Source organism: Felis catus, chromosome B2 (assembly GCF_018350175.1).
Source record: "Felis catus isolate Fca126 chromosome B2, F.catus_Fca126_mat1.0, whole genome shotgun sequence".
In the NCBI taxonomy this organism is placed as follows: domain Eukaryota; kingdom Metazoa; phylum Chordata; class Mammalia; order Carnivora; family Felidae; genus Felis; species Felis catus.
Genome location: NC_058372.1, coordinates 17,985,889 through 18,129,406, shown reverse-complemented (window position 1 = coordinate 18,129,406; position 143,518 = coordinate 17,985,889). Strand labels below are relative to the sequence as shown.

At 45.5% G+C, this 143,518-nt stretch overlaps 2 protein-coding genes, 2 long non-coding RNA genes and 1 pseudogene across 6 annotated transcripts; 4 read left to right on the top strand and 1 right to left on the bottom strand.

Moving 5' to 3' along the window:
- Positions 1 to 10,402: 10,402 nt before the first annotated feature.
- On the bottom strand, positions 10,403 to 16,191 carry LOC123385687. Its single transcript, XR_006598647.1, has 2 exons — positions 15,552 to 16,191; positions 10,403 to 10,638 (listed from the first exon to the last, which is right to left on the bottom strand). It is a non-coding gene; the product is annotated as an uncharacterized LOC123385687 (long non-coding RNA).
- Positions 16,171 to 17,111, top strand: LOC123385688. The gene is made up of 2 exons (XR_006598648.1): positions 16,171 to 16,511; positions 16,928 to 17,111. It is a non-coding gene; the product is annotated as an uncharacterized LOC123385688 (long non-coding RNA).
- Positions 17,112 to 32,175: 15,064 nt separating this feature from the next.
- LOC101095172 lies at positions 32,176 to 33,108 on the top strand (annotated as a pseudogene).
- Positions 33,109 to 51,918: 18,810 nt separating this feature from the next.
- On the top strand, positions 51,919 to 54,061 carry LOC109491352 (N-acetyllactosaminide beta-1,6-N-acetylglucosaminyl-transferase-like). Of its 2 annotated transcripts, none has more exons than XM_006931463.4 (2): positions 51,919 to 53,606; positions 53,769 to 54,061. In XM_006931463.4, the coding sequence occupies exons 1-2, from the start codon at positions 52,682 to 52,684 to the stop codon at positions 53,837 to 53,839; spliced, it is 996 nt and encodes a 331-aa protein (XP_006931525.1). In that variant the 5' UTR covers positions 51,919 to 52,681; the 3' UTR covers positions 53,840 to 54,061. The 2 variants fall into 2 exon arrangements, with proteins under 2 accessions (XP_006931525.1, XP_044913074.1); XM_045057139.1 differs by having other exon boundaries at positions 53,766 to 54,061.
- Positions 54,062 to 79,831: 25,770 nt separating this feature from the next.
- Positions 79,832 to 137,123, top strand: GCNT2 (glucosaminyl (N-acetyl) transferase 2). 2 transcript variants are annotated; one of them, XM_023253690.2, is made up of 3 exons: positions 79,832 to 80,753; positions 129,354 to 129,446; positions 134,543 to 137,123. In XM_023253690.2, the coding sequence occupies exons 1-3, from the start codon at positions 79,832 to 79,834 to the stop codon at positions 134,731 to 134,733; spliced, it is 1,206 nt and encodes a 401-aa protein (XP_023109458.1). In that variant the 3' UTR covers positions 134,734 to 137,123. The 2 variants fall into 2 exon arrangements, with proteins under 2 accessions (XP_023109458.1, XP_003985863.2); XM_003985814.6 differs by lacking the exon at positions 79,832 to 80,753 and adding an exon at positions 104,732 to 106,032.
- The last annotated feature ends 6,395 nt before the right edge of the window (positions 137,124 to 143,518 follow it).

The following is a 143,518-nucleotide window of genomic DNA, read 5'->3' as shown; positions in this document are numbered from 1 at the left end:
TGGCCATCGGTAGGCACTGCTTTTCTCCCTTGTTCCCAACCATCTCGGCATGTCTCTGCTTTGCCGCTCTGGCTGAAATCAGAAGGGGACTTTCACGCGGTGCCCTAAAAGGTTGGGGAAGCTGGTCGCTCATCCTGCTCCCCCTTTCCTGGTGAGGGGCTTTCTAACTGGGGGGGGGGGTTCCCTCTTGGCACTGAACAATGCCAGCGTGGGGGATGGATGGATTGATGTAGCTAAAACGAAGTTTTTCTTCTTTCTTTCTTTCTTTCTTTCTTTCTTTCTTTCTTTCTTTTCTTTCTTTCTTCTTTCTTTCTTTCTTTCTTTTTTTTCATGTAGTTATTCTCAAATATTTTTTTTTTTTGTCCTATGATCTTGCTGAGGTTCTCTAAGGAGACCTAAATGGACTTCAGAGCGCTCTGTCTTTGTGTATGGATAGCTGTCTAATTGTCGATCATTGGGGGTGGATGGTGACGGGCTTCTCCTAAGCTGCCATCTCAATGACATTACTCTAAGGGACGCATTGTGACAGGACATGTGGGTGCCCACCAGAAGAACCCTGGCCCAGGTTCAGAAGGTGGCTGACACCATCAAGAGGCCCTATTGCTGTACCCCCTCAGGGTGGGCACCCCGGTCCATAAAATGAGCAGACCTACGGTGTGATGCGGCAATACAGAGATGCCTTGAAGCTAGATATAGTCCTCGTGCATTCACAGAGGCACAAAATAACAACAACAACTGTTGGGGAAGATTCCCCCCCAACAACTATGGGGAAGAGTCCCAGTAGGAAAGCCCCACACAGAGTTGACAAAGTGGGTTACACTCGGCTGATGCCAGTAACCCCCGGGGGCTGCAAATGGGTCCTAACAGGAATAGATACTTACTCTGGACTAGCTTTGCATACCCAAAGCTAGATGCAAATGCTCAAAGCAGTTCTAAAAACTTGGAACAGACAATCCTGTATCAATTTGGGCCGCCAAATTACATTTGGGAGGTCCTTAATGGCTCGTAATGTCCAACAGTGTCCATTATCAAATGGAGAAATCCGGTTGCATATCCTCGTTAGTCATAGTTTAATAGAGGATGGGAACAGGCAGTTGAAACATGTGCTCTGCAAAACAGTGTTGGGGAGGGGGGAGGAGAGGGGGTGAAGGCAGGATGCTGGAGACTTACATAATTCTTTCCCTCACCAGCTCAACTTTATTTTTCCTACCTGATGCCGTGGTCCCAGGACTAGGGATGTGACTGAGGGCACCAGAACCAGGGATGATTCTTAAGCAAGAAACCGTAACTACACTTTTAAATCTTATGCCAGAATTCCTAAGGGCCTGGTAGGGTGGATTGTGCTTTCATCCCATCTGGTAAACTTGGGGTTGGCCGCCATGTTGCCCAGTGGTCAAGACAGCCAGCTGGTTCTGTGCCTGGATCACTGTCCCCTATATGAATGGAAGTGAACCGAGGGGAGGCATTTCCTAGACTAGCTTTGCTGCCAGAGATCTGGACCGGCACCGCGGCTGAACCTAATGTCCCTTCCAAAGGTGGAAAAGTCTGGGTAAAAATAAATGGTAAAGGGAGAGAAGAAGAAATAATAGCTGAGAGTAAAAAAAGGAATAAGTGGGTTATGCGATGAGGGAAACCCAACATGATGTGAATGCTTCAAGGGAGGCTCAGAGCAAAAGAATAATATCTTTTAGCACGATTATACCAGATGGCTGGAAGAGTGAAAGCTATGTTTGCCACGACCCATCCTACTTTTGGAACCTGGAGAGGTCGAATAGCAGCCTGTAAACCTGAATGACATCACTCAGGGAGACATTCTGGTCCAAAGAGATGATGAACTGGACCGATGATGAATGACTAAATGCAACTCTACCAATGTGCTAGTGTCTTTTGACTCCTACTTTTTAGACTACATCTACTACAAGGAATATGGTTTGAAAAGGAACTTCCAAGAATTGCTTCTTTCTTGGACTTTAAACTGTGTGATGCATGACTCTCAGGAGACTGATCACCACATAACTATGAACTTTGGTGATCAAACACTGAGGAAGGTCTTTGATGGTCAAGAACAAGTATAATGGCAGCATGCCCAACGTGCTACAGCGTGCTAAGCACAAATGCATGCCACCCTTGTTCTTGTGGATGGGAAATCTTTAAGCAGAATCAGGATAAACAGTGGGTCTCTAATGGTATTAAAGCAGAGATTCATCCGAGTTGCTCTGGGGAAGAGCCCCACTCCGAAACCAGGAAGGATGTGGGAAGGCGTATGGCATACTCAAACTAACTCACATCTAGGCATGACCACCACTCATCTGTCGCTATTACAGGAACCCTATGTGGATTTTTTTTTTGGTGCAAATCCTTTGACATTTAAAAAAATGTATTAGCTAACATGCAGTGTATACAGTGTGCTCTTGATTTTGGGGGTGGAGTCCCATGACTCATTTCTTACACACAACACCCAGTGCTCATCCCAACAAGTGCCCTCCTCAATGCCCATCACCCATTTCCTCCCTCCCCCATCCCTTCCCTCCCATCAACGCTCACTTTGTTCTCCGCATTCACGACTCTCTTATGGTTTGCCTCCTTCTCTGTTTGAAATTATTTTTTCCCCTTCCCTTCCCCCATGGTCCTCTGTTAAATTTCTCAAGTTCCACATATGACTGAAACATGATATCTGTCTTTCTCTGACTGAGAACTTACCCTCCAGTTCCATCCATTTTGTTGCAAATGGCAGGATTTCATTCTTTCTCATTGCCAGGTAGTATTCCATTGTATATATAAACCACATCTTCTTTATCCATTCATCAGTTGATGGACATTTGGGCTCTTTCCGTAATTTGGCTATTGTTGAAAGCACTACTATAAACATTGGGGTACATGTGCCCCTATGATTCAGCACTCCTGTATCCTTTGGATAAATTCTGAGTAGCACTACTGCTACTTTCCTGCTTTGTCAAAGATCAGTTGGCCATACATCTGTGGGTCCAATTCTGGATTCTCTATTCTATTCCATTGGCCTATGTGTCTGTTTTTGTGCCAATACCATACTGTCTTGATATTTCAGCTTTGTAGTAGAGGCTAAAGTCTGGGATTGTGATGCTTTCTGCTTTGGTTTTCTTTCTTAACATTACTTTGGCTCTTCAGGGTCTTTTGTGGTTCCATACAAATTTTAGGATTGTTTGTTCTAGCTTTGAGAAGAATGCTGGTGCAATTTTGATTGGGATTGCATTGAATGTGTAGATTGTTTTGGGGAGCGTTGACATTTTGACAATATTTATTCTTCCAATCCATGAGCATGGAATGTTTTTCCATTTCTTTGTATCTTCTTCGATTTCCTTCATAAGCTTTCTATAGTTTTCAGCACACAGATCTTTTATATCTTTGGTTAGGTATATTCCGAGGTATTTTATGGTTCTTGGTGCAAGGAACCTTATGTTTTGGGTGTAAAACACATACCCTAATGGCACTACCCAAGCTTAGTATACAATGGCAACAACATGAATGGTGGATTAAACAACACCAGCCCACAAGACAGAAAAGAGCCTTAGTGGAGATAGGTGCCAATCTAGACACTCTGAAAAAGTGTTTTTTTTTTTAATGTTTGTTTTTGAGACAGAATGAGAGAGAGGAAGAGACAGAACACAAGTAGGGGAGGGGCAGAGAGAGGGAGACACAGGATCCGAAGCAGGCTCCAGACTCTGAGCTATCAGCACAGAGCCCAATGCAGGGCTCAGACTCACCAACCGCAAGATTGTGACTCGAGCCAAAGTTGGACACTTAACTGACTGAGCCACCCAGAGCCCCGGTTTGTTTTGAGAAAGATGATGGGGCTTTGGTGAAGCGGGTCAGGCGGACTCAGCAGGCAATCCTGGATGATGCTCAAACCCAGCGTTGGAAAGGACCTGCACCCTGATCCAACAGGGCCTCTTGGCCATTTTAATACAAATGGAGACTGAGGCCACCATGGAGGGGTTTTAGGACGTCCTTCCCTTCAGAAATGTAGTGTTTTCGTGCAGTTTTGTCTCTTATTTAGACTCTTGGTGAAGTCTGAGTTAAGTAGTTTTATGCCTGTTTTCTGATGACATCTTTGACCACTTCTGGTCTTTTGTATTTTTAAAAATTCTAACTGATGTTTTATTGTTATGCCTGTTGTGCCCATTTGGGCAATGCCTCCATAAATTTTCATCTAAAATCTTCCCTATTTCTAAATGACTACTCTGGAACCTAGTCATTGGTAGTTTGAGCAACTTTCAGGAAGATTTTATAAGTGTTTAAGGATTTCACACAATTTCAAATGCTCTCTCTTTTTTTAAGTTTATGTATTTATTGAGAGAGAGAGAGAGAGAGAATTAGTGGAGGAGGGGCAGAAAGAGGAGGAGGAGGGAGAGGAGAGAGACAGAATCCCGAGCAGGCTCCACGCTGCCATCACAGAGCCCAGCGCGGGGCTCAAACTCACGAACCGTGAGATCATGACCTGAGCTGAAACCAAGAGCCGGACACTTGATTGACTGAACCACCGAAGCGCCCCTCAAATGCTTGCTAAATAGTCTTCCTTTTTAAAAACCTTTCAGTAAAGGGAAAGATTTAGTAAATCTTACAAGTAAAATGTAAGCCACCAGAATAGGGTTATGTAGTGGACCATGAGTTGTGGGCTTAGGGGGAAAGGTACAACAATGCCTGGCTTCCAGAATGCTGCGTGATGTGAAATATTCTAAATAAGTACTTCTTTTTTTTTTTTAAACAAATTTTTTTTTAACGTTTATTTTTGAGACAGAGAGAGACAGAGCATGAACGGGGGAGGGGCAGAGAGAGAGGGAGACACAGAATCGGAAGCAGGCTCCAGGCTCCGAGCCATCAGCCCAGAGCCCGACGCGGGGCTCGAACTCACGGACCGTGAGATCGTGACCTGGCTGAAGTCGGACGCTCAACCGACTGCGCCACCCAGGCGCCCCGATTTAACGTTTATTTTTGAGACAGAGAGAGACAGAGCATGAACGGGGGAGGGGCAGAGAGAGAGGGAGACACAGAATCGGAAGCAGGCTCCAGGCTCCGAGCCGTCAGCCCAGAGCCCGACGCGGGGCTCGAACTCACAGACCGCGAGATCGTGACCTGAGCTGAAGTCGGACGCCCAACCGACTGAGCCACCCAGGCGCCCCTCTAAATAAGTACTTCTTATGTCTTTATTCTAATGTCAGCATAGCAGTTTAAATGTAAAACTTTTCTGGCAACGTCCGCTTTAAAATGACGATTCTTTCGTTTTTGTGACTTCACTTTTAATTTGAATTTTAATAAAATGTAACCCAATTTACCCAAGCTACCTATTCCATAAAGTTGACAGATGAATAAACAGCCTGCAGTGGCTTAAAATCTGAAGCAGCATAGGAACATCAGAGAAAGACCCGAGATCTCTTCACATGACCATGGTCTTGCTCAGCCCCCTCAGCTCTTAGAAGTTTGATTGATGCGTAAAGCTGAACTGTGCTACAACTTGAACGGGTTTGGGGGGAATCCTGGGCTGAGTGAGTACTGTGATGTGTGACAAGGGCAAATGCTGCAGAGATCATGTAAAAAGTGAGCCTCCGTGTAAGGCCCAGCAGGGGCCAAAAAATATGGCGGCCGGGAGAGTCTGGGAAGGTCACACAGCTAACAATTGTGGGAGGTAGAGGTTGAACCTTGAACTTGTGGCTCCCGTTCTGGTTCTCCTTCTCCTGTATCATATTCTTCTCAGGTGGCTTCCCAGAATAAGAGGCCAAAGGCACAGACCCTGAGAGAACTCAGAGAGAAGGTCCGAGGGAAGATAAAGACATAACAGGATTCCTGGTCATGAAACCCAAAGGGACACTGACTGCATTAATAGCATTAGGAGTTGATGGGATAAACATTTCCCATTAGAAGCCAGAGGGGAGTTGGACGTTTCCAAACACACGGAGCAAGCGTGCCCAGGAATAGGGTGATATTGAGTGGAAATAGAGTAAAACGAATCTTATGACCCAAGGACAGAGGATGAAGGCCTAGATGGCCAGTTTGATGGAAACTCTTGAAGGGATTGCTCGATGATCTCAGTTAAAGGAGTAACGTGAGACCTTGCCTACAGCTTCCCTGTTTGGGTAGCATCCTCCTGTCATTGGCCTAGCACAGTGCCTGACAAACACAAACACAGGGCCTGACAGCTTGGGGGCCACCCCTGAAATTGTCAGAGGGCGTGTTTCCAGGGAAAGGGTCTGAGTCCCAGGTTTGCACGCAGGAGGATGATGGGAGTGGGGTGAGGGGCCAGGAGTGGGCAGAGGAAGAAGCCAACTTCAATACTGCAATAGCGTTGCAGGTGCCACAGGGAACTCAGCCCCGCTGAGACAGGGGCACCGAGTACCCTCAAGTAGGCTAGTCTCTGGATGCAGGAGACCCCAGGAGAAGGGTGTAACCTCAGGGGACACAGCCTCCCCCAGCTGAGGGAGGTCCCTGGAGAGAGCTCACATATGAGCAGCCCCCCATGCAGCAGCTTGGGGCGGGGGCGAGCACCTGGGTCCCACGGGGACCATCCACTATTTGCCAGTGCTGTTCTAACTTTATCCTTTTAAAACAAATGCTTTTCATAAGAATTAACTTGGATAGGAGGAGAGGTGGATACTTTTTTAAATGACTTTGTTAAGAGCAACTTCAAATTTTTTTTTTAACGTTTATTTATTTTTTTTTGAGACAGAGAGAGACAGAGCATGAACGGGGGAGGGGGGCAGAGAGAGAGGGAGACACAGAATAGGAAGCAGGCTCCAGGCTCCGAGCCGTCAGCCCAGAGCCCGACGCGGGGCTCGAACTCACGGACCGCGAGATCGTGACCTGAGCTGAAGTCGGACGCTTAACCGACTGAGCCACCCAGGCGCCCCTGTTAAGAGCAACTTTAGAGTTATAGTGCGTTTGAGAGGAAGGAACAGAGACTTCCCACCCACCCCTGTGCACATACCTCGTGGCCTCCTCCGTCACCGCCATCACTCATCGGCGTGCTACATTTTTCACCAAGGATACGCCTATATTGACCCATCATGGTCACCTAACGTCCGTAGTTTACGTAAGGGGTAAGGGGTCACTCTTGGTGTTGTACATTCTTTGGGTTTGGACAAATGTACAGTGACATATATCCATCCTTCAAGAATCATACACAGTATCTTCACGGCCCTAAAAAGGATACGTGTTCTTAGCCAGCCATTTCCTTCCAGACGTGCGCATCTCCTAACGCTGACCTACCGTTGGAATATAGATAATAGTATTTTCTTTCTCCAAGATGCATTTTTTCCGTTTTCTCTTTTACTTTTTATGTTTACAGTTTTATTTATTAATTTTGAGAGAGTGAGAGTGCAGAGAGGGGAGGGGCAGAGAGAGAAAGGGAGAGGGAGAAAAATCCCAAGCAGCCTCTGCACTGTCAGTGCGGAGCCCGATGTGGGGCTCGAAGCCACGAACCGCGAGATCATGACCTGAGCCAAAACCAAGAGTTAGACACTTCACTGACCGAGCCATGCAGGCACCCTTCTGTGATGCGGTTTTTAAATCAGTAGATTTTATTTGGTAATATGTTGAAATAACATTTCTCTTATGTCTATATTCTTTATAAGAGTCCTAGAAATCTTATATGCAACCAACCATTTTTAGCTCTCTAAGGGAAATATATGTCTTCATTAAAGAAGCTTTTTATTAAACAATTATGTGCTTGGCATGTTGCTAGAGATATAGCCCCAAGGAGGTCACTCAATGATCCCGGTTGTTAGCACAAATAATGTAACATGTGGTGTGTGTAATAACGGAAGAATAAAGTGATTTTGGAACAGAGTCTGGAGCAACTGGGAGTGAGGGAGTCAGGAAAAGACTTTACAGAGGAGAAAACGTGAATGTGCAGGAATCAAGATGGCGGGAAGGAAGGGTGGCATGGGAGGAACACAGAGGAGGAGTTTGTGTTTGGCAGGTTTGGGGAGCAGTGAGACATTTCACTGTGTCTGGAATCGGTGTTTTAAGTGCATCTGGGGAAGGGGGCTGGGAGGTGATGTTTAGTTCCTAGCTGCTACCCCCAAAACTTCTCTAACAGTTTTCTCATATTTTGTAGAATTCCAGTGGAGAAGAGAATTTCAACCCACTTAAACGATTCTCTAGCGTGTTCAGCGGCGGCCTGGGAGACACGTTGGCTCCAGGCTTTGTCCTCATCCTACAGGTCTTCCAGCCCCTCAGAAGGGCGCTGTTGTGTTCCTAGGTGGGACTCTGGCGTCACGTGACTAACCACCTCTCCTATCTCCCGGTAGTTGCTCAAACTGGTTTCCCAGCGAGGAAAGGGATTTTTTTTTTGCAGGCCTGGGAAGCATGTGAGTCAGCCCCTGGTGTTGTGTGACTGTGGACTGAAGGGAAAGCCCCAGCTGGGTGGTTTCGACCAGACCGACTCCCCTTGGCTTCCTGTAGCACGCGAGCTATAATAATGACAGCTGCCTTCCATGGAGCACCTTTAAGTGGGCGCTTTACACACGCCATCTTGCTTTGTCCTCAACATGGTAGTGCGAGGCGATGGTCTAATCCTCATCTGGATGATGACGCAATGGAAACTCAGATGTTAAGTAATCTATTTGGTGCCTAAGAGCCAGAAAATGGTACTGCGTTATGCATTTGTGTCTTTCCGTGAGTGAGAATTGGAAGGGCTGCTTTAGTAGACATCTAACTAGACAGCTCAGCAGCCCTTTACCAGTTGATAGCTCCAAAGGAGGAGAAGTTCTGGCCCCTGTTCGATACTCCATAGAGAACACGTTTATCCGTAGCCCTGGTGGTAAAGGGGAGTCCCTCAAGTAGGTGGGAAATGGAGATTAATCACCTATGGAGAGATGCTTCCTCACAAAAACTCTGTGAAGTAGTCCCTTATCCCCATCTTGCAGATAGAAAGACTGAGGACACACAGCCAGTAGGCACTAGAGTTGGAATTCTAACCCAGGACTGGGGACTCCAACGTCTCCTGTGCGTAACCACTCCGCTAGAAGGCCAGCAGGGAAACTTGGTGTTCCTGCTACCAGCTGGGCGAGCAGAGCCACTGACGAATCACGGAGGGAGCAAAACGTGTTTTATTTGCCCTACCCGCCTTCTAGCAGGCTCCACACCCGTTTCCACCTCCTGTGCCTGAGCACCCAATAGTGTCGCGTTACTCTTTGGCCAGCCGGAGGGGAACGCCGTGCCCCAACTGAGTATATCGGACAGGTTGGCCTATATTTTGAAAGGAATCTCTACTTAAAATTGACAACCCCCACAACCTATCCACCAGAAAATTCCTCTTGTCTCTATTTTCTTTTTTGTTTTTAACGTTATTTTTTTGTTTTCAGAGACGGAAAGAGAGAGTGAGAAAGAGAGAGCAGGGGAGGGGCAGAGAGAGAGACACAGAAACAGAAGCAGGCTCCAGGCTCCGTGCTGTCAGCACAGAGCCCAACGCGGGGCTCGAACCCACAAGCCGTGGGATCATGACCTGAGTGCACATTGGACACCTAACCAGCCGAGTCACCCAGGTGCCCCTCTTGTCCCCATTTTCAAAATGTATCCAGAAATTGACAACCCCTTACTGCCTTGGTCACTGCCAGTTTGGTCCATCATCTCACACCTGGATTAATACGATGGTCTCCTTGCCAGTCTCCCACTTCACTTCCGCCTTTGCTCCTGCACGGAAAATGTCTGCAGTCCCCGACAGCCACGTGTGACAAATGGCTTTCCTATCGTCTTTTATCATTACAGCAGACGGAGTGATCCTTTTAAAATCAGAATCAGGTCGCGTCTGCTCCAGGCTTCTCATGGCTCGTTTCAGAGTAAAAGTGAAATTTACAACGGCGTGCACGTGCCTGCTGATGTGGCCCCAGTTACCTCTCCTTGTTGCCCTTCTCTTCTCCTCATCCCCTCCCTTTCTCTCCTTCACTCATGTGTCTCCACACTGCCACGTGCTGTTATTTGATAGTGCCGAGCATAATCCCACCTCAGGACCTTTGCACGTGCTATGGTCTCTGTTGAAGAGCTTTTTCTCCAGAGATGCTTAGGGCTTCCTTATTCACCTCATTCAATTCTCTGTTCAATTCTCTGTTGCACCTTGATGAAGAAGCCCCTCTGGCCGCTCGATTTAAATAGTCCATAGTCCCCATTGCTGCCTCACACTCTCTATTCCTCTACCCTACTTTGACTATCTCCATAGCAACTGAAGGGTTATATATAAGTTTGCTTATGTGTATATTTAGCTTTATGAATATAGGAAATCTGTGTTAGTTTCTGAAGCATTTCCAGAATAACAACAACAACAACAAAAACTAGGCCACATCTCCAGCATGTGGGTACACGTTGGATGCTCAACAAATATTTGCTGAAAGAATAGTGAAGTCGCAGATGAAATAAGGTGTCGATGGCTGTATCGTATTGCTGAGATATTTGCTTTTTATTTAAAGTTTACACAGAGGCACTTTCATCTGAAGAAATGGATGATGAACACTCAGATACTTTCTTTTGTAAGTAAGGAAAATATTTTTGGTGGGGAGGCCTCTCAAATTACAGCGTGCCAGAGAAATTCTTTTCTTGTTACCTGCCAGCTGGACTCAGGGGGTGAATCAGCGATGGAATCTTAGATCTAATAGTGCGGTCCGATGGAACTTCCTGTGACAAGAGAGAGATTTTTTACTTGCACTTTTTTTTTTAACGTTTATTTATTTTTGAGACAGGGAGAGACAGCATGAACGGGGGAGGGTCAGAGAGAGGGAGACACAGAATCTGAAACAGGCTCCAGGCTCCGAGCGGTCAGCACAGAGCCCGACGCGGGGCTCGAACTCACGGACCGCGAGATCGTGACCTGAGCCGAAGTCGGCCGCGTAACCGACTGAGCCACCCAGGCGCCCCTTTACTTGCACTTTTTAACAGGGTAGCCACAAGCCACATGTAACTGTTGAGCACTTGAAATACGGCTAGTGTGACCAAGAAACTGAATTTTCTATTTTATTTTTTAACAACTCGGGGAGCTGAGTCTAGAGGATGACCAGTAGTGGGCTCTGAAGAGAAGAACCAGGGGGCTCCCTGCAGGCTTTGTGAGAAACCTCAGCCCCACCTTCCCTGATGGTATACACCAGGCCAGTAACATTGACCTTGCAGCTTCCACCAAGGTCTAAGAGGAACTGAGACGACATGATTCCTTTTTCTTTTTGTTTTTTTTTTAAATTTTTTTAAATGTTCATTTATTTTTGAGAGAGAGAGACAGGGAGTGAGCAGGGGAGGGGCAGAGACAGAGGGAGACACAGAATCCAAAGCGGGCTCCAGGCTCCGAGCCGTCAGCGCAGAGCCTGATGCGGGGCTCGAACTCACAAACCGTGAGATTGTGACCTGAGCCGAAGTCGGGTGCTTAACCGACTGAGCCACCCAGGCGCCCCATTTTCTTTAACTGACTAGTCGTCTCATATCAAGTTCTGAAAGTTCAGTATATACTCTCCAAGAGTCTCACTACCCTATTAAGATAGCATCTTCTCTCTGTTGTCAAGAATAGGAAACTGATTCACAGCATGACTGTCATGAGCTGAAGCCTCAAAATGATTCATAGAAGATGTAAGGCTAGACTTAGCAAGATACCAACCCTTGCTCCCTTAGCAGGTGAGTGGGTCAGTGACTCAAGTTCAAACCTACAAGAACCTGGGGGTAATAATTAGAGCATTGATGGTTGGGTGGGGGTGGAGCCTCGGTGGCTCAGTCAGTTAAGCATCCAACTCTTGATTTTGGATCGGGTCACGATCTCACGGTTCGTGGGATTGAACTCCACATCGGTCTCTGTGCTGATAGCTCTGAGCCTGCTTGGGATTCTCTCTCCCCTCCCCCTTCTCTGCCCCTCCCCTGCCCTCTCTCTCTCAAAATAAATCAATAAACTTAAAAAAAAATTAAGAGCACTGATGATGTGCTATAGAGCGTTCCAAGTGGTTTCCATCGTGAAGTACATCCCGGCATTTCCTCTTTCATAAGTTAAGAGATTGAGATACAGAGAAGTCAGGTTTGCCAAAGATGACACACACTGTGGAAAAATAATAAATGTTGTTGTTTTAAAAGCTGCTACATTCCGGACAGCTTTGTTAGGCAGCACTAGCTAACTGATATCGGAGCTTTCGGGACTCCGGCCATGGCAGGATCTTTCACCAAAGATGACCCAGCAGGTAAAGGCTGAGTGAGGACTTAAACCCAGCAGTAGGATGGGCTGCCCAGGGCGCTCCGTTACGTCTCATGTGGCACCATCTGGGAGGGCACACGTGGCCTCTATTCCCCCTCCCGTCATCCACCTTGCACAGCTTCGACCACGCGCTCGTTCCCACTCACAGCCTCGCTGTGTGTCATACACCCAGAGCAAGTCTTTCTTCTTTTTCTGCCATCAATACCTGCCCTTCTTCCTGCCAGTAAGTGGCTCAAAGAAGAATCACAGAATATCGAAATGTGTCAAGGCCATTAGCGTACAAGAAAGAGTTGTGGTTTTCTCAGTGGGAAGATCACCACCAGACTGGGCTGATGGGGACTGAGGGGCAGTTGGAAGACGTGTAGTCTAAAGATGGCCATTAGATCATGAGATAGCAGATCTTATCGAGACTGGGACCTGGACCTTGGAGCCAAAGGATTGGATGAGAAGCAGGATGCTACAGGGTCCCCCCAGAAGGCGTCAGCATCAGGAAGCTTCTGCATAACAGAACACCCAAAAGCTCAGCAGCTTTGTTATTTTGCACAGTTCTGAGGGTTGACTGAGTGGCTCTTGTCTGGGCTTGCCCAGGCTAGGGTGGTAGACTCATATGTCTGGGGCCTCGGCTGGAAGAGTTGAGATGATGGAGGCCTTTCTCCACACGGTTTCTCATTCTCAAGGAAGCAAGCCAAGACTTGCTAACAGACAAGCTGCTGACAGCAGCAAGAGAAGGTGAATCTCGATGTACGAGCACTTTTCAAACCTCTGCTTGGATCACGTGTGCTAATGTCCAATTGGCTAACGCAAGTCACCAGGCCAAGTCCAGATTCCAGGGATGGAGACACAGTCTCTTGATGGGAGGGAGGAGCTGCAAAGCCACACTGCAAAAAAAAAAAGGGGGGGGGCCCGCAGTGTCCCCGGGGGAAAGAATGTGCAGGCAGCTTACAATCTACCGCGGTTTCTGAGCTCAACGGTCATTTCCGAGTACTACCCAGGACGTGTTGGAGATGTTGTCACCTTCTGATTTCTTTACCATGGAACCATTTTTGCCTAAAGGGGAAAATAGAAATCACACCTCGAATCTGAAATACAGCAACTCTGGAATGATAGCTCAGCTTGATGGGAGAAGGTTTGGGTGGAGGTATAGAGAAAGGCGCTGCATCGTGGTAGTCTTAGAGAAAATTCCAAAGAATCCCAAATTCGGTAAACTTGGCAAGACCAGTTCCTAGTAGTATCTTTTATTTTGAATGTTTATTTATTTTTGAGACACAGAGAGAGAGACAGAGTGCCAGCAGGGGAGAGGCAGAGAGAGACAGAGACACAGAATCCGAAGCAGGCTCCAGGCTCCGAGCTGTCAGCACAGAGCCTGACGTGGGGCTCGAACCCACGAGCCGCGAGATCATGACCTGAGCCGAAGGCAGACGCCTACCCGACGGAGCCACCCAGGAGCCCCTAGTTGCTAGTAGTAACTCTAAGAATTGCGATAGTTCAGGGATATCCGATTGGTTCAGTTGGTATAGCCTGTAGCTCTTGTTCTGTGGGTCATGAGTTTGAGCCCCATGTTGGGTGTATAGATTGCTTAAATAAATAAATGTAAAAAAAAAATACAACAGTTCAGTCCTCTGGGTTGAAAGAGAATGAAATCCCTGAGTGAGTCTGCTGATTGGGTTATGATGAACATTCCAGTTAATTTATCTGTGAGGCCAAACCCCCTCTTCTTATCTAACTTCTCCTGACCCTATAACCCCTGTAGTGCTCTAGGGACTATGTGACCCCATCTCCCCGTCTGTAGCTGACTGTCAGAGGTAGATGCCTGATACACAGCCTGGTCCATATGTGGCTGAGCAACGAAGAAACTGAACCAAGAAACACAGAAGTTTGGGCATATAAGAGGGACATTTGAATGACAGTGGTGGAGAGCTCCGTCGGGACCATGGCAAGAAAAGTGTAGGCAAACTCAAATGAGATGAAGGCAGAAACCACACACAAGCATGATGAGAGTATTCAGAGGAGAAAATGCACTGCCCATGCAGAAATGAGCATGTCCGGATGTTTTCTTATGTCTCCCGGCCAGCTCCTCTTAGCTTTACCTTGAACATGGCTATAACGATTTATTTGTTTTTAGGTTTATTTATTTTGGGAGAGACAGAGAGACAGTGGCGGAGGGACAGAGGGAGAGAGAGAGAGAGAGAGAGAGAGAGAGAGAGAGAGAGAATCCCAAGCAGGCTCCTTGCTGTCAGCGGGGAGCCCAGTGCAGGGCTCAAGTTCTCAAACCTCGAGATCATGACCTGAGCGGAAATCAACAGTCAGACGCTTCACCAGCTAAGCCACCTGGGCACCCCGGCTATAATGATTTGATTCTAGATTCATTAGCTTTTCCGACTCTAGCACTTATGACATTGATCTGCTGTCTCAATACCCCTGTTCCAATGTTTCAAAAGACCTTGACTGGTCCAGCTCACCTTTCAAGCCAAGCCGCACAACAGCATAGCTGTTGGAAAGCCAGCCGTGGCTCCTGTCGGCCCACACGAGCGAAACACGGTCCCTCCTCAAAGATGCTGCTGCTGAACAGATGAAGGCAGCCATGTCTGGTATATAACCCGGCTCACAATTTTATGCTCATGTATGCATTCACCCATACATGCATGCCTGCAAGAAGCATTTATTGAGCACCCCCTCCGCCCCAGATCCTTCTCTGAATTTCCAAACACCCGCAACGTCATGATGGACTGGTAACTTCTGTCACTGGGCATGATTCCTCTCGTACAAGCAGAGCCGAAGAGAAGCGTTTGTGCATCCCCAAACCCCCGGCTCTCTCTGATGTAGTTCCCCTCTGTAGGCAGAAAGTACATTTTATAAACTGGCTGGTTGCCTCCTCCTCCAACTCATGGTATCTCAGCCTGTGTCCCGGGCCGTCACGTTAACAGCCAACTGGCGCCCATGCCCACGAGGTGGGCTTCTGGAGCCCCTTCACTTTGGCAGGCAGCTCATGGGAGCTTCCGTGGAGCCTGGAAAGAGGAACCAGAGATTCTAGCCGCGGTGCCAAGTCTGTGTGACTCCTCCTTGCCCGGCCTGCCTCAGTGCTGCTGTCGTCATTTCTTCTGTGTCTGCTCTCTCTTGCTCGTTGGTGTGAGTGACGGCTTCTCGAACAACTTCATCGGCGAAAAGAAGTCAGGAAGGGAGTGAGCTCAGTCGGGCTGGGGCCGGAGTGCTACACGGCACTCTGGGTTGCACTTAGTGCCATCCGTTCTAAACCTGCCCAGGGAGTACATTCTGGAGCCGAAGCTTCCCTAGTGTGCTGTGATGGGCAGACTAATGGTCCCCCTTAAAATGTCCACGTCCTAATTCCTGAAACCTTTGAATAGCTTACCTTACGTGGCAAAAGGGACCTTGCGACTATGCCGAAGTTAAGGAACTTCAGGTAGGGAAGATTATCCTGGATTGTCCGGGTGGCCAATGTCATCACGTGGGTCCTTACGAGAGGGAAACAGGAGGGTCAGAGTCAGGAAAGAGGTGCAATAAGGTTGGAGTGATGCTCTTTGAAGATGGAGAAGGGGTCCAGGACCCAAGGAACACAGGTGGAAAAGGCAAGGGAACAGTCTTTTCTAGAACCTATAGGAGGAACTGACACCTGGATTTTAGCCTGTAAGGCCCATTTCAGACATCTGACCTCAAGACGGTCAGATAATAAGTTGGTGCTGTTTGAAGTCATTAACGTTTGTGGGGATTTGTTACAGCAGCAACGGGAAACTAATGTGTCAGCAAAGGTGGCCGGCTGGGCACGAACACAGACATCTTTCCTCTGGTTGTGTGAGCTGAGATCTTGGTGGCCAGCAGCAGAAAACAATGCTTGCGAACACACACGGAGAAAGAGCTGGTTGATAGACTACCAGGGAGTTCACGGAATGGATGGGAAATCTGCGGATCCAGGCTTAAAACTAGACAGGACCCAAGGGAGGCCAGCCAACAGGGGTCACAGCCAAGGCTACACGACAGAGATGATTGGGTAAGCGCACTGGCCCAGGACATCACTGCTGTTGCCGTGAACGACTTCTGAATTGTCTTGGCATCATTGCGTCACTTCCTTAGAATTCAAGCACTTGGCCGCAGCATCTAGATGGCAGAGCTTGGATCACTTGCTTGGGCTCTGGCTGATGGAGTGGGAGTCCGATCTCCCCACTTTCGTTTCCACAGCGGGAGGCAGGGCACTGAATCCTGATGGTGCCAGAGAGTTTGCAGAGGCAGAGGGAAGTTTGCCCAAACATCTGATCAATTCTGAATACAGCAGCCTTCCTGAGCTGCTCTCCTATTTTCAACGCACCCCAAAGAGGTGCATTGAATTCTGAGGGTGGAAACGTAACCAGGTTCTGATGTCCAAGGGACTGAGAGCCCAGGCAGAGGGCAGATCTAAGTGGGAGACAGTGGGGGAGTGAGGTGGACACCAACGGCGGATAGGGGAACAGGCACGTTATAAAAGTCCCTTGTGGGGTGCCTGGGTGGCTCAGTCGGTTGAGCATCCGACTCTTGATCTCGGTTCAGGTCATGATCTCATGGTTTGTGGGATCGGGCCCTAAGTCAGGCTCTGTGCTGACAGCGTGGAGCCTGCTTGGGATTCTCTCTCTCTCCCTCTTTCTCTGCCCCTCTCCCACTCATGCTCATTCTCGCTCTCACTCGCTCTCACTCTCTTTCTCTCTCTCTCTCAAAAATAAATAAATTTCATTTCCCTTCCATTGTTTCTTAATATAGCCCCTGATGATTCAATTGGATCCTGCTGAAACCACAGTAAGGGCTCTTGCCCACATCCTGCCCACTCCCTCCACTCCCTCTTCCTCCTGAGGAACCTTGGTGATTCCCTGTGCGCCCACTACCCCATGCGTGACGTGTCCCCTCCACTTGTGAACCCTGACTAATAAACCATCTTTCCAATGGCCATTGTCTGAGCTGTTGGCCTCACCACACTCGAATGATCATAAAATTCATGCTTCAGGACGTTGAGTCACATTTCTGTGGGCATTGGATGAGTAAAATTTTGGTGCTGATTGAATGGTGTGCAGGTATCAGTTTTATCTGTGGCTCTGCCGATCTTGGGAAATCACAGGACAAGGGGTCTGTCTAACTAGCTCCAAAGAGGTTCGCCATCAGGCATTCCAAGTTACCGTGGGGTTTATTTCTGAGGAAGCACCAGCCTTCCAAGGAGAACCAGCACCCCTACGGAGGTAACTTCTGGTAGCAGTCTCCACCAACCAGTGGCATGGGCATCACCTGGGCACTTCTGAATCAGAATGTACATGCTACTCTGCCCCCAACAGGTGATTCTTCTCCATTCAATAGTGATCTATTAATCTGTGTTCCATGAATCCGTGATCACGTCTACAGCGTCCAGAGCAGGATGCTTGTGCATCTGACCCCACCCTCCTCACCAGCAAGGTTTGTTCTTTCTCCTGTGCTACTCTGAGCCCCAAATCTATGTCCCTGAACTCCACATCACTGCCCCATTTTGCTACAAAGGATAACAGTTACACGGTTCAGGATTTAGCGGGGTGACCCCAGTGTGTGGTCTAAGATGTTTCCTCCGGGGCAGAAGCCCCACCCATTCCCTTTGTGACTTTCTTTGTCTTCTCCTTTTTATTGCGGTAGAGTATACACAACACGAAATTTTTCATTTTAACCATTTGTAAATACATAGTTCAGTGGCACTTACGTATGGTCACATTGTGGTGCAAATATCCCCGCCGTCTATCTCCAGATCCCATGTTCTTTACCCTTCTAGCTAGAACATGACAGAGATGAATATCTCCATAGGTGGTAACGCCACAGAGGGGTTCCTACTTTCTCTGTGACTTCTAAGATCCTTGCAGAAATCTCTAATGGGCATGGGAAGCCTAGCCTAGGCCACGCCAAGAAGGTATTTCCCGAGAGATTTAACAGGAGGGTCTTCTCCTCTGATCCAGAATCTGTTCTTCAGCCGTGCCAATGCAGAATCTAATTTGTCAGAAAGTCGAGAGCAAATCTGTCTGTCGGGAATAGACATTTATCAAACCCTCGAGACTGATGGGAGATCAGATCACCGCATACCTACCCTGTGCATGAGAACTGCAAATTCTTCCCGGCCGGGGCAGGTAGACTGAAATACCACATGGAAAATGAAACGTAACCAGGAGGTGATTTGATGAGCCCATCATCAAATCAAGAGGCATTGCTAGATCTGAACATCTAATGTCCCAGCCTGCTGCTCTGTCTCCTCACGCTGACCCCAAGTCCTTGACCAAGCACTGGTTCCCCAGGACAATTCTCAGATGTCTTCTCCAAGACTTTGCCACCCTCTCTTCTCTCCTTGGGAACATTAATATCGGCAGTTAGGGTCAAGTTCTGTCCCTTGCCGCCTAGGCTGGTTTCACAGTCTCTCTCTCTCTCTCTCTCTCTCTCTCTCAGGGAAATATTTTATTTCCCAGTTCTTGGGAGAAGCTTATGGAAACTGATACCAGCCCTATTATTCAATGGCTTCTTTCTTTCCTTTCTGTGGTTTTATTTTTCACTTCCTGGGCTCCATTAGAATGCCTCTACTGAGGCTTTCATTATTAATGTACTTTTGCTATGAATTGGGTTTGCTGGGGGAAGGGCATGTTCAGCATTGCTCAACCTTTGGCCTTTTGACATCAAGGCTGTTTTTCAGAGCTCTGTGAACGTCTCTGCCTCCCACAATACTGTTCCACACTATCTGTGTCGTCACCACTTCTTCCCTTATGCACATGCCCATTATTTCACATTTAGTGATTTTCAAGCAGAGCTCCGCTTTCCACGTTTGGGTTCTGTTTCCTGTTTTCTTTGACACCGTCCTGCTCCTCCTGCCCTGTAGACTTTGCTCCTGCCCCTCACCTGATCCTTGGAACCTTTTCTCCTAATACCTTAGATCTCAGCTCTGGCTGCACTGTTCACAACCATCTGAGGGGAGTTCTGACAGTCCCAGATGCCCGGGCTGCATCCAGACCAATCTGTTCAGACATTCCAGGGTGGGGCCCCAGCTTGGGTACTTTTCCAGCCCCCCCAGACGTTAGTCTCCAGATGATTCCAGTGGGCGGCCCAGGTGGAGTCATACGGTGACCCAAGGGACTGTCTCCACCAGCTGCCTCCAGGCTCCCTCTCAAATAGGGTTTGTGTGTGTGTGTGTGTGTGTGTGTGTGTGTGTGTGTGTTTTAATTGAAGTACGTTTGATGTATACTGTTGTGTCCGTTTAAGGTGCACAACACGTTGATGCGATATATTCATATAGTGCAATATGATTGCTCAGAGAATTCTTTCTTTTTTCATTTTTCTGCCTTTTTTTTTTTCAATTTAAATCCAAGGCAGTTAACATGGAGTGTGATAATGGTTTCGGGAATAGAATTTAGTGATTCATCACTTACGTTATAACATCCGGTGCTCAGCCCAACGAGTGCCCTCCTTAATGCCCACCACCCATTTAGCCCATCCCCCCACCCAACACCCCTCCAGCAGCCCTCAGTTTATGCTCTGTATTTAAGAGTCTCTTATGATTTGCCTCCCTCTCTGTTTTTTATCTTACTTTTGCTTCCCTTCCCTCGTGGTCATCTGTTTTGTCTCTTAAATTCCACATATGAGTGAAATCATATATTTGTCTTTCTCTGACCTATTTCGCTTAGCATAACACCTTCTAGTTCTGAGAAGGAACTAGATGGTTGCAAATGGCAAGATTTCACTCTTTTTGATTGCTGAGTAATAGTCCTATATATATATATATATATACACACACACACACACACACACACATCTTCTTTATCTTTTTTTTACTATATGAAATTTATTGTCAAATTGGTTTCCATACAACACATATTCTTTATCCATTCATCTGTCAAAGGACATTTAGGCTGTTTCCATACTTTGGCTATTGTCAATAGTGTTGCTATAAACACGGGGGTGCATGTGCCCCTTTGAAATAGCACTCTTGTATCCTTTGGATAAATGCCTCGTAGTGCAATTGCTGGGTCGTAGGGTAGGTCTATTTTTAATTTTTTGAGCAACCTCCGTACTGTTTTCCAGAGTGGCTGCCCCAGCTTGCATTCCCACCAGCCGTGCAAGAGGGATCCTCTTTCTCCGCGTCCTCGCCAACACCTGTTGTTGCCTGAGTCGTGACTTTTGGCCAGAACTGTTTCTTTCTTATGGTGGGAATAAGGGATCCTTTGCTTGGCTCTCCAGAGATCAACTTTGAGAAGCCCATGAACCCCTAAACAGGTTTGGTTTTAAAGGGAGGGCTCCCAGCTTTCAACCAATTCTGAAAGGGAGCTGTGTCTCAAAAAAAAAAAAAAAAAAAAAAAAAAAAAAAGGAAATTGCCTCGAATACCCTTTATTCCCAGACGAGAGCTTAGCCCAGGAGCTTTCCAGCTTTTCTGGCACAGAAGCCCTTTCTTCTCTCCTATAAGCACGGTGGACCGCAGGTGGCAAGGCCGGTCACAGCAGGTGCTTTGCCTCCGTGATCCCTCGATGCTCACAATTCTTCCCAAGTCCTTGTTGGTAATTCGTTGCTCTCATGTGTGCTGCTGAATCTCCTGCGCTGCGGGTCTGTGTATCTGCTGGCCCAAACTTTCCCCGTGGTGTCCTAATGCTTTCTTAATTCAACCTGTATGGGCAGGGATTTTTCATTCTAGACTTCTTATTAGGTATAAATGAAGGTTTCTGGGTTTGGCCCTTGTCACTGTTTCTGATATTTGTATTGTACGGGGTGGATTTCTACAAGAGGCCATACCTTGAACTTTCTCACGGAAGAGAAAATCCTTCTGTGCCCTTTCTCTCTGTCGTCTCCCCAGAGGTAGGGGACAGGAGGGTCAGTGATGTTTATTGAGTGCTTAGGCGTAACCGGGGGCTGGGCTTCAGCTACTTGCTCAGGTTTGATGACCCTCTGAGGAAGCCAGCAGTATTGGCTAATGTGGAAGTTCCCCTTAATTTTTTTTTTAATTCATGTTGATAAGTCATTTTCAAGGGAGGATAAGCTCCATTCTGTCCCATCCCCCGACACACCAATCCCATATACACCATCTCACCTGCTTCCCTATTCAGGAGTGAAGCTGTCTGCACTAAGGCTCCTGTTCCTTGGTATGTTGTTAAACTCTACCCTTGTCCTGATTCTGCCTTATCCCTGTGGGGCCCAGCAAAGTGCCTATATGGGGTAGGTGCTCAGTCAGTACTTGTGGAATGATTGTTAACCTCCAAGTACCGCCTCTTTAAGAACAGACAAGGTACACTCGTGGGACATGGGCTCTGGACTTTCTTCTTCTTTTTTTTTTAATGTTTATTTATTTTTGACAGAGAGAGAGAGAGAGAGAGAGAGAGGGAGTGAGCAGGGGAGGGGTAGAGAGAAGAGGCGACAAAAGATCCAAAGCGGGCTCCTTGCTAAGGCAGCGAGCTGATGTGGGGCTCGAACTCATGGACCGTGAGATCATGACCTGAGCCAAAGTCAGCCGTTCAACTGACTGAGCCACCCAGGAATCCCAGGCCCTGGGCTTTCCAAACAGTCCCTGAAAACCAGTGCTTGGCTAATACTGTTGGTACAGCCTCCTCATTTCCATACCTTTTCCTTTTCTCCACCCGGTTTCAAATGGCTTTAAGATTCTGGATCTTGGGGCCCCTGGGTGGCTCAGTTGGTTGGGCGACCGACTTCGGCTCAGGTCGTGATCTCACACTCCGTGGGTTCAAGCCCCGCATCGGGCTCTGTGCTGACAGCCCGGAGCCTGGAGCCTGTTTCAGATTCTGTGTCTCCCTCTCTCTCTGACCCTCCCCCATTCATGCTCTGTCTCTCTATGTCTCAAAAGTAAATAAACGTCAAATAAAAAAAAAATTAAAAAAAAAAAAGATTCTGGATCTTTCTTTCACGCGTCCTCAGACTTGGTGACCCCTTTTGCTGATCCCTGGTGCTTGATCTCAGGAAAAAAAAAAAAACCCTCGAGATTCTCATGCACTCTGCTCATGCCTGATGTGGGTGTTCCATCTCCGTTCCTGCTGTGTGACAGCTTCCTGAGCCAATTTCCAATCTGTGGTCTCATGGTTGCTTCTGCCATTCTGAAAGGGCTCTGTGTGAAGCCTTTTCTGTTTGATGTGTTAATGAGGTAGCTGGTGTGCTCCTTGCTAAGCCGGAAGAATTCATAAAGGAGATTCCTTACCCCCCCCCACCCCCCCCCACCCCCGCCAGTGGCCAGAGTATGGAAAGGTCAGTACATGACAGCCGCGATCGCAAGGCTCCAGCCCGAAAAGGAGTGCAGTGTTGGAAAAGTTTTATGACTGATGTTTGTCCAGTGATGAAAATGCTGGAAGGTGTGTGAGACGGGATACAACTTCATGAGGAGCACCCATGTTCTGGGAGAAATCAGCACTGTCTCCTGGGATATGTGACATTCGATGAGGATAAGGGATAGAAGCATTTATCAAGTGCTTTCTACTTGCCAGGCACTGTGCTAAGTGCATGATCTTATGAACTCTCACGGTAATCCAGGAAGGTAGGCACTCTTTTGGTCCCTATATTAGTGTGGTTTTAAAAGTTTTCTTTGTCACATTTATTTATTTTTGAGAGACAGAGTGAGACAGAGCGCAAGTGGGGGAGGGGCAGAGAGAGAAGGAGACACAGAATCCGAAGCGGGCTCCAGGCTCTGGGCGTTCAGCACAGAGCCGGACGTGGGGCTCGAACCCACGAACCGTGAGATCGTGACCTGAGCTGAAGTCGGACACTTAACCGACTGAGCCACCCAGGCGCCCCTGGTCCCTATATTCGTGTTTTCAGGCTGCCGTAGCAAAATGCCACAGACCAAGTCACTTAAACAACAGAAATTTACTTTCTCACAGCTCTGGACGCTGAGAAGTCCAAGGTCAAGGTGCCAGCAAGGTTGGTTTCTGGTGAAACCTCTCTTCCTGGCTCACAGATGGCCGCCTTCTCACTGTGTCCTCACATGGCTTTTTCTCTTTGCACGCGCACGCGCACACACACACTCATACACACACACACACACACACACACTCATTCTTGGTGTCTCTTCCTCTTCTCATAAGGACGCTGGTCATACAGGATTAGGGCCATACCCTTATGACCTCTTTAACCTTAATTATCTCTTGAAAGGCTCTATCTCCAAATATCATTATATTGGGAGTGAAGTTCTTCAACATGAATTTTGGGGGGCCCAGTATAATCCATAACAGTCCCTCTCCTGGGGATAGTGAAAGTGAGATGGAGAGAGGATAAACCCCTTCCTTGCCCAAGGTCACAGCGAAGATGAGAAAAACAGAGATTTGAAACCACATCTGTTTGTCCTCAAAATCCACACTCCTGGCCACCCCACCACACTGCCACGGGTGTGAGAACAGAGGTGGCCTCACCGACCGCCTGAGGGTAGCACACCCTGCCTGCTGCCGTGCTGTCTTCTGGGCCTCGTCATTTTGTGCGGGGCGGAGGCACTCTCTCTCTGTGTTCTGACCGGCTTAGTGAAGCAGCTTCTAAGCATAACGACTGTCCACCCGTGGACATGCGTCAGGAAGAGAAGCCTTTCCATCCCTGGAAGAGAAGCCTGGTTGCAGCGGGCACAGAGGCCAAGGTTCCCCGGGTTCATCTTGTCCTCCAGGTGTTCATCATCAAGTGTCTCCATATATCGGCGGAGGGGGACACGCTTGTGTGTGAGTTACTATTTCTAGCCACAACTTCCTAGACCCACAGTGACATCGGTGTGGCCTATTGTTGCCGGTGGGGACTTCCACCAGGATTTCCAGTTACTCTGAGTTCTTTGAAAGGCCCTTCTGGGGCGCCCGGGTGGCTCAGTTGGTTGGGTGTCCGACTTTGGCTCAGGTCATGATCTCACGGTCTGTGAGTTTGAGCCCAGCGTTGGGCTCTGTGCTGACGGCTCGGAGCCTGGAGCCTGCTTCGGATTCTGTGTCTCCCTCTCTCTCTGCCCCTTCCCCGCTCATGCTCTGCCTCTCTCTCTGTTTGTCAAAAATGAATAGACATTAAAAAAAAATGTTTAAAGGCCCTTCTGTCCACGCCTGATCACCCAATGTCTTACACTTTGCTTCGGATGCTGATCACCCAATGTCTTACACTTTGCTTGCTCACAGGGGTTCTATTGGAGACATTTCTTCTTCTTCTTTATTTATTTATTTATTTTCAGAGAGAGAGCAAGAACAAGCTGGCAGGGGGGGTGGGGTGGTAGAGAGAGAGGGGGACAGAGGACCCGAAGCAGGCTCTGTGCTGACAGCAGCCAGTCTGAAGGGGGGCTTGAACTCACGCACTGTGAGATCATGACCTGAGCCGAAGTTGGATGCTCAACCGAATGAGCCACCAGGAGCCCTAAATGTTTTTTTTTTTTTTAACATTGTTATTATTTTACTTTCGAGAGAGACAGAGTGTGAGCAGAGGAGGGGCAGAGAGAGAGGAAGACACAGAATCTGAAGCAGGCTCCAGGCTCTGAGCCGTCAGCACAGAGCCCCGACGTGGGCTCGAACTCACAAACTGTGAAATCATGACCTGAGGCAAAGTTGGATGCTTAAACTGCTGAGTCATCCAGGCGCCCCTAAATGTTTTTTTTTAATTATTTTTATTTTGAGAGAGAGACAGAGAGAGTGTGAGGGGAAGGAACAGAGAGAGCGAGCGAGAGAGAATCCCAACCAGGCTCTGCACTGTCGGCATGGAACCTGACGTGGGGCTCAAATTCCGGAAGCGTGAGATCACAACCTGAGCCAAAATCGAGAATTGGATTCTTAACCCACTGAGCCAGCCAGGTGCCCCTTCCTAATGTTTTTATTGTCCATAATTCCACCAAACAAACAAACGAAAAATCTGAGAATTTACTTTGTGAAACAACTTCTTGGTAAATTACCTTTTAATTAAATGATCTTGTAAATCTGTGTTTTCACAGACGATGGCTGATTAAAACAGCACACACTGGTTAGGGTGATCCGTCAGCTGGACTGCACGAGGCAGAGGGCGTATTAGAAAGGTAAAGCTTGGGGCGCCTGGGTGGCGCAGTCGGTTAAGCGTCCGACTTCAGCCAGGTCACGATCTCGCGGTCCGGGAGTTCGAGCCCCGCGTCGGGCTCTGGGCTGATGGCTCAGAGCCTGGAGCCTGTTTCCGATTCTGTGTCTCCCTCTCTCTCTGCCCCTCCCCCGTTCATGCTCTGTCTCTCTCTGTCCCAAAAATAAAAATAAAACGTTGAAAAAAATATATATATATATGCATTATAATAGCAAGGTTAGGGGCGCCTGGATGGCTCTGTTGGAGGAACCGGCCACTCTTGATCTCTTGATCTTGGGGTTGTAAATTCAAGCCCCACATTGGGTACAAAGATAACTTAAAATTTTTTTAAAAATCAGGATTAAGGGGTGCCTGGGTGGCTCAGTCGGTTAAGCGTCCGACTTCGGCTCAGGTCATGATCTTACGGTCTGTGAGTTCGAGCCCCGCATCGGGCTCTGTGCTGATGACAGAGCCTGTTTCAGATTCTGTGTCTTCCTCTCTCTCTGCCCCTCCCCCACTTGCACTCTGTCTCTCTCTGTCTCAAAAATAAATAAACATTAAAAAAATTTTTTTTAAAAATCAGGATTAAAAGTGAGATAAAGGCAAAAAAAAAAAAGTTTCTAAGGTGTAAGTAGACAATTTCTTTAATGATGTTTCCAACACAGGGACAGGCTATTGGGGTAAAAAAAGAAAAGTTATTCATGAAAGCAGAGGCGAGCTGGTCTGGGGTGGCCCCGCAGCCCCAGTCCTGATCAGGCTTAGTCTAGAATGCAATGGCTAATCCTAATGGAGAATTCCAATTAATTAGCCAACTAAATGGATTCTGAGGCAGTCTGGTGCGGCTAATAGGTTAACATGTTCACATCGATCTCAGGAGCACTAGGACCTTGGTTCCCTATCACTGTATGGATGGATGGGACCTCTACTTGCATCTGGGATCTCTGGAGGCACCTGGAAAGGAAAGTACATTCCTCAAGTGTGTTCTCACCACACCCACCTCCCAGGGTGGGTTCTCTAGAACCAACCTCAACTGCCTTCTTGGAATGCAAACAAAGTTGAAGGGCGGAATGGTCAGACAAGTTTGATCTTGCCCCAACTTGAACTTTGGCTTGAGAAAATTGTGGTCATTTACATTCCCTCCTTTCAAAATGGCCGAGAGATTGTCTCCTGTCTCTTAGGGTTGGGCGGCCGTTGTGGAATCCTGGCTCTCCCCGTCTACCGGCGACGTGAGGAAGGAGTGTCACAAAGGACTCTCAAAGCTTCACCAGTCCTATTCTCCATTGCCGTTCGTTCTGGAAGCATTGATCTTACTTCCCATAAATGTCAAGTGAAAAAGGGGCCCTCCTGACACCTGCATCGATAAAGGCAAAAGACTGAGCCCGACTGGATCCACTCAGGGCTTTTGCTGCCCCAGCGGCTCAGTTGAGCCTCCCAAGGGCTGGAAAGTTTCAGGGTCACTGCATTGACTTCTTCGCTGGAAAAACGTGCAGAGGCCCGTGCCCAATCCTTCAAGAAAAGCAAGAAAGTGGCATCGAGAGTCACAGCCTTCCTCGCTGCCCAGTGAGCACCTGACAGGAAAGGCAGAGAGGGCATCTTAGCGCTCTGAATCACGGTGGGTCACTAGAGAAGCCTGCTCTGAGCCATTTGTATGGATTCTGAACATTTTATGCTGCCTAGGTCTTGTTTTAAGATTTACGTATATACAGGGGCGCCTGGGTGGCGCAGTCGGTTAAGCGTCCGACTTCAGCCAGGTCACGATCTCGCGGTCCGGGAGTTCGAGCCCCGCGTCGGGCTCTGGGCTGATGGCTCAGAGCCTGGAGCCTGCTTCCGATTCTGTGTCTCCCTCTCTCTCTGCCCCTCCCCCGTTCATGCTCTGTCTCTCTCTGTCCCAAAAAAAAACGTTGAAAAAAACAAAAAAAAGATTTACGTATATACAAATAAAAAAAAAAGATTTACGTATATACATATGTATACACACACACACATATACGTATATATATAGGTATGACTCTTAGGGTTGGGTGCCATATATATATATATATATGTATATGTATATGTGTGTGTATACGTATGTATATGTATATATACATCAGGTGTTTATTTGGCTCTCCGCATGAAAGCGTCAGTCGTGGAATAGGAAGTTTAACTGAATGAAATGAAATGGTAACTCAATTTACAGTAGCTTCTCCTAGGAGCATCTTGATTATCATTAAGGTCTCTGGCCAGCCTTAGAAAGTGCCTATGGAGCAGCAGTCACCTGTTTGTGTGAAGTCACGTCCTGGCAGCTGAAAGCCAGGCGGCTCCTCACGTTTGCTCATTACTTGGCTGCTTTCGAATCACCATACACATGGCTCGAGTCCTGTGATCTCATCGCCGGGGTTAGTTGGCTCCATCCGGCTGGTACCAAACGTGTTAGGCTAGCGCTAATGAATTCTCGCAGGCGATGTTCGCCAGTAGCAATCACTTGCGCTTTCTGGCAATGAAAGCAAGAAATATCTGGAATCCTTAGACTATGAAAAGGCCATGTTTTCTCCAGAGCATGCATACATACATATTTCTCTGTCTCTGTGTGTGCTATGAGGTGCATATGATGTGCTCCAGAGCCTGGTCTCAAGTGGGTTGTTTTTGTCATTGTATTGCACGCTTTTGAGATGAATTACATCTCCACGGCATCAGACAGGGAGCCCACCCCCAAGCACACACAGCCCTCATTGACCTACTCACCCAAACTTACGTTTATTTGGAGCTCTACAACCTGTCTACTGTTCTGAGAGGGACAACTGTTATTAGCATAGAATAATGCCGCTTACATTTTTTTTTAAGTTTATTCATTCATTTTGAGAGAGAGAGAGAGAGAGCATGAGTAGGGGAGAGGCAGAAAGAGAGGGAGGGAGAGAGAATCCCAAGCAGGCTCCACACTGTCAGTGCGGAGCCTTATGCGGGGCTTGAACCCACAAATGTGAGATCTTGACCTGAGCCAAAAATCAAGAGTCAGACGCTTCATCTACTGAGTTACCCAGGCACCCCAGAACTCTGCCCTTCTTACCAGAGCAGCAACCCAATAAAGCCGAGACAGTTTTTTTGTACTTTATTCCAAACTTTTCTAGAATGTTATCAAATCAGATTATCAATGGATGCCACAATTAATGAAAGAACACCCACCCTTATTCTCTTTATGGACTCAAAAGACCTCACGACAATTTTCTACTTAGAAGCTGTCAATGTTTAAGCTGCCCCAACAGGATGTTAAATGCCAGCCAATTGGCATTCTCTGGACTTGGGGCTTGACCTTGGAGACCTGAGTGCGGGACCAGAGGATCTGTCAGCGGTGCTGGATCGTGTCTGAAAGCCAGGCTGCATCCACAGTGCCCCTAAATATCTCACTGTGCAACAAGGGTCCGAGCTCTGCTTTTGCCTGAATAAGAGCTACTAATCCAATTTTTTAAAAAAATAAATTCTATTTTGGAATGACCTTAAATTTACAGAATAGTTATAAAGAAAGTACAGAGAGTTCCTATACACCAGTCACCTGGTTTTAGTTTTCCACTAATGTTACAATCGCACGTTACTTTGGTAGTACCTTTGTCAAAACTAAGAAATTAACACTGATACATTGCTACCAAACTCCAGACTTTATTCGATTCCACCCAGAGTCCCACCCACCATACCTTCATTGCACTGAGTTGTCCGTGTCTCCTTGGTCCCCTCTGGTCTCAGAGTTACTGTTCTGCCATGTTTTCGTGACCTTGATAATTTTGAGGAATACTGGCCAGGTATTTTCTAGAATGTCCCTCAATTTGGATTTGTCTGATGTATCGTCTTTAAATTATCCCGCAATTCTGAGTTTTGGGGGGAAGGTTGAAGTGAAACGCCCTTCTCATCACAGCTTATCAGGGAGTTCCCGACATCCATACAATGACACTGAGGTGTTAATTTTGATCACTTGGCCAAGGTAATGTTTGCCAGATTTCTCCACAGTAATGATTTTCCTCTCTCCATACTCCGTAATTTGGAAATGAGTTACTCAATCCTGCTTACCCTCGGGAACGAGGTTTTGAACTTAAGCTCCTGAGGTGGAAATAATTAGATTGGGTTTTTTTCGAGAAGTGGGGATCACTCTCCTCAATCCTACTCTCTGTGTAATTTGCCACTTATCTGTATTACGTGACAGAGGATGTGTCTAATATATCACAGCTAATTTAGGGAAGAAATTGGGCCTGTAGGACATGAAGGAGAACAGGAAATAGACTAGTGAGCATTTGTATTATATCCAATTTTTTTTTGCTGTTACAACTAAAGATGCCCTGCTCAGCCATACCCTGAACAGACTATGCATGAAGATATGCTTTGATTTCTCTTCATTATTTTTTTAATGTTTATTTATTTTTGAGAGAGAGAGAGAGAGAGAGACAGCACAAGTAGGGGAAGGGCAGAGGGAGAAGGAGACACAGAGTCCGAAGCAGGCTCCAGGCTCCAAGCTGTCAGCACAGAGGCCAACGCAGGGCTTGAACTCACGAGCTGTGAGATCATGACCCGAGCCAAAGTCGGATGTTTAACTGACTGAGCCACCCAGGCGCCCCTGATTTCTCTTCATTATTAATGGGTTTGATACTTGCAAATTCACCTACTCACTAACATTTGTAACCCCCAAATCAGTACCCGTGGTCATCTGCCCACATGTGCAGAGCAAAAAAAAAAACGAGTCTCCAGACTTGCACATTCCCAGCCAGAGTCAAACAAGACAACGCTCTGTCTGATGCTCTGCCTTCTTGTTTCTTCTGTCAAACAGAGACGACCAGACCGTTCAGAGGTGTACGTAAAGCTCCAGACCCTGGGGTCAGTTGAATAGGGATTGAATCCCCACTCGGGCACCTGTTAGGGGGGTAGCCTCAGTCCGTTCACTTAACATTTCTGAACTTTGTTTTCTTTTTTGTAAAATAAAATAGAACCTACTGGGATGAGTTGTCTTTAAGATTTAAGACAATAATCTATGTGACATATATATACACATATGATAGGTATCTCTTTATATCTTTTATGTATGATATATGTATTTCTTCGAGGAGCAGTGATTCACTGTTAGCTAATTCAGACTTTGTGGTGCCTTTATAGAAATAACTCCCTCCAATAATTAGAATCTGCTGTATGGTACTACTGGAATGGGTGGGTCTTACAGATGTTATATATTTAACATTTGAAGAAACTCCCAGGGCACCTGACGGGCTCAGTGTGATCAGTTTTTTTTTTTTTTTTTTTTTTTTTTAACAAAACGAGACTCTGACGTCAATGATTTTTTTTTTCTATTTTCCCATAGACCTCCTCTGTTTTCGTTTTCTGTTTCTACTTTAGTGGTTTCTGTAGGTATTGTTGACAATAGGCAAAAGTTTGAAACAACCCAAGTGTCCATCAACAGATGAATGAAGAGACAAAACATGTAACATACATACAACGCAATACTATTGTGCCAAAACAGAGTGAGATTCTGACACATGCCTCAACATGGATGAGCTTTGAAAACATTATGCAAAGTGAAAGAAGCCAACCCCCAAAGGACAAAGATCATTTGGTTGCACTCATATGAGGTATCTAGAATGGGCAAATTCATAAAGACAGAAAGCGGAATAGAGGTTAGCAGGGGCTTGGATGGAGATGGGGAGGTATTGTTTAATGAGTACAGAATTTCTGTTCGGGATGATCAGAAAGTTCTGGAAATGGTGGTGATGGTTGAACAACATTTTGAGTGTGTTTAATGCCATCGGATTATACATTTTAATCTTATGTATATTTTACACAATAAAATAAAAGCTAGATTGGTAAAAAAAAAAATGAGGTTGGACAACACTGGATCGAATACCACATGGCATCTCAGAACCTTTTTTTATTTTATTTTCTCTTTATTTAGAGAGACAAAGTGTGAGCAGGGGAAGGGCAGAGACAGAGAGGGAGACACAGAATCAGAAGCAGGCTCCAGGCTCTGAGCTGTGGGCACAGAGCCGGATACAGGGCTTGAGCTCACAAACCACGAGGCCATGACCTGAGGACGTTTAATCAACTGAGCCACGCAGGACCCCTGGCATCTCAGAATTCGTTAGAATTGTCAGTCTTGGAGAAGGGGAGTTAGCACGTCTCAAATCACCTGTTTTTGCAGAAGTAATCCACAATAAAAGTTGATAAATAACTTTTAGGCATTTAAATTTGAAATATAAGACAGCAGAACAAAATAGAACAAGCATTGATCTTGAGCACTGTTTTTTTTTTTTTTTTTAATTAAAAAAAATTTTTTTTTCAACGTTTATTTATTTTTGGGACAGAGAGAGACAGAGCATGAACGGGGGAGGGGCAGAGAGAGGGAGACACAGAATCGGAAACAGGCTCCAGGCTCTGAGCCATCAGCCCAGAGCCTGACACGGGGCTCAAACTCACGGACTGCGAGATTGTGACCTGGCCGAAGTTGGACGCTTAACCGACTGTGCCACCCAGGCGCCCCTTGAGCACTGTTTTCATTAATCAGTCCAGGGTTCCACTCTATAAGCATTTGGCCAGGAAGGATATAACAGGCGGCCTGCGTGCCACACTCAGTGGCCCAGAGGTCAAAGTCAAGGAGAGGGCAGATGGAAGAACTAAAGGAAATGAATGCTTCTACCCACCCTCCCCCACCCCAGCAATCTTTCTCGGCTCTGGAAAGAATATGTAGAAAGAAAGACAGTGTTTTATTTCTTCCTGACTAATCTCTTAATTTCATTAAACTGAATCAAATTATCCAGGACACAGAAAAGAGCTTAATAAAAAAATCAGATACTATTTCTTTTTCTTCTCATTGATATATGCCACCAGAAGTCTCTGGGTAGTTCTCTTAGGAATTTCAGATCCACAGTCATTTTGAAACAGGAGGCCCACACTTAGTGCTCCACGAAACTCACCTCCACTTTGATATTTCTGGATTCCAGTATTTACCTCTTCAAAATGAGACGAAACAAAATGCTTCCCCCTGAATAAAAGCAACGCATACTCTGGAATAGAGTGAAAGTAACAAAAATAATCCATAATCCTGGCCTGGCTGGGCCAGAGCAGTCCAAGATGGCCGACTTCAAGGATCGGACGTTGGATGTGGAGAAGGTACTCATAGCTGCTAAATTCATCACTCATGCACCACCAGGGGAATTTAATGAAGTGTTCAACGATGTCCGGCTACTACCTAATAATGACAATCTCCTCAGGGAAGGGGCAGCGCATGCCTTTGCTCGGTATAACATGGATCAGTTCACTCCTGTGAAGATAGAAGGGTATGAAGATCAGGTCTTAATTACAGAACATGGTGAGCTGGGTAATGGCAGATTTTTAGACCCGAGAACCAAAATTTCCTTTAAGCTCGATCATTTACAGAAAGAAGCAAGTGACCTCCCAGCCAGAGGACGCGGATGGAGGTCTGAAGTCTTGGAGAGAACCCTCTGACGGTGCTTTCAGGGCCTACGTGAAAGATCATTACCCCAACGGCTTCCGTACTGTTTGTGCTAAAACTATAGGCGGGCAACAGACCATTATTGCCTGTATTGAAAGCCACCAGTTGCAGCCTAAAAACTTCCGGAATGGTCGTTGGAGATCAGAGCGGAAGTTCACCACCACACCACCTACAGCCCAGGTGGTCGGAGTACTTAAGATTCAGGTTCACTGTGACCAAGATGGCAATGTTCAGTCGGTTAGTCAGGAAGATGTACAGGATGCAGGAACTGTTTCGAATGAAGTCCGAACTGCCAAGGGGTTTCTTCACATCACAGAGCATGCAGAAAATGAACGTCAGACAGCAATTAGTGAAAACTATCAAAACAACGTCAGACGCCGCATTCAAGGCCTTGAGCCGGCTACCCGCACCGAAATCGACTAGAACGAGATCCTCAGCTACAGGACTGGCAAAGAAATGCAGAATGCTTAAAGGCTGACTGTAGGATTCTTCAGTCTGTGGAAAGAAAGGATTCAACATGCAGTCCTAGGATAATAAGTGATTTATAAACAAGAATGATATTTTGCTAGGGCTTTCAAAGTTAACAGGTTTTCTAGCGTCCTGGAATACTGTTGAACGTATAGCATCATCTTGATTCTTTTGTGTTCTCTGCCTTGTAATTTTCGGTTTTCACTATACCTACTTGTACTTGTTTTTTTAAATTCTGTCACGTTTAACAATGGAGAGAGAGAGAGCTATACTGGAGTCATCTTACTGTCTAGAAAATTTTCCTAGCCACGAAGCCCTGTTATTGAAGTCGACAGTTAACAAGCTCGCCACTTTTCTACCCCTATCCTTCAAAGCAATTCCGGTACTTCAGTGCTTTCTCCTGATCCACCAACAGCTAACGAGGCTACGCTACAGGGGCGCCTGAGTGGCTCAGTCGGTTGAGAGTCCGACTTCAGCTCAGGTCACGATCTCGCAGTTTGTGAGTTCGAGCCCCGCGTGCTCTGTGCTGATGGCTCAGAGCCTGGAGCCTGCTTTGGATTCTGTGTCTCCCTGTCTCTCTGCCCCTCCCACGCTCATTCTCTGTCTCTCTCCGTCTCTCAACAGTAAGCATTAAAAAAAAAATTTTTTTTTAAAGGCTATGCGATAATGGAAGACACATTCATCCTTCTCCCTCTGACTGCTTTGATCATCATTTACAGCATCTCATAACTACTTTTCAATAGTTTGGATTGGGCTTTTCAGGTCCTTTTGTGGGGGCAGAGGAAGTTTTCTGGAAATTCCATTATAGCCAGCTTCTCTGGAGAAGTTGTTTTAAATCCAAGGACTTGAACCACATTCCCTGCGCGTGAACGTGTTTGCTTTTTTCTCTTCCCTCATTGTCTCCTTCCCACCTGGTACCATTATAGTTATAGACATCTGCATTTTTAGAAGAGTTTTACCCATTTATTATTATTATTATTATTATTTTATTATTCAAGAGCTGCTGACATACTAGGGATGTAGTACAGTATAAAACTTGAAAAATGCAGATGTTGAAGCACTGACAGTATCTTGTGCTTTAATACTTTGTGGCGGGATTGTACTACAGGCAGATGCTTCAAACAACTACGTAAATCACAAACAAAAACCAAAAACGAAGCCAAGTCAAAAGGATACGCTCCAGGCTTTCTCTTGTAACCTGTTATTTAAGGGAATACTAGTGATTTGTTCTAAGGAGGATGTAAAACTTGTTCCAAATTACTCTTCCTCCTTCCTGCCCTGCCAAGAACTTAAATGTAACTGTGATACAGCAACCCTTCCCAGGTATACTGGCAGGTGTATGTGTGATCTCAGAATACACAGGTGACATAGATATGCTATGACAGCTGGTCATGGTGGATTCATTTACATTGTTTACACTTCTATGACCCGGGCTTAAGGGAAGCTCAGTTTTTTAAAAAAACAAGCAGTGGCTTACGTACCTATCCAAATACATGTCAAAAAAGAAGGGTGTTTGTGTTTCAGCTTTGTTTTTGCTCAGTAATACAGTCAAACAAGTTTGTTTCCAAGGGACCTGGTGAGCTGTGTAAGCATTTTTGTTTATTTCAAATAAACTATGTTCGTATATTGAAAAAAACCTGTAATCCTATAACTTAGAGATAACCACTATTCACAAACCAATGTACGTGTGTGTGTGTGTGTGTGTGTGTGTGTCTAGAAAGAATCTATCACTCACCCCTGTCTCCCAAGCACTGAAAACCTATTGAGCTCAATCCCTGGTGTGGAGAAGGCATCCAATAAATCGAACTAAATATTCTTGCATAAATGATCGTAAAATTATACACATTCAATTTTATATCGTACTCCCTTTGTATGACACCTTGAGAATAAGCAAATCTATAGAATCAGGAAGTAGACTAGTGGTTGCTGGGCTCTGAGTTGGGGGAAGGTTAGAGCAGTGACTGTTAATAGGCATATGATTTCTCTGGGAGATAATAAAAATGTTATCGAATCAGATAGCGGGATGGTTGTCTGACCTTGTAAATATAGTAAAAACCACTGAAGCGCGCACTTCAAATGGGGGGATTCTATGGGGTGCGCACAACATCGCCTTAAAAACACTACAAAAAACACATCGTAATGGCAATGACCTGCATTTGTAGTAAGTTTAAACTTTCAAAGTACCTTCCTTTTCGTATATAATTTTAATCTCATTATAATCTTATGAAGGACTTGGGGCAAGTTTATCTAATCTCCTTAACAGGAGGTGGGATTGAGACCCAGAGGGACTGAGTCATTTTGCCAACATCACACAGCAAATTAGAAATAGAGCCCAATTAGATGTAGAATAAAAATATGGCAGTTCCTGTCCAGTGAACTTCTATTGTCCAATGTCATATTAATGAGTCATAGTCAATATCCAGCTAATCATTTTTATCTCTTTTATATAACATTGTTATTAAATGATGACTCATTTCTTAGGTGTTTGCTGCTTGCCAGGTGGCTTCATTCAGTATTGACTAGTCATTATACGAATCTCGTGAAGTAGGTAACATTAGCTCCATTTCATGGCTTTTAGAAATTAGCTTACTGGGGGTGCGTGGGTGGCTCGGTCGGTTGAGCGTCCGACTTTGGCTCAGGTCATAATTTCACAGCTGGTGAGTTCGAGCCCCAGGTCGGGCTCTGTGCTGATGGCTCGGAGCCTGGAGCCTGCTTCAGATTCTGTGTCTCCCTCTCTCTCTGCCCCTCCCCGACTTGCTCTCTCTCTCTCTCTCCCTCTCAAAAATGAATAAACATTGAAAAGAAAGAAAGAAAGAAAGAAAGAAAGAAAGAAAGAAAGAAATTAGCTTACTTGTCCAAGGTTGCCTCACAGGGGACATTTGGCAATGTCCAGGAATATCTTTGGTTATCACAGCTGGGGGTGTGCTACTTGTATCTAGTGGATGGGCCAGAATTTTAAAAAAAAAAAAAGTTTTTTAAGTGTTTATTTATTTTTGAGAGACAGAGAATGAGCAGGGGAGGAACAGGGAGAGAGGGAGACACAGAATCGGAAGCAGGGCTCCAGGCTCTGAGCCATCAGCACAGAGCCCGATGCGGGGCTTAACCCACGAACCATGAGATCGTGACCTGAGCCAAAGTCGTTTGCTTAACCGACTGAGCCACCCGGGTGGCTCTTCTTTTTTCTTTTTTCTTTTTTTCCTAATGTTTATTTATTTTTGAGAGAGAGAGACAGAGAATGAGCAGGGGAGGCACAGAGAGAGAGGGAGACATAGAATGGATGGGCCGGAATTTTTTTGCTAAACTTCCTGCAGTGTATAGGACAGCCCCCCACAACATAGAATTATCCAGCCCCAAACGTCAACAGAGCTGAGACCGAGATACCCTGCTTGAAATGATACAATGGCATAATACATGTGAAAACACTGTATAAATACAAACTACTCTGTTTGTTGTTTTACTCTCTAGTATGATAGTAATTCCCGGGAACATTCGCCAGCACCAGGCCCTCACCTGGTGATTGCTGGATAGAGCGGTGCCTGCTAAAACGTTTCGGCGAACATTACCTGATGAAAAAAGTCAGTCACAAGAAGACAGAGACTGCGAGATATCACTTACATGCGGTGTCTAAAGTAGTCACATTCATAGAAACAAAAAGCAGAATGTGGTTACCAGAGGCGGTGGGGGGGGGGGCGATTTGGAAAGTGTTCCGTGGGTACAGAGTTTCAGTTACGTAAGATGAAAGTTCTAGACCTTTGTTGCACAATAGATGTATGGTTCACGCTCTGTACTGTGCGCTTAAAGGTGGCAAAGAAAGGAAGTTTTATGTTGTGTGTTTTTATATAATGAAGGAAAATGATTTGGTGAGTCGTCAACGTCAGTGACTAGGGACAGAATTTGAATCTTACAGGTTTCGGACCTCAGTACTAGGGGTTAGAAAACGATTCTGTGTCAGATTTTCCTGGGGCAGCAGGCACACCTGTTCCAGCCAATCAGACAGAAATGCAAGCATTTGTCAGCCGTGGAAGGACGGAGTGCTGGTGATGGAGGGAAGAGGGGTGAAAAGATCCCCAGTGGGACCTCATGGTGGAGACATCAAATGCATGCTTGGAAGTGGGCTCGTGTGCTGGGTTCGTTCTTGTTTTTACCAGAAATATTCTACTGACAAGATTGGGCACCTGGGTGGCTCGGTCGGTTGAGCGTCGGACTTCGGCTCGGGTCATGATCTCGCAGTTCGTTGATTCAAGCCCCATGTCGGGCTCTGTGCTGATAGCTCGGAGCCTGGAGCCTGTTCGGATTCCGTGTCTCCCTCTCTCTGACCCTCCCCTGTTCATGCTCTGTCTCTCTCTGTCTCAAAAATAAATAAACGTTAAAAAAAAATAATAATAATAAAAGCACAAATGTTACTTTTGGCTTGGGTTCTGAGGGTAGAAACTGAATATAAGAACAAATCTTATGAAGATCATCTCAGCCCTTGTTCAATTGTCTTTCCGTTGGGGGGTGAGCTGGGATAGGCAAGCGCTTGTGAAATGTTGTTTTCTGAAGTCTTCTCTGTCGGACAGAGGAAGGAAACACTTTGGAAAGTGGCTGACTGCATTGGCCAGCTGGCACTCTTGGGGCCGGCGTTCGATAGCCCTGTGACTTGAGGCAGGTCCCTTTCTTTCTCAGGACGGCACCTTGCTTTCCCGTGTAAAGCGGCAGCATGGGATAAGATGACCCTACCTTCCTTCCTAGTCTCTTCTGTAGCCGTTTAACTTTCCTAGAAAGGACTAGAATTGAAAATGTAATAGTCAAACGACACGCAAATAATTACGACGAAACTTGAATTTTGAGGCGAGCGGGCCTAGGACGTTAGGGGAAGACTGCATGTTTAAGGCATCTCTAATTCCGAACACGATAACGTAAGTGATGGCGCATGACCCCAGACTTCATCCTCCTGCTTTCGTATTCCCTCCTGCCTTCCCTTCCTGCCAGCACACTATGAAGGATGCCCGATAGCACCCCACACCCCAGAGCTCGCTTGCTTTTCTTCCAGCTAAGCCAACCTGCCGCTCGTCCCATTTTCTCAGACCCTCTGTTGAGTGGCATTGGTTGCTAATGGCTTAATGAGATGGAGAAAGGAAAGCTGTGTCACCCTTCTTGGCGAAATCACTTAAATCATGGGCTTCCTAATGAGACCTCTTCAATAGCATTCTGGACCCCTTGGCTGGCTGGTGGGACTGAGACCTTGAGGGGGACACGCTTTCCAGAGCCCTGCCGATGCCCCATTGAGCACTGTCCCTATGTCTTTGAAGACATGTTCTTTCCTCCAAGTTATGCCCATTCTAACAGGGAACGCAATGCTATAATGGCCTGAAAATTCTTTTGTCCTCTCATTCACGAGATTTTCTAAATTTTTTTTTAACGTTTTATTTATTTTTGAGACAGAGAGAGACAGAGCATGAACAGGGGAGGGTCAGAGAGAGGGAGACACAGAATCTGAAACAGGCTCCAGGCTCTGAGCTGTCAGTACAGAGTCCGACGGGGGGCTCGAACTCACGGACCGCGAGATCATGACCTGAGCCGAAGTCGGCCGCTTAACCGACTGAGCCAGCCAGGCGCCCCTCGTTCACGAGATTTTCAACAACGGAGAGGAAAGGAAAGACATGTCAAGCTACATGGTACAGGGCCATTGTGTGGCAACACCACATCTTGTCGATGTCTGTGAATGACAGAGTCAGGCAGAGTGCTGTCCTACGAATTTCCCATTCCCTAGGGGTGCTGGGAGACTTTAAAAGTGACCATATGCAGATAATAATAACCAGCAGTTGGAGACTATTTTTCATGTGTCAGAGTCTGCACAAAGTGCATGCCACTTATGAACTCATTAACTCACAAAAAACCCCTACTGGTATCGTCTTTATTTTACAGAGGCTAAAACTGAAACAGAAAGGTAAAGCAGCTTGCTCAAGGTCACCCAGCGAGGAACCAGCACAGCCACATAAGCCTCTCTTGAAAACCCGTGCCCGGGGCGCCTGGGTGGCGCAGTCGGTTAAGCGTCCGACTTCAGCCAGGTCACGATCTCGCGGTCCACGAGCCCCGAGTCAGGCTCTGGGCTGATGGCTCAGAGCCTGGAGCCTGTTTCTGATTCTATGTCTCCCTCTCTCTCTGCCCCTCCCCCGTTCGTGCTCTGTCTCTCTCTGTCCCAAAAATAAATAAACGTTGAAAAAAAAAAATTAAAAAAAAAAAAAAAAAAAGAAAACCCGTGCCCTGCTATTAAATATGATGTTATTCTAGCATTCACAAGGAAAAAGAGTAAAGCAAGGGAAGTAATCCAAAAGTTGTAAAATTGTACGAAGTCCACAACAATCATCTTGACGTGAAAAAAAAATACGACTTCTAGAGACGTCAGTAATTGACAGGGGAGGGATCAGCAAACTTTTTCTGGTCAAAAGCCAGAGAGTAAGTGTCTTAGGCATTGGTGGTCAGATGGCTTGTGTTACAACCAGTCAACTCTGTGCTTGCCACGGGAAGGCAGCCAGAGCCGATCTGTGAACAAACGAGTACGTATGCGTTCAATAAAACTCTGCTGATGGACCCTAAAAGGTGAACTTCCCATCGTGTCCGTCCATCACAAAGCAGTTTTTTCTTCAGATTTTCTTGCAACAGCTTAAGAATGTAAAACCATTCTTAGCTCACGGGCTGTAAAAAAGCACATGGAAGCCTGCATTGAGGCCCCGTCCCCACCCCCTGCCATAGTCTGTGTAGAGGGAAAAGGAGACACCAGACTTAATTCAATGATGAGTGTCTACTATAAGGTAGGCGCTGAAAATACAGCGATCAGTAGACAGAAGGACCTTCCATGGGCTAATGGTGGAGCAAACAAGCAATTAGAAGGGTACAAACTCCTATACGGAAGGTGGAAGTTCTTCTAACCCAGACTGGGGAGAATGGGGAAGGGACACCAGGGAAGTAGAGCCCCATGGGGACCTGATGGGTTGGAAGGACTCAACAGGAAAAGGTAGGGGAAGAGAATATTCCTGGAGGAAGACCCATGGAGTCAGAAGAGTTAGACTTGAGAATCGATGCTACCATTAACTCATTATTGGCTACCAGGCAAGTCAGTGTACATGTGGGCTTCCATTGGTGCCTACTGGTGTGCCAAATGGGTATAATGTCGATGCTTACCTCACCAGTTGTCAGTGAGAAAATGGAGACCAGAGTGTGAAAGAATATTAGCTACAGTTCATTGTCAGTGTTCCCCGTGAATTGAATGAGTTGGTCTGAATAATCTGCAACACTCCCTCCAGTCCGGAAGTTCTATGAATTCCTGATTTTTATTTTTTATTTTTATTTATTTATTTATTTTTTTAGTGTTTATTTATTTGAGAGAGAGACAGAGAGAGAGGGAGCGTGCACACACGCGCATGCGCATGAGTGGGGGAGGGGCAGAGAAAGAGGGAAACAGAATCTGAAGCAGGCTCTGAACTGACAACACAGAGCCCGTTGTGGGGCTTGAACTCACGAACCGTGACATCATCACCTGAGCTGAAGTCGGATGGATCCAGGTAACCCCTTGATGTTTATTTATTTATTAAAAAAAATTTTTTTTTTAATGTTTATTCATTTTTGAGAGAGAGACAGAGCAGAGACAGAGCATGAGCATGGGAAGGGCAGAGAGAGAGGGAGACACAGAATGGGAAGCAGGTTCCAGGCTCCAAACTGTCAGCACAGAGCCTGAGGTGGGGCTCGAACTCACGGACCATGAGATCATGACCTGAGCCAAAGTAAGACGTTACACCGACTGAGCCACCCAGGCACCCCCTCCTTGATATTTATTTTTAAATAAAGATAAACACTGCTATTGAGCAATTCTGGATGCCGTCAATGTTAATGTCAACAGTGACCTGCCTTACCACAGCTTAAACTGCCCAAAGTTGAAGAAATATACTGTCCCTTGTATTCAGAGATGACATCAGTGATTGTGATGGTGGCCCTCTCTGGAGTAAAAGGGCTGCAAGATGGACAAACGACCCCCCACATGGGAAGACCCCCTGGAATGGGCAGCTGTGACAGATTCGTCAGGGTCTTCACTGGAGGTTGACCTGGACGAAGGTAGTCAACACTGCCCCGCTCTTGCTCTGTCGGCCCCAGTGGCTCATGTTCTCAGATCTGCTCCCCCCCTTCCTTGTAAGAGAGGAGCTGCAGACTTGCGGTTGATCCCCTTCAGCGAGTGGCACCATTTCTCCTCTTGCTCAAAATCACAAGTGGGAGTAGATTTCCCAACAATCTCAGGATAAACGTGAAGACTGACGTCAGCAACGGCATGAAGTCCAGCAAGGGAAAAATAAAAAGAGATGATGGGGAAAATGAAGGTGAAGGTGTTTGGGTTTGTTGAAGGGCTTCTAGCCATTTCTGTAACTGTTGTGTTCCTGTATGCCAATTTAGTTTCACAAAAATACCCGCGAATGAGGAAAACCTCAAACTTCAAAATTTCTCCAGTGTTTGCAGAAGTCCATGACAGGATGGTGACAGGAAAGGAAAACTTCTGGGATGAAAATATACCAGCGACACTGCAGGGGAGAGGAAAACTTTCCCCTCTTCCCTTCTAGGTGCTTTGGCTGGTCTAATAATTAAATTGATGTAAGAGAGATGAACAAGGTGAAAAACAAATTTAATTTCAGAGGTGTGGGAGCTCATAGAAATTTGATACTCAAAGAAGTGACCCACGGAGGCAGCTTTTATATCTTTTAGACAAAGAAATAATGAATGCGTGAAGAATTCAGAAGATGAAGTTTGGGCTGGGGTAGTAAATTAGTGACAAAGATACAAGGTTTGCTTATATGGCCTTCCTTCTTGGCCCTCAATTCCTTATCTCTGGTGATAAGAATGTCTCCCCTTCTCCTGGTACAAGGAGGGTAACTTTCGCATGAGAGATTTATCTTCTGCTTTCAGGGGAAAAAGGAGAGTCAGTGCATTCCTCTTGAACTACCTTTTTTCAATCTTAATTCAAAATAATCAATATGCCCAAGAGGCATATTTGGGGCAGGCTGTTCTGAATCCCATCAACACCACTGAGAAATGTAACTTGTCAACAATACTGGATCCCAAATCACTACCTACTGAAGCCTCTGCCTGAAGGTGAAGCTGAGTTCTCTTTGGTATAAGTCATGGTTATCCCCAAAGGCTTGAATATATTGGAAAGGCTCTTCGAGACTATTTGCACACCTCAAAATTTCTACTATGTTCATGCAGATGAGAAAGTCATCTCCACTTTCAAAGATGCAGTGGGAAGGCTATCGAGCTCTGCTAACCATGGATATTCCTGTGTGTTTCTTTTTAAAAGCTATTTGAATTAGGGGCGCCTGGGTGGCTCAGTCATTTAAGCGTCTGACTTCGGCTCAGGTCATGATCTCACTGTCCGTGAGTTCAAGCCCCACATCGGGCTCTGTGCTGACAGCTCAGAGCCTGGAGCCTGCTTCCCATTCTGTGTCTCCCTCTCTCTCTGCCCCTCCCCTGCTCACACACTGTCTCCCTTTCTCTCTCTCTTTCTCTCAAAAATAAACAAACATTAAAACAAAAATTTTTTAAGCTATTTGAATTAAAGAGCAAAGGAGTTGCATTATTGTTTTTCTTTGCAATTCAGTGGAGGTGAATTTTTAATGCATATTAGCCATTTTTCTGTGTCTATGAGTTACCAGTTTTCTCCATGGTGGGCGTGAAATTTAAATGTTGTCTTGCTAATTATGGAGAAAAGTAGGTTAGGTGGGTCCCTAGAAGAAATGATAAGGGTATTTAGAGGAGACAATGCAGCTCCTAATGAGCAGGGAAGGCCTGAAGTTATTTGAATGGGCGGGACCTGTTAAGGAGTGTGGTGAAGTAATTAGGTCATCGCCAAGGAATGGAAAATCCATTTGGCTGACATCATTTGGCTTGACTGGCTCTTTAAAATGAGAGGACCCAATCCTTAGCCCTCAGAAGAGCTACTTCTTCTTCCCCTCTTCCATCTTCATAGGCTGGAAGGGTCTGGAAAACTCCGATGTATACGAATACAGATATCTGGTGACTTTATTCCTTTGTTGGTAAAAGATGTAGACTCCCATAAAGCGTTTTATTTACCTCTGTAGCAAGAGTCCTACGGAGTGGGCTCTGTTTTTTATACTTTTGCAAGTGGTACAGGATGCCAGGCTGTGAAGACGTTAATGAGGAAGTTGAATACAAATAAGGAAGTTGAACTGTAGATCTGTCTACACAGAGCACAGTGTAGGATGAGGGAAAAGATAACCAGCCAAAGCAGTTACAATTTTTCTCTTCAGATTAGAAAAATAATCCATGACTATAAACATGGAAAACAGGAATAAGTATATAAGGACAACAATTTCTCATTATCCTTACACTCAAGAGAAAATTCTATTAAAACAGTTGGGCTCCTTGGGGCTCCTGGGAGGCTCAGTCGGTTCAGCATCTGACTTCGGCTCAGGCCATGATCTCCCAGTTCCTGGATTCGAGTCTCATGTCAGGCTTTGTGCTGACAGCTCAGAGCCTGGAGCCTGCTTCCCATTCTGTGTCTCCCTCTCTCTCTGTCCCTCCCCCTCTCATTCTCTCTCTCTCTCTCTCTCTCTCTTTCTCTCTCTCTCTCTCTGTCAAAAATAAATAAACATTAAACACACACACACATACACACACAGTTGGGCTGCTTTTAGTCTTTTCAGGAGAAAGTTGTTTTAAGAATTGCTGGGGCCCCTGGGTGACTCAGTCGGTTAAGCATCTGACCCTTGATTTCAGCTCAGGTCATGATCTCAGTTTGAGATTGAGCCCCGAGTCAGGCACGGAGCCTGCTTGGGATTCTCGCTCTCCCTCGCTCTCTGCCCCTCCCCCAACTCCCCCTCTCAAAATAAATAAATACACTTAAAAAAAAGAAAGAATTGCTGATTTGCTATTCCTTTAGCTTCTGTTGACTCTACTACAAATTTTGAGTTTGAAAACCTATTGGATTTTATAAGTTGCTTCTAACCATTAATGGGAAAAGAGGAACTTGGGTAAAAGCGTAATAGCAACTAGCCTGTTCCCTGGAACATGAATCATAATTCATTCCTGGAAGAGTACGTTAAGAGCACATAGGCCCTCCTGTTTGCCTGGCCTGAGGCTCAGAGTGAAAAAGTAACTTGTTCAGGTACAATTTGCATTGTGGATGGTAGAATCTGCCCTCCTAACTCCTAATCTGGGGCATTTCCTATGAATTGCCTCCTTGTGATTCCCCTTCCTTCAGTGGGCTGATGTGTGTGAGGAGTACGGATCTAAATCCCTTAGAACTCGCTCTGGATCTGAGACTATAGGATTTCCCAACGGAACTAAATTTAAGGGGGAATCTTCAACAGAAATGATCTGTGAAGAGAACCCCAAAATCCCTTCTGTGGCAAAAGCGAACTTTGAGTGGGGGAAATGGAGGGTAGTCTCTGAAAAATACCAGAGAATAATGCTTATGCATCCTACCTCAGGGCAACCTCGTGGGAGCTCCGGCTATATCAAGGATGACTATTTCCCTATGCAACTTCTTATAACCTCTCGTGGGTTGGAAGCCTTAGATTCAAAGCCCTTCGGGATTCTGTAGGGAAGGGATCAGCTGGTAGTAACCCGATTACAGTAACTTGAGACATCAAAACTCCAGCCACAGTTCCTTCTTGTGTTCCCAGGCCAGCCCTTTGAGGGTGGGACTAAAGGCGAGCAAAACTTTGTGCGGCCACGTTCCAGCTTTTATTATTCTACTTCTAAACACCAAGGGTAATTTGGTTAGGCTGCCTTTACCTTAAAGAGAACAGGTATTTGCTGTAGGGTGTTTCTGGGCAACTTTATCCTCCTGGGAAGGAGAGAGAGAGAGAGAGAGAGAGAGAGAGAGAGAGAGAGATTAATTTGGGGAAAATGACCAGAGAGAGCAGATTGAAGGAAGAGGCACACCGCACTACCTCTATTTAAATGTTTTCAAATATTTTTTAAATTATTTATTTTTGGGAGAAAGAGCATGAGTGGGGGCAGAGGATAGGAACAGAGGCAGGGGCAGGGGGAAGAGAAGGTCCAAAGCAACTCTACGCTGAGCAGCAAGCCTGACAAAGGGCTCGAACTCACAACCCATGAGATCGTGATCTGAGCCGAAGTCTAAGCGCAACCGACTGAGCCACCCAGGAGCCCCGAGTTACCTCGATTTAATCCTGAGAGCCGTGTACGATCCCATACGATTGTATTCGTGTGGGCTGCCTTTACGTTGTAAATTTCCAGAACCTAGCATCCTGCCTGGCCTAAAGGAAATCCACAAAACATGTTGAACAAGTGAATGAGCCCTTTGATAGTGGTACATGGGATTTCCATTCCTCAGGGTTTCTCAAAGAACAGCTCGGGTTAGCGTGGTGTTTCATTATGTGACGTTCTTCCTGGGGACTGTGATTTTTCATTTGTCTTGGTAAATCGTTGGTGTCCATATATGTTTAATTACAACTTTAAAGTTTTTATTAAAGGACAACATTCATTTCTAATTTAATGGTTTACATTATGTTCCCCGGTTTCCTTGAGGCAAGGGGAAAGTGTTTCCAGAATTTAATAAAATGCTTGGCACCGTCTGGTGGTTAAAACGTACTTTACTTAATCAGTCCCCACAACATTCCTGTGAGGTATGAACTTCAGCTGAGAATAAGGATCACTGAAATGGAACGCTGGACCAGCTAGAAAAAGAACGTAGTTTTGCAAGTGATTTCTACGACAATCCATCTCCCAGAACTACAGACGGATCCACTCAGTAAGTTGGGGTTTTGCCAAACGGGGAGCTACTGTTCTATTTTTCTTATTTTTGCAAGCTGGGCCCGTGGCGAGCGCATTAGGAAGGCGAGTCCTGAGGTTGTCATCTTTCTACAACGTTGGCTTTATTCAATCCTGAGGCGAGGTGAACATACTTGTAAAGCAGGTTGGGGATTCTAAACTCCCGGACGTTTCACCGCGCATTTGACTTGGCTTCCACCCCAGCACATGAAACAAAGCACAGTACAAAGTCACGCAACAAACAGGATGCAATACAGAATACGACACGAACGAACCACACGCGAAGTCAATCCGCGGGCGCGCCGTTGGGGTGACGCCTTGGTCTGGTCTGGGTCACCTCTCGGTGTGTACCACAGTGGAGGATCTCTGTCGTGTTCAGAGATCGACCAGGCACACAGCCTGTGGTGGCAGTTGCCTTTCAAACGCGGTCAGACGTGTAAGAGCCGACGTGTGGAGCATTGGGCAATTTGCCGCGAGAGTCCTTCCTTTTTAAGAGTTTAATCAGGCCTTTGCAGGCCTCTTCTGATCCTATTGATGATCAGCTCTGGTTCTTCCAGGTTCGTGTAGCCTTACGAATTAACCGTCCTTCGTCCTGTCAGTCTGTGCTGCACTGGGGGGTATCTGGTCTTAGCTGCCACACCCTTGGCTGCTTTCCTGATCGCCTCACTACTTGACGTGAGTGACTCCATCTTGCTCTCTACAAAGCCTTTGACCTCTTGTAAAGAAGGTTTTTGTTTTTCGAGCGAGAGCACGCACACGAGCGGGGGAGAGGGGCAAAGAGAGAGAGGGAGAGAATCATAAGCAGGTTCCACGCTTCGCGTGGAGCCCGACGCAGGGCTCAATCCCCCGACCTGGAATCATGACCCGAGTGGAAATCAGGAGTCAGATGCTCAACCGACTGAGCCACTCAGATGCCCCAAGAAGGTTTTTCCCATCCAGTGGGGTATTGGCCAAAGAGGGAATAGGCATTAAAGAGTTTCTTGTAGACTGTGGGCTTTGGGAATTAAAAAATGGGGACCCTGGGGGCGCCTGGGTGGCGCAGTCGGTTAAGCGTCCGACTTCAGCCAGGTCACGATCTCACGGTCCGTGAGTTCGAGCCCCGCGTCAGGCTCTGGGCTGATGGCTCAGAGCCTGGAGCCTGTTTCCGATTCTGTGTCTCCTTCTCTCTCTGCCCCTCCCCCGTTCATGCTCTGTCTCTCTCTGTCCCCAAAATAAATAAACGTTGAAAAAAAAATGGGGACCCTGTAACTCCAGTGTCCAGGCGTCCTAAGATGAGGGGCTCACTTCTTTGTACTCTATTCTGATCGAACAGCATATTGCAGTCGGAAGAAGGGAGGCTATGGTCTTTCAGCCTGTTATTCTCAGTGATCAGAAGCACAGGGTCTCCCCTGTCGTAGGATCACTTGCTGCAGCAGAGGCCTTACGTTCCTCTAACTTCAAAATCAAATTGACGACTTTCTGAGGAATAGAGCAGAAAAGAGAAAGCAGAGAAATCTAGAAAGGCACCAGGATTGGACAGACCCCTGTTCTATTTTCTCTCCTGACACCCAACCTCTAAAATCCAACCCGAACCCAAACCTGAGGATTCTCTGAACTGGGGGGAGGTCCGGCTGTTCAAACATCCGAAGTCCGTGGGCTCAGACTCCTCCGTTGGCCCTTGGCATTGAAACTGAGGGTTGCCCATTATCTCTTCGTGTGCAAATGAGCTGGAAAGCGTTTGGGCTCAGAGACTCAACTCGACACTATTGAAGTGCTGTTCACTTTTCAACACGTTTCCTCAGCTCTGCATTGTCCCAGTGATATTTAATTGAGAGCTTGAAAAGAACCAGCTTTTCCGTGCCTTTCCACACTATCCTATGTCCAGTTATTCTGTGTTAAACTACCACAGCCTTCCTCATTTCCTCTCTGCACCCTGCTTTTCCAAGCCTTTCCCTCAAGGTCTGACGCCTCCGGCCAGCCCCGAGCTGGGTGCTGTATTCCTTCTAGAATCCTCTCAGCTCCACCAGGAGGTTGATGTTGCCTAGATTTGGGATATGAAAAACCAAGATGGAGGTGCAGGTGACATGGTAGGAAGGAAGCAGCCGTTGGGAGTTAGAACAGCTACAAGGGTGTTTTCTCAAATTTACCCACAAGGAAGCTGTGAAGTGTGAGACTAAATGTGTCGTTCAGGGGCTCCAAGCTGTCCACGTTGGCGTTGGTCCAACTGGAGACCTTCTGACACGCGAACCCGGGCTCTTTTTGTCTATTTAAAGCCCTGTTGCTTCAGGCTATTTCCTGTGGTTAGAAAAAAGCACTGATGAGGATTAAACAGGGTCCTGAATTTAACGATAGTAAATACAGAAATAAATAGAGGAAGACAGAAGAGGAAGAGAGGAGAGCCAAGGCAGGGCAAGAGCTGGAAGAGTGAAAAAGGGCAAAATGTCAAGTGCACGTAAAACCAACTTAATCCAAGATGCTTGTTTCCTGCGACCTCACCCAGGCTTTCGTAGATTCCGAGCAAGTCTCCATGTGGCTTCCCTGGTTTTGCTCACTTGGGCGCAGAGGTGATGTCACGACGATACTACGCAGAAAGCGCTTTGGGCATCATGTGGCCCCCAAAACAAGTAAGGTGAAGATCACGACAGCTTATCCACCTCCGTAGAAACAAAGCCCTTCTGCTCCCTTCTACAGACAGTTGTTGAGATTACACTCTAAGTGCAGTTTTCTTAGAGGAGCAGAAATTCATTGATGTCCAGGGGTGAGAATTTATAGTACGTGTAATACTAACAAAGCAAGCATAGGTTGAACTGTGGGACATAAATATGCACCCTGCAATTTATTGAGTGACCAAGCCACAGGTCTGTACTGGTTCCCACGTTTTTCAGAACTCCATCCCACCCAGTCGCTGCCTCCAACTTAGAATTTGGGACATGAACGTCGATCTGATCCTCAAGCTGGGATGGAGAATCATCTGTTCTTTTTGGTCACCCATTACCACTCCCTTCTATTATTTCACACAAACGCAAATGCATCAGAGCTCAGGACTTAAGAGAATGAATGGTGCACGTTGCACGGGGTCTCAGGAAAACCGGGAAGATCAGAACCAGCGTTTCCCACGTTTCCTACATGAGCACCAAGATGGAGAGAGAGCATCAGATAGACTGGGTTGATGAAAAACAGACCAAAACCGATTGGTACTAGTTCTTTCTTTCTTTTTTTAATGTTTATTTCGAGAGAGAGTATGTGAATGAGAGGGGAAGGGGCAGAGAGCGGGAGAGAGCGAATCCCGAGCAGGCTCTGTGCTGGAAGCACAGAGTCCAACACGGGGCCCAAACTCACAAACTGTGAGATCATGACCTGAGCCGAAATCAAGAGGCGGATGCTTAACCAACTGAGCCACCCAGGAGCCCTGATACTAGTCTTTAAAAATGTTTAGCATTGTTGAAGATTCTATTTGACATAACCGTGAATGCTTCTCTGGCATCAACGGGCTTTGTAACAGTGCCGAAAAGTTCAGGTGAGGTGCAATTAAGGATTCAACTGCAGCAAAGCACTAAATTATAAATGTCCTTCGCTCTGCAACTATAAATTCAGGGAGCTGTAGATTCAGAGAAAAGTCAGCCAGCCGTTAGAGATGCATTTCCGTACAAATCCAAACCACAATGAGATACCACCTCACCCCTGTCAGAATGGCTAACATTAACAACTCCGGCAACAATAGATGTTGGTGAGAATGCGGAGAAAGGGTCTCTTTTGCACTGCTGGTGGGAATGCAAGCTGGTGCAGCCACTCAGGAAAACAGTATGGAGGTTGCTCAAAAAATTAAAAACAGAACTACCCTAGGACCCAGCAATTGCACTGCTAGGCATTTATCCATGGGATACAGGTGTGCTGTTTCGAAGGGACACATGCACCCCCATGTTTATAGCAGCACTATCAACAATAGCCAAAGTATGGAAAGAGCCCAAATGTCCATCGATGGATGAATGGATAAAGAAGATGTGGTATATATACACAATGCAGTATTACTCAGCAATCAAAAAGAATGAAATCTTGCCATTTGCAACTACGTGGATAGAACTGGAGGGTATTATGCTAAGTGAAATTAGTCAGAGAAAGACAAAAATCATATGACTTCACTCATAGGAGGACTTTAAGAGACAAAACAGGTGACCATAAGGGAAGGGAAACAAAAATAACATAAAAACAGGGAGGGGGACACAACAGAAGAGACTCATAAATATGGAGAACAAACAGAGGGTTGCTGGAGGGGTTGTGGGCTAAACAGATAAGGGGTATTCTCGAATCTACTCCTGAAATCATTGTTGCACTGTATGCTAACTAACTTGGATGTAAATTAAACAATAAATAAAGTAATTAATAAAAAAAACCATTTTTTCATACAAGTTTTCAGTGAATAAAACTTAAAAGGGCACATCGAAGGAAACACAAGCCAATAAAATTTTTGAAGAACAGAAAAGAAAAAACAAAAGGAAAGAAAAGACATGCCTTTCCTGGGGCAGTGCCTGGGTGGCTTAGGCCATTAAGCACACAAGAAATATTATGTAAACAGGTATTTGGGTTGATCCAATTCTATTTTGGGTCCTATTGACAAGACTGTATGCATCTGAATCATGCTCTAGAACTGGATTTAGAAAACAAGTAAGACTTGACTCACCTAGTTCTGGAGAATTTCCACAAGAATGGCCCTATCATCGTTTCCTGCTCCTGAGGCTTACAAAATAAAATTGACAATCACCTCATCAACGCGTCAGCTTTCAACTGGGGTGGGAAAAACTACACGAGATACTAACTCCAGTCTTGTGTTCTAAGGTGATGATTGGGAAGACGATGCCCAATGAGGACCCGGTGGCCCCGTGGCAATGATAATAAACGCAAGACACGGGCTGCACACGGGCATCGCCCTGGTGTTCTCAGGAAAAGTCAGAACGTGTCCGTCTATGGGCAAGAGGTAAACAGACTTCCCGACATGAAAACACTGTGTTTACAAAGCAGTCTAAAATATTATGTTGTCTTTTAGAAAAAAAAAATTTTAATGTTTATTTATTTTTAAGAGACAGAGAGGGAGATACAGAATCCGAAGCAGGCTCCAGTTTCTGAGCTGTCAGCACAGAGCCCGATGCGGGGCTCGAACCCACCGGCCGGGCGATCGTGACCCGAGCCGAAGTCGGGCGCTTAACCGACTGAGCCACCCAGACGCCCCTATTATGTGGTATTTATAACGAAGATGCATTGAGAAAATAGAGACGTCGGCTGTACCCACGTGTACATACACAAAGATGAGAAATCCTTAATACTTGGAATCTCACACTAATGTGATCAAGGAAACAGGGAAATGAAAACTAGAGCTCTCTCGATCAATAAATATTTGATCGTCTAGCCCGGGCAGACAATGGTGGGAGCCAGAAACAGACAAGAGAGATGTGAGTGCAGCGCTAACTTCTGTGAGTGGGCGCGGCACGCTCTCTCTCACCCCCACATGCATCAAGCTACCAAATAAAGTAAAAGTGATCCATGCTGTCTTTGACAGATCATCTAACTGGCATAGTCTCACGGAGCAAAGAATAAGGGAAGTGTAAAAAAGGTTGCAAAGGAGAAGTGATGATTGTGTCATTTTCTTGACTCATGACGGGGGAGGAGGCTTTTGTTCCCTCTCCTCTCTGCAGCCCTGGGTGTCGCTGGGCGTGGCCATGAACTCGTTGTATGTTATCTCATGACTGACCTATGAAGGTGGTAAAATTCATTTTTTTACACAGGATACTCCTTTGGAAGCGCTCATACGTTTGTAAAGCCTCTCTCCTTGAGTTCTGGAACCTTCCAGACCGAGACAACCTTTCTCTCCTACCTCTCGGGGTCAGTCTACTCCAAGGGTACCCAACTTGGGCCGGGTGTGAAATCAACCTGACATTTCACTAACTTCAGTTTTAGCCTTTACACAATTTCTGGGTAACCACAACTGTTCCTTTTGGGGGTGGCTTTTTTTTTTTAATTAACCTTTATTCACCAAGTCCCCCAGTCGCTTTGTGTAGTAAGTTAGGCGGTGACGTAAGTTTGCTAATGTACCTTTTAAAGGACCTCACCTCGCCGCAGAGAAAATTAAGCCCTGGAAAGAATTTGGCTCAGCAGCCAGTCATATGCCTTGCTAAAATAGCACAGCCGGCCAATATAGGGAGGAGGGTGTGTGTGTGGAAAAAGACAGGGTTAAGCAATTAATTTTTAAGCACTAAATATTTATTGACAGAGTGTCTCTCCAGGCAGTGTTCACATGCTTACAGCTGAAGCTTTTAACTTGGCAGTGCTGTTTAAGCAAACAAAGTCAGTCAGTTGAACGCAATGATTAACAGGAAGTTGGGGAGCTGACATAGTGGGCAACCTTTGGCCGGGAGAAGAAGCTACGGTAGAAATCTTAGAGGGATCACTTGCAGAATGGTGACCTCACCCTTCGGTGATTTTAATGTGGGGACGGGGGGACACATCAGAATCAGGATCTTCCCGAGGCGGCTGGTTTTCGTGTGGTAACAGGTGGCAGGTTCACCGGAGAGAGAGCAGAGCAGATGTCCCCAGGAGCTACTTCAGAAATGTGTCATAGAGAGGTTGAAATGAAACACAGCCGCGAATGAGCCGGAAAGGAAGAAAGAAAAAGGACAAAACCGTCGCCTGGAAGGGCCCAGAGCAGTCGATCAGAATTGCGAGTCCCCAGAGGATGATTTATGGATTCCGGAGGCAATGTAAGTTAAATATATCTACACTCTGATCCGATCTCAAGAGGCGTTTACTCACTTTCTGGCTTTGAATGATGGTCTCTTGGAAGCATTGTCTTTTTAGTGTGTCTCTTATCATGGCCCTGATCTTTGTATTTGTTTATAAGAACGAGTTAAGGGAGGATAAGCATTTTCTGAGGGCATCTCTGTCCAATGCCTCGCTGTTAGCAGAAGTCTGTCATCAGATTTTTAAGGGGAAGGTTTTTTACCCAACAGAGAATGCCCTGAAAACTACCCTCCGTGAATCTACCTGCTATGACTACATGGCTCAAAGTCACTATATAACAGAAACGCTCTCTAAGGAAGAAGCGGGGTTCCCTTTGGCTTACACAGTGACCATCCACAAAGACTTTGGCACTTTTGAGAGACTCTTTAGGGCGATTTACATGCCCCAAAATGTCTACTGTGTTCACGTGGATGAAAAGGCGACGGACACATTTAAAAATGCGGTGAAGCAATTACTAAACTGCTTCCCAAATGCTTTTCTGGCTTCTAGAATGGAGCCAGTGGTCTATGGGGGGATTTCCAGGCTCCAGGCCGACCTGAACTGCATCAAAGATCTCGCGGCCTCCGAGGTGCCATGGAGGTACGCCATCAACATGTGTGGGCAAGATTTCCCCCTGAAAACCAACAAGGAGATAGTTCAGTATCTGAAAGGATTTAAAGGGAAAAACATTACCCCGGGGGTGCTGCCCCCCAGTCATGCTATCGGACGGACTAAATACGTCCACCAAGAGCTATTACACCAAAAAAACTCCTACGTGATTAAAACGACAAAATTAAAACCTCCACCTCCCCACAACATGACCATTTACTTTGGCACTGCCTATGTGGCCCTCACGAGGGAATTCGCCAACTTTGTCCTCCAAGATCAGCACGCACTCGACTTGCTTTCCTGGTCCAAGGACACCTATAGCCCCGATGAACATTTCTGGGTGACGCTCAATAGGATTCCAGGTACGTGTGTGTCTCTTAACTTTTGTTCTTGTGAGTAAACGTTGCACGATCGGTACTGAATAAACCGCTCTCAAAAATAGTAAAAAAAAAAAAAAAAAAAAAAATGTTGAATGGGGAAGACCGTTACCGTTTTAAATGTTAATCAAAAAATCTTTCCAGCAGTTCTGCTCCCAGATGTAACTCATGATCCGACTCATGTCCATGGCACAGATGAGGAAACTGAGACATTGTGATGAGCAGGGCAGAGCTAGAGCTCAACTGTCTGACTTGATTTTGCTGCTATGCCACACTGCCTTTTTGGATCCGTAGACTCACTTCAAATGTGTGCGGCAGTCTCGAGACAGGGCAAAGGGTTGAGGGGAAAGCTGGCTGTGCCTATAAAAGATCAAACCCAATTCTCCTTTAAGGGTGATGTTATTTACAATCGGGAATAAAGCTCATAAAGTAAATTTGAATGGCAGTTCGGACAATTTTTTTTTTTAATTTTTAACGTGTATTTATTATTGACAGAGAGACACAGAGTGTGAGCAGGGGAGGGGACAGAGAGAGGGAGAGATAGAGAATCCGAAGCAGGCTCCAGGCTCTGAAATGTCAGCACAGAGCCCGACGCAGGGCTGGAACTCACAAACTGTGAGATCGTGACCTGAGCCGAAGTCGGTCGCCTAACCAACTGAGCCACCCAGGCGCCCTCGGACATTTTAATAATACTTTTACTGGATTCAGCTCTTCCCTACATTTTACAAGCAACTGGAAATCTTGCCCCTCTGAGATTCTGAAATGTAGGATCTACTGCGGGATGCTTTATTAAGGGAATACTTTTCCGCAGTTTTTACCCCATGACATATATTGAAAACAATGATTTGTCTGGCACCAGTTTAAAAATATATGTGTATATGGGGCGCCTGGGTGGCGCAGTCGGTTAAGCGTCTGACTTCAGCCAGGTCACGATCTTGCAGTCCGTGAGTTCGAGCCCCGCGTCAGGCTCTGAGCTGATGGCTCAGAGCCTGGAGCCTGTTTCCGATTCTGTGTCTCCCTCTCTCTCTGCCCCTCCCCGTTCATGCTCTGTCTCTCTCTGTCCCAAAAATAAATAAATGTTAAAAAAAAAAAACAAAAAAACAAAAAACTTTTGCTCCTGTTGCAAATTCCCATCCTTTCAACATGGGAGCAGGGGACGACTTCAAAATTTTTTATTTGCAAGTTCTTTCCTGGAATCAAACCAGACATTTAGAGGGCCTTAAAGGAATGTGATTGCATGAATGTGCTCAAGGTACCCAGCTAGCACGTGATCCTGCCAATTGTATAAACCAGGTCTCGTAAGCCTGGTATTCCTTTAACTTGATTTCAATTAGCTCTCCGTGGTTACTAAATTAACGGTACCTTCCCTTTGGTCCACGTTCTAAATGAGTTGAATGATCTTAAGTTGTTTACACTGAACTGATTCAGTCCTGCTAGTTCAAATCAAAATAGGAATTCAGATTCACAGCCAAGGGAAAAGCAACTGGAATCAATATGATGATCAGATTCACGGTTTCTTGAGCTTGTTGCTTCATTAAGGCCAAGTACCATTTCCCAAAGGGCCTGACCACCTGGCTGGACCTCGCCTTACGTGTTCATTCATTCCGTGTCCAGGTAATTCTCAGAGACGCCCAGGGCTTCGAACCAGGTGCCTGTTTTAGATGTTGTTATACAAAACTTCATAGACCTAGAAACCTGTTTTTTCTCCCCAACCACTTGAAAACAACCTCTTTATTTATTTTTAAGATTTTTTAAAATTTTTATTTAAAAGAAAAATTTTTTTCAATGTTTATTTAGTTTTGAGACACAGAGACAGAGTGTGAGCGGGGGAGGGGCAGAGAGAGAAGGAGACACAGAATCCGAAGCAGGCTCCAGGCTCTGAGCTGTCGGCACAGAGCCTGATGTGGGGTTTGAACTCACGAACCGTGAGATCACGACCTGAGCCGAAGTCAGACCCTTAACCAACTGAGCCACCCAGGTGCCCCTAAGATTTATTTTTAATTGAGGTATAATTGATATATAACCTATTAGTTTCGGCTGTAAAGCATGGCTTACTGTTTGTAGATATTGCAAAATGGTTACCACTATAAATTTTATTTTTCCCGTGATGAGAACTTGTTTGTATGTGTGATGAGAACTTTTAAGAGCTTTCTGAATAGCAATTTTCAAATATATTGTCGGAGAGGAAAAAATTTACCTCTTCTCTTCAAAGTTCTTCTGGCTGGTCTAAAAATTCATTTGACACGAGAGGAATTAACGGGAAGGGGGAAAAAAAAAACCCAAAATTTAATTACGGCATGAAGAGACCCAGTAATGAAAGTGAGACCCAGAGAAATGACGAGGGCATCCAGCTTTTATACATTTTAGACAAAGAGACAATAAATCTGTGAGGAATTGACAGGACAAAGAAAACTTATTTTGGGGAGCTTCAATCAGTAAGAGATTCTAAACAGGATTTGGGCTGAGGTAGTGAATTAATAGAAGTACCAAGGTTTGTTTATATATTCTTCTCGGCTCTGAATTTCCTACCTCTGTTGATAAGGATGTGTCTTCATCTCCTGATACAGAGAAAGTAGCTTTCACATGGGAGATTTACTTCCTGCTTTCTGGACACAAAGGGGAGAGGCGAGGGTCAGGATGTTGTTTTTGCACTGACTCTTTCTTTCAACGTTTATTTATTTTTGGGACAGAGAGAGACAGAGCATGAACGGGGGAGGGGCAGAGAGAGAGGGAGACACAGAATCGGAAACAGGCTCCAGGCTCTGAGCCATCAGCCCAGAGCCCGACGCGGGGCTCGAACTCCCGGACCGCGAGATCGTGACCTGGCTGAAGTCGGACGCTTAACCGACTGCGCCACCCAGGCGCCCCAACACTGACTCTTTCTTAAGTAACTTTTATTCAAAATAATCAAAATGCCAAAATGGCACGTTTTGAAGTGGACTGTCCTTGGCCCCCACAATACAAAATGCTGTCATTAACGACAGTCACCATGTTGAACACCCTCCAAACTTATTTATTTTAAAACTGGAAGTTTGCAACTTTTGACCACCTTTACCCATTTTGCCTACCCACCCTCCCCCCATCTCTGGAAACCGTAACTCTGGTCTCTGTATCTGTGACTGTTTTGTTGGTGGGGGTGGTGTTGTTTTTCCCAGATTCCACATATAAATAAGATTATATGGTATTTGTCTTTCTTTGTCTGACTTATTTCATTTAGCATAATGTCTTCAAGGTCCATCCATGTTGTCACGAATGACAAGATTTCTTTCTTTTCTATTTTTTTTATGGCTGAGTAACATTTATATATAAAAAAATATTAATATATATAAAAATTTAAATATATATTTAAAACATGTTATTTATATATTTATATAATACATAAATATATATAAGTAATAACTATATTATTTATATATTACTTATATATTTACATAAAATATAATGTATATTTAAATATATTAATATATAAATACAATCTATATATTATATATAAATATATTTTATATATATTAAATATATATTTAAATATATATTTTTTATATATGAATGTTACTCAGCCATAAAAAAATAGAAAAGAATGACATCTTGCCATTCGTGACAACATGGATGGACCTCGAAGACATTTATTTATTTATCCATGCACTCACTTACGGATACTTAGGTTGTTTCCATGTCTTGGCTATCGTAAATAATGCTGCAGTGAACATGGACTGCCATGTCTTTTTCATCTAGTGTTTTTGTTTTTTTCAGATAAATATCTAGAAGTGGATTGCTGGATCATAGGATAGTTTTATTTTTAATTTTTGGAGGAACCTCCATATTGTTTTCCCTGGTGGCTGCACCAACTTACAGTCTAACCGACAGTACAAGAAGGTTCCCTTTTCTCCACATCCTCGTCAAGACTTGGTATTTCTTGTCCTGTGATAAACAGCCATTCTAGCAGGTGTGAGGTGATATCGCATAGAATGCTTTTTAAAATGTGGTTTTCCAAAAGCTGGAAGACGTGACATTGTAGAGATAAAAGAAATCAGGACTCAAAAAGTGTGGTGGGGGAGTCATGACCATATAGTTGTCTATGTGGAATTCAGTGTCCAGAATGAAGGAGGTAAAAGCCCCACTTCTCTCTTACATGTTGCTGGGATCAAGTATGATGCAGACTGTTCAGGTATAATCACCATGCTTTAAGGGAGGCATTGACAAAGCAGCTTCCAAAGATAGCTTTGGAAAGAGGCCAAACCCCATTTTTTCTCTACAGAGGACCAAGACAAACAAAAAGCATATTCGATCTGAAAAAGATTTGAAGAAGAATCGCTATCTTCACATAATGAAAAGATTTGTGCATTTGGGAGAAGAATCCAGGGTTAGTGGTGGGAGATATAAAAACCCATCAGTCTGGGATTACAATGGGTAGTTTCCTCAGTGGTGCACAAACCCAAGGGACATGGAGACACAGAGAAGGAGAAATGCTGTAAAGGCGCCTCATTTATCAAGTGTTAGACAAGATGGCCTTGTCTTTTCCACTCCGAGGGTCTGCGATTCTAAAGGAGGACTCTAATCAGACACCCCAGCTTCTCAACCTGATTTATCTGTTGGAAATGGACTTTTACACCTCTGGTTAGCAGTTACAGATCAGTGAAACAATGGAAAACAAATGTGCTGCTCCATGCTTTTCAAAAATGTAGAGGAGTGAGCCCTTGAAGTCGTTTCTGTCTTCTGTGTATGTCGGATCCTTTCTGGAAGCCAGTGTCCCTTCCCTGGGGCGGGCCTGAGTATAGTGCTTGGTCATGAGGAGGGAAGGGAACCGAAAACTTAAGTGGCTGTCTTGTTTAACTACTGCTCTTGCTGTGTGGAAATCTGAGTCTGTTCTATTTTGAGGGCACTTCTAGTTGACATACGAATTGGTGGTTGGTTGTTTAGGACATTTTAAGATTATTGTAGTTGACTGTAGCGATTGGGGGCTTATTAGGCTTCTCAAAGAAGTCATAGGTCAGGGGAAAGAAATCTCACAGACAAAATGGCCTCATGGGGAACTAGAGCAACGCCACCCAGTAGAAATATACTGTGAGCCATAAATGTAATTTTATTTTATTTTTATTTTTTAATGTTTATTTTTTTTTCAACGTTTATTTTTATTTTTGGGACAGAGAGAGACAGAGCATGAACGCGGGAGGGGCAGAGAGAGGGAGACACAGAATCGGAAACAGGCTCCAGGCTCTGAGCCATCAGCCCAGAGCCCGACGCAGGGCTCGAACTCACGGACCGCGAGACCGTGACCTGGCTGAAGTCGGACGCTTAACTGACTGCGCCACCCAGGCGCCCCTAATGTTTATTTTTAAGAGAGAGAGAGAGCGCGAGAGCGCGGGCGCGCGGTTGGGGGGGGGGGGGCGGGGAGAGGCAGAGAGAGACGGGAGACGTAGAATCCGAAGCAGGCTCCAGGCTCCGAGCTGTCAGCACAGAGCCCGACGGGAGGGGTGGCTCGAACCCACAAACCGTGAGATCATGACCTGAGCCGAAGTCGGACGCCTAACTGAGCCAGCCAGGTGCCCCCGTAAATGTAGTTTTAGATTTTCCAGCAGCCACATTAGAGAGCAAGAAAAATCAACAGGTGCCATTAATTTAAGTAATATATTCTATTTAACCCCGTATACCCCAAATATCATTTGGACACGTGGCTGGGAGCTACGGTAACGGGTGTACCTGTACCAGGCGCCCTCCCCACTCTGGGTAAAATGGTCGCATGATAGCGACGCCATCGCAGCAACGTTGAGAAGTCAGCCACGCTTGTGTCCCAGCGTCTTCATCCCTGTTCCCTTCCTTTGCTTCGCCTGCTTCTTTTTCCTTATCTGAAATTCCTACCCCTGCCTCAGAGCTTCCACTCGTCTCTGGTGCCCCCTGCCCCATGGCTTATACTTTCTGCGTCTTTCCACTCTGCTGCCAGAGTCTGTGCGGTTCTGTTTATACCAATTTCTCGCTGTGTCCCCTTCAGATACACCCAGAGTCTCGCTTTGCGTCACGTGGGAACGGCACGGGTGAGCATCTCTGTTCTCATTTCGCATCACTTCGTAGGGTGCCCCGGCCTTCTCTATAGATGACTGACCTTCATCTGGATCCCAAGTTGCTGCAGTCAGCGTGACCAGGGTGGCCGGGTCATGTGGCTTAAAGCACAAAACGAGATGTGCCCCCCCCCCCCCCCCCGTCCATATAGTAACTTCCTTAAGGAGCGGCAGGTCCTCTGGAAAGCCTCAGAAGGGAAGAACTTGTGCCTAGTCCAGAGGAGAAGGTGCTCAGGAGGACAAAAAGGGCACAGAAAGGGGGTTCGCGTGTGGTCTTGAAGTGATTGCTCGTCACCCCCAATAAATAGAAATTTAAAAAAATAAAGAAGTTGCCTAATAAATTTCACAAGCTGTTGTGAAGTCAGGGCTTCCTGCCCTTCCTGCTTCCTCTCTCTACCTCCGTCTCCCGCCCCCCTCTAAACTCTCTCCTCCCCCACCTCTTCTCTTTATTCCAGTCCGCAACAAGATGGCACCCTCTTAATCCTCTGACATAGCTGGGCATGGTTTCCAGTTGCGGAAAAGATCCATCTGTACACACCTCCACTTTCCTTCTGAATTACTTCTGAGTTGCTCACCTGGGTTGCGTGGTTTGGCCTGGGTTAGGGACTTTTAGGGGGTGTTGCGCTGGTCGAATGTTCCTTGGATTTAAAGATTTAAAAACTGACCAAGGATTTCTGCCTCACTTGCTACAAAGGAGCATTCGTAATATGATTCCGTGGGAGTTTCTTTGGAATTCACATTAAAATCTGAATGAGTGAAAAAAAGAAACCTGACAACAGGTTTTGTTGGAGATGGGGTGGGGGGTGGGGGTCGGAAAGGAATGGCATGGTGCCTGGGGGGATGAAACAGAGAAAGGAAGAAAACTGGAGATCATGGACCTGGAAGGCAGACTCCCTGCTTCTCATTTTTCTCTCCCCCTGGAGCCAGCCTATGGACCAGAGCTGATGGTTTTCTGTTTCATCCATGTACCCCAATGCCCTTGGTAGGGGAGGCCTGTTGCTGTAGATTCCATACTAGCTTGACTCCACCATTATCTGAGAATGACTGATCTCTTTAGTTCCAGTCTTTATAGAAATGTGATGTTGAGATGCCAAGCTCTTGAGTCAGGGAAGAGCGGATCTGAGTCACGATGGTCCTGGGAACTCATGCTTGTGGCCCCAGTGACTGGGCTGATATCTTCTAGACCCAGACCGAATTCATGTTCCTCAAACGCATTATGTTCACGGAGCTTCCAAGATCCACTGGGCGTAAGGGGTGGGCTTGCAGGGGGAGGAAAGTTTGGGGAGGTAAGCCTTACAGGTAGCTTGAACAATCTCTTCATGTATCTGTTAGAAAATACCAATTTTTGTCAACTTCCAGGAAAGGGAATCGGTGAATGGGGAATCGGTTCTTTTCAAGGAAATGTGGTCTCTTGAGAAGAGGATAAATGGTGTGACAGACTTCACCTTTATGTAGATAATCAAGGAAATGCTAGTATTAGGGTTTTTTTCTCCAGAAGAGATGGGGGCATGTCAGGGGGAAGTAGTTTGTAACCTGTGAATGGTCCCATCTGTACTGCATTTTTGTCTGCCCTCCTTCCCTGATCAATGGATTTGTTCTTGGGGTGTTCTGTGGCTCATATTCTCTCCTGAATTTTCCATTTATCCTTCCTCATGAAGTTAGGCTATTTTTTCCCGGTTCTTTTCTCTCAAGACGATAATTCAGACCTGTGTCATCTTGCCAATTTCACCCTGATAGGAACAGGGCACCTAGAAATACAGTGTCTTCTATGTTATAAGTTATGGAATAACAAGCTTACTTGCTTCTGATGACCCAACGGAACCAAGGACCGCTGGAGATTTTGACTGGCTTTTTTTTTTTTTTTTGAGTTTTTAAAAAGATTATAATTTCTGCAAATCAGAAATTGCCCTACGATGTAGTCTAGTTGATTAATGTGCATTTTACATAGCCCCAAGTATTACTCTCAAAAATAGTTGGCCTAATAATAATGATGTACATGAACAAGTTTGCTTTGTTAATTATGCCATCTTCTGGGATTTCTGAGGAAGGACCAGAGACATGACCCTAACTTCATTAAATTAAGATACTAATATTTGGACTTAATCAATGTAATGAAAATATTATGAATACTTAACGTTCAGAAATTACATCTCTTTCTTCGGCGACTCATCTTAATTTTATACCGAGGAAGATCAAAGTAGACTGAAGAGAAAGAAAAAGTAAGGGCCATCAGGCCTCACGGAACTGGAGTCAGGGGTCAATTAGAATGCATTCCAGACTGAAGAGGTCTGTGAAGTGCGTTGAATAAATGATCTAAAGATCTGTTTACCCCGGGGAGTCAGAGGTGGCTGCTATTTGCTGGTGGGATTTAAAGCAGACATCTTGGCTCCTTGTCAGCCTGTTGGAAGGATCTGGCATATTGTAGGAACTCGGTGTTCAAAAAGAGGGGACACAGACTAACTTCTTAGATACTGATTTTTTGAAGGTTGAGTGGTACTATTCCAAAACTTCTGTGTGTGACAACAAAGAAACAAATTAAAAAAAAAAAAAAAAAAACCCAAAAACCATGAACGTTTGGTTTGGAAGGTGCAGGGATATTTTGCTAGAAATGGGGTCTGTGGCCCACGAGGTGACCCTCCCGCTCCCCCAGCTGTAGCTTTTCTTAGCCATGTCAAATGTGTAGAGCCTCAAGAAGTTGGTTTCTCTTTCCTCTTATTAGGAAGGAGGGTTCCGTGACTGGTTGAAAGCCTCCCACTCTGCCAGGCTTCTGTCATCTAGATTGGTCCAAAGACAAATGGTCTCTCCACCCTTGCTGGGTACCATCCCCTTGTTCTAGAATGTTCTTCACTCTCCCTGTTCGTGCTCGGCACTTCTTAAGATTCAGCTGATATGTCACTTCCTCAGAGAAGTTTCCCTTCTCCTTTCCTCCCCCACAGAGGCAGTCACCCTCCCCACCAACTCTACTCCTGGGTGGATTCTAATGTCTCCTCCCTGCATTTTAACTAAATGTGTGGATCTCAGGCTCCCACCTACCACACGTGCCCCAGATGCGAGAACATGAACTCAATGATTGGCACCAGGACTGAGACATGTGCCTAGCCTTATAATCCTGCAGAGTTCCCATATAATGTTGACTGAGGAGCGGATGAGTTGGACAGAGGAGCCCTGTTGAGCTTGTCTAATACAAGATTTTCTACAGATGAGGGCAATCCTTTTTTTTTTTTCACATTTTTTTTCCGTTTCTTAATTTAATTTTATTTTTTAAATTTACATCCAAATTAGTTAGCATCTAGTGCAACAATGATTTCAGGAGTAGATTCCTTAGTGCCCCTTAGTGCTCCCTTAGCCCATCCCCTTTCCCACTCCCCCCCCTGCCGCCAGTAACCCTCTGTTTGTTCTCCATATTTACGAGTCTCTTCTGTTTTGTCCCCCTCCCTGTTTTTATATTATTTTTGCTTCCCTTCCCTTATGTTCATCTGTTTAGTCTCTTAAAGTCCTCATATGAGTGAAGCCGTAGGATATTTGTCTTTCTCTGACTACTTTCACTGAGCATAATACCCTCCAGTTCTATCCACGTAGTTGCAAATGGCAAGATTTCATTCTTTTTGCTTGCCGAGTAATACTCCATTGTACATATGTACCACATCTTCTTTATCCATTCATCCACCGATGGACATCTGGGCTCTTTCCATACTTTGGCTATTGTCGACAGTGCTGCTATAAACATGGGGGTGCATGTGTCCCTTCGAAACAGCACACCTGTGTCCCGTGGACAAATGCCTAGTAGTGCGATTGCTGGGTCGTAGGGTAGTTCTACTTTTAGTTTTTTGAGGAACCTCCACACTGTTTCCCAGAGTGGCTGCCCCAGCTTGCATCACCACCAACAACGCAAAAGAGATCCTCTTTCTCTGCATCCACACCAACATCTGTTGTTGCCTGAGTTGTTAATGGTAGCCATGAAAGGTATAATGTGGTATCAGATGACGACAATTCTTAAGCTTTGCAGAAAGTTTATTTTCTTTTCAGTTCTGGTTCAGGTTTTAAGCAGTCCACAAGGCAGGGGTCCTGTCCCCCAACTACCCATCTCCTTTTCCAAAGGATAAGCCTATGCTGAATCACTGGAAAACACTCTTGGGAGTGCAGTTGGCCTGTGGGAGTTCTTAGCCATCGGACTGCTAAGGTCAGCATAATTTACCCTCTTTATGCATTTTGGAGATGGAACTTGTACCTTTCAGTTTGGGTCTGGAAAAGTGAAATCAACAATGAAGGGAATTCGCCAGACTCATTTTGGCCTTGAGAGGCTTTGCTTTAAAATATCCAGAAAATAAGGGCGCCTGGGTGGCTTAGTCGGTTAAGCTTCCGACTTCGGCTCAGGCCGTAATCTCCGGGTTTGTGAGTTCGAGCCCCGCATCGTGCTCTGTGCTGTCAGTGTGGAGCCCACTTGGGATCCTCTCTCCTCCTCTCCCTCTGCCCCTCCTGTGCTCTCTCTCTTAAAAAATAAACTTTATATAAAAAATAAATAAAATATCCAGAAAATATAGTCAAAGATATTTGACTACAACTTGAATTCTCTGTGTAATTGTAAGGCCCCAAACAGGCCCCTTAGCCTTTATGCCAGATCTTCCCCTGGGCCCTTCTTTGCCTGGAAAAATCCTGATTTTCTTTGAAGGGTGGAGCTGAGTTGTACCATCGCTGTGAACCTTTGACAAGCCCCAGCCCCAGGCCGAATCCACCTTTGTCCTCTGTGCCCCGGCTGCTCTGTTTTTGCCAAATAGATAGCCCTTATCTTTGGTTTTGTCATTTTAGCAGCTGCCTGGCCTCATGGAATGCAGGCCTGGAGGGTCCTGAGGGCTTTACCTTTTTTGCCAGCCTCAACCCACACAAAGCTGGGTGTCAGATTGAATTTAATTCACCTTATGTTGTCACTACGAAATAAATAGGGTGTTGCTTTCAGGCAAATCCAGAAGTTTCCTACTGTCTATGTCTGGACAGCCTACAAGAGGCTGATGGAAATTGCCAGCTGCTTTGTCAACCCTGGGTTTAGGTGCTGTAAAGCCTTTCCAGAAGCCATGAGTCCTTACAATGTCAGGAACTGGACAGATAACCTTTTCTCTTCCCCTAAATTCACAGCTTCTTTGAGGCAGTATTTACATATCGCAAAATTGAGGTATGCAATTCAGCCATCCAGTTCACACACCTCAACTTCAACTCAATGAGTTTTAGGATATTTATAGAGAAGTGCAACCATGACCCCAGCCTAATTTAAATCATTTTCGTCACCTCGTGTGCATTTACGGCCACTTTCTATTTCCACACCCAAACCCCACTTTTCTGTCTGCCTGGATATGCCTTTTTTGGACATTAAATATAAATCAAATGATATGTGTTTTGTCATGTCTGGCCCTTTCTACTTTGTGTGCTATTTTGAATCAGTACTTTACTCCTTTATATGGACAACCTACTATTCCATAATATGGTTATATATAACACATTCTGTGTATTCATCCGTTGATAGAACATTTGGGTTGTGTCCACCCTTTGGCCCCTAGGAATGATGCTACTGTGAACATTCCTGAACGAGTCTTTGTATAGACACGTGCTTTCTTTTCTCCTGGGTAGATTCCAAGAGTGAGATTGCCGATCCATATGGCAACTCTCTGTTTGGCACTTTGAGGAGCTGTCAAGCTGGTTTCCAAAGCAGGTGCAACCTCTCACGTTCCCAAGGGCGGTCGGTGAGGGTTCCAATCACTCCACAGCATCACCAGCCCTTGTTACCGCCTGTCTTTTTTATTTACACCATTCTAGAGCGTGTGAAATTATATCCGCGGTGTAGGTTTGCCCCACTCAAACGAACAACAACGTTGAACGCCTTTACACGTGCTTGGTGGCCTTTGGTGTATCTTCTTCGGAGAGGATGAACTCCCTTTTGGACATTATTTCTTTGAATCTTGGTATTATTGCAATCCTATTTTATAGACGGAGAAACAGAGGTATGGAGAATTTGCAGTACTTGCCCAAGGACACCTGGCGTGGAAGTACCAGAGCCAAGATGGTTAAATTCATTTTGAAGATGGTGTGGATTAAGAGATGAATTTGTCCAACACTGAGTTAAGGACACATTGCATGGCCAGAGCGCTAGGGTTTCTGCCTCTTGAATCCTCTGATAAGCAATCGGCTAAGACTCTTTTAAAAAATAAATATGGCGGGGGACCTGGCTGGCTCCATTGGTGGAGTCATGTTGATCCCCTGGTCGTGAGTTCCAGCCCCATGTTGGGTGTAGAGACTGCTTAAATAAACATGCTTAAAAAAAAAAGAAAATCTTTAAAAAGTAAGTAAAGCAACCCTTGTAATTGAGACGCTCTTCGAATACATGGTTGTGGTGATATGACCCTTTTTCTCTGGCTTTATGCAAACCATAATTCCTCCTCTTTTTAAGAACCGAATGGCTGCAATTCCTTCCTTTCTAATAAATCCCTGTTGGCTATTTCAGTCCACGTCCTTATCTTTGCTCTTCTCTAGAAGTGAGAGGAAGGGTTTGTGCAGGAGTCCTGGTTAGAGTTTCTACAGCTTTGAGTCTTTGTTCCTTTCATTTCTCAAGAGTCACCCGATGGCTGTGGTCTCCATTTTGGGGTGTGTTCACTGTCATTCGAACACCAAGAAAAGCAGGAGGGGGGTTTATTTAAAGCCACATCGGTCTACTGCTTCCAATACTAATTCTTGTGTTACTGAGCTTGACAAATTTAGGGCAGTGTCTGACAGGGTTTCATAACCATTTTTTACCTCAGAGGATTTGTAAATGTGTCTCTGTGTGTAGTCTTCTCCTTATTAGGAACAAAGTGAACTTCAGATTCCTGCAATGCATACAATCCTGCCTCACCCCCTTCTTGCCTTGGTGAAAGATCGTAACAATTTTTATGGAAGGTAAAGCCACCCTTGTAGAATTTTCCATTCACATGCTGAGCCGTGTGCAGCTGTTTTTAGCAGCTCTTGGGACTTTACAGGGCTCAGTCCTGTTCTGTCTGACTCCAGTGTCTTTGGTCTCATGAATCAGGCAAAAGCCAGGCGAGGGATGAGGCTTGAGGCTCTGGTTGTTTACTCTCTCTGAAGCCATAAAAGGGAAGGTTGAGACAGGAGGGAAAAGGAAATCAATGACAAAGCAGCATTGGGGATGAAAGAACTCGCAATGATAGGTCACTATTGACAAAATGTGGGTCCTGAGAGTAGAGACCTTGACTTGTTCTGAAGGTCATAGTACCCAGCACAGCCGAATGCACAGTGCAGCTGGAAACAGCGGGGCCTTTTTCCAAAGTGTGAGCGTGCTTTTAGCTTCTTCCCGAACTGTCTCCTGTAACAGCAACCTCTTTCCTGGTTATGGTTTGTGCTCGCAGCTGTGCCTGTGTGTGCCAATGGGCTGGCGGTGGTCACAGACAAGCTGCATGTTGATATATATATATGTGTGTGTGTGTGTGTGTGTGTGTGTGTGTGTGTATACACATATATTTATTTTTATTTTTATTTTTTTTCAACGTTTTTTATTTATTTTTGGGACAGAGAGAGACAGAGCATGAACGCGGGAGGGGCAGAGAGAGGGAGACACAGAATCGGAAACAGGCTCCAGGCTCTGAGCCATCAGCCCAGAGCCCGACGCGGGGCTCGAACTCACGGACCGCGAGACCGTGACCTGGCTGAAGTTGGACGCTTAACCGACTGCGCCACCCAGGTGCCCCATATACACATATATTTTTAAACTGGTGCCAGACAAATCATTGTTTTCAATATATGTCATGGGGTAAAAACTGCGGAAAAGTATTCCCTTAATAAAGCATCCCGCAGTAGATCCTACATTTCAGAATCTCAGAGGGGCAAGATTTCCAGTTGCTCGTAAAATGTAGGGAAGAGCTGAATCCAGTAACGGAGTATCGATCTTCAGGTAGCATCATTATCCTCTGTTAATTCCACAAGATGGGGATATTTCCACATTCTGGACAGCCCCAACATTGGCAGTTTTGTTGACGTCAGTAATGCACATTGTATCAAAGAAGAAATTCTGTAGACCAAATGCTTTCTCAAGGAGAAAGCAGAAAGACTTGACATTGAGGCTTCATTGAGTCATTTAAGTGCCACAAAAATCCTCTGAGGGAGGTAGATATCATTACTTGCAACTTGCAGATGTGGAAACTGAGGCCTCGGAAGGTAAAGTGATTTAATCTAGGTTTGTTTGACCTTTAATCCAGGATCAGTCTAATCTACCATGTTGCCCTGTAAGAGCTCCCACAGCTGAAGGAAGCAGTGTATTTAAAATTTGTTTTTTTAACGTTTATGTATTATTGAGAGAGACAGAGCGTGAGCAGGGGAGGGGCAGAGGGAGAGGGAGACACAGAATGGGAAGCAGGCTCCAGGCTCTGAGCTGTCAGCCCAGAGCCCGACGCAGGGCTCGAACTCACAAACCGTGAGATCATGACCTGAGCCGAAGTCGGATGCTTAACCGACTGAGCCACCCAGGCGCCCCTGAAGCAGTGTATTTAATGGAAACATGACTGGGAGAAGAAAAAGAGAGAGAGAGAGAGAGAGAGAGAGAGAGAGGAACCAAAAACCAAACTCTTAATTAAAGAGAACTGATGGTCACCAGAGGGAAGGTGGATGGGAGAATGGGTGAAATGGGTGATGGGGATTAAGGAGTGCACCTGTGATGAGCGCTGGGTAAAACTGTTGAATCGTTGAATCGCTCTATTGCGCACCTGAAACTAATACAACACTGTATGTGAACTCTACTGGAATTAAAATTAAAAAAAAAAACTAACCAAAAGATATTCTCCTACGTGCTCTAGCACAATGATCCAGTGACACATCACCACTCCTTCAACCACAGACCCTATTCCAGTCTTACTGGTTATCCTAAAAATGTCCTTCATAAATCTGGCATCTGATCGACACTCTCAAGCTGCCCTAGCGGTCCTACCTCTTTAATCTCCTCAAATTTGAAACAATTTCTCCGTCTGTCGGTGTCCTCTCACATCTTACCATTTTCAAAGAGTGCAGTCCTGATGTTTCCTCCTGATTAGATTCAAGTTATGCCTCTTGGGTAGAGATACCAAAGCAATGATGCTGTGGAAACACGTTAGTTGACATTCATCTACAAGGTAGAGCCTTCTCTTCTTCCCGTGTGTTGGTTTGTTCATATCCCTGTGAACATGGCTTCCCATTTCACTCACTGGGGTCCAATCCATTGCAACTTGTAGTTATCTTTCTGCTGAAATTATCCCAGGCTTAGCCAACGGGGGCTCCTTCAAGCTGGCTGTTGTGTGCCTTCAACACCATGATTCTTTGAGAACTTCCTTCCTTGCATTTAACCTGTCTTGGAACCAGTCATTTTCTTCAAGGAATCCAGCTCCGTTTCATAGGGAACGATATTTAGAAGCCACGGTCTGGGCCCTCAAGCGCATGATTACTTCTACCTCTTCTCAGGGCTCTGAGCTAGAAAAAAATACACGTGTGTGTAGGCATAACATGTGTCTACGCACATGACACACATTCACGCGTGTGCATTCTCGAACAGGTACTCCAAGTCATTCACACGCACATATTCACACGCACCACGCACATGCCCGTCTATAGTTTAGGTTTTCAAATAGATATTACAACCACAAGTTCACACTGAGATCTCCAGTTCCAATCCAACAACACGGGGTTTATTCCCTCCACTTCCTTCCCTAGCAGCGAGGAACCCAGCCCTGGTTCGCCTCATTGCCTTCACAGATTTCCTTGCTCCCGCCCTGTGAAATCAGTCCTCCTCAGGGTGCTTAGCTGAAATGCCCACCCCACAACGTGCTCCCAGGATCCACCTCCCCCGGCTGTAGCTTTAGCCCCTGGGAGAGACCGGGAGCTCGGAATGAATTTTGATACTTTCATAAACTTAGTTGTGTTGGGAGGCCGTTCAGTACATCAATATGTAAAATACAAAGTTTGGCTCCAACTCTACCTGACATCATGAGCTTTGGTAATATGTTGGGCCTCTCTGAGTCTCACTTGCTCATCTGTAAAACGGGGCTAATAACGGTGCTTACTTTGCAGAGTTGCTGTGAGCCTTGAATGATGCTCTCTGTGAAATGCTGACCGACGACTTGGCACCTGCCGAGTATTAACTCAAGTGTTATCTTTATCAGTGTTGTATGGGTCAGAGACCCAGCAGGAAACCCACAGCGTACTTAGAAATTAGGCTAAGCAAGAAAGACTTACCACAGGGACTATTTCTGAAGGTGTGGGCAGAGTGGAGGGAAACTCTAAGGGGTATTACAAAACCGAGGGCCGGTAATAGTGGAACTATTACCATTTCTTGACCTGAAAGGAGTGGTTGGAAAAAAGTGCTGTGGCCAGGGGCCCTTTGAGAAGAAAGAGCTTCAGTCAAAGGAGGCAGCTCTCCTGCTGAGGATGACAAGAAAAGAGCTGGGGAGCCAGCCACTTGAGCCCTGTCTTGTGCCCTCATTGGCAAACCCAATGGGAGCCAGAGCTGCTTGATCCACTCCCTGTATGTCAGCCCTCTTACAGGGTGGAGAACAGAGGGAGGGATCCACAAGGGCCAAATGGAGGGGTGTCTGGCTGGCTCAGTCCAGAGAGCATGTGACTCTTGATCTCAGGGCTGGGAATTCGAGCCCCACATTGGGTGTAGAGGTTACTTACGAATAAAATCCTTAAAAATATATCAACGGGGGTGCCTGGGTGGCTCAGTCAGTTGACCGTCCAACTTCGGTTCAGGTCATGATCTTGCGGTTCGTGAGTTCAAGCCCCACATCGGGTTCCCTGCTGTCAGCCTATCCGTGCGGAGCCCGCTTCAGATCCTCTGTCCCTCTCTCTTTGCCCCCTCCCCTGCTTGTGTTCTCCCCCCCCCCCCCACTAAATAAATATATATATATAAAGGGACGCCTGGGTGGCTCAGTGGGTTAAGCATCTGACTCTTGATTTTGGCCTAGGTCATGATCTCATGGTTCATGAGATCAAGCCCCATGTCAGGCTTTGCACTGTCAGCACAGAGCCTGCTTGGGATTCTCTCTCTCCCCCCTCTCTCTGCTCCTCCCCTGTGCTCTCTCTCTCTCAAAAAAAAAAAAAATTAAAAAAAAATATATATGGGCCAATAACAATAAAAGGGCCAAATGAAAGCTGTTCAACTCCATTATTCAAGTTGTGGAGCAGGGGCATGTTTTGGTAAAACTGGTGACTGATTCTGGCAGAATTCTTGCAATGGTGTATCAAACCCCTGTCAATATATCAATCATGTGGGTGGCCTCAGACTTAGCCTTCCTGTGAAAGGAAAGCTTAAATAAAAAAATAAAAAATAAAAAAATAAAAAAAATAAAAAAAAATAAAAGAAAGAAAGAAACTTGGCAAAAGTCACCGGGACAGCAGGTGTCTGAGAACTGCGAAGGGCTGGGGATCCAGGAAGCGTGAGACAAGATCTGAGCACCTGGTGTCCCCAAGTCAGAACGGAGGAGGAAGAAGTGATTGGGCACATCCGGGTACTGATGCCATTCCGGGTCCTGCGTGCAGAGGCGCAGGATGGCACAATGACTCACATTCCAGCCCTGGGTCACCCCTCCTCACCGAGTGACCCCAGACCGGGAGGTTCTTGAGTGTCAATTCCACATCGGGCAGGTGGGCTGGAGTCAGGAGCCAGAGGGGGAACCCCCTTAGCAGTCAGGTTGCTTAAGGGACAAGTAAGGGGGCTCCAGTACTTGGTACTGGAGAGTATTTGGCCGCAGGCGATGATAACTTGTGAGCGTTCGTTATTCCAGGACTCCTGATCCCCACTCACCTGGAAGGTTCACCTGGCAGAGTTTTTCTGGCAGAAGGACCATGACTCATTTCATTCATTCATTCATTCTTGGTGAAGAATTTTATAACATAGGAAAGCGCACAGATCAGTAAGGAGTGTTGGGCTCAGTGCAGTGTCACTGACAAAACACACCCAAGTAACAACCATCTAAACACAGAACGTGACCAGTATCCCAGTCACTACCCTGATGTCTAACACTATAGATTACTTTCACCTTTGTTCTTCATTAACATGGAAATAACGACATGTACTCTTTTTCTGTCTGGCTTTTTTTGCTCGGTGTTGTGTCTGTGAGATTCACATTTTGTGTGGTAGGCAGTTATATATATATATATATATATTTTTTTTTTCAGGCAGCTATATCTTTTCATTCTCATTGCTGTGTAGACAGAAGGAGGTACATGAGGTGAGGAGGGATGATTTTGCTCCCCAGGGACCATTTGGCGATACCCGGAACAATTTTTGGTTGTCACCACTTGCGGTGGGGTGGGAGGGGGGCAAGGAGGCTACTGGCACTTAGTGGGTAGAAGCCAGAGATACTGCTAAAAATCTACAATGCAAGGGACAGCCCCCACAACAAGGCACGTTCAACCTAAAGTGCCAGTAGTCCCAAGGCTGAGAAACCCTGATGGCATTTGGGTTGGTGGGCGTTAGGGTCTACTGTGAATATGGCTGCAGCGAATATTGACTTGCACGTCCTTTGATAAACGTGTATGCACTTCTATTGACAAAATCCCCGGGAAAGGCATCACTGGGTCGTAGGACCTGCCTGTGCTCAACTTTGGTAGATATTGCATTTTCCAGAGTTGTGTCCATTCCCACTTTGACCAGCAGTACATGAGGTTCAGGGTGTTTCACACCTGCACCAAGATTTGGTATTTTTTGCCTTTTTTTCTCTCTTTCTCTCTCTCTCTCTCTTTTTTTCCCTCTTGGTTGTATTTTCTTTTTCTTTTCTTTTTTTTAGTTTATTTATTTATTTATTTAGAGAGAGAGAGCATATGTGAGCAGGAGAGAGGCAGAGAGAGAGAGGGAGAGAGAGAATCCCGATCAGGCTCAGAATAGAACCCAACGCAGAGTTCGAGCCCACGAACCATGAGATCATGACCTGAGCCAAAATCAAGAGTCGGATGCTGAGCCACCCAGGCACCCCTCGTTCTTGTTTTTTAATCTCTCTCCTACACCCCTCCTCTAATTCAACTTATGGCATATTAGATGCCCAAAACATCAGCTTTTGTCAGTAAATAATCCTGTTCCATATTTTGTGGGAGACTGGGATTATGCACAGGTGTGCTTGCTGTATATGCTGATCCCAAGAGCCTGCTAGAAATGCAGATTGTTAAATTCCACCTGGAAGTTACTACCTCTTGCCTGCAACCTGTATTTTAACAACCCCTCCAGGTGATGGGATGCTTGACAGAAGTTTGCATACTTTTGATCTGGATGATCCTTATCCCCAAGCCACGAGAACACCTAGTTTGGGCTGAACACTTTTAGAAACAAATGTTTTAGTTCTTCCAGGGTTAAAGAATTCACTTCCACATGTACATTCAGTGGTAAGTTTCATCAGTGGTAATTGGCCGTGACTTCTTTGGGGTCATTTGTTTTTCATTTTCTAAGCCTCCAGCTACGGGGAGATTGCCTCCTATCTGCACATGCTTGGACATTTGCCTATTTGAATGTGTGTAGACTGTGTTTTGCAAGTATTTGCTTAGCACTCTTCAGCATCCAGGAAGTGTTTCCATGATCCCTTCACTCCATCAAAATCGGAGGCAGATCACTTCACCTCACACCGCTGTGATGTGACCCATCTAGCTGGACCATGCTCTGGACCTGCTCTCTAGGTTTTAAGACTCTGCACGTTAAACTTCCTGACTCTAAAATGAGAGTTTTAATAATGCTTTGGGTTCCACCATCTAGAAAACAGCTTCTTCTGTTGCTAATTAGATGAAGGGTATAGAAAGCAAAATGATTGTGTCTCAGGAGAAGGTGGATTTTCCCCAGTGAACCCCAGGACTCCCCAGTTATGGGAGAATTGTTGTTTTAAAGATGTGCTTTGGAAATGTCTCCTTTCTTCTCTTTAACATCATGATCATTATCATGAAAAACACAAACAAAAGCCTCCATTGACAAACTATCTGGTCCCCCAGAACAGAGTTATGTAGTTGGCCATCCAAAGGGAATTAGATTGTCCGCATTCTCTACTTGCCTGTGAATTCCTGTGAATTTCCTGTGAATTGCATTCAAAGGAAAAACATAAATCCCTATGTTTTATTTTTTTAAGTTTAGTTATTTATTTTGAGAGACGGGGGGGGGGGGGAGGGGGTTGCAGAGAGAGAGGAAAAGAGAATCCCATGAATCATGAGATCATGACCTGAGCCGAAATGGACGCTTAACTGCTTAACCTGAGCCAAGTTGGACGCTTAACCGACTGAGCCCCCCGGGTGCCCCCCACCTACATTTTATAATTAAAAATGAATCCCTGAGTCATTTGGCCTGCTTCAATAACAAAGGAAACCACACAAAAATGACCTTCCAAAGGACAGCCATCAGCAAACCCAAGAAATGATATAATCTCACCTCATTCACCCAACCATTTCTGCCAGCGTGTGACTTATGCTCTTAATGCTCCTTCAACAAACTTCATTCTGCTGTTATTTAACATTTTAAATGTAGTATGCCTGCTCAAGCCTGTATCCCCTCAATGTCTCTCCCAACTAAAGGACAACAGTTAATTGGGAGTGGAAAAACAAGTCCCAGAACAATGATGAAAGTGTAATGAAGTTTACATAAGTACACGCGATTAAACAAAGAAAAGGTACAGGAGGAAACGCAAACACAGTTCAGTGCTGATGTGGGACATTCATAGTTAGGTCTCTCTAGGTGTATGCTGAAACAGGAGAGTGAAGAAAGGACTATTGGGACAGTAAAATCACACATCTAGAACTAGACGTAACTAGAACATCCACTTAAGAGAAAAAATCATGAAGGGCTCTCCTCGCATAGCTCTCCTATGCTATTCCAATATGTAAAATAAAACGGTGGGTATAAATTAAAATAGAAACAGAAATAGAAATTTATATTATAGGTTTTAACACTCCTTCCCCATCGCTAAATTCTGGACCTCTTAAACAAGCATTGAACGCAGTGTGTGCCCAATGGCCCGCCTGCTGTAACACAAGGGAAGACTCTTGGAGTTGCTGGACCACAGTAGGAACAGGGGGGAGATGTCCCTGCCGTCCTACAGGTCACCTTCTAGCTAGGCCTGGTACTCTGAGGTCACGGCTCAGTGATGGGAAGGTTTTATGTGCTGCTCAGCCTGTGAGGTTCTAGATTCACAACTCTGCCTGGGAAATTTCTCCACATTGGGCTTTCTTGTTTTTGCGTTCTTGCTCCCTCCCGTAACGTCTCCAACTGGAATGAATGCCTTCTCCAGATTCTGAGTGTAGGAACACACACGTTGGAGGTGCTTTCTCACCATCCCAGCTTCTAGGGAGCTTTTTCTCCTCTGAGCACCCCCTGCGTTTAGTGGCTACCCTCTTGTTTGTAACGGATCCATAGTCTTCTATGTTTCATTGGTTATGCATTTTCAGCTAAATGTATTTTGAAGCCTAGGGAGGAGACGATCTCCTGCGGGACGGGGGTCATACTTCACACTTCCTGGATTCGTCACTGCTGCTTTGTGGACTCACCTTTCACATTCTGAATTACAGCTCAAAGGGCCATAATTTTAGCCAAAAGGGACCATAGAGAACATCCTTTTTTTTTTTTTTAAGTTTATTTATTTTGAGAGAGAGAGAATGCACACAAGCACAAGAGTAGGGGAGGGGCAGACAGAGAAAGGGGGAGAGAGAGACAGGCTCTGTGCTGTCAGTGCTGAGCCCCATGGGGGGCTTGATCTCACGAACCATGAGATCGTGACTTGAGCCAAAACCAGGAGGCAGACGCTTAACTGACTGAGCCACCCAGGCACCCCAGGAGCATCTTTTCTTAAAGATGAAGCAAGTGGGGGCCCAAGATCACATAATCAGTTAACGTGGAACAGTAACTAGAACCCAGGTGTCCTGAGTTTTGCACCATGACCTGTTAGCAATATTGTGGGGGTGAGTGGGCACCCCTTCTTGATATTCAAATGAAAACACATCTTGCATGGTTTCTCACAGAAATTTGATTGAAAGTTGTGGGTTTTTAAATATCGTTTCATCTATCTGGTCAATCAATCTGGTCAGTTTTTGTGTGTCAAAATAAAAGACACCAGTTGTTCTGTTCCCAGTTCCAGCTAAGAGCGCATTTACCCATGAGCACCTGGAACCATGGGGGGGTGTGTGGTCTTCATTCATTCATTCAACACATACAAACAGGTAAATAGTATAAATAAGGTAACATACACATTTCTACATTACAACGTTGAGGGAGTCAAAAAGCAAGTCTAGACTTTCCACTAATTTCTTCGCGACCCTGGGACTTTAAATCCTTCTATCTGCATTTCTTTATCTAAGGAAAAACTCAAAAGATGCCATATCTGATGTTCTGGTTCATTAAAGCCTTGGACTTGTTTCTAGAAGACACTTATTAAGGTGTAGCCAGCACCTTTACCTCATACTTTCAGAGGCTTTATTTACACTTATTATTTTTTAAACACTTTATTTTTTTAATGTTTTTATTTATTTCTTTTAAGACAGAGAGAGAGCCCGTGTGCACGTGCACAAGCGGGGGAGGGGCAGAGAGGGGGGGAGAGAGAGAATCCCAAGCAGGCCCCACACCTTCAGCGCACAGCCAGACGCAGGGTTCGAACCCACGAGCCCTGAGATCGTGACCTGAGCCGAAATCAAGAGTCAGACACTTAACCCACTGAGCCACCCAGGTGCTCTGATTATTATCATTATTAACGTGATTATATTATCATTATAAACGTAAGCGTTTATGGGCTGACGTAAACTTCTCACCGTGGATTATTTTGCTCTCGCCCTTCCTCCTGTTCTCCTGTTGGCACGTGTTGCCTGGGAATGCTCCTCCACCTAAAAATGTCTTTGGTGATGTTCCTTTGCAGCAAGATGAAGGCCAAGTGCTTCATGCAAGGTCTTTTACGACTGCCTGGTTAGCCACAATTTCTGTTGTGCCACTGCCTTCAGCTCAGCCCTCTTTAGGTCTCCCCCTTCACATGGGAAGCCGATCAATGCTGGGATGTCAGAGAATACTCTTTCACCTCTTTGATTATTTAAAAAAAATTTTTTTTTAATATTTATATTTATTTTTGAGACAGAGAGAGAGAGACAGAGAGAGAGAGCATGAGCAGGGGAGGGGCAGAAAGAGAGGGAGACACAGAATCCGAAGCAGCCTCCAGGCTCTGAGCTGTCAGCAGCCCCAATGTGGGGCTCGAACTCACAACCTAAGATCATGACCTGAGCTGAAGTCGGTCACTTAATGGAATGAGCCACCCAGGCGCCCCTATTTCTTTATTTCATAGAGATTCTGAGTCTTCTATCATTTCAAATAAAGGGATACCCTCTTCATTTTGGAGCTGTGTTCTGGACAGCTCCATAGCTGGAAAAATTCTTAAATAATGTACAGAAAATAAAAACTGCTGAATGGAATGAAGAGCAGGCTCTGAAGGTGGCCCCAGGGGAGAGTCAACACGTCCAGCCTGATTAATTGGCTGGTTCGGGAATAACTGCTTCCAAAGGAGCCCCGAGGTTTGGTTGCTAGGCCTGCAGGTGCCAAACCGGTCCCTGCCTGTAGTCAAAGGCGTGTAGGGAAGGAAGGCTGAGCTGTTCAGTCTCAGTAGTGAAAACACACGCCGTGGTGTGTGTTCTGAGTAAGCAGGTCTTCTGGCCTATTAGGAGGGAAAGGTAACAGGTACAGCCTTTCTCTATTGCAACATGAAGTTTCTTAAAAGGTTCTCCTGTGAGCTTTTTTTTTTTTTTCTAAATACCAGAATCTGGGGGGAGGGGGGCCAATTGGCCCAAGGACAGCCGAAAGGGCAGAGAGGAAAAACAGCTATATGTTTAACACGCAAACAATGCCATTCGAGGTAATAGATTGAATACAGAAACATTAGGATCGCTCCTAATTGGGCTGGTGTGTGTTTATTTCTTAATATAATGGCATTATAATGTCTGTCCCCTAAGCCTGTGTAGATCTGAAACCCTGTGTTACCGGCCAGTTGGAAACAGCAACGTAAACAGACTCGGTTGGCCTGATTAAGTTACGCGTCTGTACCCTGAACACTTTGTCAGACTGCAAATGCATTAATATTCACTCTGAGCCAAGAGGCTTTGCCAAACGAGATGCTGAAATTACTCTCTGTTGTTTTGAAATAAAATATACAATAAGCTAATCTTTAAAGGTGTTATTTGGAAGAAGAGAAGCTTCTGAGCTTTCCATTATCATGCGCTCTCCATCGTTTCCTTTGCTCTATTCCGTGGAAGACACTGAGAATTAGACTCATCTGCTTTACCCGCATAAGGGTTACCTTTTCTCTTTTCCACTTGGCCTAAAAGTCTGAAGGTGGGTTCTACATGGAGTTTATCTGTGGCGGGTCTTAAAGAACGGGGAGGATTTAGTAAAGGAGAGAGGAAAATAAGGTATAAGTTGGAAGAATAAAAAATGGGAACAATGGACACTGGCAGAAAGAAAAACCACAGGGCTCGGTTGATGGAGCGTGTAACTCTTGGGCTCTGGGCTTGTGAGTTCGAGCCCGGCGTTGGGCGTCGAATTGACTTGAAAACAAAAACAAAAACAAAAACACCACTGTGTTCAGGAAATGACGTGGCATTTACTTGGAGCAGGGTGGTTTCGGATCGCGGGGGCTCACATTTGTTTTCCTATCCGGGCCAAAGCAAGGAATCAGCGTATTGTCCTATTAGTTTCATTAATAGCAGTGTAGAGGCTTTTCCAAAGGAAGGAGAGAAAGCACCTTGGAGGGCATCATTTCTTCACGGGGTGGGGGCTCAATGTGCATTGTGAGTTAATGCCACAGGGTGGAGGGACTGGGGTTCTGAATTCAGAGAGCGAGGAGAGATGGGAAGGCATTCAGTGGTTGAACTGGCATTTTCGAAGTCATTTTAAATAAAATATATTCATCTATATTAAAAAAAAAAACAGCTGGTGGGAAAGTGAAGGGTTGAAGACAAGAAACTTCTAAGTGGAAGAGCTTGATATTCTTTACCCAAAACACTGCTATTTACAGGTTGGGGGAAATTGCGCCCATCCTAGGTGGTCAGTATCCGACTGAGCCGATATAAAGGATGTATCTGAGTATTAGACGATGTTCTCTGGGTGTTTAAAACCCGAGTGACCCCTCCCCCCGCCCCGGGGCCCCCGAATCTGAACGTCACTTGTGGCCAGGATTCAAGTTCTTTCCGGTGGAGCTCTAGGGCCTTAAGGGAATCAGGGGGTGCAGCTGGGGACTTGTTCTGTGACCCCAACATTCTGTGACAAGCCCGCAGTGGATGCCGTAAGCCGGGGGGGGGGGCGGTGAGGGGGTGCGGCTGGCACCTCATGGCACCTCACCTATGAGTCACAGGACCAGGAGCCTGCGCTGTCTGATTCCCCCCAGGACTGGAAGTCCTGTGATCTCTGGTTTTAGAAAAGGGTAGGGCGGGGCCGGAAAGCCAGGATGGATGATGTTGTTTTTTTTTTTTTTTCATTTTAGATCTCTGTCACCTCAGTCACTTTTGTCATTAAAGCATTGGTTGTATTCCTTAAAGCATTTGAGCATGGAGGCCGCGTCACCTGGAAGAGTGGGGGGACCCCTGGAAGGGGGGATTGCCACGAGCCACAGGAGGGGATAACCCCGCAGCCCGTGGATGGCCAGCAGGAAACGGCACGCCTGCCAGAACACATTTCAGCTTTGCCTTTCACTGTGCTAATTCCCTGAATGGCAATAACAAGCGGGGGAGGGGGGGGAGGGAGGAGGCGGGGGGGGGGGGGGGGGCGTGGTGCGGGAAACACATGGGAACTGAAAGAAAAGAGATCTGAGAAACGCAATCCGCAGGGGAAAGGAGTTGCCGGTGTTTTAGGGCCACAGCCAGCAGATGCGGGCAGGGAAGCGGAGGGGGGGAAAAGGCCGGGCTTCTGGAACCTGCTGCTGGGCTTTAGACAAAGGCGGTTGGAGAAGCGGAGACCGCGAGGCGGGACCGGTTGCTCATATCAGCGACGGGGGCCGGAGCCAGCAGCGGGACTCCCCGGCCCGAGAGGGGATCGATTCCCAGCGCGTCCCTCAGGCTAGGAGTCCCCGGAATGTGCCAGAATAAGAAATCAGAGGGAGAAGTAAGCTTGGGGGAGGCCTGGCAGATTTTGCCCGTCGTTGACGACCTGCTCCTGCGGGAGGCATGCTGCCTTCATCCATGCGTTACCTCTTCGTAGTTTCTGTTTCCTGCGTCGTCCTTTTTATCGTGCTCTACGTGTTCGGGTTCGGGGGAGAGCCGGGCTTCCAGAGGCTAAATAATTCAGACACTTGGATGCTGACTCAGGTTTGCACGTCCTTTGTCAACGGCAGAACGCCTTTCCTGTGGAGAAACAAACTGAGGATTCAAGACAAGTCTTCTTGCCGGGAGTACCTGACCCAAAGCCACTACATCACAGCCCCTCTGTCTAAAGAAGAAGCTGAATTTCCTTTGGCGTATATAATGGTCATCCATCACCATTTCGATACCTTTGCAAGGCTCTTTAGAGCGATTTACATGCCTCAGAACGTCTACTGTGTTCACGTGGATGAAAAGGCCACGGTCGAATTTAAAGGCGCGGTGGAACAATTACTGAGCTGCTTCCCAAATGCTTTTCTGGCTTCTAGAATGGAGCCAGTGGTCTATGGGGGGATTTCCAGGCTCCAGGCCGACCTGAACTGCGTCAAAGATCTCGCGGCCTCCAAGGTCCCATGGAGGTACGCCATCAACACGTGTGGGCAAGATTTCCCCCTGAAAACCAACAAGGAGATAGTCCGGTATCTGAAAGGATTTAAAGGGAAAAACATTACCCCGGGGGTGCTGCCCCCAGCCCATGCCATTGGACGGACGAAATACGTCCACCGGGAGCACCTGGGCAAAGAGCTCTCCTATGTGATCAGAACCACAGCGTTGAAATCACCTCCTCCCCATAACCTCACCATTTACTTCGGCTCTGCTTACGTGGCTCTATCAAGAGAGTTTACCGACTTTGTCCTCCGTGACCCGCGGGCGGTCGACTTGCTCCGGTGGTCCAAAGATACTTTCAGTCCTGATGAGCATTTCTGGGTGACGCTCAACAGGATCCCAGGTATGTGCGACGCCGTGTTTCAGGGGACAGCAGCGTGCCATACTTGGAAAGGCCGTTTGAGAGCCTGCTCCCTTTGAGTAGACGTGCAAGATGAAAGGGAACATCTGTAGTTCTCTCTGATCCTTTCTGGATGCAGAATCAGGTTCTAGCACGGCCAAGGAATACCTTTCAGAGGTATGGCATTACAACTGATCGTGTTCTTTTGCGTTCAGCTTACTAAATCTTTACCACGATAGGTATTACTGTTGTCAGTCCATAGTGGTGGTCTTTCTTTCCCTCAAATTTGCCACACCCTCTCTTACCAGCGCTTCTCCTTCCTACCCCATCCATCAGCCAGATATCTACAGCTCAGCGGAGCTGAGCTGACCACGCCCCTTATTCTTCCTTCAAAGGGTGTATCACCCCTTGGAATAATCACATTGACGTCTTTGTTTTTTGTTTTTTTTTTTTAATTTTTTTTTCAACGTTTATTTATTTTTGGGACAGAGAGAGACAGAGCATGAACAGGGGAGGGGCAGAGAGAGAGGGAGACACAGAATCTGAAACAGGCTCCAGGCTCTGAGCCATCAGCCCAGAGCCCGACGCGGGGCTTGAACTCACGGACCGCGAGATCGTGACCTGGCTGAAGTCGGACGCTTAACCGACTGCGCCACCCAGGCGCCCCAACACATTGACGTCTTTGTATGAGGTTGTTCTTGGCCTCCTCTGCATTATTAGCTGTGCGAAGCTGGGGTTGTTTTCCTGTCTTGTTAACTGCTGAGCATCCTCAGTGCTTAGAACAGATAGTAAATGGGCAGTAAATATAGAGTAGATAAGTGAGTGAGTGAATGAACGAATGGCCAAGCATGAAGCTTTCTACCAGAGTTGTCTCCTTCAGACCCGGCGAGTTGAGAAATGGTTGGACTCGTGTGTATACCGTATCACACGGGTAGGGTTTTTTTTTTTTTTTTTTTTTTTTTGGAAAAGAAAATACATTTTGCTTTAGCTCAAGAATGAGATTCTAGGAACAGTTCCTTCTTTTCTCATCAGAACATTTCCACCTTTACTAATGGACCAGATGGGCTCTTTTTAAAACTACGTGAAACATGAGAGAATCTCTTCTGCAGGAAATCTCAAGCTTTGGTCTCCATGAAAAATACAAAATGGACCGCTGATGAACTCAACAGCATTATTATAGCAGGAGAAAAACAATCATTGTTCTGTCTTTGGGGGCCTGCCAAGTTGGAAACACTGGTAGGTCCTCTCAGGCTGCAGGGCAGGGCCTGCTGGGCAATAAACATGCCAGCATTCTCTGGAAAATACCACGTTTGGGCTCTGAATCTCAGGGCGACTGGCTTGGGGAACAGGGTTTGCTCTTGTACTGTGCCCTCTGTCTTTCCTGGCCTCCCTCTCCGGATGGCCGCCATCTTCCCACCTTCTGTCTGTGGTTTCCATCATTGTCATATAATTTGGGAGGGACTCAGTACTTAGAGGCTGGTTTTCACATTTCAATATTTATCCCTTCCTTTTTTCACTATTCCCCTTTGATGTATAACATTTGGTACCAGCCATGCGGTTCCTTACATCTGGTCTGAGATGAAGGCATTTCTTAGCAAAAGCCTGAATCGTCACATCTTGAAAGAAGAAAAACACGTATTTAGGCTGGGGTTAAATGTCTGGTTACTGTGACAGATGGATGATCAGTCTTCTCAATGTCAAATCAATATAAGAAAACCAAGGAGGGTCGCCTGAGTGGCTCAGTCAGTTGAGTGTCCGTCTCTTGGTTTCAGCTCAGGTCATGATCTCACAGTTCCTGGGGTTGAGCCACGAGTGAGACCCCGCATTGAGCCCCGAGTTGGGCTCCTCGCTGTCAGAGCAGGGCCTGCTTGGAATTCTCTCTGTCTGTCTGTCTGTCTCTCTCTCTGCCCCTCCCTCCCTCTCTCTCTCCCTCCCTCTCAAAGTAAATAAATAAAGAGAAAACCAAAGGAAAAAAGAATCTTCCACCCCCCCCCCATTTTCCAGCCCTAGAAAAATAGACAAGATAGGAGACCAAGACTGATATGTAGACAGGCAGAGGAAAGGAAACCATTTTTGCTATAGGCTGTGGTATGGTATGCTGGCTTCTGCCTTCTCAGAGAGATAGTATGGCTCCATGTAAATCACATAATCTCTTGGAGCCTCAAATCTCCCCAACTACCAAATGAGAGCCCAGGTAAGAAGACCCCCTTCATCTCTGCCTTTGCCTCTCCTTGTGGAAGACTCAATGCCCAGAACGACATGAACACTGCACATACAGCTATGAGGAATTTGTAGGAAGGTGGAAATGTTGGTGAGTCTAGATTCCCGGTTGCCCATTAGCCTTGGCAAATGCATTCCATCTCCTTCGGAGGTGAGAGCTCCACCAAGAGCATCCTCCAGGGAGAAAAGCAAGCATGGTCCAGGGTCAGTGGTCTGTCAGATCTGATTCTACAAGGGATGCTTTTCAGGATAATGTGACGCCTCCTGTGGCTTTGCTTCCTTCCTTTCTTACATGCGGGATGGCATTCTGGTTTAGGGAGAAAGCAGAAGGATATCCTGCTTGTACGTGGGGCCTTCATGAATTGCAAGGTATTAAAAAAAAAAAATCATCGGGTGCCTGGGTGGCTCAGTTGGTTAAGCATCTGACTCTTGGTTTCAGCCCAGGTCATGATTTCATGGGTCCATGAGTTCGAGCTCCAGGTAGGGCTCCTTGCTGACAGTGCAGAGCCTGCTTGGGATTCTCTCTCTTTCCTTTTCTCTCTGCCCCTCCCTTGCTCATGCTCTCTCTTTCTCTCTCTAAATAAATAAATTAAATTAAATAAGTATCATCAAATGCTCTAGCCCGTGTTGGATATCTCCATCTTCAAAGGCAATGTAAAATCCAATCACACCCTCAAGTAACTCCAGGATTTTATGCTTGAGTCTCCTTTGGGACTTAAGATTTGGGATGTGAGTCTGGTCCTTCATTACCAGATAGCTTTTAACCATATCAGCTCTTTTTTTTTTTTTTTTTTTTTTTGAGAGAGAGAGAGAAAGAGTGCATGTGAGCAGGGGAGGGACGGAGGGAGAGAGAGAGACTCTTAAGCAGGCTCCACGAGAACGGAGCCCCACGCAGGGCTCAGTCTCACAACCCTGGGATCATGACCTGAGCCAAAATCAAGAGTCGGACTCTTAACCAAATGAGCCACCCAGATGCCCCAGCTCTTCTATGTTCGATGTCACGTTATAAGAGGAAAAGTCCTTCAGTAAGCATGGCGTCAACATCGTTTTTGCAAAACGTGCAAGTGCAAACAGTGTTGTTCCTTTCCTGTCTCAAAAATTCCTTCTCTCTTCTGCCTAACACCCTAACTTAAAGTGGTTGTGTTAGAAATACCATGCACAGGTACATCAGCTTCCCCAAATCACCCACAGTTGTCATAGGACCAAGGAAATGACTAGTACCCTACAGTTACATGACATCAGAAAACCAAGTGAAAATAGTTTATGAGACTCAATAGAAAGAATATTCGCAGAGGTAGCACTGAATTACGTAGCTTCACCTGGCATTTTTTTTTTTCAAGCTGTGTTTCTATTGAGAAAATGATTTCTTTCTTGGTCTTCAACCCTTAGGCTTGTTCCAATCTGCATTAGAATTAGAAATGGTGCTAGGGGCGCCTGGGTGGCTCAGTGGGTTGAGCGTCCCACTTCGGCTCAGGTCGTGATCTCGCAGTTCGTGATTTCGAGCCCCGCGTCAGGCTCTGTGCTGACAGCTCAGAGCCTGGAACCTGCTTTGCATTCTTTCTCTCTGTCTGTCTGTCTCTCTCTCTGCTCCTTCCCTGCTCACACACTGTCTCTCTCTCAAAAAGAAATAAAGATTAAAAAAAAAAAAAAAAAGAAATGGTGCTAAAACAAGCCAAAAAGAGTCTCTCGGGGTAAGAGGGCCAGTCTCACATCCTTCTTCAGGGGAGGCCAGGCGGAGTGGCTATCAGCCCATTCCATGTGGCTCTTGGAGAGATAGATGGTCTAAACCTCTCCCTTCTGGCCATATTCTCAAAGGAAACCCTCCAGGAGCACAAACAGAGAGCCAATAGTCTACCTTGAATTCTGGTGCATGGTTAGATTTTCTAACTCATCAGATCTTTGTAATCATTTGTGTCACCTTAAGAAACCACCATTTTCTCTAGCTTTTCTGGTTATTCCTATAGCATTGTCTTTGGTCTCCCCACCCCATGGTGGAATGTTAGAGGCCATTTTGATTTTTGCTTTAAATCTTGTGAAATTGCTCAGTACCCACAGAAACAGCCGCTAGGCTTGTTTCTTACAGTCCATTCCCATGGCTAAATTGTCTTCTGGTCGCACTTCAGGGCCAGTCCATCCCTAATGGAAAAGGCAAAACTGTTACTTTTTTTTTCAGCTATATTTTCCCCCCCCTTCTCACTGTGTAAGTTTATTCTTTTGAATTTTTGCTCGTGCATTCATTACTCTGACCTTTCTCATGCCGTGAGGTTTCTCCTCCATAAGAATGTTTTCGTTTGCCTCTCTTCCTTTTTCCATTTGTATACATTTTTTTTCAGAGCCCCTTCTTCAAATAAATTATCTCAACCTCAGCAGTGACCACATGATCGCATTTCCTCATTTTTCAAACCTAAAAATAGCGTGTTTCCTACTTCGATTTATTTTGCTTTTTTAACGCTGAGTTTTATTTATATGTGCACATTCTTTGGGAATGTGCTATGACTCTTTAAGTGGCAAGCGACAGAAACACAACTCAAAGTTGCTTAAATAGACGCAAGAGCCTACCGGGTCACAGAATTGAGATGCCCAAGAAAGGACTCCAAAAAATCTGGATCAAGAGTGGAAACAACATATTCAGGAATTCAGGACACTGTCTGCCAGATGGTCTCTCTGTGGTGTGAAAAACTGTCTCTTTGTCCAGAGCTAAAGGGGGGGGGGGGGCGGGGGTCCCAGGTATGGGACTCCCAGTGCTACAACCAGGAAAGCCCCAGGTGAATTGGGCCAAGTTGGTCACTCTCCCTGCCTGTGGTGGCCCCATTCAGACAGACTCCCCCCACCTGCTGTCAGAGATGGCCACAAGTAGCTCTCGTTTCTTGGTTCTGACAGTTGGCACTCTTAGGGGACAAGAGAGTCTTTTTCCTGAGAGTTCTAGCAACAAGTTTAGGGGAGACCTCGTATTTGTCCTGCTTGGTGCAAATCACTATCCCTAACCAAATCGAGGGGGTGAAGGATACTGATGAGCCTTTGTTGGGTCACTTTCCCAAGGGGCAGGCTACAGTTGAAGATGGTTCCTTAGGGTGACGCTGGTCAGACTAAAGGACGCTCCCCACTGCAAAATCGTTCCTTGTCTTGTAGGTAGAGTGTTAATGAACATCTCCATCTGGTATTAGAAGGGCAGGATTCAGGTTAAGACCTAAAGCTTCAAGCCCTTGAACAATTGTAACTTGGAGAATACTAATTAAATTACTTCTGTGGAAGTGGTGTCATCTCAATAAACATACGCCTTCTGTCTCATAAAAACATTTTTAATAATGTTTCTTTGTTATGTTTGGATAGTACTTATTTTGCAAAAGTACATACGCATGATCTCGTCTAATCCTTACAAGACCCCTGTAAAAGGAATGCTACCATCCCCATTTGGCAGAAGAGAAACTAAGATGAAAATATGTGACTTACCCAAAGACAAGTATTTCATATAACCTAGCAAGAAATTTAAAAAAAAAAAAAGAAAAAGAAATTTCTAGAGGAAGGAGAGATAAGATCTGTATTACACATTTAGATTAAATTATACCTGGTTTTATGAATCCTTCATTAATTATTGTAAAAACTGCAAGTGTCCAGAAGATGAACCTTAGGGGATTCGGAGTCTTGTCGAGCTTGAGGAATGATGTATAATGGGACCCACTCAAAAATATTCTCTCTTGTTCCCTAAGTCATCTGGATGGTTAGCCCCTCTTTCTGGAACTCGGGGCTTTTTTGTGTGAGCAGGAGGTCCAGGAAAGAGGAGGGGACTGCCCATCTGCCCCATCTGGGTCTGCATTATCTCAGCTTAATCTTCTCAAGAATCTCGTCTGGTCAGTATTGAAACGCACATTTTGCCATTTTACCGAGAGGTGAAGAGGGAATCGGAAGGGTTGAGGAACATGCTCTGCTCCAAAAGCAGGAGGCACATGAAGGATAGAGTGGATACAAGGAGCACCGCAAATCCAACGCACTCAGAACACAACTTACACAGTCGCCTTTGTGTGTCCTCTTCTAGCTCTTCCCTGCAGGCTGGGTTCTCTCTCTCCGTCGTTCTCACTGCCCCATCCTGGGGGATCTGGCTTTCCCGGGAGCTTGGGTTCCAAGAGTTGGGGAGACCCAGGCTGGAATCCTAGCTGCCCCATCCCAGCCACATGACCCGGTGTTTATACAAAAGCCCAGTCTTCAAGTAGCAAAGCCAAGGTGGTGAAAGCGTGGAGCCTGGAGCCAAACTGCCTGCATTTGAATCCCTGCTTTGCCGTTTACAAGCTCTGTGACCTTGGACCAGTGACCTGAATTTGGGGACCTCAGTTTCCCATCTGTAATGCGGAAAATAATAATTTTGTATCAAATACGTGAGGCTTCAATGAGTTGGACTATTGCCCAGCCCATATTTTAAGCATTAATTTTTATCGTTGTTATTGTTGTGATTCTGGCCTTCGCCTCTAAAAGGTCGTCTGTAATAAATATCTATAAAATGTCATCATTTAATAAATGTTGAGCATCTAGACACCGTGCTAAGTACTGGGATACGGTAGTGCATGAAACAAATAAGACCCCTGCTCTCGTGGAGTGTATGTTCTAGACGTGGGACACGGATAAAAAAAAGCAGACAGATAAGATAATTAGAGATTCTGTTCAGTGCTCTGCAGAGAACACAGGCTGATACGGAAAAGGACCTGCTTTGAATGGGGTGAGTCGGGGAAGCCTTCTTAGTGGACGTGGTACATGAACTGAGGTGGGCATCTCGTATGACGGCCACGGGGACGATGTGACCTGGCCACCCCACCTTCATAGGTGTTACTGGCAGAAGAAGCAAGGCGATGGGTGTAAGTTTTTGGCATAGCGCTGACTACAGACTGAACAGTCAATAAACTGAACCTGGCTGTCAGCCTCCTCTCTGTTTTTGGTGCCGCCATCTGTCTTCTCTTGTCTCCTACAATAGTCTTTCTTTCTTTCTTTCTTTCTTTCTTTCTTTCTTTCTTTCTTTCTTTCTTTCTTTCTTTCTTTCTTTCTTTCTTTCTTTCTTTCTTTCTTTCTTTCTTTCTTTCTTTCTTCTTTTTTAAAGTTTATTGGTTTATTTTGAGAGAGGGAGAGAGAGCACACACAAGCAGGGGAGGGGCAGAGAGGGAGGGAGAGACAGAATCCCAAGCGGGCTCTACACCGTCAGCGCAGAGCCCAACGCGGGGCTTGAACTCGCGAACCACAGGATCATGACCTGAGTCGAGATCAAGAGTCGGATGCCTAACCGACTACACCCCCCGCCAGGCGCCCCTCGTCTCGTTTCTAATTACCTCAAACCCGTGAACCACACGGGTTTGAACTGCGTGGGTCCAGTTACAGGTGTGTGGGTTTTTTTTACAATAGAGCCCTATAAATGTATTTTCTCTTCTTTATGATTTTCTTCCTAACATTTTCTTTTGTCTAGCTTACTTCATTGTCACAACACAGTCCATGATACATATGATATACAAAATATGTGTTCATTGGCTGTTTGCCATTGGTAAGGCTTCCAGTCAACAGTAGGCTACTGGTACTTACGTTCCGGGGGAGTCAAGGGTTATATGGGGTGCACCTGGGTGACTCAGTCGGTTAAGCGTCCGACTTCAGCTCAGGTCATGATCTCGCGGTTCGTGAGTTTGAGCCCCGTGTCGGGCTCTGTGCTGACAGCTCAGAGCCTGGAACCTGCTTTGGATTCTGTGTCTCCCTCTCTCTCTGCCTCTCCCCCACTCACCCTCTCTCTCTCTCTCTCTCTCTCTCTCTGTCTCAAAAAATAAATAAACATTAAAAAAAGTGTTACGTGTGGATTTTCTCCTGCACGGGGTTGGCACCTCTAACATCTGCCGTTATTCAAGGGTCAACATATTTTTCCCGACTGTATTCTCAGCCTGCTTTCATCCATCTCCATAGTGACAAGGGTGACATTTATAAAAATTGATCATGTGATCATCTCTCTCCTTGAAAACCTTCAAGCAGATCCTCATCACCTCCAGCATGATGTCCTAGCCCCTTCACTGAGCGCAGGGCACTCATTGCTGTCTGGTCTCTTAGGCTTTCCAGCACCTTCTCTCGCTATGTGCCCCATCCCATGCTGTACTCCAGCTCTACCTGGGTGACTTGTGAGTCCCAAATGTGCCACTTCCACCGTCCCTGCCTCGACTCATGCCAGTTGCCCTGCCACGACCTTCTGGGCTTTTGCTCTTTCTCCCTCACTTGACTGACATGGGCCTTTCTTGTAAGAGTCAACTTAAGGTCACTCTCTGAAAAGAGTTTCCTAATTCTCACTGCCATGGACTCACTCCTCCCGTATCACACTGTACTATTATTAGTCTTGCAGTGCTGTGTTTGTGTTCCCAGCGGACTTCGAGACTGAGCTTCAAAGGTAAAAGCTACACCTGATAATTTTTGTTTCCTTTACGCCTAACACAATCCCTGATACGTGAGCAATGCTCAACACAACGGAGTCTCAACTTGTATTCATTCAACTTGCACGAACTCAACTGTATGCACGCACACATGCGCACACACAGGCCCACATGGTGTGTAAATTTAAAATGGTTTGGGCCATCCCACCCTGCCTTCCATTCCATGCAATTTGTCTGGGGTTTCGAGTGAGCCCGAGGTGGATTCTGTTTATTCCCATGACGGGTCTTCGTTCCCATGGCTCTCTAATGTTAATGATACCGTGTACATCTCATAACACATAGTTCCTCAGTTCCAGCCAACTTCTTCGTCTGGGGCTCGTTAGAAGAAACTACCATCTAGGTCAAGATTAGAGGGAAAATCGGCCATGTTGGAATTAGGGAGACTCTGTGTCGTCTTAATGTGGCACGTTCCCAAGGGATTTCTCCAGAGGAGTTTTGACTGTATGTCGTCTCCTCTTTACACCCTGACTTTGCAACCTAGACTCCCTATAAGATGTGTACAGTTCTTTGAATTGAATTTATTGTATGTTTATTGTATAAATATGTACATTTATTGTATATGTGTACATTTATACAATACATTTAGGTAAATGCATCATATACGTTCATTGTATGAATGTATATATTTCTCTCTCCCAACACTTCCCTACAGCAGCTGGTGCTTGTCACAACAAATGCCCTCCTTAATCCCTATCACCTATTTCACCCATCCCCCCACCACCTCCCCTCTGGTAACCACCAATTTGTTCTCTATGGGTAAGAGTCTGTTTCTTGCTTTCCCTCTCTCTCTCTCTCTTTTTTCCCCCCTTTGCTCATTTGTTTTGTTTCTTAAATTCCACATATGAGTGAAATCATACGGTATTTATCTTTCTTTGACTGACTTATTTTGTTTAGCATAATACTCTCTAGCTCCACCCATGTCATTGCAAACGGCGAGAGTTCATTCTTGTTTATAGCTGATTCATATTCCGTTGTATCCAGACACAACTTCTCTACCCGTTCATCCGTTGATGGATGCTTGGGCTGTTTTCATAATTTGGCTATTGTAGATACTGCTGCTATAAACATCAGGGCGGGTGCATGTATCCCTTTGAATTAGTATTTTTTAGTCTTTGGGTAAATACCTAGCAGTGCAATTTGGGGATCGGAGGGTGGTTCTGTTTTTAACTTTTCTGAGCTACGATTTCAACACTATGTAAAGGTTGTCATGTTGCCAAATGTGTGAAAGGGCATTGCTTTTACAATCCCTCTTTGAGGAACTTGGATAATGGATATTATCCATCCAACTATGGATAATACTGTTCTTTTCAGATGCTTGGTCGCCGACTATTGAGCCTTGGTTAATAGTTGATTTTAGAGTCACTACTTTCAGAGAAATTCAGAATGACGGGGAAATTTTAATGTGCAGTGACTGTCCCCCTTGAATCTTTCCTCAGCTTGCTTTTTGGCTCTTAATGTTCTTTGTTACTTGGTGATTCACATCACGGTTTGGGTTCTGATGAATCATAACACTGTATCATGCCCCCCACATTTCCCTCTTTTTTGGATCTCTCTTCCTGAGGCTGCCACTGGCACCTGCTGATATGTTCCCCCTCCCACCTCCCTTCTCCCCACAAATCCACTTCTCCAGAGTCTCCGTGACTGGCACTGCCATTCTTTCCTGGGAGCCGACTGCTTTGTGCCCCATATCTAATCAGCACACTCTGTACATTCTGTCTGGGATGGTTTCTAGCGAGTATTACCCAACTTGTTCCTAGCACGGCCACTCTAACTCCAGCCCGTCATGCCTCTCAAACGGATTGTTAGACCCGTCCAAGTGCCCTCTCTAGCCCGGGTCTCTCTCTCTTCAAACCATTCTAACACTCGACATATTTTTCTAATCAAGGCATGGCTCTAAGAATAACTTCTCAATCTCCCATGCTGCAGGGAGTTGCCACAGCTTATTGATTTGCTCACTATAAACATCTCATGGGATGTCGGATATCAACACACTCCTAATAGATATCGCCTCATTATCACCAATACCACCTCACTGTCAATTCTCACTGCTGCTTTCTCTGAAAAGAATATTCCAGAAAAACCACCTTCCTGGTGTTCCTGCCTTTGGCACTTTTCTTCAGCTCATTCTCTCTCTACCGGGGCCACTCTTCTCCATCTCTCCCATTTAAATAATGGCCTTAATATGTCTGCTTTTAATGGCCTGTCATTTGGGAAGCTTTTCCTGATCTTTCTTTTTTTTTCTCTCTCAATGATACACTTTGTAAACCTTTGTAACGCTTGTATGTCATTTTATAATCTTCTTTACATTATGATTATGAATGGGAATATCGTATTACCCTGACTAAAGTATAATCTCGTATGGGGTCTTTCATGTTTTTGGCAGCCCAACACAGTGAGCATCCATTGGGATAAGAATAGTTATTGAATTGATATAAATGGAAATAAATCTTTTTTTTTTATGGCGAAAAATTTTAGATTTAGATGTAGCCAGCTGGACTCAGTTTAGACGGTCCCAATTTTGTTGCCAATATCCAAAAGCATCATAATTAGGAGCCAGTCAAACATATGCCTTCTTCTTTCCATCAGGCCTGATCTGGGTGTTGACCTTGGCCACATCAAGGTAATAGAGTTTCTTCACAGTGTCTTTAATCTGGTACTTGTTGGCCTTGACATCCACAGTGAACACAAGTGTGTTGTCCTCTATGCTCTTCATGGCCGACTGGGTAGTAAGGGAGAACTTGATGATGCACAGTGGTCCAGCTTGTGTCTTCTGGGGGCATTCTTTCAAGGATATTTGGACTGCCTTCAGAGGCATTTGGGTCATCAGAAGGTAGATGACCTGCAGATCTTCCTTTTGTGTGTGTGTGTGTGTGTGTGTGTGTGACTGTAGACATCTTTCAGCACCATTTTCTTGAACTTCAAAGCCTTTGCTTTGCCTTTGCCTTTGGGAAGGACAGGAACTTCCTTCTTCACCGTCAGCACCATCTTTGTGAAAGGCAGAAATAAATTTTTTTATTCAAGTGTAATTAACATGCAGTGTTATATTAGTTTCGGGTGTACAATGTAATGATTCAACAATTCTGTACGTGACCCAGTGCTTGTCAAAGTGTGCTCTCAGGCGCCTGGGTGGCTCAGCCGGTTAGGCATCTGCTCAGGTCATGATCTCACGGTTCGTGAGCTCGAGTTCCCCATCAGGCTCTGTGCTGAGTGTGGCGCCTGCTTGAGATTCTTTCTCTGCACCTCCACCGTGTGTGCACGTGCTGTCTCTCTCTCTCAAAATAAATACATTAATTAATTAAAAAAAATAAGTAGATTCTTGATTCCTTTTATCTATGTCACCCGCCCCACTCACCCACTTTCCCTCTGGCAACCCCCAGTTTGTCCTGTGCATTGAAGAGTCTGGGTTTTTGTCTTTTCTTCTTTCTTTCTTTCTTTGTTTTTTTTTTCCTCTCTTAAATTCCACATATGAATGAACTCATTTGGTATTTGTCTTTCTCTGGATGACTTATTTTACAAAGCATTATAACCTGTAGGTCTGTCCATGTTTTCACAAATGCAAGATTTCATTCTTTTTTATGGCTGAGTAATATCCCATTATATATGTATACCATATCTTCTTTATCCATCCGTCTAGAGATGCACACTTGCGCTGCATCTGTATCTTGGTTATTGTAAATAATGCTGCAGTAAACATAGGGGTGCATATGTCTTTTCAGATTAGTGTTTTGTTTTTTAGGAAACTCCGTACTGTTTCCCACAGTGGCTGCGCCAATTTGCGTTCCCATCAACAGTGTACATGGGTTCTTTTTTTCTACATATCCTCGCCAACATTTGTTATTTCTTGTGTTTTTGATTTTGGCCATTCTGACAGATGTGAGGTGATACCTCATTGTGGTTTTCCCTTTATTTTTTAATTTTTTCATTTCGTTTTTTTTTTTTTAATTTGGGAGAGAGAGAGAGGGCGGTGGGGGAGAAGGGCAGTGGAAGAGGGAGAGAGAATCCCAAGCCCAGTGGGATCTATGCCCTGTGCAGAGCCCAGTGTGGGGCTTGATCCCACGATCCTGAGACCATGACCCGAGCCAAAATCAAGAGTCAGACCCTCAACCGACTGAGCCACCCAGGTGCCCTCATTGTGGTTTTGATTTGTATTTTCCTGATGATTAGTGATGTTGAGCATCTTTTCATGTGTTTATTGACCATCTGTATATCTTCTTTGAAAAAAAGTATATCTCTTTAGGTCCTCTGCCCATTTTTTGATCAGATTGCTTGGGGTTTCTTTTTCTTTTTGTTTGTTTTGTTTTGTTTTGTTTTGTTTTGGTGTTGAATTGTATGTGTTCTTTATATTTTTTGGATATTAACTCTTATCAGATATATCATTTGCAAATATTTCCTCCCATTCAATATGTTGTCTTTTGTTTTGTTGGTTTCCTGCACCATACAAAAGCTTTTCATTTTGGTGCAGTTCTAATAGTGTAATTTTGTTTTTGTTTCCCTTGTTTAAGGAGGCATAACTAGAATTGATGTTTCTACAGCTGATGTCAAAGAAATTACTGCCTATGTTTCATTCTAGGAATGCTACTGTTTCAGGTCTAACATGTAGGTATTTAATCCATTTTGAATCTATTTTTGTATATGGTGTAAGAAAGTTGTCCAGTTTCATTCTCTTACACGTAACTGTCCAGTTTTCCCAACACCACTTGTTGAAGAGGCTGTCTTTTCCGCATTGTATATTATTGCCTCCTTTGCCGTGAATTAACCGACCATATGAGGGTGGGTTTATTTCTGGACTCTCTGCTCTGGTCCATTGATCTGTGTGTCTATTTTGTGCCAGTACCTGCTGTCTTGATTACTACAGATTTGTAGTATATCTTGAAATCTGGAATTGTGATACCTTCAGCACTGTTCTTCCTAAATGGAAATAGTTTTTAAGATGCCCCTCAGCCTGCTGCCCAGTCAGTTGCAAATCATCACCCCTTGCACCTCCACCCCCATCACACACACACACACACACACACACACCCTAGATTACTTTGCCGTGTCCTGAGGGATCAGTTTCAGACAGCATTTTTTAGCCATGTTCAGTCTTTCTGGGACATTTCTGACATTTCTGTTCTACTCCTGGTCAATAGCAATGGTACTGTTCTCTCTCCTTGTGTTTCCAAAGCATCTTGCTCACCTTGGGAATACTTCACAGTGCCAACCTTACTTGGGGAGCAGTGCTGGCCCTAGCCAGACTATGCTTCTATCCGAGGTCGATCATCCCTGATCTTACCAAACTGGTGCCTTACTCCACACCATAGAAGTAAAAAAGAACAGCCCAACAGCAGAAGCCCCTGCTTTAAAGGACGTATCTGGGTTTTCATAAGGCTACTTATTTGATGAAATTAACTCATCAGTTGGTGAACAACCTTAGAAAGTTATATCCAGGGGCACCTGGGTGGCTCAGTCAGTTGAGCGTCTGAACTCTTGATTTCAACTCAGGTCATGATCTCACGGTTCGTGAGTTTGAGCCTGTGGTGAGCTTGGAGCTTGGAGCGTGGAGCCTGCTTGAGATTCTCTCTCTCTCCCTCTCTCTCCACCCCTCCCCTCTCTCTCTTTCTCTCTCTCTCAAAATAAATAAACAAAAAAATTTTTAAGGAAAAAAAGAAAGTTACGTCCAAAGCAGTAAATGTATTAGTCACTTTCTGAACTAACCTTGTGTTAATGTGATTTCTCATTGCCACAGCTGCTTACAAGCCCATCTTTTGAAATCTCATCTCCTGACCTGCAGAGTATATCGTATTCTTTCTTGAGCTGCTTTTGGTCAAAGCCATGAGCATCAGAAGGTTTTCCCCAAAGTATGTTTACCCCATATACACGTCAGTGCCATGTTTTCTGAGAATAGGTGGATGATATTCCTTCCCCATAATCTTTCTTTTCAAGGCAGGTTTAAAAGATCAGAACTTAACTGTGAACATATTGAAGGTTGATGCTACCATTTTTTTTTTTTTTTTTACTAAGCAAACCAAAGATGTCCAGATCATCCTAACGTAATTAGCTTCCCGCCATCATTAGTCTCTTCTCTTGAGCCATCCCCTTCCTTAGCCCCATTCCTCACAGGATTCCTCCTTCATGAAAATCTGGGATTCTGTCCTCAATTCAAATCAGAGCTCCTTGGGGGTCTACAGAAGGAAAGCCCTCCTGCCCAGGACCCCAAACACTCTCCTACATCCCACGTGAAAACTGCCCAGTTTAGACCCTGAAGTCCTGGTGGGGTGTTCAGTGAGGGGGCCTCCCGGAAAGGCTGCTTACCCCTCCCCCCATGTGGTTTTTCCTCTCCAAGGACTTTGGTCTGTCTGAGCCAAGCGCCCTCCACCCCACCTCCAAGTCTTCTTGGATTTTATCTCTGGTCAGTTATCCTACCACGTTTTGGACTTTCCTCTGCACTTAAGTGAATTTAAACAACACTCCCCAGTGCAGTTTTCCTGTAAAAACAGCCTCCTCTTTATTCTGGGAAGAATCTAGAATAATCACAGCATTTAGAGCTGAAAGAAGCCTGAGGGAGCATCTAGTTCCAATTTGTGCTAAGCTTGTACAAATCTGGAAATTGAGAGTCGGAGAGATCAAACGGCTGGTTGACTCCGCTGCTGTTAAATGAGTTAACGTTTCCTGGCTTTTCTGGCCATTTCTTACACATGTTAAAATAAGTGATTCCATTCATAAGACCTTCATACTTTTCTATTCGTCTCCCCTTAACAGAAAGAAGACCTCTCGAGTCACATGTGATGCGGAGGGGAGGGGACTTCAGACACAGTCAACACTGCGATAGTTGCTATCTTCCTTTGAGGTTCTCCTTGCATTATATAGGTTGTTCCTAAGACATTCTCCTACCCCCTGGGGAACATCTGTGTAGTTAGAATAATGTATGTGGGTTCTTTTCAGCTCACTGTAAAGCTGTCCAACAAACGCTGATCATTTGGTCCCCACGCCTTAGTGATTTGGGATAGGTAAGGAAGGGCTATATGGGTTTTACGCACTACAGTTTGCAGACTTTTGATGATCTGCATCTCTACTCTGCATTCCCTCTACTCCCTCCACCCGGATCAATGGTTTAAACATTTTTTTTTCCTTCCACACTCATCCAGTTATTGAATACTCTTTTTTTTTTTAATTTTGCTTAACATTTTTATTTGCTTTTGAGATGAGAGATAGAGACAGAGCATGAATGGGGGAGGGGAAGAGAGAGAGGGAGACACAGAATCTGAAGCAGGCTCCAGGCTCTGAGCTGTCAGCACAGAGCCCGACGTGGGGCTCGAACTCCCGAACTGTGAGATCATGACCTGAGCCGAAGTTGGACGCTCAACCAACTGAGCCACCCAGGCGCCCCGAATACCCTTTTGTCAATTATCTTGCAGCTGTGAGTGGGTAGGACAGCTGGTGTCTAGGGTGATTAATTCATCCTGGTATGCCCAGGACTTTCCTAGTTTTAGCACTGGTAATCCCACATCCCGAGAAATCCCTCAGTCCTGGGCAAACTGGGACAGATGGTCACCCTAAGTGCTGCCCCAACACATTCCTGCTTGCTTCCCAACGCCCAGGTCATCTTGGGATCAAGAATTAATGCCTTAGAGGGGCGCCTGGGTGGTGCAGTCTGTTAAGCGTCCGACTTCAGCCAGGTCACGATCTCGAGGTCCGTGAGTTCGAGCCCCGCGTCAGGCTCTGGGCTGATGGCTCAGAGCCTGGAGCCTGTTTCCGATTCTGTGTCTCCCTCTCTCTCTGCCCCTCCCCTGTTCATGCTCTGTCTCTCTCTGTCCCCAAAAAAATAAATAAACGTTGAAAAAAAAAAAGAATTAATGCCTTAGATATTTGTGTTCCACAGAACAGCACTGATCAGTAAATTGGAAAACTGTTATCATCAAAAGCACTCAGTTCTGCAGATTCCAAAACACTGAAGACACATCGAAGGGTAGTGATTGAAACTACACTATCATTCACGAGGGCCCTAACCAAAGCAGACTGGGGCCACACCTCCTCTATTTATAAGAAATTTTCCTTTTCTTTTCTTTTTTCCTTTTCTCTCTCTCTTTTTTTTTTTTTTTAGGAGAAAGGATAGAGTTTAAGGAAATCATTTCAAAGGATAAATTGGTAAACATAAAATCTGAATCGAAAACCACTTTAACCAGTGGGAGAATCAAATACAAAGATCTTCTTCAGTTACGCGCAAACACAGGACATATCCTGGAGACAAATTTGTTTGGCTTTAACGTCTAGGAAAGAAGAAATGTCTGCTTCTTTGGGATTGATCCAAGCCCTCTGCCCTAATACACTGTCTAAGCTCAAGTTAATGACAGGTTCTGTGGGAAAGAAGCTAGTAGGAGAGTGGATTAAATAAACTGAACTCAAGTCAAGAATTTAATAGGGCTATTAAAAGTAGAAGTTGGAGGAAGCCACACCCTATTTCTATTTTAAAACTGTTTTGTTTCCACTTATTTGAAAATGTTCAAAAGATAAAGAGTATCTTCAAGATACAGATCTCCCGCAGCTGCTGAATGGTAAAACACTGGGTCTTAGTAGAAATACCAACCCCTTGCAACATCAGTTCAACTTTCAAAAATATGTAGGTGGAGGAGTTTGGAGGCAGTTGGTACGAGAAGGGTAGCAGAAGCATATCCCAGATTTGGACAGACCTTGGACGTGCAAATTCACTTCATGAATCTGCCATCTTTTTTCTCAAAGGAGACATTTGGAAACCGACACGTTGCATAGAAAGACAACCGTCACTATTCTGTTCCTTGAAGTTGAGCAGAATATAAGCAAAGATAACATTTTTGTTTGTGTTTCTTGTCTGGTTTTCGCTTTTGTTTTTGTTTGGGCAATTGACCCCGGAAGGGAAAGAGCTTTGCTACCCTAAGAAGGCCTCTAGGGAAGTAGAAGAGGGAGTGCGACCCCAGAAGAGTGAGGTAAGCTAGGGTGACCGTCTGTGGAAGATCAGGAGAAGATTCGGAAGAAGGCTTCATAGCCAGATTGACTTTCCATCACTTAGAAAGACTATTCCTTTTTAACAATTGGGAAACTAAGGGACAGTGATCCCCAAAGACTTTTCCAAGGTCACGTAGGAGGCAGCAGAGCTTTGTTTAAACCCTGCTCCAGGGGCGCCTGGGTGGCTCCGTCCATTAAGTGTCCCACTCTTGACTTGGGCTCAGGTCATAATCTCATGGTTTGTGAGTTTAAGCCCCACATTGGGCTCTACGCTGACAGTGTGGAGCCTGCTTGGGATTCTCTCTCTCTCTCTCCCCCCCTCTCCCTCACTGGTGCACGTGTTCTCTCTCTCTCTCAAAATAAATAATGTTAAAAACCAATAAAATAAAGTCTTAAAAAATATATAACGCTGCTCCAAAGCCTTGGTCTCCCCCCACTATGTTGTGTATTTGTCTCTGTGGTAACCTTTTTGTGGGGTGACCCAGCAGGCTGGTTCTCTGAAGAGGTAACCATTTGGAAGTGGTTTGGAAATACAGGCTGAAGAAACCTGAAGTGTAGTTGCCCCACTTTGGGGCCGGGGGCGCAGGGCAGAAGAGGCCAATGCCACCCATGATAACAGTGACCTTGAGGGCTCCCACCTATCCTTTGGGATCTTTCAGGAGGCAGAATGACCCCTCAAACATAGTTGTTCTACTTTACTGTTTAGTATCTAGGAAGTAGACGGGGCAGGTATGTTCCTGGATGAGCCAAGTTTGGCAACAGAGAGATGCCTTAAGACTTGTTGAGTAATTTTTATGTGCAAGGCATTGTTCTGAGCTCTTTTTATATCCTGAACCTATTTAAATCTCCTTAAAGCCCCATAAGGTCAGTCCTCTTAATACCTCCATTTTATAGAAGAAGGAAGGAAACAGGCGTACAGTCCAGTGCTGTGCACTATAACCCAGATGATGGATGTAAAGGGGCTTCAGGCAGGTGTAATTGGCCCCATTTCACATTTCTTTGTCTGGAAAGATACAGAATCTATAGGTGATTGCCAAGATTCCAGTATTGCCAAATATAGGCCTGGAGGAACCCGATTGCAGTCTAGAACAGGGATCGCCAAATGACACACAGCCCATGGGCTAAGTCTCACCCGTTTCTGTACTCTCCACAAGCTGAGAATGACTTTACATTTTTAAATGGTTGGAAAAAAACAAACGAAGACTATTTAGTGACATGGGTGTTATATGAACTTGAGATATCGGTGTCCACAAATAAAGACTTCACAGGACACAGGCACATATTATGGCTACTTGCGAGCTGTGGTAGCAGACGTGAGTGGTTATTACATCCGAAACCAAATGTCTCACAAACCTAAAATATTTACTGTGGGGCCCTTTATAGAAAAAAAAAATGCTGACGTAGAATCATGTGGTCAACATAATTGCCTAATACTTTCAGGGAAAAATTTTGTCGTAATTGTGACTGCTAAATAACTAAAAGCCTCCCCTTTTGTGCAGAAACTGGTTACTTAAAAAGAAATTCTGAATAAACATCCTTCACAAGTGACTTTTTAAATAGAATGTGCAGCAGGTATGCATAAGATAGATAAATACATTTATATATCTTCTCACTAAATGTTAGCGCTCTGCTTGTTTTCAGAGACGGTCTGCTTGGCCCAATGTTTGCAATAATCTTTATGATTGTCAAACCCTTTCATAGACATTAACTTATTTGATAATTTACAAGTGCTGGGGGTACTGATCGGCAGTAATAAAATGGTCCCTGATGGGGCACCTGGGTGGCGCAGTCGGTTAAGCGTCCGACTTCAGCCAGGTCACGATCTCGCGGTCCGGGAGTTTGAGCCCCGCGTCGGGCTCTGGGCTGATGGCTCGGAGCCTGGAGCCTGTTTCCGATTCTGTGTCTCCCTCTCTCTCGGCCCCTCCCCCGTTCATGCTCTGTCTCTCTCTGTCCCAAAAATAAATAAACGTTGAAAAAAAAAAACATTTAAAATGGTCCCTGAGCTGAACGGATGGCAGCCATCCTTTAACTGAATGGTCTTGCAAGTGCTCTGCTTCTGGATTTTTTCTTGAACCTTCTCACCCGCAGCCCATCACCTTGCTGACAACAGGGTGCCTGGGTGTCCCCGTGCTACCTCCCTCTGTTAATTTGTGACTTTTTAAAACAATATTTATTTATTTTTGAGAGAGAGAGAGCACATGAGTGAGGAAGGGGCAGAGAGAGAGGGAGACAGAGAATCCCAAGCAGGCTCTGCACTCTGAGCACAGAGCCTGATGCCGGGCTGGAACTCACGAACCGTAAGATCGTGACCTGGGCTGAAACCAAGAGGTGGACGCTTAACTGACTGAGTCAGACAGGTCCTCCTGAATTTGTGACTTTTTAGCTGCTTAGGTCTGAGTAACTTTGTTATGACTGTTCAACTATACTAAGAGTTCATGGCCTAAGACCGGAGAGGGGTTCAACGCACATGAACAGGACCTCTGATGCTTAAAACAAAGATGATAAATTTGCATCTTGAAGGCTCCATGCAGCCTTCAGGGTGCATGTACATGCATGCACTTGTGTTTTAAAAATTTCTTAAGTACTTGGTCACATTCAAAGAGTCTGGGAATTTTTTTTAAGGGTAAAATTCAGATTTCTCACTTCTGAAAATATTTGAAGAGTGGGGCGCCGGGGTGGCTCAGTCAGTTAAGCATCTGACTTCAGCTCAGGTCATGATCTCACGGTTCATGGATTCGAGCCCTGCGTCGGGCTCTGTGCTGATGTCTCAGAGCCTGGAGCCTGCTTCAGATTCTGTGTCTCCCTCTCTCTCTGTCCCTCCCCCACGCATGCTCCTTTTCTGTCGCTCAATAATAAACATTAAAAAAAAAATTACAGGCCCTGTGGCCAGCGTGGCATTATTGGCCAGCGTTGAGAGGGAGCTGCTTGCTTTAGGTGGGACATAGGCTCTTCGCTGCGGTCCCCACCCTCCCTCTGTGTCCGTGACACCTCGCCCAAATGTGAGCTGCCACTTGTGAACTTACCAGCCCTGTCTTTCCCTTCCTCCTCCAGCTTCACCTACTATTTTCATTTCTCTTCCCTGACACATTCACGTGTGTGAATCCAGCCCACAAATTTGTGATCGTTGGTTGCTGGGAGATCCTTTCTTGTTTATTTTCTGTGTCTCCCGCGTAGCCAAAGCATTTGGGGTTGCCAGACTGATACAGCATGGTATACATTTGGCGGAAATGAGGGGACCCGTCACAAAGCGTTGTCGTGAGCCAGCAGCAATAATTAAGCTGAGAGGAGTGATCTGTGGTAGAGAGGTATGAGCACTTGGAAAGGAGTCAGGCCCGGATTCCAAGCCTGCCCCTGCCGAGAACCAAACCAGCCTCCGCGTTTACCCCTCATGGCTCAGCTGGGGCCAACACATGGCTCCTAAGTTACTAAGAACCCAGTGACTGTAAGGGAGAAAAGATCCCGCCGTGTTCTCAGAAACCTTTAGGTAGCCTCGCCTCGTGTGTTCGTGCAGAGCTGAGCTGATGATGTGTTGTTAGCTGCCTCCTGTGCTATCTCCTCGTTTGTGATGTTAAAGATTATCCTGGGGTACGGAGAGGCAGGGGAAGGTCATACAGAATGCCCGCTTGATGACAGTTTGCAGTAGGTTAAGCCAACTGCAGTGACCACGGCAGAAATAATGCACTGGTTGGAAGTCACAGCTTAGCCCGCCCCAATTATTTGCTAGAAGAAAATGCCTGTTCAGTTGCCACAGATACCAAGCAAAACAAACCTACCCGCTGGGCTAACTGCTTAGCAGGGCATCACCTCGCAATCTCACGTTGTTCTTCTAAACCATTGTACGTAAGGCAGGACAGACCAGAGAGGCATCACCCGGGTCGTGCTGTTTGGAGCTGTAAATCACATCGCGCCTCTCTCGCAGCCCCGCTTGCAATCTGCGTTGAATAAATCCTGATGAAAAATTTGTTGAGTTTGCTTTGTATTGGCATTCCATTGGGGCTCTACTGTAGGGTCAAGGCTCAAGGCAAAAAGAGGGGAAAACCACCCCGAACCTACAATGAGAGCCCAGAATTCCCTCCCCCCCCCCCCCCAGCCCTCCCCTACTCCTGCTCTCCACGGAAGTTCTGCCAAGGATGTATTTTACAGAAAAGGGCGTGGCTCTACTAAGAGTGAAGGGAAGTGAAGGCATCCACATGGCCTATTCAATTCTTCCCTTCCTATAGCATATTTCTATTTTGTGTCTAGGGCGAAGGGGGAGAGTGATGGGGAAGGATAAGAGTGGAATTTAACCTCCCCTGTTTCAGTAGAAATAAAGCAACCCACTGGAAAGCCTTAAGAGGGTAAAAATTTCTCTTTGCCATTACTAAGAACAGAAGTCAAAATATCAGTTCATTAACAAGGTCAGGAGATGTTGGATATTTTTCTAAAGAGAAACAATAACAATAGTTGGTAATGCTTATTGAACATGTATGATTATAAACATAAACCCTGAACAAGAGTCATCTCTATTTTTTTTCTTAATTTTTTTTAATGTTTATTTATTTCTGAGACAGAGAGAGACAGAGCATGAGTGGGGGAGGGGCAGAGAGAGAGGGAGACACAGAATCAGAAGCAGGCTCCAGGCTCCGAGCTGTCAGCACAGAGCCCGACACGGGGCTTGAACTCATGGACCGTGAGATCATGACCTGAGCCGAAGTCGGTCGCTCAACCGACTGAACCACCCAGGTGCCCCCAGAGTCATCTCTTTTTATGTTCTTCCCAGCCATGTGAAACGGAAACCACTGTGACTGTCCATCTCACAGATGAAGAAGCTGGGGCTCAGAGAGGTTCAGTAACTTTACCCTGGTCTCACAGCTGGTCAGCGACCAGCAGGGATTTGAGGCTCAAATGGACTGGCTCCAGCATCTGGACTAGGGAGCTGCAGAGTGAAGCTTTCTGGCTTCTCTCCAGCTGAATGACTTGGGAAAAGAATGTTCTTCTTGGCCTCGGTTTTCTCATCTGTAAAATAAAGGGTTGTATTAATTAGATATCTTTAAGGTCCCCTCCAACTCTTCGGGTCTGTGTCCAAATCCGTATCCATCACATCCGTGACACTGTTGTCATTCATTAGCTCAGCCCATTACAGTAAGCTGGGGAGTCGGGGGGGGGGGGGGGGGGAAGGGAGAGGGGTGGGACAGGAAGAGGGCAAGGAGATGGCTGCATTATACACCAAACACTTTCCTAACAGAGGCAGCTGATCCTGCCCAGACAGGTGGGACGGGAGATGGGCGCAGGCATTTTTAGCATACCACTGTGACTGTCACAATGGATTTTGTAGTTGGACCAGTCCCTTTTCCCCAGAAGCGTCCTTACCGCCCTCATAGGTCTACAAGGCACTCCACATTTGCTGAGTGCTCCAGGCACCTGGCACAGGTGAGCTGTGACAACCCCTGTGTAATGTGACCGGACCTGCTGGGCTTCTCTTTCTTCCTGCCTCCCTTGAATTACACTGAGTGATACTTCCAGGAATTTTGCAGCGGGCCCCGAAGCCTTTGTTCTTTCTTCAGAATAAGGAAGTGGGAGAGGTGGCTTGGTGGGAAGGAGACTTCTTTGAGTTCTGTGAAATGAACTCAAATCTGAAGCTGTCAGACTTTTCAAAAGACCCAGTGGCTAGTCACTCCACATTTCGTAGATAAATACCGTGTTGACAGCTCAAGTTATCTGAAGCTCTGTGTGAAAGGGGAACCAACTTTTCTCTCTGGGAACAAGGACTCTCACGTTTCGGTCTGGTGTGCAAACTAACGTGTGTTTGTTTCATTTACGATTTGTGTCATCCACACGGACCCTTCAATGCTACAAGTCAGTCACCACTAGGTTCCTTCTGCCATACCCCGAGAGGGTGATGCTTTTTTCCCTCTTCCCATAGCCTCCACAGACTCGGTGGTGTATAACACCATGGGAAACTGGCTGATTTAATCCGGGGAACACGTACCTCACCAGCCTTTTTTCTTTTTCTTTCTTTCTCCTTTCTTTTTTCTTTCTTTCCTTTTTTTTTTTTTTTTTTTTTTTTTTTTTTTTTTTTTTGCAGCTGATAATCTGCTGAACACGTGTTACAAGTGCATTTTTTTCTTATCTGTGTCTGCATGCCCAGAGGTAGAAACAACACTGACAAGCAAAAAGAGGGGCAGAGAAGCAAATAAACCCGAGGGGCAGAGGTCCTCAACCTTGTGCTTTCCCCGGGGCGGCTAGCAGGTCGCGGGGCTCCCCCGGGGGGGGGGGGCAAAGTGGGAGCATTTACTCTGCCAGGCGAGGAGGGGGGGGAGCCTGGGAAGAGAAGGGAGATGGTATCGGAATAGATTGGATGGGAGGGGGCGGGGTGAAGCCGAGGAGACTCAGCCCTGGCGAAAAGGACCCATCCTTCCAATGCAGTAGGTAATTTGCAAGGATCCGCCACTCGCATTCCGTATGCAAATGAGGAGGGCCTCTGGGCGGGGCGGAGCGCGGCCGGGATTCAGCACCGAGGGTCGGAAGAGCACGCCGAGCCCGGGGAGCATCGCTTCTTCTCCGGCCGGCGCCCCAGAGGAGGGACGCCGCGCTCCGGGAGACTGTAGATGAGGCTTGAAGCGCTCACGCCCCGCGGCGAAGCTGTCGAAATCCCAGACTGCGAAGAGCCGTCAGTTCAGCCTCTTCGCGCCCGAGGTTTCAGGGGCCGGTCATTTCTCCATCCCTGGAGAGAGATCCCTTCCCCGAGGAAGTGAAAATAATGAACTTTTGGAGGTATTGCTGTTTTGCTTTCATCCTGCTCTGTGTGGTTATTTTGGTGATCCTTTATAGTAGCCAGTTAAACGTGCCAAAGAGTTTCGGGAAGGTGAACGGTTCCAGTCCACGGTATTCTCCAGCGCAAGCCTGTGATGACGCCTTAGGAGCTAAGTCAGCCTTTCTGTGGGGGAAGACCTTACCATCCCCTTTGGGAAGCGTCCCTTGTAAGGACTACCTGATCCAGAATCACTACATCACAAGCCCCCTGTCGGAAGAAGAAGTCGCTTTCCCTTTGGCTTATGTCATGGTCATCCATAAGGACTTTGACACTTTTGAAAGGCTCTTCAGGGCTATCTATATGCCCCAGAACGTCTACTGTGTTCATGTGGATGAGAAAGCCCCGGCTGAGTTTAAGGAATCTGTATGGCGGTTACTGAGTTGCTTCCAAAACGCTTTTGTTGCGTCAAAGAGAGAACCTGTGGTCTACGCAGGCATTTCCAGGCTCCAGGCTGACCTGAATTGCCTAAAAGACCTTGCGGCCTCCAAGGTCCCATGGAGGTACGCCATCAACACGTGTGGGCAAGATTTCCCCCTGAAAACCAACAAGGAGATAGTCCGGTATCTGAAAGGATTTAAAGGGAAAAACATAACCCCGGGGGTACTGCCTCCGGATCACGCAATTAAACGGACTAAGTATGTCCACCAGGAGCACATAGGCAAGGATGGCTCTTTTGTGAAAAATACTAATATTTTGAAAACCTCGCCTCCACATCAGCTGACCATCTACTTTGGCACCGCCTATGTGGCCCTTACGAGAGAGTTTGTCAACTTTGTCTTCCATGACAAAAGGGCCATTGATCTACTACACTGGTCAAAAGATACTTACAGCCCCGACGAACATTTCTGGGTGACACTTAACAGGATTCCAGGTAGGTGCCGGTTGCCGTTCCAACGTTTTCTTATTCATAGATTGAGTTCACTAACGTGGAACGCTCCTAAGAGAACAGACCCATTTGAAATTAATTTGGGAAAAAATGTGAGCCCTTAGAAAACTCTTAGTCTGGTTGAGTTTTAGTGACAGTTTAGTGCCAGCTCTGTCGTCTTGTAACTATGTGCAATATGGTGATCTAAGAAGTATGCAGACTATGGGAGGTCTGGTCTGTTTCGATCATGTATCACATAGTAACCGACTCGTAGCTCAGTGTTTTGTTTTTGCTTTTGTTTTAACTGAGGTATAATCCACATGTGCTAGCTCAGTCTTGTGAATGAATGCTTTTCATGCTTTTCTGGATAAGCACAGCTACAACGTGATGGAATTGATTTTTCATAAGCAGTCTAGAATTATGAGTTCTAATAGGTAGTGTTTCTTTCAGAGCGTGTTACGGGGTGTTAACACTGATCCTCAAAGTCAATGCTCCAAGTCGATGGGGCTGTTTTTCGAATCTTAGAATCTTTGGATGTTGATAAATGATCTCTTCAGTGAAATGTCTCTGGTCTGAGATCTGATCAAGTGCCCAGGTCTCGACCGACTGGGTTCAACACGAGCGGTCTGGTACGGTGTTGCCCAGAAGAACTGGGTAAAATGAGTTGGAATAGACAGAGTTGATCAACAGCTGGGGTCGATCCAAAGTAAATTCTCAATTTCGAAGTCACAGATTATTAGAAATTCCAGTTTGCAGCCGCTTGGCTTTATATACTGTTAAGTCTTTTCCATTGTTTATGATAATCTGGAAAGGGGTCCAAGGGGTGCCAGGCGACTGAAGGCAGAAAACAGAACGCAATTCCCTCTTTGATTCAGGACTGAGTATCTTTTCAAAGTTCTGTTCTCCGTATGCTGCCTGAGAACACCTGTGTGGCCTGCACCACCTGTTCCTGGTGATGCCACCACTTGTTCCTGGTGATGCCACCATCGACTAGTTTCCACTGTTGTGCCAGCCTGGCTGTGGGTACCGGCCCTGCGCGAGGGTGGCCCGGTGCCTGCTGTGTGTGAAATCGCTCCCTGTGCTTACAGGTAGGACTGCCAGTGACACATTGGAGTGTGGTTGGAAGCCACCTTCATCTCTGAAGTAGATGCATAGTGGTTGCTCCTTTCTCAATCACTCCACATTCCTCAGAGCCAGACTGGAGTCATGGTCTCAAAAGTCTACTCAGGGCAGAAAGAGGACTGGCAAGGGGACTGGGAACAGAGACATATGCTATCCCATGAGCTGCTAAATTGTCAGATCACACAGACTTGTAGGAGCAGGAGTAAACCAACAGTATCATAGTGTAGTGAGTGTTCATCCTGATTATTTACAAACGACTGTCTTTTTTTTTTTTAATTTTTTTTTTCAACGTTTATTTATTTTTGGGACAGAGAGAGACAGAGCATGAACAGGGGCGGGGCAGAGAGAGAGGGAGACAGAATCAGAAACAGGCTCCAGGCTCTGAGCCATCAGCCCAGAGCCTGACGCGGGGCTCGAACTCACGGACCGCGAGATCGTGACCTGGCTGAAGTCGGACGCTTAACCGACTGCGCCACCCAGGCGCCCCTCAAACGACTGTCTTAAACACACATAAATAGGGGCGCCTGGGTGGCTCGGTGGGTGAAGCGTCCGGCTCTGGCTCAGGTCGTGATCTCGCGGTTCATGAGTTCGAGCCCCGCGTTGGGCTGTGTGCTGACAGCTCAGAGCCTGGAGCCTGCTTCCGATTCTGTGTCTCTCCCCGTCCCCTGCTCATGCTCTGTCTCTATCTCTCAAGAGTAAATAAACTTAAAAAATTAAAAAAAAAACGTGTAAATATATGATACATGGTGTCTAATATTGTTTTCTGCTGGTATAGTTTGCTGCAGAGGTATGTATTTCATCATTTCTTTCTTTTTAATTTTTAAATATTTATTTTTTGGAGACAGGGGTTTATTTAACCCTAAATAAATAGGGTTATTTATTTTTTGCAAGCAGGGGAGGGGCACAGAGAGAGAGAGAGAGAGAGAGATACAGAATCTGAAGCAGGTTCCAAGCTCTGAGCTGTCAGCACAGAGCCCGACACAGGGCTCGAACCCACGAAGCACGGGGTCATGAGCTGGGCTGAAGTCGGTTGCTTAACCTACTGAGCCACCCAGGTGCCCCCATCATTTCTTTTAATTAGGAGAAATGATCATTGTAATCCTTACGAGCAGAGGAAGAAAAGGAGGTTTAGAGCGACTGAAGTAATATGCTCATCTTTACACGGCTTGTCCAAGCAAAGCTGGGATCTAATCCTGGATTTGTGTGACCTGAAGTTTGAACTTGCACCAGCAAAGGAGGGAATAGTCATTTCATCTTTCCTGTATATCTGAAGCAAATTCCCTGCAGAATCCCTGAAGGGAGACAGGACAGGGGAAGGGTGGGGAAAAAAATGAGGGGGGGGGGGCCATGGAGGTAAGTTCCAGCTGACCACTTTAAGCTGGAAATAAGGTTAACAGGAAGAGAGAGAGAGAGAGAGAGAGAGAGAATGTGTGTGTGTGTGTGTGTGTGTGTGTGTGTGCGCGCGCGTGTTCGAACACGGTGAACACGCTGAGGCTTAGCAGGGCCGCTGTGCAAACTGGAGTCATGGGAAGGTGTCCTTGTTGGAACTGATGGCCAACCCCACACAGGCTTCTGTGACAGCTTCCCCAGTCCCCATCTGGAACAGGCTTTGGTCTGGCTCTTCCTTCTGTGAGCCAGTGGAAATGGCCAGTGTTCTTACAAAAGGCTGGGGGGGGGGGGGGGGTGAGGAACAAGCAGGCTGAGACTTTGAACCTAGTCCCTGTGAAGTGTATCGAGACTTTGTCTTCACAGTGAATAGAAGTCTTCAAAAATTAGTAGAACATTTTGACATTTATATTTTTAGCAGTCAACAAATATTTATTTAGCCCTTAGTTGTACCAACTACTGTTCCATGGACCAAGAGTGCCTTTTGTAAGAAGACAGACATGACCTCAAGGAGTTTGTTTCCGGATTTAGAATTTTAGTATATTGGACTCATTTCCCCCCCACTCCACCACTCAAAAAATGTGTTGTTGTTTTTTTCTTTTTCTGAATATCTGCCCCTGTTTTTAAAGCATTTTTTTTAAGTTAGCTTCCTAAAAAACAGGAAATATATTCAAAAGGTGTCAGATCTCTTTATTTTGCACTCCGTCAGTTCCTGATAGATTTGCTGCCTTATACATCCTTCCAGAGATACTTTACTACGTTTACAGACAATAAAATTAATGAAACATCTTGCGTGGAAAACGGTACACATCCTTTTTCTCTTTAATTGAGGTAACATTGGCATAGGATTAGTTGCAGGTGTACAACATAATCATTTGATTTATGGTCACACTACGAGGTGACCACCATAAGAAGTCTGGTTACCACCTGTCATTATGCAATGAACCCCCTTCACCCGTTTTACCCACCCCCAGACCCCTTCCCGTCTGATAACCACCCATCTCTGTATTCTATGAGTTTTGTCTGTTCATTTTTTAACAGTATTCTGTCCATCTATTTATTTATTTATTTATTTATTTATGTATTTACAAGAAATCCCTACACCCAATGTGGGACTCGAACTTACAAGCCCGAGATCAAGTCACATGCTCTACCGACTGAACCCCCCCCAGGCGCCCCCACATATACTCTTTTTCTCCCACAAATACACAGACGAAGAAAAATGATCTTTATAGCAGGTCCCCTATTGTCTGTAAGCGAGAAACAAAGGACGACACAATGCGTTCTTTATTTGCACAGATCATCGGCCGACATTTAGGAAGCTGCTTTTGACTTATACGCTTTAGTTTTCCTTACTTTGAAGCGATTTGTCACCTGGATCCAAACAAGGGGTGGCGTAATTTTCGATAGTAAGGGTTAGAGAAATGGTAGGTAAGATACCGCGTGGAGGTATAATGCCCCTAGAGCTAGGCCAACACGTGGTATCAGTGAAGGAGAAGATAAAAGTATCAGAAAGACCTTGTAGAATTGGCAAGCCTCGGAGTTCCAGTCGGAATGTCATAGGGCAAAGTTCCTCCTTAAGAAATCTGGTTTCCGGGTAGCCACCCCGGGCCCATCATGCAGTCGCATCTGATTCCAAGAGAAAGCACCTGCTCCTGGCTCCCTGGACGCCTGCAGTTCGTTTCCATCTTACGTGCGCCTGTTTGGAGTTTCTCCCCCAACTTGGCGCCCCTCCAGCCTCACTGTTAGTATTGCTGTTAGATTCCTGGCCTGCTCCCCTTTCGTGCAGTGGGCTTCTCCTGTCTTCATTTGATCTGGGCTGCTCCTTCGCTACTGGATTAGGGGGAAAGAAACACGGGTATAAGGAAATGAAAGGTTAAGAAAAGACAACAATAGAAAGAAACTTGAAACATTTCTCCAGGTGTCGCTCCCAGCAGATGTAAACACTGAGCTATTTAGAAGGTAGGTGTTCTCTACCCGAAAGGTTACCTACCGGGCCCTTAAATCTGGGCGTGGCTGGATCAGTCCCAGTGTTTTTCAAAGTATGCATTGTGTTCTCTGTGCATCAGCCTAAGTTTAGAAATCAGTTTCTAGAACCACAAAGGATGCATTCAGTCATGCCGGTGACCGAGAATTATAAATATTGATGGACTGGTAGGATCATGTCTTAAAAATGTCATTAGAACAGTCGGCTCTACCATGCAGCTATTTGTGTGTGTCTGCGGCCAGATGAAAATCCATATTGACACTTATTTGATCAATATGGAGGTAAATTCTGGTTGAAGGAAAAAATTATATAAATCAGAAACTTCCATGGGTTCCTATCCATATAACAGAATTTTAAAACGATACTACGTTTATATAGCCAGATCATAATATTAAATACACGTAATAAATTTGGACATGATTTTTAAAATATTGTGTTGGTGGTTTGGGCCTTCTGGCTTGTGTTTCCTCATGGAGGAAACCTAGACCCTTTGAGGACCAGAAATTTGGGGGAAGATTGAAAATTTACAATTCACTCTGGCTCTTGAGTACCTAGACTGATGGATGAGTCTGGATCACAACGTGCTGAGTTCCTAGTCGAGAAACTTTAGACAGGTTGCATACAACCTACATAGTTGAGCTATGCCGAAGCTGTAGGCAGTTGAAGGATCATTTATGATGCTTCCGGTCATTGGTGATGCTATAATATTTGGATCATCTTTACTGGGGAATCTGTGCCCAAACATACTTTGCTCCCCACCCCCGTGAAGGAAAGAATGCAGAAACACTGCTCTCGGTTAGCTTTTAATTCCTAATCTCTAGAACAACATTCTGCAAGACAAAAGAAATTGGATTAAAGTATATATGAAGATTTAATTAAGTATAAATACCGTTATGATTGGTAAACATTCACTAAGCTGAACTTAATGTGACTATTCGAGCACAAAGGATTAATACAGCATCCATTTTAAATTTTTTTTTTTTTCAACGTTTATTTATTTTTGGGACAGAGAGAGACAGAGCATGAACGGGGGAGGGGCAGAGAGAGAGGGAGACACAGAATCGGAAACAGGCTCCAGGCTCCGAGCCATCAGCCCAGAGCCTGACACGGGGCTCGAACTCCCGGACCGCGAGATCGTGACCCGGCTGAAGTCGGACGCTTAACCGACTGCGCCACCCAGGCACCCCTACCTTTTTTTTTTTTTTTAAACAAAAACATAGTATTGCATTTCAATGACCCTTTAAGCAATAAAATAAACTATTTTGTGTATCAAAGCCATAATAGATGTATAATCAATGTCAAAATTATCTTCTTAACCTAAATGTCTCAACTCCACTTCTCTGAACCACTACAACGGCATCTCCTTCCATCCCCCTTTGAGTCGAGGTGATACTCTGAAAAGGCTTTGGAGCCAGACAAACAGAGTTTAAGCCCTGGCTGCCCTTATTTGCTAACTATGTGCTGCTGGTTTTAGTGTCTGCTGACCCTCAGTTTACCCATCTGTGATGACAGGAATAACGTATAGCACTTAGTTCCCAGAGCAGTTATGAGTATTAAATAAGATAATGTATACAGTGCAGTGGTTCTCAGACGGACTCCCAGGATCTGCCTGTTGGAACACAGATAGCCGAGCCCTACCCATAGACTTTCTGATTCAGGAGGCCTGGGGCAAGCCCCAGAATCTGTATTTCCAACAAACTCCCAGGTGACTTGCTGCTTCTTGTCTAGGAAGCGCACTTTGAGAACCACTGGTGGAGACCATCTTTTACAGACACTGGCCCCTTTTTAGATTGGCAGCAAATGTTGGTTCTGTTCATTTCCGTCAGAGGTTCTCCTGGACTGTGAAAAAAAGGCAGTCACCAGGGAAAAGGAAAGCGAGCCTATATAAGGAAAAGCATGATGCTGGTTGCATTATAGTGGCCGTTATAAAAGTGATGTGCAAATAACTGACGTTTGGGAAGTACTCGTATTGAGCAAATATCCCCTGGGCTCCGGAACGAGGCAAAACTGCTGATGAATTTTAGCTTTGCCCTTGTTAGCTTGGTGATCATGGGTAACCCTAACCTCAAACTTCTCATCTCTACAGTCACGGTAACAGCAGCTACTTCTTAGCCGTTCTGAGAAGGAAATGAAAAACTTGAGTGCAAAGTGAGAGGTTAAGAATTTGTCCACTGAGGGACGCCTGGGTGGCTCAGTGAATTGGGCGTTCGACCCTGGATTTCGGCTCAGGTCACGATCCCGGGGTCGTGGGATCCAGCCCCGTGTTGGGCTGTGCACTGAGCGAGGAGCCTGCTTGGGATTCCCTCTCTCTCCCTCTCCCTCTGCCCCTCTTCCTCACTCCCATGCTCTCTCTCTAAAATAAAAAAATTATAACAATAAAAAAAAAAAGAGTTTGTCTACGTAGGAACAAGAGGATCCTCAATAAGATAATATTTAAATGTATTCTTACCAGGGTCTACACTACAGTTCCACCACCATGTACCAGCTTAATTTGCTGGGATGGGTACTCATTCTTTCTAACTTTGATTTCCCTTAATGTTACTGGGTGTAGTTTTTGAAACTACTAACACCGCCGACTTCATCCTCCCACCAACACTGTGAAGTATCCTCCGTGAGAAGCATTTCCTCGAAGATTCAAAGGATGTCGATAGTGTCTTCAGGACTTTATTTTTGCAATCACATCATGGGAAAGAAACGGGGATTGGGATTCACAGGTTGTTTTGTTTTCTTAAGCCATACCGTGAACCCGAAGGGACCTAAGGCAGTATTTATGTGGAACATAATATAATTTCTCAGGAAAGGAAATTAGCACGGCAAGGACCTGAAAGAAATGAGAGCTTTGTCACAATCACTCTGTGCAGGTTTTGCTGGCCCAGCCACATCCTTCCCATTTTGGGCGTTCAGCTTCCTCAAAGTTAAAACAGACGTCGTCCCTCCTAGCTGCTTACACCGGGATAATTTATAAACTCTAACATGAAATTCACCAACACACACCACCATAACCCTCTCGTGCCCACTGACCAGCTTTGACAACTACCACACAAACTCAAAGCAAGAAAACACGATTTCTAGAAAATCATGGAGTAGACTCCAGTTTTCAGAAATGAGTAAGCTGCTTCTTTTCAAAGGAAATAGAACATTCCAATAGTCCAGGCTAAGGCTTTCTATGTATCCCATAATAGTGATTTGCTGAGAAGTGAAACTCTTTGTATCCAACTTAAACTTTTAGGATATGTTACATCAACCAGACTACGTTTTCTTCCTCCTCCTCCTCCTCCTCTTTTTCTTCATCTTCTTCTGTTTCTTCTCCTTCTTTTGTTTCTTCTTCTTCTTCTTCTTCTTCTTCTTCTTCTTCTTTAATTTTTTTTAATGGACAAAGCTGAATCTACAAATTCTGTAAGCATTAGAAGCAAGAGTCAGAATAATGATTGCTAACAATGTCCATTCTCTTGGCCTCCCTCTTTCTGTAGGGAAGATGGGTAGAGAATGTTACTAAGAGTAGTAAGCTGATTGGTGACATAGACTGTTCATGGGCAGTGTTCAGAGATGCTTTTTTTCATCTCTTGTTGCTACTGTATACTGCTTCCTCTATTTAGGAAAAAAAAAAAAGGCCAAGTTGACCGTCTTTCTATTTTACGAGTCCCTGTATGTTTGACTTTGGAAATGACAGAAGGAAAAATTTTGCCTTCAGCTAAATCTTAATGTATTTTCCATCACAAGTCCTCGTAGAGCCTTCTCTGTTGGGTTTAATTATCTTGTTAATTTTTCACATATGTCATTTAATCTGAGATTCCCCAGGTTTCAAGCTTCTGAGCTTTGTGAGAGGTTTCTCTCATCTTGCAGGACAGTGTGGAGGGGAGAATACAGACTTAGGCATCCCAGCCTTGTCAGCTTGTAGGACACTAGCCGAATGACTTAACCAAACTGAGCCTCAGTTAATTTTGGTTTTAGGACATTGGAGACAGTTGGGAAGGTGTTTGGGAATTTATTAAAAAGTAAGAATTGTATATTGGGCAGTTCTGATTCAATTTCCCTCCCCCAAATACATAATACATATATATATGTATGTATGTATTCTCCAGATATATACATCTGTGTGTGTGTATATATATGTATATATACATACGTATGTATATATATGTATATACACATACGTATGTATATATCTGGAAAATAATGCATTTCACAGCAATGGCTATGACTTGCTAGTATTTCTCTTCAAAGATGTTTGTAGAAGAGCCGGAAGAATCTCTGGATGGCCTCTAAGGATGAGGTCTTGGATGACCCCAAAAGACACTCAAGGATTAGAACACATAGGTTCTTCAGACTCCAGCCACCGAACCATGTAAGAAAGGCCAGTGACCTACATATGCACATTACAAAATTATCTTCTAGGTTCTAGCCTCTTGTCCTTGATTAGCTGTTTGACCCTAGGCAAGTCACTTCATCTCTTAGAGCCTCCGTTTCCTTCTCTATAAAATGAGGAAATTGAACTGGGTGATCTCAAAAAAGTTTTCCTGCATTATTTTGCTTTAACTCTGGAGCATGCAGAGGAAGGAGCAAAAATTTTAGAGGCAGACAGGCTTAGGTTTCAGGTACCTGGTGTATGACCTTGAGCAGTTACCTTATCCTATGTGGGCTTCAGTTTACTCATATGTAAAATGGAGACAATGCCGATGATTTACAAGATAGTGGAGAATGTAGCTCCCAGTTTGGCCATTGGTGATTCTATGACCAATTCCATCCCTCCCCCCCACCCCCTTCCAGTGGGATTACTGGAACAATGGCCTCTGGGCAGTGAATTTCTCTCCTTGTCACAGTCACTGTGTTCTTGTCTAGATGCCAGCTACCACTCCTGCCATGACTTAATGAAACTCAGGCCAATCGCCTTAGGCAGTGGGGAGAAGTGATTTTTGTACCATAAAATTCTGACCACATGAGGATATTGGGTACCGAGTACTAACACAATATCCCCATTTGCTTGGCTGTTTTAATATAGCACATTTCTCCTTGTTTCTGGAGGGTATTTGGGGGGCGTGCCTATAAATGCTGAGCGAGACAGAGGTTGGGTCGGGTATGAACTGTGGGGGAGGGGAAGAGGCTCTCTGGAACCAGACTACTTGGCTTCGAGTGCAGCTTTGCAGATTCCTAGTGTATACAATGTGAGGCAAATGATGTAATCACTCTGAATTTCAGTTTCTGTATTTGTAGAAGGGGGACGATAATAGTACTACCATCATAAGTAAATTACGTGTCACAATATCAGTTGCTGAAAATGCCGCATGGTGCCTAGTAAGTATTAAACACTGTCAGGGTTTTTTTGGTTTGTTTTGTTTTTTGATTCCACCCAATCGTCCGCATTAAGAGACAACAGGCTCTGGGAGAAGGCAGTTTCCCAAGATGCAGAGGCTTCTGAGATCACTACCAAGGATCTGGAAGATTTTCTAGAACTCAAAGTGCGAGCAGGGGAGAGGCAGAGAGAGAGGGAGACACAGAATCCGAAGCAGGCTCCAGGCTCCAGGCTCCAAGCTGTCAGCACAGAGCCCGATGCGGGGCTGGAACTCACCAGCCGTGAGATCGTGAGCTGAGCTGAAGTTGGACGCTCAACCAACTGAGCCACGCAGGTGCCCCACAACCATTCTGTTTTTCACTTTCCATACAGTACTCAATCAATTACGTGAGAGAGTCGACACTGTATTACGAATAAGTTTTGTGTTAGATGATCTTGCCCAACCGTAGGCAATATGAGCATTCTAAGCATATTTAAGGTAGTCTAGGGTAGGCTTTGAAGTCCCATAGGTTAGGTGTATTAAGTGTGTTTTCAACTTGATATTTTCAATTTACAGTGAGTTTATTGGGACTTAACCCCATTGTAAGTCAAGGATGATCTTTAAATAGCGGGAATGTCACAAACTTAATTGGAAGAATAACAAAAACTGAATTCCACTTTTATTCCAGAAACACATATGACCGACTCACAAAACTTCCCTTGTGAGTCCTTTCAGTTGGTCATACAAGAACAGCCTAATGAGCACGTCACAACATCCCAATATGATCTCTTATCAGAACTCATTCAGGGAGCACCTGGCTGGCTCAGTCAGTGGAGGATGGGACCCTTAATCCAGGTTATGAGTTCAAGCCCCACATTGGGCGTGGAGCCTACTGAAAATCAAACAAACAAAAAAACTCAGACAGAAGAGGATTTGTCTGGATTTATAGATGACTTTAGAGTTTATCTTTTACTGGGCTCCTGGGTGGCTCAGTCGGTTGAGGGTCTGACTTTGGCTCACGGTTTGTGGGTTCGAGCCCAACACTGGGCTCTATGCTGACAGCAGAGAGCCCGCCTTGGATGCTCTGTCTCCCTCTCTCTCTGCCCCCCCCCCCACACTATCTCTCAAAAATAAATAAACATTAAAAAAAAGAGTTTGGGGCAGCTGGGTGGCTCAGTTGGTTAAGCATCCGGCTTCGGCTCAGATCTTGATCTCACGGTTCGTGAATTCGAGTTCTGAGTCAGGTTCTATGCTGACAGCTCTGAGCCTGGAGCCTGCTTCGGATTCTGTCCCCCTCTCTCTCCTCCTCCCCCGCTCATGCTCTGTCTCTGTCTCTCAAAAAATAAATAAACATTAAAAAAAAAAAGAGTGTATCTCTTACTATGAATTAAGTAGATTAGTTATTGGTCTTGATCTAAATATGTCCATAATTCAGAGTTTCTAAAATACTGAAAATAACGATTGCACAAATGAAAACACCAGTATCAAGTCCTTAAGAATAGAGGCCTCAAAACCTTACAGCTGGATAACTCAAAACTGGCACTTCCATTCCTAAAACGACTCTGGGCGGAGGACGAGAGACAAGGGCAAGGAACTGAAGGGGCCAACGTTTCTTTGGCTCACGTTTTATTTTATCACCTTCCTACACATTCTATAACTTTCTTAAACTGAAAAAAACTCGTTTAATGTTTTATTTATTTTTGAGAGGGAGAGACAGAGCACAAGCAGGGGTGGGGCAGAGAGAGAGGGAGACACAGAATCCGAAGCAGGTTCCAGGCTCCGAGCTGTCAGGACAGAGCCCGATGCGGGGCTCGAATCCACAAATCGTGAGATCATGACCTGAGCCGAAGTCAGACGCTTAACCAACTGAGTCACCCAGGTGCCCCACTTTCTTAAACTTTTTATTGAACTTTTGCATATAGACAAAACTGCACTTATTAGAATTGACCACTGAACTCTCAAACTGATCCTTACCTGAGTAACCATCACAAGAACCCATGTTAGGCTAGTACTCCAAAAAACCCCGGTCACTTCCAAAAGTGACAACCATCCCCACCCCCATAAATTACTTCTGCCTTTCTTTGGGTTGCTGTGTAACTTCTAATTGCAGCCCAGTGCTTTTTAGCCAAATGTTCAGCTTCAGGAGGTGTTTCCAGAAGAAATGCTAGGCCTACTCTGTGGCTTTCTGTATTTCTAAAAACAGCTGCAAACTCCATGGGGTGAGGGGGTGGCAGGGTAGGGGTGGGGGGGAGGTCCTCCCCCACGTATCCGGGGCACATCCCAAGACTCTTCCTCCCGTGTTCGTTCTCTTTTGAAAGTTTGTTTAGATGTTTCTCATTTTTGCAGAAGAATACTGTAAACAGAAGAACTGCTTGTCCCGTTCTGTATAAAAGATTAGGCTTGCTATAGATAGGCACTTAATTCCCAGAATTGGCAACCTGTATATACACCCCAGTACGTGCAGCAACAAATGCAACTTATCAGGGACCTTCAGCTCCTCTGGACCTGTCTTGGGTTGAAAATAGGGATTAAAATCAGACAAGAGTCCTAAACAGGCATGGTTTTTATCTGGCTGCTTTTACAAGGAATTGGAGGAAACGTTCTACCACTTGCAAATGAATTCTTGATGTACGTCCAACTGGGTGTAGCCTGGTGCCTTGTTTTGAAGGTGAAGAAGGCCCTGTGTCCTGGGCAAGACGAAAATTCGTCTAATGGATTTGCTGAGAACCTCTTCCCAGACAACACAGCAGTACAGGGCATGCTATACTCAGTTGATTCCAATAGCAAATGGCCCTGACGAGAAATCTTTATCATGTAAGGGAACGGAGCTCTAAACAAACACGTCTAAACAAATAGATCACAGAGAAAATTACCGTACTTAATGTTCACATGCTGCAAATAACAGAATCTCTCAAGTTTCTAGAATCTAATAAAACTTCAGTTCTAAGGTAACCGTTTTTTGAATTGATAAACCTTAGAAAGCAGTAAACACGTGCGTAGGGAATGCCTGGACTCATTTAAGGGAACCCAACCCATATATCTCAATGGTAAAAGCCACTTGTGTGGGGTTATTTGCAATCATTATCCAATATAGGTTAGTCAACTAGTTAATAGGTATGTTGAAGTCTTTTTTTTTTTTTAATGTTTTTACTTATTTTTGAGAGAGAGACTGAGCACGAGCAGGGGAGGGGCAGAGAGAGAGGGAGACACCATCTGGAGCAGGCTCCAGGATCTGAGCTGTCAGCACAGAGTCCGATGTGGGGCTCGAACTCATGAACCACGAGATCATGACCTGAGCCGAAGTCAGATGCTTAACCGACTGAGCCACCCAGGTGCCCCGCTATGTTGAAATCTTAAGGTGACATGGAAATATTTATTTGTATAAGAAGATGCTTTATGAAATAATGTTTTCTTTTTCTTTAAAAAAAAAAATCCCATGGTTAACATACATTGCTACATTAGTCTCAGGTGTACAACATAGTGATTCAACACTTCCATACATCATTTGGTGCTCATCCCAAGTGCCCTCCTTAATCCCCATCCCCTATTTAATTCAACCCCCCCAAGCCCTGCTCCTCTGGTGACCATCACTTTGTTCTCAATAGTGAAGAGTCTGCTTCTTGATTTCTCTCTCTCTCTCTCTTTTTTTCTCTTTGCACATTTGTTCTGTTTCTTAAATTCCCCATGAGTGAAATCGTTCAGTATCTGTCTTCCTCTGATTGACTTATTTCACTCAGTATTTCACCCTCCAGTTCCACCTTTGTCATGGCATATGGTAAGATTTCATTCTTTTTTATGACTGAGTAATAATCCTTCATATGTAGATATACCCGTTCATCAACTGATGGACGTTTGGACTGCTTCTGTAATTTGGCTTTATAAATAATGCTGCTATAAACACTGGGGTGCATAAATTAATGTGTTTGCATTTGGGGGGTAAATACCCGGTAGCAGAATTGCTAGATCATAAGGTAGTTCCATTTTTCAACCTTTGAGGACACTGTGCCAGTGTGCTTTCCCACCAACAGTGCAAGAGGGTTCCTTTTTCTCCATATCCTCACCAACACTTGTTGTTTCTTGTGAAATAATGTTTTCGTAATGGTTGTTACCAGTAGGTGTAGGATGGTGTGGTGTTTGGGTCTTGTGTTAACTTTTCAGTTTTGTTCTTTGTGCTTTTATGCATGATATGGATCCATTCCCATAACCAGGGTTCAATTTTTCACCAACGATAGGCTAATATTTTTAAGAGGACAAGAAGGAAATATTCACAAGGCAAAGGTGTCACGATGACTAATTTTGGGCAGCTGGAACATAACTGGTCCCTTTGGAGTGTTGTGTACTTTTAGAATCTCTAAAACTTTAACTTGCTTTCTTTGGTGAAAAAGAAAATCTCTCCTTACTGAGGCCCAACGCGTGGCGTTTTAGAAGCTAAAAAGTCTGACCCCTATGAAAGGATGTTCAATAAAACATTCTGTGAAAAACAGGTGCTCTCCACCCTGGCAACACCTTAAGATTATGGGGACGTGTTGAAAAACATTAATGTCTGAGCCTTACCCCTGACCGCTGAAAATGGGAGACCAATTTAGGAATTCCCCTGAGGGTGGCGGGACCGCCAGGTGTGCGTGGACAGCGATGCATGATGAGGTGGGCCATGTGAAAGACGAGGTCTGGCAACCCACTTTTACAAACTACGCGTTGACAGGGCCAGGTAGACAATATGAATGAGTGAAGCATGGTGGGGAACAGGGCAGTAGGAGAATCCCTGGTTTCTCAAAGCCCCAGTGAATTGTTGTCGAGGGACACTGGCAATCTAAACTTCCGTGGGGAAATCTTTTTTTCTTTTTCAGTGTTCAACCCGCACTTCTGTGAGGGTCGAACCAAACAGGCCTACGATCGATCGCATGCGGCCTGTGAGCGGCCAGTTTGCTGTTCGTAGTCTGGGGACAAGATGGCAACAGTCCTTCCGCGTCATGGTCGGTATTCTGGCATCGCCCTGGCCTGAATGTGACCTATAATGTGGTCCGAGTGGCCTGAATGTGATCTGTAATTTCGGTTCTGGGGAGCTCGCTGGGGCGAGCTGCTTGATTAGCGGCCATCCAAAGCAGGGAATTAAAAATGCTAGTTGAGAGTCAAGCTTTTGGGAGAGGAGATAAATGTTAAACTGGGTCCAGGGGGAGCAGAAGCAGCGGTAAAATGAGAAACGGAGCGAGGAGACAGAATTCTAGTAACAGGAGAGGTTTGGGATGATGGCCAAGTGTGAATTTGCTTTCGTTTGTCGGGGATGAGTGGTTGGTGGGTTTAGCATCTCCAAGTGGCTTGAAAAAACAGACACAGGGCAGACAGTTCAAAGTAATCCGACACCTCCCCTCTTGAGGGGAGGGTTCGGGCTACTCAGAAAAATATTAATAAATACATAATTTCTGAATACTCTAGGCCAACGGCTCCAAGGACATCTCGTTCATAGCTCTACCCTAAAACATCTATCCTAGAGCATAGGAAGCATTCGGGAAAACCGAATAATTGGGTGAATTATCTTGAAACAAAATCAACAAGGTATTTAGCACATCCACACTCCTGGGCAATTCACTGAAATTTCCTAGGCTCTAGTTTACACGGCATGCCAATGAGAAGGAATATATTAAAATATTGAAACATACTAAAATTTCTAAAAGCCTTTTGAGTCTAAGATTCCGGTTTTTTTAAGGGCACCTGGGTGGCTCAGTCGGTTGAGCATCTGACTCTTGATTTTGGCTGAGGTCGTGATCCCAGGGTCCTGGGATCGAGTCCAGTGTAGGGCTGTGATAGCACAGAGCCTGCTTGGGATTCTCTCTCTCTCTCCCTCCCTCTCCCCCCCTCCCTCCCTCCCTCCCTCTCCCCCTCCCCCTCTCTCTCTGCCCTTCCCTCCGGTTTTTTCTCTCTCTCAGGGTGGATAAATAAACATTAAAAAAAAAATAAAATACAATTCTGGGGTTTTTTTTTCCTTTACTCATTTCATCTTTTCCTTTTACAACCAAAGATGAGTCAGTTTGTTGGCAATTATCTGAGCTGAATGCGGTGATGTTGTTTTAAGGATACTATGCCATTGTCTCAGACTGCAGAGCTCTAGAAAACATCCACCTGAAACAAAGCAGGATCTCTTTTAGTAAGTTTGTGTGTTACAGATCCTAAGTGATTAATGAACAACAACCAAAAATGTATCTTTTTATGGCTAAATATGACTGTAATTAACAACGAGCCAAAAAGGCTACAAGTTACTTAACAGTACATTTCCCACTTCCTAGATAATTTTCCATTTTGTTGTTGTTGTTGTTGTGAAAGCGAATCACCACTGAACACTGTGCATCTTTTTCTTTTGTTGCTTTATTCTTAAAATATTCACAAGTACAATTTCTAGGTCAGCAAAGCAGTTAAGTCTCAGAGGTATGTAAATAAACTCATTAAAAATATAAAAGCAGTACCATTGAAGAAAGTTTTATAAACTAAAAACTATATGGTCATTTTACATGCAAATATTTGTTCGTGATTTTATTAATAATGGACAATTTTGTGCTCTCAGTCAGGGGCAGTTTTGCCCTCTGGGGGACATTTGGCAACATTTGGAGACATTTTGGGTCGTCACGGGGGTGGGGGGTGAGGAGTGGGGAGTAGGAGGCACAGGGATGGGGACTGCTTTGTAGCATCCGGTGGGTAAAGGCCAGGGATGCTGGTATATATACATCTTCCAGTGCACAGGAAAGTCCCCAGAGCCCAAATTATCCAGCCCAAATGTCAGTAGCGCCGAAGTTGGTAAACTTGCTTCCGGTTAAAGAAGCCATCTCTGCCACAGCTACCCCGTCCCCATGATTTTAATAGATTATGTTTTCAACCATTTATTTCGTTAAGTATGCCAGGCACTGTGCTCAGCACAACACATACATTATTTTATTTAACATTAACAAAACCCCGTGAGGTTTTGAAGTTTAGTGTGTGATGTCTTATAGAGATTGCCCAACTGTTCAAGGTCACCCGGCCAGTAATAGCAGAGATAAGGATTTGAAATGTTGACTCTGACCTGAGAGCCTGTGATGTTAATCATTATGTATAAATAATGTCAAAATAAACACCTTCATATATAAACACTTAAAAAATGATTTCCTTAGCTTATTGTGAAGCTATTGGTTTAAAGGGCCAAAGGGAATTGAGGGCGATGGTGACTTTCCCCACGTATTTCCAAAGTGATTTTCCAGAGTCATGCCGATTTACAGCACCACCATTAACTTGTGAGAAAACCCTTGTCTGTACATTGGCATTAGCATTGACTTTTGACGCGTAAAAACAAAATTTGGTAAGTTGAAAAGTATATATCTGAGCTTAAGGAGTAAGCAGTTGCTGGAATTGTTACCACATGGAGGTCTCGCAAAATAAGGCCCGCACTGCCTAAGAACAATAAGGAGAAAGCCAAGTCAATATAAGTAAAGTTTGCATTTCAAAGAACCATGTTCATTTATTCAACAAAGGCAGTTACTTGACTAATAATGGCTAAGCTCCAAGAAAAACAGTCTTGGTTACTCTGTAAACTTATCTCAAATCTTTTGTTTACATTAGCCTATGAAGAGCAAATCAGAGAATTGGATTTTATAGTTTAAGATGGTTCCTCTGATAATATCGGTGTATTCTGTTTGCCCCGTCCTAGAAATAATGCAAAATAGACCCTTCCTAGGACGCTTAGGAATGGAGGGTAGACTTTATCCATAATACCTCATAACTACCCTCCCAGAATCCTGCACAATAATAATCATAATCATAACAGCAGTAATAATGACACAGTCATCAAGTAAAGTGTTTTTATTTATGTTTTTTTTTAAAAAAAATTTAAGGTTTATTATTTATTTTGAGAGAGACAGAGACAGCAAGAATGGGGGAGGGACAGAGAGAAAGGGGGACAGAAAATCCCAAGCAGCTTCCGCACTGTCATTACGGAGCCTGATGTGGGGCCCAGACTCATGAAACTGTGAGAAAGTGACGTGAGCTGAAACCAAGAGTTGGATGCTTAACCGACTGAGCCACCCAGGTTCCCCCAGTACAGTATTTTTAAAACAGCACTATTTCCCATTTAGTGGTTCCAGAAATCACTTGAGTCGGCTTTGACCAGAATTTTATTATGAAAAAATAACATAAAATAAACAAGTGCCTTACTTACATGTAATAAGCCTGAGTAATTTGCGAAACTTTCATTTACTTTACATATGTGTGTGTGCATATGATGATATATGATTGTTTTGGGGTGCCTAGGTGGCTTAGTCGATTAAGCATTTGACTCCTGATTTCTGCTCGTCACGATCTCACAGTTGTGAGTTCGAGCCCCCCTTTGGGTTCTGCGCTGACATCTTGGAGCGTGCTTGGGATTTTCTCTCCCCCCCTCCCTGGCTTGTGCTCTCTCTCTCTCTCTCTGAAAATAAAATAAAATAAATTGTTTTTCTGTAGATTGCAATCTAAAAGGTTGAAAAATCAGAGCGCCTGGGTGGCTCAGTGGGCTAAGCGTCCCACCTCTTGATTTTGGCTCAGGTCATGATCTCATGGTTGTGAGATCAAGCCTGGAGTCGGGCTCCGTACTGAGCCTGCTTGGGATTCTCTCTCTCCTTCTCCCTCTGTCCCTCCTGTGCTTGCATGTGTGTGTTCTCTCTCTCTCTCTCTCTCAAAAAAATTAAATAAAATAAAATTCTAAAAAATGTATAAAAGGTTGAACAATCACTGATGTGATCTATGCTTCATTTGAAAGAGAGACTGTGTGATGTTAAATGGTGTTCCAGCATACATAGCTGGTTAGCAACAAAGCTGGGATAATAATTAAGTTCCCCAATCCCAGCGGGAAGGCCAGTGTGTTCCATGGGGAGGGGAGTGGTAGATGATTCTGCCTTGGGTCAATCTCTGGGAGAAAAACAGGAAATAGTTATGCTTAGTGGACACTTTTAGAAGAGAAGGAGCATCTGGACGTTGGCCCAAGTGATGGGATCAGTAGCTTTGGGGTCTCCATGTATGTTTTAACCCAAGGCACCTTCGGTTACTGAATAGTGGTCACATGGCACATTTAGACCATTCAATCTCTTGCTTGCCATTATCTCCTCAAAATAATAATCAAGCGATGCCTGCAAAGTATTCACATTGAGCTGATATTCGAGCTGTGACCAGAAGTCTTGTTGAGGGTCTTATCACTTCCCGAAGCTAGTTGCACCAGTAGGACGGATGTGGAGAATAAGTGATTGGTGGCCACTTAAACAATTGCTGGAAGGCAAACTGAAGCTGGTTGGCCTTGGCTGAGAGAGTTGAATAAGTACTTTTTGATATCAAGAGGTAGAACATGATTACACCTTAAAGTACAGTGGCCTGTTGGAAAACCAAGGTGGCAAGCAGGCCTGTCCTGTCGACACCCAAGCCAAGCGGTCCTACCGCCATCTCTGAAGACCGAGTTGAGGGGCAACCCTTGACCATGGGCACTCATTGACCCCTTTAACATTGACTGAAAATCCCCGGTGGGCCGAATGCTGTGAGGCCAAGGCACAGTGCAGACTGGTCTTCTGTTCAACATGGCTTCTCCTCACACGGAGGAGGCTGATCGTCTCCAAGGAAGTGACTTGAGAGGTCTTCTCAAACGCACGTATTCCCGGCCATGGGGACGAGTTTGTTAAATTAACCAAAGGATGGAAGGTACACAGTACGGGATTCCTTCCCAAGGGCAAAGTGTGAGGAAAGGGGAGAGAGAAGCTAACTGGAAACCTGCTGAAGGCTGAGGGAGGGACTTCAAGGCGAGGAGACACAGGAGCTCTGTCCTCTTTGCAATGTCGGTGATAGCCCAGGGCTTCTCAGACTTCCTCGTGTGCCAGGCTCCTCTGGGGATCTTGTGAAGATGCCGATTCTGGTGCAGGATGTCTGGGTGGGGCCTGGTAGTCTGCATTTCTAACAAGGGGGTGCCCAGTCCGACAACCACCACACTTGCAACGCTAGGGGCTCTGCCCACTCCTGCCAGTTATTCCTGTGCCTCAGGAAGGATTCTTTGCAAGAAAAGACAAAATAGAATTTGACTTTGTCCATCTCCTTGGTTCTACTTTTTTCCTTTCAATTTTTTTTTTTCATTTTATGTATTTGAGAGAGAGAGCACACGCGCGCGTGAGCAGGGGAGGGACAGAAAGAGAGAGTGAAAGAGAGAAGCCCAAGCAGGCTCCACACTCAGTGCAGTGCCTGACTCGGGGCTCGATCCCACAACCCTGGGATGATGACCTGAGACGAAATCAAGAGTCTGACACTCAACCAGCCGAACCGCTCAGGCGCCCCTCTCCGATTCTATTTTTCAAATTATAATTTTTGTAGGCACAAATATGAGTAGTATTTAAACAGGCATGTTGGAGATTTGTCATTAAACAGAAAGTATAGAAGTTGAGGTTTATAATTTCATGAGCAGGAGGTTCATACGTGCTATGTGTTTACTTTAAAGACATTAAAGCAGCCATTATGGGGCGCCCGGGTGGCTCAGTCGGTTAAGCATCTGACTTCAGCTCAGGTCATGATTTCACAGCTTGTGGGTTTGAGCCCCGTGTTGGGCTCTGTGCTGACAGCTCAGAGCCTGGAGCCTGCTTCCCATTCTGTGTCTCCCATTCTCTCAGCCCCTGCCCTGCTCACCCTCTGCCTCTCTCTCAAAAATAAATAAACATTAAGAAAAAAAAAAGAAAAAGACAGCAGTCATTAATTGTAAATGTCACCATCCTATCTCTAGAATAAGGAATGTGTTTCTGAGGAAGAGTCAGTTTTTGGTGAACAGTATTAACGAAAAGGAGAGGGAAAAAAATATCTCGTTTTGTAAAAAAAAAAATGTAAAGGAGGGTAGGGACTTTTTCTCATGGCAATGCGTTCTTCACCCTCTTCTGCTGTAGTTATTTAATCAAAATAGACTCATAAAAATCACATCCATGTAGGGGCACCTGGGTGGCTCAGTCGGTTGAACATTCAACTTTGGCTTGGGTCGTGATCTTGTGTTTCGTGAGTTCAAGCCCAGGTCAGGCTGTGGGCTGACAGCTTGGAGCCTGCTTCAGTTTCTGTCTCCCTCTCTCTCTGCCCCTCCCCCCCTAAAAAAAAAGTTAATGAAAACAAATAAACAAACAAATAATCATAAAAAAATCACGTCCAGGTCAGCTAATCTTGCTGACACAATTAAATATACCAAATTATCTCTTTGTTTTCTGGACGGCCCTCCCCCCAGCCCCCAACTCAACCAAGGCAAGTTTTATTCTGAATTCTTTTAAAATGTGTACTAAGAACAAAATAAAGAAGTTTCTTTTGGGAAAGGCAAATGCTAAAGTAGTTTCTAAAGTAATAAATGCAAATCAAAGCAATAGGAAAAATTATTGCTTAATAAATACTGTTTTTCTTCACTACTCAAGATTTATAAGCAAACTTTTCAAGTTTGGCAACAAGAAAAAAAGAATCAGTCTTATAGTGAGCCCTTGGGGGTAAGGATTCATGCTATTTACAGGAAAGGCTTGCATAATTTAATTTTGGTTGGGAGACCTTGGTACAATTCTTGATTCAGAGCATCATATAATTATCATGTGACATCAGGGCAGAAGAACAGAGCTTTTTTCTTCTGAAAATCACATTTTTATTAATGTTTTTAAAGAGGAAACATGTTTATGTGCCCAACCACTTAAACTTCTTGAAAATTATTGGTTTTGCCCAGTTTCTTTTTTCTTATGAAAAAAATACTTATCATCTTGAGTAAGTTTTTGTCTAGTTAGTATGTGTATTAGTTTTCTATTTGCCATTGTAACAATCTACCACGGACTTAGCAGCTTAAACAACATAAATGTATTATGATACAGTTCTGTAGGACAGAATTCTGACACGGTCTCACCAGACTAAAACCAAAACGTTGGCTGGTCTCCGTTCCTTTCTGTAGGGTCTGGGCCTTTTTCAGCTTCTAATGACCGTGGTCCTTACCCCATTCCTCTACGTTTCAATAGTAAAAAAAAAGACTAACTCTTTACCTCCCTCTTCCACTGTTAAAGACCCTTGTGATGGCATTGCACTGACCTTGATAATTCAAAATAATCTCCCTATTTTAAGGTCAGCTGATTAGCAAACTGAATTCTCTTTCACCTGTAACATAACATAGTATCAGGTTCCAGAGATTAGGATTCGGACTTCTTTGAGCGTATGTCGAGGGGAGTGGTATTATTCAGCCTACCAGATCTTGTAGGAAGGGACTGTTACCGTTTGGGTACACGTGTCATACCTGTGTCAATACATTAGAATCACATTCAGATTGCATTGCACACTGGTGAAAATTGCCGGAGCTCTTACGAAGCAAAATATTTCTTCTTTCGTTGTATTTGCATTTGATTCCCACGTACTTATTTTCCAATAATGGGAACCTTGGGGTAAAACTATTCGATAGGAGTAGGCAAAAGTTACTGAGATAGAGAGGGTTATTTAAAATAGTTTAGCACAGTGTTTCTCAAATGGGGCAGTTCTACCCCCCACCCCTGACCCCGGGGACATTTGGCAACACCGGAAGATGTTTTTAATGGTCACAACTGGGGGGCATGTACTACTGGCATCTGGTGGGTGGAATCCAGGGATGCTGCTATCCTACAATACCCGGGAGAGGCCCTACAACAATGAATTATCCAGCCTAAAGTGTCAATAATGCCAAGGAGGAAAAGCCTTGCTTAGCAAGATGGCGACCTCTAGAGCTGTCCTCTCCTCTTTTCAAGGCTTCCTACTTTTCAAAGGTGAATCCGGTAACTAATTGGGTAGTGGGTCGGCAACTCAACGTCTGGCCAAAAGAACACCTGAAAGAAATAGAGAAGTTGGGGAGGTCAGGGCACACCAGTCTTCCTAGGAAAAACTCAAAGCTCACAACTTCCTGCCTGGGGTCAACTGTTCATCTTCTTTGGGTGATCGGCAATCACGTCTTGTCTCCTCTCTCTCTGTTCCCAGGGCCTCACACAATGCTCGGCAACACCAAATGCTCAAGAAGCACTTTAACAAATAAAGAAGGATCGTGTGTTAAGGGATTTGTTTGAGTTTATATGTAGTAAGCAAGATACTTCCCTTCTGTATGCCTCATACTGTAAGTTCACTTAATTAGTGCTTAGCACCTAGGGTAGCCTGTTTCCTGAGCTTTCATTTTAAGATCGAGGTCACATGGAAAGTCCGAAATAGCTGTAATATTAGGATTGAAAGTGAATTCAGCTCAAGGCCATTGAGAGATGACCCAAAACTCCTCAACTTGTCCATCTGCATTACGGTTTCCTGCTACGGTATTTCTTAACCTCTATTTTGCAGGCTTGGGCACACATTATGAAAAACCACCTATACGTGCGTATGTATTTTTACTGGTAGCGAGGCAGAGCTCATAACCATCAGCTACTCACACCACGAGCTTCTGAGGTCTTACACCAGTGATGGAAAATCTAACGCGAAAGATAACGTAGTGAAAAAGTGAACATGATGTGGAGGCTTCACTGATGCGATCGACACCCTTCTGTCTTGGTTCTCATGTCTGCTTCTCTCCCTTATCAATGTTGCAGGTGTCCCGGGCTCCATGCCAAATGCATCGTGGACCGGTAATCTCAGGGCTATAAAGTGGATCGACATGGAAGATAAACACGGCGGCTGCCATGGTGAGGCACTCACTTCACTCTTTGAGGCCACACTGCTTGTTGGTGTTGGCATGGAGGTAGCTGTGGAATACAGGGGTTCTCGCGGACAGAACTGCTTGTGTATTTAAAACAATCCGAGTTCCCGGAGTAGCTAGAGGCTTTAAGACATGGGCCTTGAAAAGGAGACATCGGGGTCTCGCCGACATGCTCCAGCTAGTGATTCCTGAGGGGGTTGAGAGGTGGGCTCGACTTATAATGGTTATTTTCTTGCTAGTTTCTGCTGTCTTCACATGATTTATTTCTCTTTCTTTTGGGAGTGCGGTGGTTAGGAGGGGAAGTGGTCAGGATGAGAAGTGACGTCATGGTCTCCCCACAGACCCAAGCAGGCTCCACGCTGCCAATGCAGGGCTCCAACCCAAGAACCGTGAGATCGCCACCTGGGCCGAAACGCAGAGTCGGGCGCTTAACCGACCGAGCCACCCAGGCGACCCTGCCATAGAACTTTCTAAAGAAGGGTTTTTATCAGCCCTGGCATACGTTCCATTCACACTGTCTGGTACCTACTCAGCATGGTATTCATTCACTAGGATGAATGACCGGATGGCTTAAATAACAGGAACTTATTCCCTCCCAGTTCTGCAGGCTCGAAGTTCGAGATCAAGGTGGCTGTAGATTTGGTTTCTTCTGAGAGGCTTAGAGATACCGCCTTCTTCCCGGGTCCTCACGTGGTCTTCTTTCTGTGTGCGTCTCTGTCCCAATCTCTTTTTATACTGACACCACCCATATTGAATCAGGTCCCATCCTGTGTGACCTCATTTTCACCTGATTTCCTCTTTAAAGGCTCTGTCTCAGATTTACACCGCACCCCCTTCTCGTGTCTTCCTGAGGTCCCCATCCGCTGAAGATGGCAACACCCTCACGTCCCATACACCCTGCTCTCCAACATCTTCATCTTAATCAGCCGACATTTTCCCCACAGGACATCTCCCGCCCCCTGCCTGCATTCTCATCACAGCCTGCCCTCCTTGGAGCAGGAAGAGAGTGGAGAGAAGGTTGCTTTGCTCTTTGATCTCTGGGGGACTTCTTTAGAAAAGAGACCATCGCCATTAGTCGAGGTCCCAATACTTGAGATGTCTTGCCTTTTCCACAGTCCTCCTGTAACCCTGTCATCCTCCCTGTGGGACTGCTGTGGTCACCTGATCTGGTTCTCCACCTCCTCTCCAGCTGTAACACTGGAAGGCTTCAGCCGCCACGCAGGGACCCCTGTGACGTCATTACTTTGCGCCTCTGGCCTCTACCACGGAAGCTTCTGTTCTGTGTGTCAGCACCAATCCCTTCCCCTCCCTAGAACCTTACTCTCATTCTCCTTGTCCTCACCTGTATCCAGGCCCTACCCCATAGACAAGGTACAAGCTGGTCAGGTTTCCATTTTTGTAGGGACCTTTACTTATCACACGACAGGTGGGCCCACGAGAGTAGCTCCAAGCCAGGAACCTGCAGAGGGTACACAGCTTGGGTAGCCCAAGCCTCTGAGACAAATGTCTCATTTTTCTTCTCTTAGTGCCTGTGATGCCCGTGGACATCTGAAAGCCTGATATGGTTCCGAACCTAAAAATAGTTTGTCCCCCAAACCACTAGATGGGGAAAAGAAAAGACATAACCCAGAGGAGGCAGAACAGTGCCTGCGAGTCTGGAGTACAATCCGGACCTTTCCCCCTTGGTCGTGAGCGGTGGATTTGTTCCAAACGCGTGGATGCGCACCTACTTCATAGGCCCTTAGAATCACAGAGACTACTCTAGCTCTACGGTCTTGAACTTGGAGTTCCCATCTCTGGTTACAATTTCTTGTTACTCGGCTGGTATTCTTCACTGACTTACAGACTTTATATCTTTACTGTCTTTCTCCCCAGAACAGAAGTGAAGCCCCAAGAGGGTTAGGATTTTTGACCAATTTGTTTATTGCTCTATCCCACACCTAAAATGTGTTGTTGTTTGGAATGCGTTTGCTTTATTATTATTATTATTATTTTAAGTTTACATATTTATTTTGAGAGGAGGGGGAAAGAGCAGAGGGAGAGGGAGAGAGAGAATCCCAAGCAGTGTGGGGCCGGACGCGGGGCTCAACCCACGAACCTTGAGGTCATGACCTGAACCGAAATCAAGAGTCGGTTGCTTAACCGACAGAGCCACCTAAGTCCCCCATGTGTTTGCTTTTTTAAAATTGGGATTGGGGCGCCTGGGTGGCTCAGTGGGTTAAGCGGCCGACTTTGGCTCAGGTCACGATATCTTGGTCTGTGAGTTCGAGCCCCGCGTCAGGCTCTGTGCTGACAGCTCAGAGCCTGGAGCCTGTTTCGGATTCTGTGTCTCCCTCTCTCTGACCCTCCCCCATTCATGCTCTGTTTCTCTCTGTCTCAAAAATAAATAAACGTTAAAAAAATAATAATAAAATAAAATAAAATAGGGATTGCCAGAGTTTCAACGGTCCCAGCTTCCTCCTTCTGCCAGCATCCTTCTGAGGACTCCTTATCCGGCCTGTATACTGGATCAGCCGTCCCCTGCTGTTCTCACGAACAAACCAGGCTCCCCTGCCATTTGACCCTCCAAGGCCAACTCACACATGGAATCACTTCCACCGTCTGCTTTTGGCCGTTTGTGTTTCCCTGACCAGAGCATTGCTGGGGACTGTTCCAGAACTGTCCCGGTGCCCTTCCCGACGTACTTCTTTTCATCTTTCCTGCTTGCTTTGAACGCTCAATCCTATGCCCAAACGGCCTTTCGGACCCCAAAAGGTAACAGTTTCAACCTGAGGAAGAACTTTCAAGACACGTGGCCCAAATCCCCTTACCGGATTGTCACGCCATCCCCTTCCCCCATCTCAGGGTATTTTGGACACACGCTTCTCATTGTTCCTTCCTGTCCCCAGAAGGAAAAGTCACCCGTCCCCACAACCAGGGTCCCCATCCGGGTCTCGGTTATGTGCGGGTTTCCCTTAAGGCATCCCCTTGTTTTCTTGCGTCCCACTGGTGCCCTCGTGCTGGCCCTTTTCCTTCTCCTTCAGTGTCATGATCGCCTGTAGCCTGAAGACCCCGTTGTCTGTGAGCCTCTAGTTCACGCGCCCTGAAATGGTCTCTCCACTTTGTTTTCTTAAGCATGGATGTGCTTATGCACCTGCACTCCGGTCTCACTCCCCAGTTATCTCCGACTGTCCACTACTCTGGCTTCTGTCCCCCATCCATTTCCCCTCTCTATTGTGCTTCCTGCCAGCCGTATTAAATGAATCATGATTAATGACAGCCTCTCTCTGTTCTGTTTCAAATACCCTTCCTTTCCCACTCATGGCAACGCCATGAACTTGGAACCAGCTCTCTGGTTTACATTAAGTTATTACTGCGGCCTCGTGGTGGATTTCTAACTGTACCCTGCAAAAGCTCTGTAAAATTAATGCTGCTAAAGCCCAATTTACCCTCTGATTCTTCCATTCAAAACTCTTCAAAGACTCTCCGTATTTATGGGATTAAAAAAGGCCCAGCCCTTCAGTTTAAGTTAGTCAACCGTAGTCTTTCCAGTGCGCGCCAAGAAACCTCTAGAAAAGGGGTTCAACTTCCTCCCATTCCTTTTCTAACCCCCTTGCCAACCAAATTCTCTCTTGTAGAGAAAATCCCCCCCCCTGCACATTTTCCCCAAATGAAGCCACCATCCATGCCCCTGATGCCCGCCCCCCCGCACCCCCCCAGCCAAGTTCTGTCCTTCCACTAACTCTCCACTCATTCGTCTCCATCCTTTCATTCAACAGCTATTAATTCAACACCTAATACTTCCCAGGAACTGTCCCGGATGCAGGTTGGGACAGAGAGGACAGCAAAAAGGGCCTCCGGTTCCAGCTCTTCGGACCTTCCATCCCAGGCCGGGGAGAAAGACAATAAGCCAAATATTTGCGTTCGTGGCCCTGACATACCAATCTATCCGTTGGCAGCGAGAGCCGAGAAAAATGAATTGGGGAAGGCGGAAGGGGGTCAGAGGAGGCCTCCCTGAGAACTCGGCCTTGAGGCAGATACCTGGGGTGGTGAGAGAGGGAGTCTGCGGGAGGTCTGGTGGAAGCTGGGGGAAGGGGGCTGCCTGGGGAGGAAGAACTATGTGGATTCTCGGGTAGAACATGCCTGGTGTGCGGTGGGGGGGTTGGGGGGCGGCCAGCAAGGAGGCCACTGCGGCCGGAGTGAAGGAGCAGCGTTGGGAAGCATTGTAACCAGGTGAGCAAGGGGCCGGAGGTCAAAGGCCAGACTCAGGAGCTTTCGATGCCATTGCTGGGATTTTGGCTGTGCGTGCACATGAGATGAGGAGACATCATGGTGTGCTGGCGAGCAGAACAATCCCCGTGGCCGTGGTGCTGAGAACATACCAACAGGCGGAGGTGGGGACAGTAGAACCCAGTCGTTACTGTGACAGTTCTGGCGGGAAGATAGAGGTGGCACGGGCCGGGATGGGAGTAGCGGACGCGGTGCGAAGCGATCAGATTCTGCGACGATCTTGAAGGTGCAGCTGCCAGAGTTGCTACCGGAGGTGGGGGCTGTGAGAGAAAGGGGGAGAAATGCCCAGGGCGCTGAAAAAATAGGAGTGGTGTGGGTGTCACGGGAAAGACGCGGCGGGGATTGGGAGGGGAGTCAAGCTGGCGTGTTGGAGACATGTCACATCAGTGGGGTTGATTCTCCTCTAAGAGGAGACGAACGTAGGCACTTGGAGAGACTAAGCCCGGGCTCAAAGAAGAGGTCTGACCGGTGCCTCCCAGCAAGACCTCTCCCACCCGTCCGCTTCTGGAACTTCCTACCCATAACCCTCAGGCCAGAACACATGAATCGTCTCACGATGCCTGTGGCCGCTCTTGCCTCATATCATTGAACCCTCCTGTTGTTCAAGCACGGATGTGTCCCCCTTAGCCTTCCAGAAGGGGTTTCACTTCCTTGTGGGCCGGGCCGACACGACCCCGTGTCATACGGAGTCCCAGAGCACCGGGCACAGCGCTAGCTACTCAGTAGGCAGGCCCCACCCTGCCGCTGCGCCCCTTCACCACCCCCAGCTTTCCAGACCAGACATGTTCTGACGGTTTCTTCTCTCCTCTGCAGGCCGCTACGTACACGGCATTTGTATCTATGGAAACGGGGACTTGAAGTGGTTGATCAATTCGCCCAGCCTCTTTGCTAACAAGTTTGAGCTGACTACGTACCCCCTCACTGTGGAATGCCTGGAACTGAGGCTTCGAGAAAGAACCCTGAATCAGAGCGAAACCGTGATCCAACCCAGCTGGTACTTCTGAGCCACCGTAACCCGTGATCGGAGGGCAGTCGCGGCCTTTTCTTCGTGAGAGAACCCGGCCCCGCTTACGGTAACGGTTGTAGCCTCGAGGTCACGGCTGCAGGACCTGGCCGGGTTATTATGTGTTACAACACCCGCCGGGCACTGGGAACTGTGCAGTCAGGAGCACTGGGACGATGCTGGCACGTTCGGCATCCTGGCCTTCTCTTGACGGTCGTTCCACGTCGGGCTCGTGATCGGATCCGTGGCCAGTGGAACTGGCGTCAGACCTTTGCACCAGATACTCATCAGAGCGAGATGCTCTCACAGAAAGGAGAGCTATAGATAATACTGTTTAGGAAAATAGGAACTGTGTCTCTCCGGAGAAGGAATCTCCTATGCCAGACCCGTAGCCACGCGTTCATGGATACCCCTCCTCTTTGCTCAGCGGCCCCCCCCCCGGGCATAGAAACAGCTTCCTGGACACCTCAGCAATCTCCTTTAAAACCTGAGCTGCTAGAATGGAGAACTAGATCGTGTTTCCTGAGTTTCAACATGAGCACGGTGAGCTTACCGTGTCTGAAGGTCTGTACAGAATGTAAGTCGTTGACAAGAGGCGGGATATGCTATCAGACAGCAGTCACTGGCGGCTGCTTCGGCAAAGGGACCCCAGGGAAACGGGACCTTTCTTGTGGGTCAGAATGTACTCTCGTCCCTCTTCCATTGTTTTCCATGGCGAATGCTAAAAAGTTCCCACAGAATGAAGATATTTCTAGAACTGAGGTGCTGTTGCATGGCTCTCGTCCCAAGTCTCTAACCCTCAGGAATGAATCACTTGCCTCTTGGATCACCACCCTCCACCCCCCACCAAAGTGATCTTACCTGCAAAATGGAATCCAGACTCTATGCCGAGACACTTTAAGGACTCCAGAGTATTTTCTGAGTAGCTTTACAATGCTTGGTGCTGATAAGAGTGCCTAGATTTTTAAGAGCTCTCAGCTGTGAGTGAGCTTCTCTGTCGCTTATCCCTTGTCCCGTTCTCTTACCCAATTCGTTCCCTCAGCACACAGTAAATATTTCTTGAGCGTCTGTTATACACCAGATATGTGCTTGAGACAAGGAGAAAAGTAAGAAACTCCTTGCGTCTGAAATTCTTGATAATAGCATCCATGTGGGGAAGGCTGCTCTAGAGAATCTCACAGCCTGCTTGTATTTTTTTTTTAATTTTTTTTTTAACGTTTTATTTATTTTTGAGACAGAGAGAGACAGAGCATGAACGGGGGAGGGGCAGAGAGAGAGGGAGACACAGAATCGGAAGCAGGCTCCAGGCTCCGAGCCATCAGCCCAGAGCCCGACGCGGGGCTCGAACCCACGGACCGCGAGATCGTGACCTGAGCTGAAGTCGGCCGCTTAACCGACTGAGCCACCCAGGCGCCCCCAGACTGCTTGTATTTTAACGCATTCACATCCAGGGTCGTAGTTTGGGCTGTCCCGCCAGGGATCTGAGTAGTCAGAAATGAGGGTCTAAATCAGAGACCATTCCAAAGAAAGAAGGGAAGGAATAGACCGAAGCTGAGGCCTGTTAGCGGGCTCACTGCGTTAAAACCTTACAAACACTCTTGGGAGGCTCACACGATGACCCCCATTTTGCAGATAAATTAAGCCAGGCTTAGAGAGGTTGTTGATAAGCATTAGGAAACAAGTTCTCTGAGGATTGGGATGTTCTTACTGGTCTGCTTAGTTCAGTTTCCCGAGAAGGTGAAATAAAGCCATAGTTAGTACACCAGAGAGGGTAGGTTTTGAGAGCAGTGTCAGTGTTAATATGAGAAAACGTCCTGTCACGTCAGAAAAATGTGAAGTCTACTTTTGTATTCCTACATCCATTGAGTTCCTTAATATTTATTTATTCTCACCAAAAAAAAAGTTAACTACAGCTAACGATACCCTTAACACGGTTTTGCCCTTTTTCCTCTCACTGTGTCTGTTGAATGTTCGTTGTATTTAAGGGAATGCCTTTGAAGTAAAGCCTTATTATTTTTGTCCAGCTACCGAAAAAGACAGAACTGTGCAAAGTGGTAAAGGGTTGAAGCATAAGGAACCCATCTGGAGCTAATGAGTCTAAAAATCGTCTTTTCTTTCAACTTCTTTAAATGACCCCCACCTGAGAAGAAGACACGTTTTACACTGGATCGTTCTCCTCTAGAACGAGAAGCCTTTGGGAATAGAAGATGTTTACATGTCTGTTGTTGGTCCATCTCTGTGTCTTAAAAACCTTAATATTGGAAGATTGTAGTGTTTGGGCAAGTGGGTTTCCACTAGCCTCCAGGGATGGCTGAAACTTCTAAACCCCTCTTTGTTTTTCATGATGTTCCATGTTGTTGTCTTGGAAATAAATTAATATATTGTTTTCCACCTTTGGGGCTATGGTGTATCTTTATTCGATAGTTGGGTAATATGCACTAAAGACCAAGCTTCACAAGATAATTCTTCTAGCATTTTTTTTTTTTTTATTTTAAATATGTGCAAAGCAGCGCCTTGCTGCCTCAGTTGGTGAAGCGTGCACCTCTTGATCTCGGGGTTGTGAGTTCGGGCCCAGGCTGGGTGTAGAGATTTCTTAAAAATAAAATCTTAAAAAAATAAATAAATACATAAGAATAAATAAACTTCTCATTTTAGAATAGTTTTACAGACACATTGCAGGTTGCACTGAAAGTGCCCATATACCCCCTAACTCAGTTTCCCCTGCTATCAACATATTACATTAGTATGGCACATTTTATTTAGATTTCCTAAATTTTTACCTAATTGCCTTTTTTTGGTTCCAGGATCCCATCTAGCAGGCCACATGGCATTTGGTCATCAGGCTATGATCGTTTTGCCGACTTCTCTTGTTTTCAATAACCTTGGCGATTTTTATTTTTATTTTTTTTTTCAACGTTTATTTATTTTGGGGACAGAGAGAGACAGAGCATGAACGGGGGAGGGACAGAGAGAGAGGGAGACACAGAATCGGAAACAGGCTCCAGGCTCTGAGCCATCAGCCCAGAGCCTGAAGCGGGGCTCGAACTCACAGACCGCGAGATCGTGACCTGGCTGAAGTCGGACGCTTAACCGACTGCGCCACCCAGGCGCCCCAGCCTTGGCGATTTTGACGGGTACTAGTCAGGTGTTTTGTAAAGTGCCCCCCATCCCCGCCCACCGCCCCCACCGTGGTTTTGTCTGATGTTTTGCTCATGGTTAGACCGGAGGAGGAAGACCACAGAGATTAAGTGCCATTTCCATCACATCATATCAAGGGTACATCATATCAAAGGTACTTGACTTATCAGAGTTGAGGCTAACCTTGATCACCTGACTTAAGTGTTGTTTGTCATGTTTCTCCACTGTAAGGTTACTCTTTTTTCCCCTTTCCACTCAGTAAGTACTCTTTGGAAGGAAATCATTATTCGCAGCCTGTATATAAGGAATGGGGAGTTGAGCCCCACCTTCTTTAGAGTAGAATACCCACATCAATTATTTGGAATTCTTCTATAAAAGAGAGTTGTCTCCGAGAAGCTGGGTGGCTCAGCCAGGTAAGCATCTGGCTCTTGATTTCGGCTCAAGTCATGATCTCACGGTCCCTGAGTTCAAGCCCCGCTTCAGGCTCTGCGCTGACAGCACAGAGCCTGCTTGGGATTCTGTCTCCCTCTCTCTCCCTGCTTCTCCCCCACTTGCTCTCTATCTCTGTCTCAAAATAAAGAAAAATAAACTTCTTTTATAAAGAGAGATTTGTCAATTTCCCCAGTTCATTTGAATATTTATATCAGTGAGGCTCGTAGATATTTATTTTATTTTATTTTATTTTAATTTTTTTTTCAACGTTTATTTATTTTTGGGACAGAGAGAGACAGAGCATGAACGGGGGAGGGGCAGAGAGAGAGGGAGACACAGAATCAGAAACAGGCTCTAGGCTCTGAGCCATCAGCCCAGAGCCTGACGCGGGGCTCGAACTCATAGACCGCGAGATCGTGACCTGGCTGAAGTCGGACGCTTAACCGACCGCGCCACCCAGGCGCCCCAGATATTTATTTTAAACTTCAGGTTATAATCCAATACTCCTCCCCTCTTCCCCCCCCCCCCCAATTGTTTCAGCTTTGGCCAGAGGTAATTCTTTTCACGTCTTTCCCACCTCTCTTCGACACACTCCCATCACTGTTGGGCTTTTTCCTTGAACGCTTTCTTATTTTCTGGCACTGCAGAATGTGCAAGCATCTATGTCCCTTATTCGGTTTTGAGGACAAATGAATACAATAGCCATGGCATGAAAAGTCATAGTGATCAGGGGCACCTGGGCGGCTCAGTCGGTTAAGCGTCTGACTTCGGCTCAGGTCACGATCTCGCAGTTCGTGAGTTTGAACCCCGTGTCGGACTCTGTGTTGGCAGCTCTGAGCCTGGAGCCTGCTTCCGATTCTGTGTTTCCCTCTCCCTCTGCTCCTCCCCCACTTGTGCTCTGTCTCGAAAATAAATAAACGTTAAAAAAAATTTTTTTTAATTAAAAAAAAGAAGTGCATAGTGATCAGAGGCTCAGACCCTCAGATGAGGGTCTGGCTCACCTCACCAAGTAAGCCATCCAGACTCGCTGGGGTTCTGGTGAAGGACACGGGGAATCTGGACTGGGAAAGAGAAGGAGACACTGAGTATCAGTTATGGCTTCAAGACCAGCGGCAGCGGTGGAAGCTGTAAGTCATTCTACTAATCTTCCCTTTGTAAGTTTTCCCTAAGAAAAGATACTTGTGGGATCTTGGAGGAGCTGCTGCCCAAATGTACAAGAAGAAATTGATCCACGCTGCTCAGGTGTGGATTGTGCACTGCACAAACGAGATCTCCTCGGGACTGAAGCTGTCAGCCCTCTCTGAGGGTCACTCTCAGCCTAAGAGAGCGACCCCGCTCCCCCGGTCACCTCCCCCATGGGGGTCAGCCTGCACCCAGTGACTGGATGAGGCTCCACTGTAATTGTATCTCAGCCCAGCTTCTTTACCTAATCCTGATCCCTTCTCTTCCCTCATAAGTACTGAATCTGAAGAGCTCCCTTGCACACAACTTTCCATTTCAGAGCCTAGTTTTGGGAGAACCTCACCTATAACATGTCCCCACACAAAAGATAACGAAAATTTTCCTGTATTTTTTTTCTTTCATAGTTATTTTTCCCTCTATGTTTAACTCCTCAGGATTTCAGCCATCTGTAATTTATTTTGTGGCACCTAGTGTGTGTGTGTGTGTGTGTGTGTGTGTGTACATCTAATATCTATAATTTATTTCAGGTAGGCACCTAAATTTTTACTCTGCTAAGGAAAGCCAGTTATCCCAATACCATCTTTTCCCCCACTGCTTTGAAATGCCAATGTGATTATGTACTAAATTCTCAATATTTGGGGGGCCTTTTTCTGGAATCTACTCTGTTCTATTGATGTTTGGGGCTATTCATGTGCAAAACCGTATTTCAAAAATTACAGTAGGTCTCTGCTCTGCACAGGACAAAGAATCCCTTACAGCATTTTCATGGCAATGTTTGCTCATTCACTTTCAGGCAAATGCTAGAAACAGTTTATCAGATCCCTTGAAACATCCTGTTAGGATTTTGATGGAATTTGCACAGAATTCATATTGATTAATTTGGGGGTAATTATACCTTGGCAACATCAATCTGTAATGCATCTATTTATTCAGTTCCTCATTTATGTATTTCACTAGTATTTTTAAAATTTTTTTAAATGTTTATTTTTGAGAGACAGAGAGAGACAGAGCGTGAGTGGGGGAGGGGCAGAGAGAGAGGGAGACCCAGAATCCGAAGCAGGCTCCAGGCTCTGAGCCATCACCACAGAGCCTGAGGCAGGGCTCGAACTCGTCAACTGCAACATCATGACCTGAGCCGAAGTCGGACGCTCAACCGACTGAACCACCCAGGCGCCCCTATTTCACTAATATATTTTTCTTAAGGTTTATTTATTTTTGAGAGAGAGAGAGCACAAGAGGGGAAGGGACAGAGACAGAGAGGGAGAGGATTCAAAGCGGGGTTCCTGCTGACAGCAGCAAGCCGGATGCGGGGCTCCAACTTACGAACTATGGGATCAGTTGGACGCTCAACCAACTAAGCCACCCAAGTGTCCCTATTTCACTAATACAGGTGTTTCTTATGTAAGTCTTGCACATATCATGTTATGTTTATTGCCCTGTATTTTAAAGAGTTCTTTGTGCTTACTGGGAATGGGATTTTTTTTCCTTTCCTTTATGATTTTTATTTGGCTGGGGAAACAAACAGGTAAACAAATATAGAAATAAGATAATTTTTACAAGTTACATGAGCTACAAAAGAAACAACTCAAGGCAATGTGATTCAGAGTATAGTTGTTGGGGGTAGAGTTACTTTATTTTTTTTAATTTTATTTTTTATTTTTTAAAAATTTACATCCAAGTTAGTTAGCATATAGTGCAACAATGATTTCAGGAGTAGATTCCTTAATGCCCCTTAACCATTTAGCCCATCCCCCCTCCCACAACCCCTCCAGTAACCCTCAGTTTGTTCTCCATATTTATGAGTCTCTTCTGTTTTGTCCCCCTCCCTGTTTTTATATTATTTTTGTTTCCCTTCCCTTATGTTCATCTGTTTTGTCTCTTAAAGGCCTCCTAGGAGTGAAGTCATATGATATTTGTCTTTCTCTGACTAATTTCACTTAGCATAATACCCTCCAGTTCCATCCACTTGGTTGCAAATGGCAGGGATTTTTAAAGTGTATTTCTGTGTTGTTGTTGATAGTATAAAAGAAAACAATGATTTTGATCATGTGTATGGATTTTCTTAAGCTTTTTCATTATTCCTAGTAGTTTCGCAGTGCATTATACCTCGCATTTTGTGGTAATTATCTATAAATGACAGTTTTGTCTTTTCCTTCCCAGTATTAAGTCTACCTGTTTCTTCTTCTTCTTCTTCTTTGTCTTCTTACATTGGCAGAAATTTGTGATGCAATTTTAAATGGTAGCAGTGATAGCAATATCCTTGAGTTGTTCCCAACATTAGAGAGCACGTTAACTGCTGTGCACGATGTTGGAGGTCTGATGTAGGTCTTTCTGGTAGATACTCTTTATTGAGTTAAGAATCAAAATGCCAGAAAATAAATATACATTGAAATATATGATGATTCTAATTAAATACACACACACACACACACACACACATCTCGGTTGCCATATATATATATATATATATATATATATGGCCGTTGCTATCCCAGTTGCTATCTCTTGTTCGTTGCTTGATGCAATTAAGAGACGCTTTGGTTTTTAAAATTTTTTTCTTTGCACATATTGTTTCAAAAAATGAGAGGAAAAGGTCCTAATCTTTTTAAACAGTAAGAATTTAGTACAGCAGTCTACGCCAAGTGAGAAACAGGAGCAGGGATCCTTTTGAACAGACTAGTAGGCAAACAATTGGAGTTGGGAAAACTAATGACTAAGCTGGAAGGTTCCTTATTGTAACTACTCCCTCTTCTGGTCAGGGTGGCTTAGGGCTTAAGCGCCAATGGGAAACATACCAGAGGTCAACCTCTCAGAGCCAAGTTCTGACTGGTGAAGGAGGACTGTCAGCAACGTCTCTGAGAGGAGGGTGAGGGGCGAGGCTGTCCATGTTCATTCTTCCGTGAAGGACACCTACAAACTTAAAAGTGATGGGCACCCACGGTAGCTATCTGGAAGACGAGAGTCCTGTTGTGAGCCCCGGGAAGCCTGATCTACATCTTGGGAAGGATCCCAGGAGCTATATCAGATAAGTGGGCTCCAAAAATAAAGGGTGCTTGGGAAAAAAAGACAAAATTCAGAAAGTGATGGCCAGCATCCAGTGTCAAACTGTAGAGGTGAATCTCGGGCATAATGTGATCAGGAGCTGAGACTATTAAGAGAAACAGGTGAGAAAGTTAGTGCAAGATTAAAGTGAATTTTTTATGAACTTCGGCCCATTTATTTCAGTTAAAGTGAATTCTTAGCGAACTTCAGGCCGGGTGCGCAAAGCAAAAAGGTAGGGTTTTCGAGGGCTTTCTTAAAAATTTCTATTTTGAAATAACTTTAAATTTGGAAAAAAAGTTACAAAAATTACAGAGAGTTCTTGTATATCCTTCAGCCCACTACTTCCAATGTTAACATCTTACAGAACCAAAGCTGAATTATCGAAACCGGTTTGTTTGGTTTTTAATTCCGTGCTGGCTGTGTGTTGAGAGCTGTGGCCAGCTGCCTCTTACCTTTGCCCAGGACAGAGCAGAGGGTACGTGAGTCCCAAGAACATGTAGTGCCATCACATTAGACCAAATGAAAGCAAGGGCCCGGTCTCAAGTGATTTTTTTTTCCTGATGAAAATTTTACTACGAGAAAGAAAACTCTGTAGTTCTCTATTCCGGACTATGGAAGTGAGATAAAAGATGAAGACAAAAGAGCAGATCCATAGTTATGTCACTAAGAAAATGCGGAGGAGAAAACGGGTGCATGGTGGTTAAAGCGCATCTTGCATCTCATGGATCACTGGCTGGAAAACTATCATTGAGATTCATTTTCTCAGGATTTCACTAAGCAGATTTCCTGGGTCATGAAGAGCTCGGAGGAAAAGCACTGATTACTGCCACGTCTACACGTTTAAACTCTGGTGCTCAACACCTTTGGTGATCCCTTTCCGCATACCTCGGAGTGGCCCAGGCATGGAGACTCCACAATTAGCATTCATGTGGTGGCCTTTACAGAGGACTCCACAGGAAGTGTTTAAACTAGACTTTCCACTTGCATGGCTG

Coding starts and splice junctions, on each gene's coding strand:
- GCNT2 (XM_003985814.6), top strand. CDS start 105,108: ATGAACTTTTGGAGGTATTGCTGTTTTGCTTTCATCCTGCTCTGTGTG. Junction 106,033..129,353: donor GACACTTAACAGGATTCCAG/GTAGGTGCCGGT, acceptor TCAATGTTGCAG/GTGTCCCGGGCTCCATGCCA. Junction 129,447..134,542: donor TAAACACGGCGGCTGCCATG/GTGAGGCACTCA, acceptor TCTCCTCTGCAG/GCCGCTACGTACACGGCATT.
- LOC109491352 (XM_045057139.1), top strand. CDS start 52,682: ATGATGGTCTCTTGGAAGCATTGTCTTTTTAGTGTGTCTCTTATCATG. Junction 53,607..53,765: donor GACGCTCAATAGGATTCCAG/GTACGTGTGTGT, acceptor AAATCTTTCCAG/CAGTTCTGCTCCCAGATGTA.